The sequence below is a fragment of the Anas acuta genome, chromosome 8, assembly GCF_963932015.1.
Source record: "Anas acuta chromosome 8, bAnaAcu1.1, whole genome shotgun sequence".
NCBI classification, from domain to species: Eukaryota; Metazoa; Chordata; class Aves; order Anseriformes; family Anatidae; genus Anas; species Anas acuta.
The window spans coordinates 15,175,225-15,289,268 of NC_088986.1; the positions used below are offsets into that span (position 1 = coordinate 15,175,225).

At 45.9% G+C, this 114,044-nt stretch overlaps 4 protein-coding genes across 7 annotated transcripts; 1 reads left to right on the forward strand and 3 right to left on the reverse strand.

Annotated features, from left to right (window-relative positions):
- Positions 1-2,437: 2,437 nt before the first annotated feature.
- On the reverse strand, positions 2,438-5,251 carry C8H1orf52 (chromosome 8 C1orf52 homolog). Its single transcript, XM_068690336.1, has 3 exons — positions 4,940-5,251; positions 4,644-4,851; positions 2,438-2,988 (listed from the first exon to the last, which is right to left on the reverse strand). The coding sequence occupies exons 1-3, from the start codon at positions 5,201-5,203 to the stop codon at positions 2,906-2,908; spliced, it is 555 nt and encodes a 184-aa protein (XP_068546437.1). The 5' UTR covers positions 5,204-5,251; the 3' UTR covers positions 2,438-2,905.
- Positions 5,252-5,960: 709 nt separating this feature from the next.
- BCL10 (BCL10 immune signaling adaptor) lies at positions 5,961-15,213 on the reverse strand. Of its 2 annotated transcripts, none has more exons than XM_068690334.1 (3): positions 14,497-15,213; positions 9,506-9,794; positions 5,961-8,416 (listed from the first exon to the last, which is right to left on the reverse strand). In XM_068690334.1, the coding sequence occupies exons 1-3, from the start codon at positions 14,629-14,631 to the stop codon at positions 8,052-8,054; spliced, it is 789 nt and encodes a 262-aa protein (XP_068546435.1). In that variant the 5' UTR covers positions 14,632-15,213; the 3' UTR covers positions 5,961-8,051. The 2 variants fall into 2 exon arrangements, with proteins under 2 accessions (XP_068546435.1, XP_068546436.1); XM_068690335.1 differs by lacking the exon at positions 14,497-15,213 and adding an exon at positions 14,015-14,465.
- A 2,898-nt stretch (positions 15,214-18,111) lies between these two features.
- Positions 18,112-110,123, reverse strand: DDAH1 (dimethylarginine dimethylaminohydrolase 1). Of its 3 annotated transcripts, none has more exons than XM_068690333.1 (6): positions 109,991-110,123; positions 35,982-36,081; positions 34,790-34,863; positions 34,084-34,203; positions 23,073-23,216; positions 18,112-22,623 (listed from the first exon to the last, which is right to left on the reverse strand). In XM_068690333.1, the coding sequence occupies exons 2-6, from the start codon at positions 36,070-36,072 to the stop codon at positions 22,507-22,509; spliced, it is 546 nt and encodes a 181-aa protein (XP_068546434.1). In that variant the 5' UTR covers positions 36,073-36,081; positions 109,991-110,123; the 3' UTR covers positions 18,112-22,506. The 3 variants fall into 3 exon arrangements, with proteins under 3 accessions (XP_068546434.1, XP_068546432.1, XP_068546433.1); XM_068690331.1 differs by lacking the exon at positions 109,991-110,123 and adding an exon at positions 71,768-72,155; XM_068690332.1 differs by lacking the exon at positions 109,991-110,123 and adding an exon at positions 52,290-52,316.
- Positions 110,124-111,012: 889 nt separating this feature from the next.
- CCN1 (cellular communication network factor 1) lies at positions 111,013-113,554 on the forward strand. The gene is made up of 5 exons (XM_068690329.1): positions 111,013-111,178; positions 111,276-111,492; positions 111,831-112,178; positions 112,316-112,518; positions 112,628-113,554. The coding sequence occupies exons 1-5, from the start codon at positions 111,119-111,121 to the stop codon at positions 112,925-112,927; spliced, it is 1,128 nt and encodes a 375-aa protein (XP_068546430.1). The 5' UTR covers positions 111,013-111,118; the 3' UTR covers positions 112,928-113,554.
- The last annotated feature ends 490 nt before the right edge of the window (positions 113,555-114,044 follow it).

Genomic DNA, 114,044 nt, shown 5'->3' on the forward strand with positions numbered 1-114,044 from the left:
TAATAGTGGGCTAATGTGTAAACCCAAGAAAACACATTTGTAAGCAGGAATGTCTGCTCCCTGTCACTGTCTCCTCTTGAAAGACAATCTGGGATAAAGTGTTCTCTAGACATTTTTTGTACTGAGCTATCAGTTTAAGTTTAATAAGTGTTCACTTAAGCACTTCACAGATCCTGTTGCAGAGTAGCCAAATTTTCATTATGAGCTGCCCAAAGCTAGCTTCGCTTTTCAGCTTTTCATCTTCCCCTCTTCAACTTTTGAATCAAATGGGGAAATGTCATTGCTTATTTCTTTGCACTTGCCTGATCTGCTTCTCTCAAGCACTGTGTCATTACCAAACTTTCGTGTTTTGCAAATCAACGTCACTCCTCCTAATCATCCAAAAAGGACACACAGGAAACAGTCCACTCTCTGCTCTAGGCTTTTCTGTACACCCAAGAACACTTCTGACTTGCTTCAGTAGCTGCAACTCCAGAACTTCCCTGGACAGAAGCATCTCTACCATAAAAGCCGTCCAGCAATAGAAGTTCACCTAGGTAACTCCACCTCGTTCAGGCCCTCAGCCTTGTTTCAGATGTCTTAAGAAAAAGACAAATAGTTGCTTTTACCACGTGTCCTGAATAGGGATGCTGCCATGGTCACTGCTTACAATGGAGTTTCCCTAAATGTGTAAATAATACAATTCATCATTCTTCTCCCGGATTAGCCATGCTGGTTTTCTCCATGGAAACTGAGTATCAGATGGTGCTAGCTTCAAGACAACCGGATACCCCGTGTATCATGTTATCTGAAAACAAATGGCGTGATTAGCATGGTAGCTTCCTGAGCTGCCATGTAGAATAGCAGAGCACACAATGCAAGGACAAAAGCCTCCTTGGTCATGGCAATTGTGGGAATGCATCCTATTTCCAGAGGTAATGACATTAACCTCCAGCTGTAACACTCTTCAAGTAGCACATCAGTAGCAGACATTACTGCTAGAAGTTTTTTGAATTGGGCAGTCCATTAAACCCTGTGCTTACATCAAATCCCTCAGGTTTCAATAATTTTTTCCACTCAATCCACATAAACCTGCAATACGTTTGGTACATACAGGCAGATCTCTACAAAAGTATCTGGCTAGACAAGGTAACCTGCAATTTGCTGCCTGGCCACAAGCTGAACCTTTGAGAAACTGACCTAGTAACTGATTTGCTTATGCCAAAGGGAGCTTGCTATTATTCCCTACTCTTAGGTCTCTACATCAATTATAGCATAAATACATTTCCACTAACAAAGGAGCATAAACACTGTTTTTTACTGCATTCTCTGAGGACTCTAGTGCCTTCAAGCTAGCAATATCAGGACAGCAGATACAGAAAAAAACAGATCACAGTGAGCCTTTTCATTCAGAGAGGTCGTACTCAACACTCAAATACTTGAGCTCAAACAAAAGCTAGAGAGCAGCTGCGTTAGTAGCTTATGGCAATCTGCTATGATGACCTAAACCTGCATTACAAGCACGGGGACAGGTATTCGTTTAAGAGAACTGGTATGCGATAGATGGTAACTTTTAGATAAAGTTTCATGCACAATTACTAGGATATTGAGAAATTTACACTAGCTTTCTAGGAAAAAATTAAGTATGGACATATGAGTATAGTCCCTCAACTGACCAAAATATCTGAGCAGAACTGAACAGATATCTGCAGTTCCTGAACAGATGTCCTGTGCTGGCTCCCCACATAGTACAAACTCCATTTCAGCAGAGGATAAATGTGACTGCTGTGCAGGGCTCTTGACTCCACCTGGAACTCAGCAAGATCATTATTAAGCAAGGTTTCTCCTTGCAGCAATTAGGAAAATAAAAAATACCAGTGTTTATACTGATTGCTTAATTACATACATTTCAGTCAGTAGGCTTAATCTCACTAGACACTTCCCAAGGTACAGACGCTTTAGTTGACATCAAATCCATGGTAACCCTCCCTTTCCCCCACAAGTTTGCTGTTACTTTTTCATATACAGACCCAAAACTCCATGCGGCAGCACATCACAAATGCAACATGCACTGTCTGTAATACTTTAAGAAGCTTAACTACAGCTAGGACTGAAGTAGATACAATTTGAATGCAGAGACTGTCACAGCTTTGCCTTAATATTTGTCATGTAAATATACAGTTGCTATTTTCAATTTTAGGAATAATACTTTAGATGCCTCAATTCTTTTATCACTTAGATTCATGTTTCACTGATGCAGATCACGTAACATCACAATCAATCATCCAATATTAAACTCCATTTTTAGGTCCATGTTGCAGTTTGCAGTTGTATATTTATTACAAACAAAACCGTGAGGAACCTGTTGAGACATTAGAGATACATCACCAAAAAGCATACAATGCGGAATCCATCCCTCCTATTCATCAAGCATGCAGTGCAATACTTATACCACAGATGTTTTCAAACGTAAGATTTATTCCAGTGGCTTATTTACAGTCTTTACACAAATTCCAAAACAGCGTTATTAAAACATGTCACAGTATAATACCCAAAGAATCTTTAGTATACACTCCTTTATGAAAGGCTTTGACACAATGGAAAGATCGATCAAGAAAAGCTCATGTTACCAGGTTTCTTGACAAATGAAATACCAGGAAACCCTGTAACCTGCACAAGTACCCACCACACTGCTTTAAGACACCTCTTTTAAATAAACTGGTTTAAGTTTTGTTTAGTAGCTGAGTTCCTATCGCAACACTGTCCATGGAGTTTTGTGCTTTCCAAAAGGCAAGCATACTGCTGAAATACGATTCCCTACCCAACAGGAGAGAGGAATTCAGTAAACATGTATTTGTTTCCCATTCCAACAGAGGAATCCAAGTTCATTGAAATTCTCATTATAGTGAAATCAAGCATACTCTGCTTATACCTTCTTCTTCTTTGTGTGCTCCCCAGAGTCTAGTTTACGTTTCTTAGCAGAAGCTGGTTCGTCGTCTTTTTCATCATCTTTAAATAAAAAGACAGAATTAATCCAAGTCAGCAAAACCAGTATTTTTGTCTTAAACGCCATACTTATCCCAGAGCAACTGACTTAGCCGCACCTGAGATGCCTGGAAAAGAGACACAGTAATATTAACCGACAACATCCTCATTTTTGGAACGTGGACAAGACATGGTCAGAATAGGATTGATTTGCTGCTTTAACTACCACGGATCACAGAGTATAACTAAGAAAAGGCCTTGTTATGCTAGATAATATGCAGTACCTGCTTCTAAAAAAATATTATTTGAATAGATGTGGTAAAAAGCTAGGAAATACATTTTAGAAGCAGAAAGTAAAGTCAAAGGTAAATTAATAATTTATCTTTTTAGTTTCTGGGTGAAGCCTAAGAAAAAAGAAGCGTGGAGGAAAAATAACAGCATAGAGAACAAATAGAGCAAGACAGAGATAAAATAACAAAGGAATGTAGAGAATGAAAAAGTGCAAGAAAGCAAAAAGAACAAATTTTGTTTGCAAAAGGTTTGCTGAAAACTTAACTGGTCAATCAAAACATTATTGTTTGTTCTATAAGTCCAAAACTACTACTTCTGGTTTTGTTCTCTTGTTTGTCATCGGCTGTTCTCTTTCTCCATTAGTTTGTTGTTTTGTTTTATTTTTGTTAAATAAAATCATTTCTTCCATCTCTCAAATATTTCTTTCTGTATTTCCTAGATTACCACTAGTGTTTGTTCCACGATTAACAGTGAAAAGGACGGTAAGTATTTTCTTCAGTAATCTGTCACTTGCATTTTTTTTTTTATTATTTTTTTTTAATTTCCACCTTGGACCCCAAGTTTTGCAAACATTATAAAAATAATCTGACCTGCTACTCAAACGCATCTGCATCTAGGGTTGAGACGAAAGTATTAAAAGCAGCCCTCACTCCTCTTTGTATTCCAGCAAGTCCTGAGCCTGTTGTTCTCTCATAACTGCTGCTCTATAATGCCTTTTAATCATTCCCTGCTTCCACTAATGACAATGGAAGGGGATCAGAGAAATTCCTGATGGGTCTTTGTTGGTTCCAGGAACACCAGAATATGCTGTACACACACTGAACTCGGTTACCATCACTGCAGCCAGTTACTGCTCTGCCCTTGAGCAACTGCAGACGTAGAAGAGGCCAGCAGAATTTCCTCTGAATTAGTCAGGAACAGCTCCGGTCACAGGCTACTCACAGAAACCACGTGCCGGCAATTCTGCTCTTTATGCACACGAATCTGAAGCATGTGTCTGTGCAAAGCACACCAGGTCTGCACAGGAAAGGAACAGATTGCAAACCATGCAAGAGCATCACTTGTTACGTGTTTATGACAGGAGATGGCACGTCTTGAATAAGCCTCCAAGAACTTGCAAGTTTTAACCATTGAAACCTTCAGATGTTAACAGTTTCAAACCATCTCCTGTCACGTTCAGTCCTCAGTACTGTACGTAACACTGTTGTTTCAGTTAACCTCTCTGAAGCTACGTATTTATTAAGTTACCTTACATTTCTGCAGACAAAGGGAATTTTTGCCAAGGCTTTCTGCACCGGCTCCCTGCATTACAACAGTGCCTCAGGGAGGGGTAGGAGGGCACTGGCACACCTGAGGGCCACCAGCAGGGTGTCCTACATGCGCCCTACCTGACTCGGAGGGCTCCTGCTCCTCGTCCGGTAAGAACCTGGCCTTGCCGGCCTGCCGGGGCGCATCGTCGCCGTTGTCCTCATAGATGTTGGACCACTTTATGGCCATGTCGACGGCGGGTGGCGGCGGGGGCTTCTTCTCGGGCGGGCTGTACACCTCCGGCGGGGGCACGGCGTTGTTCCTCCACACCTTGAACTCCCGGGGGGGCTGCGGAGAGAAACACGGCGCCCGGGGCTGCAGCGGGACCCCGCCGGCCCCCAGCAGCCCCGGGCTCCCGGCCCGGCCCCGCCCGTACCTCCTCGGGCGCCCTGAGGACGCGGCTCTCCCAGTCGATCTGCTTGTTGAGCGGGTTGTAGAGGAAGGCGGGCGGCTGCGACACCTCCCGGAACAGCTCGTCGGGCGGCGGCAGCCGCGGCCGGCTCCCCGGGCTGCCTTCCGCCGGCGCCGCGCCGGCCCCCGCCGGGCTCTCGTCGGCCGGGGCCTCGTCGGGCTCCGAGTCGGAGCTGGAGCTGCCGTAGGCCGCGAAGAAACCCAGCGGGTCCCCTCCCTCCGCCGCCATGGCGGGGCCTGCGCCGCCGCACGGCCCGCACGGAAACCGGGCCCGCGCCCGGGGTTCCGGCCTGAGGCGGCGGGCGGCGGGAACGGCCCTGACTGACAGACAGACAGACAGACTGACAGACCGACAGACTGACAACCAGCGGGTTCTTCTAGAAGAACGGGGGGCTAGGAAGCAGCCTTTGAGTATAATACGATAAAATTCCTCGCTGGGAATTATTAAACTGTGTCCAGCTGATCTCTCACCTTAAATACCATGGAACATAAGAAACCCTACACACAGTGCAAGGATAACAAGCACTGAAGTCCCCACAACACTTCAGAATCCTTTTGAGTTACGCTGCTCAGTGCACAAAGGTTTTCTTCTCCTTCGCTAATCAAAGATGTCTTGAGACTGAAGTCACTGTATGCATGGTCAGAAGCAACACTTCTCACATCTTTACAAAGTGGAGCAATCAAATAATTAAAAAAAAAAATCACAAGAATCTGGTTAGCGATACTAGTCATGAACCACAGAATCTGTAGTTAAGGAGAATGAGGTCTTCATCCCACACACACATCTTCCCTACACACTGCTCTTGAATACAGTCCTACAGACACCGATGTTTCACACTGTCTTTCCCCCAGAGACAAACCTCTCTAAAAACAGAACAAAAGCCTCCCTTCACATACAAAACCGAAACCCCACATCCAGACACTGGCATGAACTGCACTTAGAACCTATACATTTTAACAATGATAAAGGCAGACAGAAAACAAGCAATTATACAAAAGAGTTTATTCCAAAAGTTGTGATAAAAATATATATTTTTTTACAAAATGCACCTTGCAAACATTGGTAAGATAATACATTCATTTAAAGTCTCAGGTTAACAGGCTCCGTTGCAGGAGTAATCCCTGTACAGGCAGGCCTACTGCACACTGTGCTGTGTGGCAGGCAGCAGTGGAAGTTCCGATTTAGAACTGCAATGCGGTTTTTACCTTGAGCTGATGCTCTTTCAGTTAAGGCCAAGTTTGCTCTCCCTCCCTCTCTCCCCTCTATTTACGAGGATCCAAGAACAAACCCAAAACTAAGCTTCTAAGGAGGTTAAAACAAGGAGGGAAAAAAAATGTTTGAGAACACAAATGCAATTCAAGTGGTTTACAGTGAACAAAGGGACATTTAAACAAATTTATATACATCCAGAGTACATGCAACTACAATTCAAGTTAGTGGAAGAGAGATTTACGCCTACTCTCCAATTCATGTTAGAGAGCAAGATTTTGCTTGCACTTAGGTATCTAAATCCCAGAGTGCCTTCTGTACTGAAGTTTCATTTAAAAGCATTTGCACCATCCTGACAGTCTATCACCTTAGATGCATACCAGAAAATCAAGGATTTTAAACACTAAACAGAAGCCCACATCTTTAGCAAATGTAAGCTATTTACATACTGAATACAGACTATAATTGAACAGTGCAGTTTATTTTAACCTACTTCCAAAACCATAGCAATCATGAAATAAAAATTTAGAGAGGCCTTCTGCAGGACCTCAAAACGAGAGCACAATTTAGGGTTATTGCCCTAAATTATTACCCTGGCTTTGAATTTGAATGGAATGATACAGTTACAGAACTGCATAAGAGCCCAAATAATTTAAACCTTAAATACAAACCTACCTTTTGATATACTAAAAATACTGAAGTGTAGTTTTGCAGAACATAACTGTACACATTTCCAAGGAAGAGTTTTTCTTTGTCTAGTAATTTTAAAGTGATTAAAGGCCACCTTCATAAAAAGATTTCAACTCAAGAGCAGAGTATGAGAGCAATATTTCTTGACACAATATAACATGCTATATGAGAACCGTCCCATGCTCAAATGGTTTAAATACCTTTGACTAAGCAATTTGAAATGTAAACGTGTCTATCTGCCTCGAGGAGTAGATATCTTAAGTGCAACATTTCCAAGAATCCCGCAGTTAAGGATGCTTTCCTGCTACACGACTCCTCTACTTACCTACTGGGACAAAACATAGAAGCATTAGTCCTTAACAGTATTATACAACAGCAGTTTCTCATAGCCCACATGATGTGGTTACAGCAGTTTACTTTCCTTTTCCAATATTAATGAGAATTTATATTTAAAGTGCATCTCAAATCACAAATCTCTAAATAATATACAAGAATAATATGCTAAGGCTTGTGGAAGTATACTCGCTAGCTCACACCACTGTGATGCTGAGTGCCTTTCAATGTACTGGTAGACAAAAAGTTCAAAAAATTAAGAGACTTCTTGCAAATACACACAGCAACAGATTTGGTCAGATGTGTTATTTGCAAATGGAAATACTTTTTGCACATAACATACATACATGGAGGACAGACTTTATCCTACAGAGAAGTATTTAATTTGGCAAATGAGGTCAAGCTTTTCTGCAAGCGAGCTAAAGCTTTTAGTTCAGGAAGCTAACTTCAATACTCAGTACTTTTCCTAACCACCTTTGCTTTTCACCTGTCACAGAAAGGCTAAGAACACCAGGTTTGTTACTTACTGTTCTGTAAACTGCAGCTTAAGTGTCTGCAACTAAACACAAAATCTTAAATATATTGGTTAAAAAAAAAAAAACAAACACAAAACTTTGCTGGTGTAGTATCATGATTTTTTTTTCTAATAAAAGCTTCCTAAGTAACATGAAATCAAGCAGCTAGAGTCACCTGATTACAAAAAAAAAAGTTAAAACAGTAAATAGCATGGACTGTTTCCTCTGATTTCACAAACTAACAGTTTCAAAACTTTTTTTTACCCTTATAAGACATCACATGCTGTTTCAGTACCCTTCGGATGAATAGACAAAAGTCACTAAGTTCACTAAGGTTGAAGAGAACGTGATCTCAGAGGCAAAAAGCAATTGTCACTTGAACTGTTAGATGGTTCTTGCTGTTCTGACTGGAGCTCTGGTGGGAGAGGGGGTGCACCGGGGTCTCCAGGGCCAGGAAGGGTGGCTGAGAAAACCACACTCTCTGCATTTCCCGTCTCTGCAATTGGCAAATTCATGGAATGAAGAGAGACAGCAGACATAAACGCAGCAGTGCTATAATCTTCTTCTGGATGATGCATCTGGGTTGATTCTTTATCTTTCGTTTTATCAAAAAAATTAGATTCATCAGAATATGATCTAGAAAGATTATTTGTTCCTTCATACAGCGAGGTCATGCAGGTGCTGCAGCTTAGACCTAAGACAAAAACACACAAACAATTACAATATGATGCACTCTTAAAACTGATTTAGCATCAGTAACATTGTCAAAGATCAGTTGTCTATAATTTGAACCAACCATCCTTTTCATCTCACCTTGTGATGTCCAAGTAGTTGTGACAAATTAGAAAATACATGCAGGTCATCTCATCAGCCATGGGAATGATTTCTCTACGTCAGCTACTAGTTGACAAAGCACACTGTAACTTAAGCTTCGCTTTAGGATGTCATTTCTATAGGCAGCCTGAACTATCTTTTGTTAGACTTTTCTCACTGTGTTCTTCAAAGAACCTTTTAAAAGCTTCAGCCACATTGTTCTGCTCCAAACTGGACTGCTTTTGAAGGCTGCTGCACTTGAAGCCAGAGAAAACTTCAGACCTTTCATGACTAGGGTCAAAAACGTACCTTCTTCCTTCTTTATTTCTCTTTAGGTGGGTGTGGAAGGGGAAGTAAGGTTTTTGGTTTAGAAAGCTTATGCTTTCTTTTTCCGCCTTCAAATGTGAATACATAGAGCAACTTCAGTTTTCTGTGTCAGCAAAACTTCTGATTGTGTGAAGCAATGCATTCAGAGTCTATTTTTAAGTTTTGCACTGAAAGCATTTGGGGAAAATTCCCCTCAATATTGCATTTGTGGGCTTATCCTCTGCTGAGGTGCAGAGTTGAACAAAACCCAAGCATCCTGCCACTGCAGTAAAGAGAAACACAAGATGGAAGATAACCACTTATTTTGCGTTCTGAATTAGAACCTCATAGAAAGCAAAACTGAAGTGTGAAAAAAGACTTATCCATCAGAACAGAACAGTATGTTTGCGGTTTTCCCCCCCTCTCCCCACTTTGTTATTTGTGTTCAGATAGTAAAGAGGCAGAGCTATCTGCCTGATATGCCTGAGGTATCGTCCTGAGATTTTAAACCCAAACTGAGGCAGTTTCCAAGAACACTGTCCCAAACACTAGAGAAAGGAAAAAAATATGTAATAAGAAACATGGATTGAACAGTGCGAGTTTTATTTTGCAGACCCTCAAAATAAAATTTCTATCTTTGATGATTTTATTATAAACTTCTTACCTTTGAGAGCTTCAAGTTTTTCATTTTTGACTTTCAACACTACGTCAGTTATCTTTTGTAACAGAAAGTTTTGTGTTCTTTCTCGCCTGATAGACTCAATCAAAGCATCTAGTCCCTTTGGGTTTTCTGCTAAGTAGTCCAACAACTTCCCAGTTTTTTTCCTGCTGGAAGATCGAGAAGAGATCTCTTCTGTGTCCTCTCTGGTGAGTATTTTCTTTGAACGTAGGTAATCAAAGTGTCTCTCAGCTATAATCTTGTCACACAAGTAAGGTCGCATCCTTTCTAAAGCCTGAAAAAACAAAACAAACCAGTATCAGCCGATGTTTCAATTCATTTAGAAGCCTTTATTAAAAATCTTTATGATTTTTTTACAAGTTAGTCAAGCAATTTTTAAAGCTGCCACCATGTTACCTAGGGGAGAATCTTCTCAGTGCAGCTGTGTAAAAAAAAAAAAAAAAAAACAAAGCATTTTAATTTACCTATCCTTTTCAGGAGTTTTCCTTTGAGTGACCTGCGAGGTTTTAATGCATCTTAAGTAATTAAGGCAGATATTTACTGAAAATATTACATTAGGTCTACGATTATCACATTTCAGAACAGCCACCAAGTAAAAATGAAATTAAATTAAATACAACAGCAACTACTTATTTTGCCTACATGCATACCCACTCTCCCCATTTTACTACCCAACTGAAACATTTTCATATTATCTGTATCCCACAGGCCCAACTCCATGGCACTGCTGTTATTGATGTTCTCTGTGCATTGAGTAGAGCAGTCTCAGAGCAACAGCGTGTATACTCACTGTTTAAAAGTTTTATTAGACAGACACCTCTATTTGAGTTCACCAGCATCCACAATACCTGCGCTTTCTTTCAGAGATGTACCTACTCTCAACAACTTTACTGGCTGCTTTTTCTTTATCAATCTGCTTTGTGATGGTTTAAGATTTTATATTGAACACCTGCAGCACCCTGTACGCTTATGACACACTGCAATGACTCCTGAGAATTAGTACATCTCTGAGGACTGTGGCAGAAGTCAAATGCCTCCCGCCTGCAGCATAACTTCAGCTACCAAGTGTCAGCTGGTTGCTTAATCCTCTCTGTAACCAGAAAAAGAAGAAAAAGGAAAAAAGCGGCAACAATCTGCTCTGGGAGCAGATTCCATCCATTGTCTACAGACCCTCGCATGCGGTCAGTTACCACGGGGCACGATAAAGTAGAGAAGTCTGTTGCAAGCCCTTCACATCCTCAGGAACTGCAACACGTCGTATCCCGTCCCATTCCCTCTGTTTCTCCCTAGATGTGCCATCCTTCTAACTGCATGCAGGTAGAATGTGATTACCAGTTTATTTCGGAGGTAATTTAGAGGAGCAAAGTCACCACTTTGGACTCTTCTTTGTAAGATCCTGTGTCCTCTCTTACACTGACAGGTTTATTCAGACATCTGGCAAAGAAAGCAGTGACCTCCACCCCCCTTGTTCAAAGGGTCCGCACAAGCACCTCCGAAGCGTAAATGACATTCACCATATTTCAATCTGCACATTAAGAGGCCTGCTTGATGCCAGCAGTTTAACAGAACTAATGCCTGCCTTCACAACTCTGCTTTCAATACCCAATCAACTGCTCTATCAAGATGAGAGTCACAAGTATCTTTTTACTTGAAAAACAAACTCTGTATAACACTGCAGAATCAGCAGGTTCCCTTGCCAACGATTCTCCCTGTGAAGAAATACACAAGTCAGATACACACTGGCTGAAAATTATTGATGTGAAAAAACATTCTCTCCTCTCCTCCTGAAGTTGCCTCATTTGATTCAACAAAAGTAAATTATTTGAGAGCTACAAGGAAAAAAAACACCTTTACATCTGAGAGATGAGATAAGATGAAAAGAAACAATCACAACTTTTTTCCCTAAGAAAGTCTTCCAATATCCTCTTGCTTTTCAATTATATCCCATGAAAGCAGCATGAAGACAACTTTGCTTTAAAGGAATTTACTAGCTCAATAGAACTGCCTGGCATCCTGTGCTGTGGAAAACACCAATAACTCAATTAAAGAAAAAATTTCTGGACTGCTTCACCAAGCACGGCAAAGGAAGAATGGAATGTGCTCTTGTAGTTTTCTGCTCCTAGAGGTCCAACAAAAGCAAGCCATCAATAAACAGCCTGTGGTTATGCAGTTAAAGGAATAATCAGGAGGGCATGCAAGGAAGAGAAAGGAAGGCTGCTGGCAGCAGACCATCACCAATGAATACAACACAAAACCCGAGCCCCAAGGGCGCGGCTGCAGGGTGCCTAATTCAGGCTGTGGGCAGCTCCCTGTTCCCACCCTCGCTCCAGCTCTGGCAGCTGAGAGGATCCATCAACGGAGCGGGTTAGTTACCTGCCCCTGTGCTGGTGCAGCAGACTGGGAGGAACAGAAAAGGGCAACAGCACAACTCCCACCATTTTTCTCTGCCATCAAGTATCCAAGTGCAACAGGCCCGTGCTTGCTTGGCTATGAGTGTTGGGGGCAGTGCGGCATTCTTTCACTTCTCATAAACCTCTTCCTACCACCAAAGGGGATCAGTCAACCAACTCCAAAGCAGAAGAGTCAGTATGTTTTTCAGCATTAGAAGAATATAGCAAGCTGTTACTCAATTGAACGACTACAGTGTTTTGACTAACATTGCTCTGCGATGAGTCTTATGCTGCATGAAGTGCACCAGTCCTGAATTCCCCTCTGCGCTGTCCTCAGAGGGTAACAGTTTGTCAAGGACAGGAAGGACAGAGCACAAGCATTAAGAACCCTTTGCTCTGTATGGATGTGTTTGCAGGGCTCACTGCCCCCTTCCCAGCTGGAGGAGGTGAGATTCCAACCTTTACAATTTCTCCTCAAGACAAGTTTACCCAGAGCAGACCACCCCTGCAAGCCAGCTGAGGTATGCTGCCACACCACGCACCGAGAATTCCTGCTCTTGCATCACTTCCCTTTCGCAGTCCGCTTAGTAAGGAATAGAAGGAGGTAACACAGGGTAAGGTCACCTCAACTTTTCCCTGATGTGACAAAACAGTAGGGAGAAGATACAGAAAGTTTTGGGGAAAAATATTTCAGTGCTAGTCTACTTGATCTCAGACACCAAAGCAAATCCTGACAGTGCTTGTGTGGTTGTAGCAAAAGGCAGCAGTAACTGCCTGCATACCCTACAAAAAACATACCATGTTTTAATTACTTTAACATTCTCAACCCTAAGCAAGCATACCTTCAGTTTCACAAAGATAACACCTATATCCAAGAAGAAATAAAGCTTTAACACAGCACCCTGGTTTTGATGGCTTTAGGATTGGTGCACAGAGCAGAATATAAGTAGCAATGCAGACAGAATATAAAACATTTTAACCTAGCCCGTGGTGCTAAAATATTTCCTTTAACCTAGCCATCTATGCGACACAGCTGTCAGTGATGAGCAATAACCACCTGACAATGCACGTGACGAAATACAAGCACAAAAGAAATTATGCACAAATATATTTAACTACCTGACTTTTTTTAAACCTAGGATACAAAGATTTGCATTTTATTTTAACAAAAGCATCAGTTTGAGTGACTTGAAGCAGTCCACCCTCTTATTTTAAGTGTAATCTACAAGAAGATTGCTTATTGATGCTAATTAGCAGTTAAACTTTTGTTACAGCTATGCCTTCATAACGATTAATTGGGTCTACACCATATCCGATACCCTAGCTGTCTTGTTCATTGTTTAATCCACAGGAGGCACAGACAACTGTTCATTCTGTTACACTCACACATCTTGCCATGCAATGTACAGCAGTGTTGTGCTGACTGCGAGAAGAGACCAATGCCTGGCTTGATCCCCAGCTCATCCTGACAAGGTTACTTGGCCAAAGCCACCTGCACAGCTTTGGAGCAGCTACGAGAGCTTACAGTGAGCAATGAACCTCCCTGAGAGGAGGATCTCTGCAGTCAGGTTTACTGTACTGTGTTCTGATGACAAACCTAACGTTACTTGTTACTACCCAGTACGTTACCACCAAGTCCTCCGATTACTGTGGGAAACTGTAAGATTGGAGCCTGAAGTGACACAGATGGACTTTTGTGAGCAGAAGCTATGAATACAGTCAGTAGTTCAGACTGATTTAGATAACGTTACACAGATGATCTGATTTAACATTTTTTTTCTCCCTGTAACATCAGGATGCTGCCTACTGCAGCGTTACCCTGCGGCTCTACAGAAGCAAGCAGTAACTTGCAAAACACACCTCCTGGAGCCATGACAAAGCTTTTACTGAAAAGTCCATACACGGAATGGTACCAAGGAGCCAGAACTCAGCTCAGCTCTGTAACGAGCTGGCAGATGACGTGACGGTAGAATAAATCACACAAAGGGCCCGGGTGGCGGCGGGGCGGTGAGATGAGGCCCGGCCTCACCCTGCCCTCAGCGGCTCGGCCCTGCTCGGGCCGCGCCTCCCGCTCCCCGCCGCCCGGTGCCGTGCCGCCGCTCACCTCCTTTTTCACGTCGGCCATCTCGTCCTCCGTCAGCGGCCGCCCCGCCGCCACCGAGGCCGGCCCCGACCCCGCAGCCTCCATCGCGGAAGCCGCCGCCGCGGGAAGCCGCCCCCGGCACCGCTTCCGACCCGGGCTCCCCGCCCCGCCGGGCGTGCGCGGTGGCAGCGCCCCGCGGCGGATGGCGGCCGGGCACGGGCAGGGGGCGCGGCCGCAGTCACCGCCCCGCCCGCACAAGATGGCGGCCGCCCGCCGGGCCGCCTCAGGGGGAAGGGGCAGGGGGTCGCCCACCCGCTGCTCTCGGCTGCGGCACCCCCGGGACGGCTCGCCCCGGCCCCGCTCTGCCTTGCCAGTGCCGTGCTACGCGAGGTGTGACCGTGCTGGTGTTTGCCTCACGCTGCCGGTTGATCCGGCTCCCTAAAAAGCACGTTGGTTCCGCTCGTAACACTTACACATGCACAGGGGATGTTCACCCTTCTTACCTGGCCCAGAGCGTTAACATCAGTCCCAAAATGGCTCAGCAAGGTTTCAGGTGTGCGGAGCTCCCAGGGAGGTGGCTGTGGCACAGCTGAGGCAGAGGCCAGTGTCCCCCCGCTCCCGGCTCTATCCTTGTCCATTTAACCAAATGCCTTCTGGCTCCTTCTCTCCAAGGCGAATGTTGCTGTAGGCTTTGCTGGCTCCCTACAACACTCTGATAAAAATAACTGTTGTGCATTCTGGACCTAGATGTTATAAATGAAGTCTCAATTCAATCTGAATTTAGTAATATTTATAAAAGACATATTTATGAAAGGTATAAAAGGCAAGTAAACAGTGCTGGGTGTGTGGGGAGTCTATGCTCCACCAACACACACACACGAACATCAAACATTCTAAATATACAGAACATTGCTTTTACATACTAAACCCGAGTATGCCTACACATACGTAAAATCAGGAAAGGTAACAAACAATCCTTTAAGTTCCATGACTTAACATGTTGTCTCTATTTTCCATTCCTTTTCTTAATTACAAACAAGTCTCCATTTTCCATTCCTTTTGAACAATATGTCTTGCTTTACTTGGTCTTCGGGCCTTATGTATCCCGTTCTTCCCAAAACGAAGAAAAACATACCCGTCTCCTTTTCAAGGCCAATAGGGCCTGGGTCAAAAGGCACGTCCAGGTCACCAGGGGGCGGAACAGCAAAAGCCTTCGATGGCTGTAGCTGCAGAGGGCCCATAGCGTAGCAGTCGGATCAGTAAAGGAGCCCGCAGCTCCCTCACTGTCTGCCAAACCACACGTTTCTGACTGTGGTCCCACAGGGCTCTTTAAGGCCTCAGAGACTGCTCGCCAGGTGCCGAGCAATTCCACTGCAACCTTGTCATTTTTAGTTGCAGAGTCCCACACCTTGACCTCAATTTGGTCCCATAATTCAGGATCGTAAACTGTCCAACTGTTAATAAGGAGAATAAGCTGTAAGGTTACCAGGACAGTCTTTGTTTCTAAGGACGTATGATTCCCCATAATGCCCGGCTGCTTACCAGCGAGGGGCAGTTGTGTGCTGGGTCCGCTTCTCTCAGCTTGAGCTTCTCTCCAGCTCCGGTGTGCCTATTTCCAGTGACTTTCAGTACGAGCTTCTCTGAGCGGTTTGCTGAGTCTGGCCGAACCTATCTTCATGAGGCGATCAATGTGCCTGTTCCCATCCAGGTCTCCGTTCCGCTAGCCTGTTCCTCTTCATTCCTTCTTTCTGCCTCACCATTGATGACATAACTTCATTACATCGTGTTGCCTTTTCCTTCTCTCCACAGCAGTTCTTTTCCAAATAACTTTTCATTGGTCAAACAGCTTTGCATTAAACAGCAACAGCAAACACCCAGAAACTTCCATGCCTTAACGGCTGGAGAACAAGAAACCAGATGGAGAACAAGAAACCGGAGACTGCATGGAGTCTCCTGAATCACCCTTCTTTGCTCCCTCTAAACTCTTTTATGTTCCTGATGGCCTCATCGTTAAGAGTCTAATGTTATCATCAACGATGGGGCTTTCCAACCCCCATGGCCACACTCCCACATCTCCCCCTTCTTTATTAATATCAACCATTTTCTCGACATGAATTACCACTCCATATATAACAGGCCAAACCCATCTTCATGAGGCGATCAATGTGCCTGTTCCCGTCCTGGTCTCCGTTCTGCTCGCCTGTTCCTTTTCATTACTTCTTTCTGCTTCTTTATTGATGACATAACTTCATTACATCGTGTTGCCTTTTTTTATCTGGAGGGCAGGCTCCCCTCTTATACCCTTCTCTCCACAGCAGTTCTTTTCCAAATAACTTTTCATTGGTCAAACAACTTTGCATTAAACAGCAACAGCAAACACTCAGAAACTTCCATGCCTTAACGGCCGGAGAACAAGCAACCCGAGACTGCATGGAGTTTCCTGAATCACCCTTCTTTGTTCCCTCCAAACTCTTCTACGTTCCTGATGGCCTCACCGTTAAGAGTCTGATGTTTTCATCAACCACGGGGCTTGCCCACCCCCATGGCCACACTCCCAAATCTCCCCCTTCTTTATTAATATTAACCATGTTCTCGACACGAATTACCACTCCATATATAACATAGGGTAGTTATTAATAACCTCGCTCAGCAAGAGGTGCAGTTCAAAGCCACGCAATGTCTGGCTTCTGGATTCCTCAGCCACGTAGGCCAGCGTGAGGCAAACTGAAAGGGATTAACTCAAGCAATCGGGGAGGAGGGCATGTGGTTAGAGAATACGAGAATAGAATAGATTTAGCAGATTTGCTAAAAAAAAAAAAAAAAAAAAAAAAAAAAGAATGGTCCAGGCAACTGGAAGAAGACTACTCTCGGTAAGTAAATAATTTCAGAAGGTTATCATCAGTAGTTCAATATTGAGAAGTGAGCTTCAATGGGGAGTGAGTTACAACGTTTTTCAAGGGAGGTGGAATGATTTTGGACACTACATTGGTTTACATGATTATGTACATGTGTCATGTTCATATAGAATAAATTTCTGAGTCAAAGAAGTTTGCCATTTTGAAACAAATTCAAGTAAATTGGTACCAACTCTCTTCTGTAGAAATAGGTACACAAAGATCTGTGTAAATGATGCAGTTTACTACATGAAGTAATTGTGCCAAGCTACCACAGTAGGTATCACCAATTTAAATACAATATTATAAAAATCTTACTTTTAACTCCTGTATATTAGTACAATGGCTATATTTACATCAGCTGTAACAAAATATTTCCTTAGCCTTGCTTCTCCAGCAGGAGGCTCTATTAGATTATAGTCTATTTAAAGTCCTATTAGTAGCCAAACTGTACAGTTTGGAATTTATGTAATTCTTTCGCTTCAGTACTGTTATTTTATGTTGCATTTCCTAAATATAGAGTTGCAGCAACAATATTGAGGCCTTAGACAATTAAAACTTTGACTGCCACATGGTGGCACTGAAGGCCTACAAGCACTTACCCTAGGCTTCGTGGAGGTGGGTTGTTGTAATGATACTAGGAGACAACTGAGTTGTCTCCTAGTATCATTACTCCTAATACCAGTCTAGTCATATTAGCGCACGAGAGTACAAGCAGAGATTAGCACCACCTGCATCATCTGCAGCACGCAACAAGTGGTATTTAGATATAAAACACGCAGCCATCTGTCATATTACCACACCGCAACATCTGAAACGCTGTCAACTCTCTTGACATCTTGCAGGAGGGAAAGGTGCAAGAGCTACAGAAAGAATTAAAACAATGATCATGCCACTGTACCTTTGTCGTTTCATTTGTGGTAACTTGCAGTAAATACACACACTACAGAAAAATGCTGTACTACAATAACATCTGTTTAGTTATCTTGGCTAAGCACACTTAGCCAATAACTCCTCTATCTACGTTATTCTTAAAGATAAGTCTGAAATCATGATTTGTTTTTAAAGATTTCTTCTAACAGGATTGAAGGTTTAGTACTTGTGTCTATTACTTGCTTTATTTCTAGATATGTAGCAAGCTTCCCAATAAAAAGATGTCATGACACAGTATTAAATTAAATGCATGTGCTTGCAGTTTCAAAATAAGAGGCAAGAACTACATAGTTCACAGTACAATTGACACTTTATTCCATTGTGATGGGGATATATAGTAATGAAACTGCAAGGATCACAAAAAAGAAAAAAAATCAAAGTGCAAACCTCTATTAGAATAGATTATGGAATGTACTGATGTTTTTGGCACAAAAAGTGGGAAACTATATACTGCAGCAAGATTTTAAGTTTGATGAAATGTAACACTTCTGTGTTCAGTAGTCATATTTGTGTACTGCAGAACAATACAATGTAAAACAGTGACTAACACGATTCACATGCAACTCTAAACAAGTTACATCATACTCCAGTTAAAACTTTTCTGAAAATACACGAGCTCCAATGATACTTTGTTCACAATCACTTAACAAATACCATTCTTTAAGCAGTCTTATCTTTTCAGCTTCCTTACTGATAAAAACAAAAATAGAGAATCTTAAATAGTAAATTATTTTCCCAAAATGATTCTACATGAATGCCAGTATTTTGTATTAAAGTAATTTGGCTTTGACTTCATTGATAAAATGTTTAAGAAGATGAGTGAAATCAAAAGCTTATTTTTTTTTTCATATTTCATCCCCAATTTGCTGTGAACAAACAGAAAAAGCAGATTGCTTGTTCTGCATTTCACTGAATGTTTATTTTTAAAACTGGACATGATGCTGCCTATGACCTCTGTACCTATTACATGGAAAACATCCAAAAAGTCAGAGAACAGCTTCATAGTGGCATCTATTTAAGACCAAAAAGGATTATATTAGCGTGGAAATGACAAAAATGCAGAAATGGAAGAATTCAAGATTATCTTGTAAGTACAGTATGCATTCACATTTTCATTGCAGAGAGAGATACTGTATTCACATTGTTAAAGAGAGAAACCCACATAACACAGATCTTTCTAAACTCATAGTAAAGATAATAACCATGAAAGATCTTTAATGCACATTGCCGCTCCTTCATTTGATCTAAGCTAAACTGCTTGGTCATAGAAAAAAAAAATACTGATGAGTAATTCAAACCCCATTGCTGAGCTATTAACCACAATATCTTCTGCACTGACCTTCTATGTCATACAGCCTGACAGCTGTTATCAAATGTTTTATGTGGGCAGTTCAGTGTCTCATCTCCTTTTTTGGTTTGGGATCTCATCTTATTATTTATATTAATCAAGGATGATGATTCACATCAGACATTTGAGAAATGTTCAAGTGACAAGACGCACAGGACGCCCATTAGATGTACGTGTGTTACAGCAGAAATGTCCTCGCAACTGAATTCTTTGTTTGGGCAGTAGAAAAAGTAGCAAACAGCAAGAAGTAGCAGCATTTGGCATGACTCTAGTTCTTAGTACCATACTGTAAATGCACAAACTGAAATGCTTTTAAAGTTGTTGCTTGTTTTTTAATGCGATAACAAAGCATAATGCTAAAAGCAGAGAAGTGATGGCAATCCCATTAACCAGTTTAGGTAACTTTTGGCATCAAAGATGCATGTATATTAGGAGCCTATCACACCTATGACAAACTCTGTCAAATGGAAATGAAGCACACGTGATTTAGAGCACCCAAATTCTGCACCTAAAGTTAGAGTACAATTTGAAATAACCACCTGAGGGAATTCAAATCCCTCAGCCAATCCTCTCCTCTTTCTGTATGCCAAAATACAGCCTTGAAGGCAAGGAAACCTAAATGGCAATGATACCAACAACCTCTCTGGAAAATGAGGTGTTTCTCAGCTCTGAGATCTGCTCTTCCCTCTCCCTCCCTTGGGAAAGCCATTATCACCTATTCTGTTGCTTTCAGGGACACAAGGTATCAACAATGGCCACCACATTTTTCTCTTTTCTGGAGCAATCCTGAAGAGGAGTCACCTCCCTTGTCACTCTCTAGATGTACAGCCCTTGCTGACAGTCATCCTTCCAGCTCAAAAGAAGTCCCTCAGAGTAAAAATGGACACCTCGGTTTCTCCTCCCACCTCGCACCTAGTCAAGGAGGGAGAAAATTTAGGACTGTCCACTGTGGAATGAACAGCAAGGAGACGGAAGTGCAGAAAAAGAAGACTGAAGAGGAGAACTGAGGCAGCAGAAGGAAACTCCACTTGGAGTTAAAAGAGAAAAGTGCTTATTGTACCATAAACTAGAAGCCGTAGTCGGAGAAAGAGAGGGCAAAAATACAACTAGAAGTTTGAGGCATGAATTGAATGGAAATCCCACAGCCTAGCTGGCACAGGCCAGCTGGATGCTCCCGCTCCCAACTGAGATGATGGAGATGGACTGAAACAGATAGGCCAGGAGAGTACAGACAAGTCAGGGGGTTCTGTTCAGGCTTTTTACAACAGCCTCCACAGATACAGAAGTTTTTAAGCATAAAGCTTGGCTCTAGAAGTTATAGTTAAATACTAAAGGGTTATTTTTTGGCACAAAATATTTGTTTAGTATGAATTCATTTTAAAATGCAAGACGCTGTACCAGATACATAAAAAGCACTGAGGGAAGGGGAGAACAGAGATTTCCCACTGCAACATTTACATCTTCAGAGCCTGATCACATGGGTCAAGCTGAAATGGTAGCTCATGGAAATGGAGGAGACAAGGGAGAAACATCAGGAGAATCCTTTGGGACAGCCACAAAAACAGCTGCTGTTTGGCTGGTGAAGGACCTCCTTTGGGACACACCTTTTCAGATACATTTCATTTGCTCGTCATTGTTCTCTCCCTCACGGTGCCTCGTGTCATCACAACATACAGTGCGCCCAGACATGAGATGCATCCTGCCATGGCTGCCAGGATGTTTGCTCCACATTAGCCAGTGATGTGGGGTGAGAGATGCCCTGTGAACCTATAGAGATATGTACTTGTGTTTCCAACCTTATGGTTGTGTGGAAAATCGTGTGGGTTTCCAGAGGACACCAAAGTGTGCACTCGGTTAATACTATTTGCTGTGCTACAGAACGCATTGCTAACCTCCCTGCTGCTGCTCGCTTCTGACTGTACCTCAGAAACATGCCCCAAGTGGTTCAGGAAAGGTGGAGGAGGTGCCTAGGAAGTCGATAACATGTTCAGACTATTCGTCAGTCTCCAGAGAGTTCCCACTGCTGCCTCTGTTTGGGAATTTCTCCATCCTTAGTTTACAAATGGTTTACCAAGAAGCATGTGAATACAATGGGGAATGCTTCACTTTACTGTGGTGAAAAAAAAGTATGACTCAGTGGGTAAACATGTAGTGGAATTTGCTACAAAAACTGTATTTGTTTTAAATGAATACCACAGTAAATATTCATGCAATTAAAAAAATAAGATGGTAATTGTTCCAAGGAAAACTACCCCAAGGGCAGATAAAGTACACATGCCAATCTTTCAGGAAACAATAGCTTCCCTTATTCATGAGCATAATCCAGGAATAACTGTCCTTCAACTCATTCTATCAGCCTTTCCTTTTGAATTTTGCTAGTATGTGGCCTCCAAAAGAAGAGAAAACAGCAGAACTAAGGGACAAATATACGGAAAGTAAACAATAGAATAAAAAAACAATTTTGCTTACTTTCAGAGTTTTAACTTTTCCAAGAGCATCTGAACTTCTCATTTTTGTCATCCAGGTGCTCCCTGGGATCTGGCCTTTAAAAAAAAAAACCTCTCTTTCTCACTAAAGTGAATACAAAGCATGAGCAGCAAACCAGGACCTGAACTTGCAGGACATGTTGTATGTGGCTGTACTGCAATTTCTTTCTCTGTCATCCAAGTTTCCCAGGCAGACATTGCCCTTGAATGCACCCGTCAGAGAAAGCTTTTCCCAAAATTGCTACCTGGCATCTGAAACTGATTCTAGGCATGATTCTGCCCAGCAGCAGCAATGTGATATGGCTGAGACAGTGAGCAGTCTATTGCCCACTGTTCCAGCTTCCCAACCACACAAGATACCAAGTTCATGAGCCCCCTGAACTTTCTTTAGTCCCCACCAACACCTTGCATTACTGAAAGAAAAGAGAGAAAAGGAGATGAAAGACTGAAGAAGGAAAAAAAGACGCAGATCAAGGAAGCAAGAGAAAGACAGGAGAAGGCAACAGTACAGAGACAGAGGTTCTTGAAGTGTTGAGAATTAGTTGGTTTTCATAAAATTTTCACACAGATAAGTTAAATCACTAACATAAGGGGTTAGCCATTATAAGTGTCTTCTGCTAGCCCATGGGACTAACATACTTCAGTTATGCACCCCTCAAGAAAAGCATACATCCACCTTAAATACCATCTGCAAGGACATAATAAAATTACACAAAGCAAAAAATTTGTAAACAAGGGTTAGTAGCACAGTGGTACAGTAGATTGTCAATAAAAACAATAGAAGTGTGGATACAGATTCATCTACCTTGTGTGTAACATTATTGCCAGTTACAAGGGAGGGACTCTGTAAACTCATAATTCTGAAGTTTTGTTAATAAGCACAGAGCAACAGGTGAGTGCCCCATCTACTTTCTCCAGTTCTGTGTTGGCTATTGGAATCAGCATGTGGTCCTTCAGTTTTTCAAAAACCTATTTAGGAAAGAAAATACAACAGAAATCATTACATTTTACACTTACTATTTTCCCTTTTCTCTAACTATTTACAGAATGAACAGGCATGGCTGGCTCAGTGGGTGCTAAGCTGTCTCATGGTTTGTAATCAATGCTAACATTTATGGTGTATGTGGCCTTCTGCCTACAGCTCTCAAAAGGTTCACAACCAACAATAGTGCAGCAAGGGGAACTGTTACTGCTCCCAGTCATGCAGAAGAAGCACAAGGGGCACAAGAGACAAAATTAAATCAATAGTGGAGATGAACGTAGAGCCCAGGCCCAACACCTTTCAAAAGCCAGCCCTCTGATTTTTTCCATGACAGGATATAACCCATTCTGGAAAGCACCGAATTTCAGTGCCCAGCGACTTCCCGGAGAGGCCAGGATGCTGGCAGGCTCCCAGCCATGCTCAGCACCTCTCTCACCTTTGCGCTCTCTGGGTACTCCTCGGGGGCTCGGTGCAGCAGGACGTGGCCTTTGCTGGGAATGTTTAAGTAGATGCAGTTTGCGGCGGCATCATCGGGCACTGTCAGCTTGTCGTAGCGGTGGTCACTCATCTGTTGCATGGTCTGCCAGGAGACAAAAAGTGCAGCTACTTAGACCAAACGCTTTAGAGGGGTCCACACAAATACAAGAACAGAGCCTTCAAAAAAGTGCTAATTGCGACTGCCAAGTCAGCCAAGAGCCATTTTGCTATACAGCAAGTAAGGAGATCTGTCTTTATCTCTGCCTTCAAGGAAGAATCTACTAACCCTACCCAAAAAGAGCAGTAGAAAACCTCTGTCAAACAGTTCCTGGAAACAGCAGGATTAAGCAGTGTACTCAACGAGCAGTCCGTGGACTTTTCCTTAAGGAATGCACATTGAGTATGCAAACCTCCCGCTCACTTTGACAGAAACTATAGGTGTTCAGCACCTTTGAGAAAAGCAGCCATCATTCAATATTTATAAAACGAGTGTGAATTAACACAAACAGGACAGGAATGGTTCCCAGCTTGGCTATCAGCCCAATCTTAATTCTTTTCAAGGACCTCCTTTCTGCTTTCCAAGCAGTTACTCTTTCACTAGGCACCTGTGCCGGGGCGCGAGAAGGCACGTCTGAGTTAATCCTCGTTCCCAAGGGGACAACACAATAACCTTGTCAGAACAGTAGAGCTGGTGGCTTTCAGAAGTTGGGTTTATAAATATAGGGCTCATACTCAAATTTGGATCCTGGCAGAATTTCCGAGACAGAGACTCTCAGCACACGAGAAGCCTGAGATCGCGAGTTTTGGATTAGGCTCAACTTTTTACTAAAGATAGAAAAAGCCTGGAGACGAGAAGCCTGGCTCCCCTTTGTATCACTCCAGCTTTATACCAGTGTCTCTGACAGAGACCTAGAATAATGCAGAAGCAAACAAAGCTCAAAGCTTTGGCCCTATCCAAAGCCTAAGCAAATTCAAGTATTTCAGTTTCTCTCCTAGTCCTCCTGTGTTCCCACACAGATTTTTAAGCTTTTTTTTCAGCTTAAAATTACTCACATTAAAATTATGTTAAAAATAAACTAGCACTCTGTTCACAAAATTCTTCAACTGAATTCCCTTCTCAGGGAAATCCCGCAGATCTACATCATGTAGCAGAGAGCAAACTTTGATCTTAGGCACAGTCATCTTCAAATTACTGGTAAGGTCATTTGTACTGCTACTCATTCATAAAAAATGCCATATGGAGCTGAATTTGAACAACTGCATCTCCAACATATTGTGAAGCACCATAACAACTCACACTTCCACAGCTACAGTAATTCCTTTATAGGCCTGGATGCATTTTTCATGTTGCAGCCTGAGTCATCCACATCCCGTGGAGAACATGGAAACTCATAGCGAAGAATGCAATGCATTCTTGAGGAAGCATTATCAGATTGTTATTTCTTGTTCCTACTTCAGTTATGAATCTCAGCTGAGCTCCCAAGGTCACATCTACCTCCATAAAAGGTTAATGTGTTTTGCTGGGGAAAAATCCTTGCGCCTTTACTTTACCGGATGTATTTTTATTACCACACTTACCATGTTTGACTTCCCTATTTATGAATTTGTTTCCGCTCCGTTGCCATGATGTATTTTTTTTAAAGCTCTCCTCGATGCTGCAGGCATCCAGCAGCAGGTGACACGCCTGCACCCCCTGCTGCTGCTGTCCCTGGTAACAAGTCTGCAGACTTGTCCTCTACCCAGAGCCTCCCTTTCCTAAATAATCTTTTTAAGTCTGGATTAAGGAAACATATTAATTAAATCCACACTGAAACACACATAGCAGTAGAGGAAAAGCCACTGCCTGGGTTTCGCTCAGCTCCCAAGCAGTTGTGATTTCTCCAGTCCTTGTTGGTAACAGAATCCTATATTACCAGTTTTCTGTAGAAACAGTTTGTTCATCAGAAATGCATTGTGACTCACTCTGAAACATTTCCATAAGAAATTATAAATGAATTCTCAAACAGAAGTGTATGGACACATCTCCCATTCATTTGCTTCCATAAAATGCTCCAAGTTGGAACACCCACAGTGAGCAGAAATGAAGAACAAGTGCAAGGCCCTCACTGAGCAGACACGAACCAGCTTCAGGAAACCTGGGAGATGATGGTGAGGGCACGTTAGGAGGATTGATTTCAAAAATAAAAAACAGAGAAGTGGTGTATGAATTAATTTGGGAACAAATGAAGAGAAAAAATGAGTAAAAAAATGAGAAAGAGAAGCATGGGAGTCTTAGTACCTGGCTGCGGCAGTGGGGATGGGTTCTGTTAGCAACAACACCGCTGCAAGATAGCATTTATTAGTAACTGGTGGTCTGACAATATAAAATTACTCTCTTCCTTGGCTTTTAAGATAAGAAGGAAATCATATTTGCAAGCTTTCATCCCTGTTATAACTATGTCTGCATGTTGAAATAAAATTCCAAAAACTAATTTGTTGAGAGTGTGTACAGGCAAAAACACCCCAGACCTGTGCCACAGGGAGACTCTGGATCCAACAGAAATACGCTGATACGATGTAATCAGGTTATTTTAACCTGACCCATGGTCTTACATATTTCTATGACATAAAGTCACTGAGCACATGCACCTGGCCAGACAGGACTACAAGGCAGAGAAAAACACGACAGCAAGGTTCTTTGATCATATTTTCTATCAAATAACCCCCCCAAATATGTATTGTTTTGGGAAAAGTTAAGTTTACAAAGACTATAGCCCTCGCACAATGCGCTCGGGCTGGCTTTCTGCCCACAAACATATGACCAGCTATGTTAACAGTCAGGCATTTCCCGCATGCCTAGTTTTTCTGGGAATTTTCTTCAGCCCAGAGAGGGTAATTTTCATTGCACATTCTCTCAGCCCTTAGTCATGCTTTCCTTATGTTGAAGTCATTCGCATAGCCTAAAATGCTTTTTCTATAGTTTTTACAGTGTGTCCTCAGACAACTGAGGTAATGGATAAGCTAAATAATCCTAAATATGAAGCAGCATTATGCATGAAGGAAAAATGTGTATGTGTTCAGGGCCTATTATCACAAGCTGAGCTGAGATGACCACATGCACATTTAAGGCAGGCCAGGCCCAGACACTTTGTCCCTGTAGAAGGAAGGTCCCAGCTGGAGCCCTGCTGCCATTCGGGACCTGCTCACATGCCGGTAGCTATGGGATGCAGTGACTAGCCCCATGCCTTCTTACCTCCAGCACCACACAAGCAAAGACAAACACACAGCACCTGTTCTTCTTCCAACATGACAGTAAACACTGTATCTAAGAATGCCCACATCACGTTGACAGAGAAACAAAATTCAGTTTTCAGGCTCTGATTTTTGTTTTAATTAGCTCTCCTTTCCTAGCCCTTAGCATTTAAGAGAAAAAACAAACATGCAAGTGCATGCAAATCCATACCCACAGGATCATTCCCCTTCTACATTCTATCCAGTTACCTTTCCTAAACCCTTCTAGTCATGGTATTCTTATAAAAAACTATTTACGATATTTTTCCATCCCTCCTCTCCTCATTCTTTCCAAACATATCCAAGTTTTGCCTGTTTTACACTAAAGTGTAAGGAACACGTGGCCTGGGGTACAGAGCAAACTGGGAGATTTTAACCCAACAGATTGAAAGCTGTGAGAAGAAATTAAGCTACATCAGGTCTGCCTGCAATGATGAAAATGACGGCTTTCTGGGGTGCAGGGTGATCTATGCTGATGAGAAGAGTAACCCAGCAATAGGCAGTAACATCTCCCTCGCTTGGCTGGGCAGTCTGGAAGCACAGTGTGCTTCTCTTCTGCTTAGAGGAAGGAGCACTTGTCTAGGAATATAAATTATTGCTCACTATCAGGAAAATAACTCGGAGGAAGCAAGATGAAGCTCCTGGCCCTTGGAATTCCTCTGCTTTTTGCACCAGAAGAGACAAAGAACAATCAGTCCCCAAACTCCTTTTTCGCACCATTCATGGTGTTACAGGCATCTATCATCCCCCCTTAGCTGTCTCTTTTCCAGGTAATAGTCAGAGCTTGTTTAATTTGTCTCTTTATACAAACTATTCTGGGTATCTGTCCATCTATTACCCTTTTCCAAGTCTTTCCATTTCAATTTTATTTTATTTTTTTTTAAATGAAGGGATGGTGCACGCAAAAGGCATGTAACAGCCAACACACAGCACACAGACACACCACAGCTTTAACTGGTGGCGTAATAATGTTCTCCATTTGTCTTTCAGCTCAGATGACAATCTCAGTTTCTTGATCAGATCTTATTTCTGTGGTAACGATCAGCCGGAGCACGTTATTTCTTACACGAAGTTCACATTAGCATTCTCCCAGCCCCATCACTTTACATTCATCTACACTGAATTTCATTCACATTTTGTTGCCCTGTCTCTACCTCTTAAGTTCGCTTCGTCGCATTTGGAAGAAACAATTGACACTGGAGCAAGAAAGCAGCAGCCTTGGGCTTGAACAGGAGAGTGGGGCTGGGGAGCTGTGCCGTGGTATTACTCGCCTGGGTGCCAGTGCCCAGCCTGCACATGCACCACAGCATGCGACATTTTCTGAGAGCTTCCCTGAACGCAGCAGTGACAAGAGCGACCCTGACCAGATGGGCAGGAGGGAACAAGAGAGGGGAGCTGTTAGAGCCAGTGCCCTGCTCAAATGCCAGGGTCTGTCAGGAGCATCACACCAGTAAGGTGGAGGAGCTGGAGGGACAACAGTAGGAAGGGGACAGCACAGCCGGTCTGTGCAGCGCAAATAGCACTAGGAATGATCTAGCGTTTTTGTGAAGAACACAGACATCTCCTAGAGATATAATATACTTAATACAATATAAAAATAAACCCTGCAGATGCAAGCACAGGATCCCACGAGTACAACAGAACACCGCACGCCACACCTAATCCAAACCAGCCATGCCGCCCCCAGTCGGCCATGGCCACGGCACCCAGTCTGCAGTGGGCACACAGCCAGTGCGCGGCTTTAATCCCCGCCTGCCCCCACATGTCCTTGGCAGCTGGGCTTTGGGCCCTTTCCTCACTCCTGCGCCCTCCCAGTCATCTTTTCCAGAACGCTGAGTTCCCTAAGACACCTCTCCCACCCCGGCCCACGGCGTGGCTGGGCTCAGGCCACCCTTTCCTTCACCACAGATGTGTGGCACTGCGCGGCCCCTCACAGCGCCTCATGGCCCCTCACAGCACCTCACCGGCCCCTGCCCACGGCAGCGCCTCAGGGCCGCTGTGTCCTGAGGTGGGGAAGAGGAAGCGGCTAGCCTTTGCTGTTGCTCTCAGCCAGACGCCTGCAGGACGAACATCCTGTCGTTTGGGACAGGAACCCAGGGAGAGAGCAGGCAAAGGAAAAATAAGGCACAGGAATGTGAGCCCTCATTTACGCAAGTCGAATGACATCGCCTGTCAGCCTCTGACCCAGCTCCTGGTGATGACAAACGCATACGTAAAGTGACACTTGCCTCGCCTTTTATAAAAACAAAACACAAACCAAAAAAAAAAAAACCAGCAACAAAAAAAGCAATATAACAAACCAAAAACAAATACAACACTTTATTCTATAAATACACTTCTGAGTCTGTATCTTACAAAAGACTCAGCTCTCCTGCCTACATACAAACTGAACAACACTGACACTCAGTTCAGGGCAGCAGATTCATTACAACATCCAACCTTAATTAAAAGAAAAGCACAAGTAGTTGCCTTTTTAAAACAGCAGGTCATCCGGTACCCGGTGAAGACCTGTGTCCTCTGAGATGCCACACACCCTTAATTCATGAAGTAATGGAAAATCAGGAGGAGCTGAAAGCATGCAATGTCTCACAGGACCTGATCCAGAGCAAGCAAATACGTGCTAAAGGAAAGTGCACAGAATCCTATAAATTGACTAATTTTCCTACCTATAATGCTGAGCACATGTTTTTTGTTTTTTTTTAAATTATTTTAAGGAGCAGGTTGTCAATTGTTCTCTGGATTTCACTAACTTCTTTGCTGCTGCATTACACAAGTCAGGATTCATCTGCACTTTCTGCTAATTCCGTACCTGAAGTCATCCTCCTTGGGTTATTAATATTAGTAATCATTTCCACAGCAACCCTTTGTGATATCGTAAATAGAGGATTATGACTTCATGCAGGGAATAAGCAGAGGCACAAATGATGAATTCTTAAGGAATAAGAGATAATGTGCTCATGCAAACTGCTGCATTACTAGAAAAGAAAGCCACTGTACAGACAATAGCAGGAGCAGCTCCGGATTAGCCTTTTTGTATTGCCTGGGGAATATGGGCTGCTTTGTAAGCACACAGGATATACGACCTTTTCTTCTAGGTGCCCATTCTGGAGACACTTCTGTGAGCTGGGAAGTCCAAAGCTTTTATGCAGGCATTACGTCCCTGCTGTAGTGCAGGCAAACAGCATTCTGCTCCTTAAAGCTGGCACACGCTGCAGGGACTTGAGCTATCCAAGACACAGTGAGAAAAAAAGGCATTTAATCACAGGGATGGGGGCAACTCTGCCAATGCTGTAACAGCTTCTTGTGCCCAAGTCTTTAAAAGCATGGCTGTGATCGTAGCTTTGGATACAGACTAGTTGGCCTAGCTGCCCAAAAGAGATTTCTTTCTATTGTGTGCTTACGATGTGGTTTTCTTAAGACTTCCTTGACCTCTGTCAAAATAGAGGGGCTGCATTTGTAATAGCGTCCTCCAGGGAATGCTCCAGAAGATGGATGAACAGCTCCACCACCCACAGAAGATACTGAACAGAAGAGTTGATAACAAGGCAAAGCAATAATGTCCAATCTTTTATTCAAGGGAGAAAAAAGGATAGGTATTTGCTGAAGTCAGAGTACTCCAGTACTGTATGTACTCTTCTTTATGATCAGGAGAGTATCAATCTCACTGACTAGTGAGGTTGGGGCACTGGGGAGCAGCTCCACATGCAGGTGTCTCCAGCACACTGGGTCCCACACAGGCAGCACTGCTGGGGGAAGCGAGTGGAGGTGAGCCCAGCCGTGTTCACTGCAGTGCTTGTCACCTGGCCACACTGCTCACAGCCCAGACATCGCCTGGCCACACTGCCTCATGCTTGGCAGAGGGCAGCCTCACTTCCAGCAGGAGAATTTTCAAGATTTAGCATACGGAGAGAGCACAGACAGGAGTGTCAGCACACACTGGGGCACTGATCCCATTGCAATCCTAGCATTTGCCTTTGCTGCTGAAAGTGGACCTGACTGGGCCCCAGGCCGGCTCCTGCTCCTCTGCTGTCCCGGCAGGAGCCCACACTGCACCCCTGGGTGCAGACAGCAGGAAGCAGAGCGTGCACCAGCAGCACCGCCTGGCACCTGCCCAGACATCGACTCCTCATGCTCATGGTCAGGGCCCCAGCCAGAGCCTCCAGAGATGCAGGATCAGAGCCCAAAGGTGACACGTTTGGAGAACTCCTGGCCTCACTGAGAGAACTGGAAAAAAAAAATCGCCCCAGGCTTTATCTGCCCAACAACTATGGCAAACATTCAGCAATGGAATTATGAATGGGGTTAACTGCAAGAAGGAATTAAATGCACACTGCAAGCAGCAGAGGGAAGCTAACATTTCAGATGTGAAACCAGGACAGGCCACGGTAGTTTCTGTAGTTAATTTGTCTCTCTCTTTCACCCAGTTTCCTTAAGCTTCTCTTTTCAGCTGCAGCCCAAATAAATATTCTATCCTTGCCAGAGTCTGAAGAGGATTTCATGGTTAAAATGTCACTTCTGATTTATTATCTGCTTCTAGCATGTGCTCTATAATCCTAAACCCTGTACACTCATTTTATAGTTCACTTGCAGTGCTCTCCGTTATACTCCTGATAAACAGCACTCTGCCAGACTTGAGCACCAGATGTCCTTTCTTTTTCTGTTTTTATGGAATCATATGGATACATGAGTTGCACCAGAAAGAACAATCAAGAAAAACTGCTGTCTTTCAAATAAGACTGCTAATAGGAAAAAAAATAATCCTATTTTAATTATAAAATCTTAGTCTAGCATGACACAGCATCTCATTTGTCGCCCACAGAACAAAACCAAACAGACTACCGTAACTTCTCAGAAACATCAGCTTTCTTGTACAAGAGCATTTCCAGAGCAGACATGAAGAACGGCAACAACAAAGCCGAGGCTTAACACAAGGAGCCATCCAGCTAAGGGAGCAGCACTCTGGGCTGCTACAGGCAATGACTTGGTAGGTGCTCGGGGGACTGCACGGCCGCGGGGATTGGCAGACAGGCACTCCATCAATCAGCCCAAAGTCAGGCAGCAGCTTTTAATTCTGAGGATCAGCACCTCATAGAGATCCTAAGGCAGTTTTATTTCCACCAGGGCATGAGACTGATTACCAACTGATTATTTTTTTTTTCAGAGGGAAGCAAATAAATACAAAAATCACTTAGGTCAAAAAGCAAGAATTCAAACATTAGACAAAGCTGGGGAGAAGCAGCACGACCATTACTATCGTTTCTGGGGGAGATGCTTTACTTACTTCTTTTCATATAATTTCTTTGAAGAGAACCTCAGCTCGCAGAGCGTGAGCAAATATAACCCTTACACACATGTGAACATGCTACTCAGTCTCTGATGCACAGAAATACACTGAAAACTGACAAAATTGATTTTCTTTTAAACAACAAACTGCTAGATTACCTTGTTATTCAGTGTACTTTCTTCAAAGTGTATTCACTTTTCACTGCACCTTGATTAATGGTGGTATCTACTCTATTTAATGGCTAGTTATCAGCATCATTTAATCAGCTTATACAAAAATATTTTTGGCTACAATAGCTAAATTTATGCACTGCAACACGATTAGCCGAGCTGTGCAAAAGGCTTTAATCAAACTGATGAGTTCTCAGATTAGTCCTGGCTCAAGTTCAAATTGCAGCTCTGAGTAACCAGTATTGTACTTGAATTTTGCTCATGTTTATAAACACTCTATACAAGAGTATGGTTGTCTGGATATCTGCAAACTTCATCAGGCTGCAGCTCACAAGACATTTTGAGTCTGAGCCTGAATATTTGGGATAGTGCATATTTTACAGGGAAAGACAGAGCACTTTCCATCCCAGACTAAATCAATCTCACAGCATCAGGAACATCAGACCTTTTCAACCAAAGCCATTTGTCATAAGTTCCTCAGGGAAGAGCAGAGGGCGATGTGGCTCCCAGAGCTCCACGCAGTGATCTCTAATGAGACAGTAACTTCCCCAGGTCATTCAAATGAACGAGCAGACTTACAGCCACTCAGAGCTGTGCAGGAAACCAAGAGACCATCCTCCTGTTTCACAGCTCCCCAAGCTCATGCTCATTGTTCATCAAAGCAATTAGGCTGCTACCCTATTCCCTCCGTGGCTGTCAGGCTACAAATCTAAGCCAGCCAGAATTGCACTTCCCTCTCTCCCCCTCCATAATTCAAGCAGTGTCCAGCAGGGGAGATCCTGAGCAGATTTGAAACATTGGTTTTACATCAGCGGGGCACTGAGACATTTTAAATCTTGAACTATCACAAGATGGAAAATAAACAAACAAACAACAAACCTCTGCTGAGCTCTGATAGAATAAATGATCTTGTTGGGAAATGTAAAGTCCTGGGATTATGCCCATGAAGAGGATCTATAAAAACCTGAAGAGCAAATGTGCAAGGAAACATCTCTGCACAGCAGTAAGAATGAGAACAGGCTTCCACCTTGCGGGCAAGTAAGGCCATTTTTAAGCCAGCGTCACGTTTTGAAGTTGGTATCACTAGCTTGCTGAAGCCAAGGAGGTGTTCAAGACATGCAGGATGGGTTCCAAAGCTCTTTTGGAACAAGATTTCAGAGTTATTTATTACGTCCACAGTAAATGTACTACTTGTTGCAGATACAGATCAGTAGCCATGGGCACCAATAGCAGCGCTGTTCCTTAAAATAATTTATGCTTTATGATCAGAGCAAGAGATATAAGATGCATTTAAATTGAAGGGACTTCAGAGGCTTTTCTCACTATAGTTAAGGAGAGCTTACTCCACCCCTCCCCATCTATTGCTGGCTTCCTCCATGCATGAGTGATCGCATTGCATCAAGAAGGCTTTGGCAAAACCTAAGAACAGGTAAGCAAGTCTGCCAGCAAAGAGACCCAGATTCACAAGACCCCCTAGCCTGAAGGCTCAAACCCACCCCTCCTCCTTTAAAGCGAAGTGCTCAGAGAAAGGCAAGGCTTGGATGACAACTCTCCCTTTCTGCTGAAGCCATCCTGCTATGAAAGCCTGATGCGAGCAGAGAGGAAAAAGTGAACAGAAAGGAACCTGACCCTGTAGCCATCTGATGAAGGGATGGGGAGTCCTGTACCCACGTCCCTGTGGCTGGAGTTCCATACTGATTTTATCCAGAAAGCCTACACTAAAAAAATGTACACACCGGCCACCTTCATGACAGGGTCCGTGCCCCTTTCCCTCCTCCTTTTACTTATCTTCTGGCAATTTCTCACAGCAACATCTGAAGTAAATACAGAGTCACAGAATGGTTTAGGTTAGATGGAACCTTAAAGCCCCAGTTCCAACCCCCTTGCCACGGGCAGGGATACCTTCCACTAGACCAGGTTGCTCAAACATCTCCTACTGCCTTGATAATATCTCTTTCCTCCCTCTTATCACCAACCCATTGCATTCAATCAAAAAAAATGTAAATAATAACCTGTGTATTCCATTTTATAAATCAATGTAGATAGCTTAAGCTAAATTAATTAAATTAATGTCACTGTTCTCTTAACTGATATAAACATTCTTCACAGCTTGCACACACAGGAGATGTACTGATTTCCTATTTCACTGATCTATATCTATTTTAAAATTCCAGCATCCTTGAGCAGTGATTAAAAACAAACAAACCTAGTTTGCAGGTTAAAGAAAATTTTCTTATCTGCTTTACCTTGAGGGCTTTCTGTGCAGCTTCACTTGATCCAATAGCAATCAGGTTTGGTCCAGCCATGCTGCAAAAACTCTTCAGGTGCAAAGAATCATGAACGGGGACTGTGGAGACAGCATAATCCTGTACAAGAGCAAAGAATGGTTGCTATAATTATTTTTAATTAGTCCTATTTCCATAATTATATTGAGACATTCCATAATTAATTGTACTCTCCGCAAATTAGCGATAGCAACATATCCCAGGGCACAATGTCAACTGTTTAAGTACAACATACCCCTCTGGACCAGCGTGTCTTGTGCACTGGAGTAAAATGCAGAACATTTTCATAATACTATTGTTGCCACTGTAAAGCAATGCATTAAAATGCATAATTAAACAGTATGTACATAAAAACTCCCCAGGGACAAGCATTAAGAACACGGTGCTGATACATGAGAACATTAAGAACATGTCAATATGCTTTCACATAATAACAGCCTCCCACTCTCCAAATTACTTTTATGCAGTGATCCCACAATTCAGATCTAACTTCATTATCTGTCTCTTTAAAGGATGTTCAAACCTTTTCATTAACTTTAGCATTTTTTACAAAGAAATTCTAAACAAAGCACTTAAGAATATGATAAGCGTCTTGCCCAGTATAATTTTTCAACTGATCCAGCGGATGATAGTTTGTATTTCCTGTGGCATGAATGAATTCACAAACCTTAAATGTGTCAGCCAGAATTTCTGCACCACGTTGATTTGTCCGCTTGGAAAGACCCACAAAAAATTCTCTGCCTGGAATAGAAAAAAAAAAATCACATCAGCTCCTCTGTCAAACAAGCAGATTTCAAAACCAGGCCAACTTTAGAGACATATTGAGGCAACCTTTAATATATTTTCTTATCTTTCTTTTCTTAAGTTGAATAGTAAAACTGAAAATTCAGCTTCAACGCATGCAACTTACAATCGTGAGCTGATAATTTAAAGCAATTATTTTTTCCAGAAGATGTGTTTTGCTAGAAGCATAAATAGCTTCCTCTCCTAAAGCCCTGCAATGGTCATTGAGTAAGGAAAGACAACAGCTGGGCTGGATTAGTACAGCACTGATTGACCATTTCCCCCTCCCTCTGAGATTTCCTCTGGTCTCAAGGCAGCTCTGCAGATGCTGGCACCCTCAAGCTCCAGAGGAAATCAATCGGTGCTGGAGCTGTGCTGTGTTAGAAAGGCCTTCCTTCTTGGCCTGCCTCTTCTGAGACCCTTCCTTCCCCTCCATGAGCAGAGGCAAGCAGCCAGTCTGCTGTGATGCTGATCAAAATGAACAGGCTCATTCAGCGCAGGTGGGGAGCAAGCGTATACACAGCTGATGTGAGAAAATGCCTAATGGGCTTAATGACACAAAAAACACTGTCAGGATCTTCATCCTTGAAGTCAACCATGCATATAAGTTGTCTAGCACATGACATCTGGCAGGCAACTCCGCCACTTTCTGCATAAACTAAAATGTACTTTTTGTATTTGATTCGTTGAACCGGTGACAATTGTCTGCATCAAGCCCTCATGATTCCTGAAAACGCGTCTGTATAAGCATAGCTGCTTGTAATAAGAAATATGAAACAACTGCAGGCAGCTGACTATTGAAAGCATTTTTCTTATTGGCGTTTTACAAGCTAAAATAAAATTTGTATGCACAGTACTGCTCTTTGTACTGTGTGTACTGCTACTTCATTTACTCAGACATTAGGCAGGACATTGAGGGTTGCACTGAAAATTAATCTCTCGGCTACCTGTGTGACATTTAGTAAACAACTGATTTAACAAGCCACGTGAACAACATCTTGTTATGCAGACAACAGATAACATGCTGTCTTCTAGGCAGTTGGAATATTTAAACAGCAAATTTACTACCACTATACCTGTAAATAAGACATCTCCACCATCCAAGGTCGCGTTTTCATCGACCATCTCTACTATATTGAGGTTAAGACTTTCTAGTACTCTCTTCATGGCTTCAACCTGTGTAAGAAAAAATTGTTTTGATCAGACTTTGTCTGTATCACTGAAAACTTAAAAAAAACACAACAAACACACACAACTCAAACCCTACCTGAAATGCTATCTTTAATAAAAATCAAAGCTCTTTAATACACCAAGAGAAAGATGGACAGCAGAGCCCCTTGTGTCCATGTGTCAACCTCCATTCAGTCAGAGAAAAAAACTGAAATCATTGTGTCCATTTTCTCTATAGTTTTCCACCTTTCCTGAGAACTAGTTCTCTCCGCACTTCTGAGCTACCACACCAGAGAACTGCAAGATCTGTCATTTTGGTGTGTGTGCGCGCATCTCCCATTTCTACATGTTGTCAGTGTGGCTTCTTGCTGTGAGGCTTTGTGTGTGGCAGGACGCCTAGGGCTGCCCCAGCCCTTTTCCCACTGCCTGGTGTCCATGACAGAACTGGGGAATTCAGCTTTCCCATTTTTCTTCTTTCCCAAGAGGGCTGCTAAGGATGCTGAGCGCAGAAGCTGCTCCCACAGTTTCATGTCTTTGGCCATCCGCATGAGGGGTTAACACATGTTACATTCAAGCACCACTGTCTTGGTGCCCTGTAATCGAAAAGAAGCACCCACACAACCAACTGCTCCCCAAAGCTTACGACTACACCTTGCAAAATATCAACCTGAGTACTGCCTCATCCACAGGAACGTGCAAACTCTGGTCCCGCACAGCAGCACCTCCGTGCTTGGCAAAACCTCCTCGCCGTGGTTAACCAGAGCATTAACACATGGAAGACACAGCGAGGGCCTTCTAGACAGCACTGATTTTTGTATGTCCTTTACCTCTTTAACACGATACATTAAGCATTTCTAGGTAGTACACAGGGAGCTAAAGCAGGTGACACAGTACCTGTCCTCCAGCACCATGCGCCAACAGGAGCTACCCTGGCAGCACAGCGACGTGGGCACCCCAAGCCAGGCCTGTCACAGCAGGGAAAGCAGGCTCAGAGCAATGGCAGCATGCTGCATAGCTGTCAGGCCTTCATAGGAGCAGTGCTGACTTCAGGAAGTAAGAGAAGGGGCAGACACAATCCACCTAAGCCCACTTTTGCTGCTCATTTTCCATGACTCGGTTACATGGCACCCGTGTCGCTGCCCCAGCCCTGAAGCACAGGCAGAGCAGGCTGGTCTGCAGGGACTGCCGGGCAGCTGACGTAGGGACCTAAGGAATGCACTGGGTCGGCATCTTACCTCAGATCCGCTGTGCTCTTTGCGGGTACCCCTTCCTCTAGCCCATTTGCCCTGCCCAGTCACTTCACAGACACAGCACAAGCACGCTGCTGAAGCACAAGGCTCAGTTTGAGGCTGAGCGGGATGAAGGCAGGTCTCTGTGCCACCTGCACAATTGTTAAATAGCAACACAGGGCTGCACCCAGGAGCTTCCCCAGACCGAGGGACTTGTCCTCCCTGCTTTGAGATGCAGTCTGGAGCGAGCCTGAAGCACATCCCTTACAATTATTAATGTTTCTTTTTGATCCTGTCTTTCGCTTGATGCTAGAATGACTTCAGGCTGCGTCTTTGCACTCGAGTCTCCAGGTGTAGCAGTAAGCTTCACCTTTCTTGGTCCTGCTGCTCCATCTCCAGTGATCTTTAAAATTAGGTTTAAAAGGAGGAGTGGACCCGTGTGGTATTTCAAAAATCAATGGGAAGCAGCTGAGTTACAATTGGAAAACTGCCTGTTGTACAAAATCCACAATGTTTCTTAACATCCATGTGCTCTCTGATACCAAGATTTCTTTTGCCTGTGCAGCCCCACTGTTTGTACCATCCTGGTGCTTATGAAAACCATAAGACCCCCAAAGAAGAAAACAATTGGCTTACAGGGGATAATACGATTGTGCCATGCCCAGTCCAAGAGCACACAGACTCACTGCATTGTGCCAGAACAAAGCAGACCAACAAACTAAAGGCTGGGCACGAGGATACCCTCGCATGCAACTACACCAGGCATTTGACCGGAGCACTGCAGCAATGCAAATGCTTGCACTGCCCTGAGAAGCAGCCCTGAAGCCAGCAAAGTCACCTTGGTAGAAGTGAGCAGGGCGTGGGCTGCAGGCAATGAGGCTGGAGCGCATCCACAGCTCCTTGGGGCAGGCAGCAGCACCCAGGCCCTGCGCCAGCACAGGCTTGGAGCCCTTCAGCTAGAGAACCAATTAAGCAAAGGGCCCAGCTAATGAGAACAGTGAACAGTAAATACTGACCTCAGAGTTGTCATTTCAACCATACGTGTTTTAATTACCAGGTGCCGATTACAATTTAACCACCAGGCTATGTCAGAGATGCCTCAAATTGTTTCTTTATTTAATTTGCAGAGGTTGATGCAGCTGTGGCATAGACATTAAGGGAAGTTATCACATCTGTAAGTTGTCCAAAATCACTGAAAACTGGTTTAATTTGCTCTGTAATTGTTCCAGTCCTTGCAGATATACATAAAACGCTCAAGATGTTTTTCTCCCAGGGCTGTGCTCATTTTAACTTACAAAACCAAATTTAAATAAATAAAACGATTGCCGTGTAAATAACTGGATCTTTTTTCCATCATGGTTGTTTATGGATTCAAGTCTATGGCTCTGTGTTTTGTGAGGTTTTTAAGCAACCAGTGGAATTTCCTAGAGTTTTAATTAGGAAGTGCTGTTCACACATCTAGTGACATATGCTAGGAATCTCTTTCAATATCTGCAGCTTACGTAAAATAAAAAGAAGGCTCAAGTTACTGTTATTTATTTTTTTTATATGGACAACACCAGGAGCTTCATTCAGTAGAAGCAGAAATGGAAGAAGGAGCACAAACTGAGACAGAAAATTGGAGGGAAGACTTAGCATTATCAAAAAGACTATTGGGAGAAAAGGATTCGTAAATACAGTATTCTGGAAAAACAAAACCAAAAATGACCAGCCCTTCTGCTTTTGCATAGAGCTGAGTTTCATGCACATGGAGGGTGCAGACTTGCATCACCCGCACCACAATGACATATTCAAAGCAACGCTGCAGTCCCCAGCAGGCTCTCCAATACAGCACGTTCAGTGTCAGTGCTTGTCACCAAAGACACATGACCTGCACCATTCAGCGACAGGGTTAATAGGTGGTAAAGTCCACACAAGCTGCTTGAGTCTGTATCTCATTGCAAAATGGAATCAAGAGCTTGGCTCCATCCTTGAGCCTTGGTGAAAGTGTTTCCAAATGAGGAAGGACTGTGTCACTCAGTGCAGCTCCTGCACAGAGAGAACACAAGGTGCCATCTCTAGCTGATGAGAGACAAGTGATCACTATCCTCAAGTGAAAAGTTAAAAATAGGGCTGCAGGAAAGGGGTTTGTACAGAGCCCTCTATCCTTGTGTTTTGTTCTCCCAAAGCAACCAACCCCAGATTTTCTGAGGCATAAAGTCTTAATGCATAGTGGTGGGATTTTACAATGAATTAAAGACTAATTCACACAGCTAGCTTTGATTTTGAATGCATAACCACCTCTTGCTTTTTTTCCCAGGAAAGAAGTGAAGAAAGGTAGATGGACTAAGTCTTCTGTAAAGCCATGTTACCCAGGAGACAGCTGCAAAATACATTAAGCATTTAGACATGAACCGACTACAAGTGTATTCACTATGAGGAAGAATTATCATTTACTTTTTTCAAAGTAGCCAAAAAGGAAAGTCACCTTCCCTCACTTTATCTCCTTTATTTGAAAAATAAAACGCCAGGTAGTCAGAATTGTATCACACAAAGAGAACACTCATCTGTATCGTTTAAGATTCCTGTATCGTATTATCTCAGGTCAGCTTAAGGTTTGTAACACAATATTGGGTTTTATTGTAAACGTAGCCATTAGTACATCAGATGAGTGTTAAAGCTTGTATGCTTTGTGTGGTGATATTTTTTCTAATAAGCACATTCCTGGTGTGAGACGGGATGTGTCTAATCCATAACAAAGCTGATGGAGAGACAATGGACTTCAGCCAGCTCGGTTCTGTTTCAAGGAAAGAGGACAATAACTGCGTTTGACATTTATAAGAATCTAATTTCCTCGTGCTTTACAAATGGAGCTCATTACCCGCCGGACTGCTGGTTCCACCAATTACTGTAACTGATGTGCTGGGATTTTTCCTTCTCTATATTACTATTTGATGCACTCCAAACAGAGGCCGTTTCCTTAATTATTTACTGGTATTCTGTGTGCTAACCACATTATGAGACTTATGTTATTGACAATAAGAAGGAAACTATCTTTTCGAAGGACATTGGAAACGAGGAAATGATTTTGCAAGAGGAGCCTGAAGCCAGCACTCCACTATGAACCACGGACTCTTCCAGGCAAAGAAGAGGCCAGCAAAGAAGCTGCCGGGCTAACACCTGGGCTGGGTGCTGGGACTTCGGCAGCGCATGCCCGAGGCTCCAAAATGCCACTGGGTGCAGGGGCACAGCTGGATCTGGGCAGAAGCTGTGCATGGTACCAAATGAAGCGTTCCTTAATGACTGCAATTACCCGTCTGCATTTGTCTCCGAGCTCTCAGTGAAAGGGAGATGTCTGCAGATCCGTTTCAAATGAAAGGATGCAAAGAGATTCAGAAAGCAGATGATCATCTAGTGAACCAGAGATTAAATTAGGTTCCTGAAACAGCAAAGTTCAGCTTTAAGTGCTAACAGCTCAGTTCTCTGGAGACCGCAGCCCTAACAAAAAGGACTTGCAGCCCAAGAAACACTACTGCATTGTCTCCTGAAATTTTACATCCACCACCAATTTCTTCAGCATGGTAAATCACAATTATTGGATTTCACTCTCTACTTCATTGTGCTTTAAACTGTCATTTATAGCCATGCAAAGCAAATGTCAGACTCAATATATGCAAAAGTTGGACTATGATATCTCTGAGGTGACTATTTCTGGAGCCATTAGTTCCGAGTTCACGAAGTGCCACTGTCAATATATAATGCATTTTTCAGCAAGGCTCTGAGTGAGGACTATAAATAGAGAGGGACAAATCCGGGGCCAGGGAAGGGTAGACTTCAATTCTGCAAAAACAGATACCAGTGTTGGTCTTGGTCCAGATGCTCCCCTGTCTGAATCTGCTGTTTGGAGATGAGGAAGGCCTGTCTGCCCCTGATGATAAGTACTGCCATTCTGGGCTTGCAGAGGCTTCAAAGAAAATAAAGCAGCATTGTAATAGTTTTGAGCTTTTTTTTTTTTCCTTTAAGAATAACCCAGTACTGGTTATTTTCTCGCTTTAAATAGGTCAGATACACACCCTAGTGTGCATTGATCTCACAAATCAGTTGGATGTGGGTTATGGCAGAGTTTCCGACGCCTGTTTGCAGCTCTGTTGACACCAGAAAAGGTCCCAGCTTTGAGACATCAGCCAGGAAGCAGTGGAAGAACAAGACGCTCCAGAGCTGCTCTTCAAAGCAGATCAAATCACAGAAGAGTTATGTACAAGACAAGGAACATCAGCTTCATCCCAGCAAACAGGCTCCAGCACAGCCTGGTACGAACGCCCTGTAACTGCCATTGCCTCCTGTGCCAGCTGAAGGACTGCAGTCTGCCTTGGCAAGTGATTCCTCTTTTCCACCCACGCAGGGCCTTCGTGTCCACCGCCTCCTCTTTCAGGCAGGGGAGGCAAGGTGAAGACCTGCAGCGGCTCGGCACCACATTACGGGGTGACACGGGGTACTTGTGCCCGAGGTACCCTTATGGATCCCACCCAAACCACTCAGTTCAGAGCCCTCAGAGCACAACATGACCAAACCAGACTGCACCTTGCTGCGTGTGGACAACACGGTGCTGCTTCAGAACACCCAGAAAACCTTTTTCAGGGGTTCCCTTTTCAGGGGCTTTAGTGAACCCTGCCCCTTCAGTGCCCTAGCAACGTTGGAGCTGTGCTGCCAGGCCTGCAAGTGGGGCTCCCTCCTCCCGCTCACCCGTGATCACTTCTCCTCACGCAGACAAGGCCACAGTAGGGACAAGAATGAACACCTAGGTATTCCCAAGCCACGTCCTCAAGCAGAAAATAGCTCGTCCATTGTTCCCAATACACAAAGCCCACCAGGTACAGGTGCAGCTTTTAGCAGGGTTTGGGTAGTTCCTGATCCATGGAGTTCAGAAAGGGCCACACGGATAATTACCCCGTGCATTACTGCCCACACACTGCTTCTTATGGATCCAAATCCACTACTACTAAGATAGTCTCAAACTGTGCCTAGAGCTGATGTACCTGGTGCTCAATGTCCATGGCCCTTAGAGCACCGTGAGATCAGGGCAAGCACAGCATGACTAGGAACGGCTGGGGAACAGGAAAGATCCAGAGAATTAGACCATGGAAAACACAGGGAGGGACCAGCTGATAGGGGAGGAGCAGAGAGTAGAAGGTGGCCTCCAGGGCTTCATGTCAAGTCTTTATGAGTAAGTCTCCTCAGCTGCACATCAGGAGAGCTCCAGCCTGGCACATCTCAGGAGGTCCTGTGGCAACCTCCTCCCGTAGGTGCCCCAAATGCTGGTGCCCCATCTGCTCACGCACATGTACACACACACAGACACACACAACCTTTCAGCAGTGCAGAAGGCATCATCTAATCTCACACCCATCCTGTGGCAGAGAAACTGCAACAGGATGAACTGATAACAAATAAACAATAGTCTGGATTTTCTATCTTCACTGATATTACGTGATTTCAAAACATTAGCTTATAACAATTAAGTCCCAAACATGTTTTTAGTAAGCGTTTTTCATAATGCCTATAGAAATAAATTTACGTAGACGTAAAATGACCAAAAATCCTTCAGCAAATTCCTACATAGACAAGAGATAAAACATACTGTGGAAAAAACTCTACCCTCGATCACTGTTATTCCACTGATCTGCAACAAATCCATTGTTGTTAGATTTGTACACAGTTAAAACACCACTGAACGGGATGTCCTTGAAGTGTGTCATGTTTTAACAGCTAAGCAGAACGGAAGCACACAAGAACAACTCTACATAGCTCACCAGTAGTAAAGGACGCCTGGCTTTCCCCTTTCTCTTACAACACTTCGCCTATGAAATGTAGGGACACCGTTTCCCACAAGACAGGAGCCAGCAATCTGCTTGCTTACTACAAAAAGGCTGAAATTTCAACCCACAGCAAGTGGAAATAATTTCAATCAAGTATAAATAGTTGACAGCAAAAAAAAAAAGAATGCTTAAAAGATGGAGATTTCAAGTCACTATAGAAAAAAGGCTCGCTAAGATCTACTAAGCATAGAATAAGGTTAGTGGAAAAGTTTAAGCAGTGTGAATGCACTGCCACAGAAAAACAGCGAAGATTTTGCTGGATAAAGATGATGACATGAAATTTAAGTCGTACACAGGCATGCTGAGAAAGTAACATTCTAAATACTTTCTGCTTACAATTACAAAATGATCAATTGTTAAAGGTTGGACAGAGAAATATCTTCTACTCTGCCTGGACATGCACAGTGGGCCAAGAATGCACCTGGATAAGCCAAGCATTCATTATCTCCCAGACACTCAATATCCCATAATACCCACAGCGGCTGCCAGCTTCTTGTCCACTGTTGACCACACGCCATGTGCCCCATTTCACAGCTGAAAAGTATTTAAAATTCATGAAGCCTGTTGAAAGCTCGACTGTCACATTCTGCTCATTCCACAGGGTATGGGAAAGCTGAGCAGAAGGGACATTTCAGCCAGGGCTATTATGGCTCTTGAATAACCAATATTCCATTAAATTGCTAATAAACCCACTTGAAGATAAGTTGATCACAATCGAACCATACAGTAGCATTCCTTTCCTTTAACGGCGAGTTGTCAGGTTTCACTCTGTACTGTACTAATGTTTCTGTGCCGTTTGTTCATGACTTGACACCGAGCATTCACCATGCTTACTTTGTCCCAAGCCATCTAAATGCCCTATTCTAAAGAGGCTGAAAGATCTCTGGCAAGGATAATACTCCACTTATTTTAAGGTAGGGAACTCTTTTTAAAGGAAAATCTACACTAAAGAAGTGAAAAATAATTATGCCTCAAGCAGGATAATATATATATATGTATATATAAAATATATATATAGTAACTTCTTGAGTGAGGTGCTCCCAGTTTGGGTGCAGCAGTAAATACTGCAATACTGCTGGGGCTTCCTGCAGAGGAATGGCCTCTGGGGCTTCCAAGTGCCCCATCAGGTTTGCTCTTGTCTGCAGTTTCATTTCAACAACTCATTTCCTCCTCTCTTCACCAAATCTTAGCTTTAACAATCAAAACAAATATAAAAGACTCCTAAAAAAAACACTCCAAAAGCGTTAATTTTGCATTAAAGCAGATTTTGCTGAGATTCCTAAGAGTTAATTGTCACGACACGAGCATACTGCCTTCTGATCTTGCTGGGTGTGTCATTTTTACCAAGAGGTCTCCAAATTTTGTAACTTCTAAAAGCATATCAACCTCCTTCTCAGAACAGGGTTGAGAATTTTCCGTTTACACTAGCTAACATGACTCTGCTGAGAGGCGGCTCCTACTCAGCCCTGTCCCAGCAGGGCCCTGGAGCAGTTGTTCCCATCCAGATCCGAACTCTCTTCCCACTGCCCAGCCAAGGTGGGCACTGAGCAACCCAAGGACTTCAGCTGCACAAATGGCAGAGGATCTTCAGAAGATCTGGCCCTACCTCACCTGTCTGGTGGGGAGCCATGAAGGACACACAGTGGTCACTAGCAGGTCCACAAGCTGCGGAGGGCAGCGAGGAGAAGCCGAGTCCCCAGTAGCCAGCCCAGGAGGAGCAATGACCATCGCCACAGGCAAAGAGCATTAAATTCCCTCAGTAACTGACCTTTCACTGAGAAACATCCGGTTGCTCCCTTGTTATTTTATAACGAGGGCCCCACAGGCAGAGGTTATACTAACCCAGTGTTTTTCCCCCTCTAATAATAGGTTTCATTCATGCTTTTACAGAAGTTGACTTGACGGTCTTATTTTAGCTGCGCTAACACATCCTGCAGGAGTGCCCTAAAGTGTGTAGACATATAACCACAGTAACAGCAGAAAATGCGAGTTCTGACCATTTTCTTCCCCCATCTAGTTCCAGGGAGGTTCTGCTGTCTGAGAGGTGTCATCCAAGAAGGAATACAGAAATATGCTGAAACACATAAAATGGAATTAAATCCTCGAAGACATACCAACAGTCAGAGTAGTCAAAATCGATATACCTCGGTACCAACAAGTAAACCAGAAGCGATCCGCTGAACAAATCGGTCATCACAGCGCTAGCTGTGACACCTCAACCTGAAAATAACCTGAAGTACTCTGATACAATACTGACAGGTTTTAACAAGTTCTTAAGCCCTAGAGGAAAATCTGCAGCAAATGTAAGTGACTGTCCATCTTTAGCTACTCTGCATTCAGCTCAACGCGACCGAGCTGGAGGAAGAGCCTGCCTCACACGAGCTGCTTTTACAGGCTGCCAGCAACAAGAGGAGAGGAGAACAGAGCAGGGAGCACAGAAGCAGCACACACAAGGAGACAGAGCGGCTGGTGCGTTCTCTCCGCATCTGCACGTATTTACAAGGTAGGAAGCCATGCATACACACACCCCCTTCCCTGTGAGCCCGCCGGATGCTGCCTGGCAGTGTGGGAACAGCCTGGGGCTCCCCAAGTCACTGCCGGTGCTCCCCGCAGGCACAATGCTGCCCGGTGCTGCCCCACAGGCACTGCTCAGCACCCTGCACCTCCTCGCATCTCGCTAAGAGATCCCTCCAGCCACCTGCAGGGCCAAGCCGTACAGCTCGCAGGCAGGGCTTGGTTTAAAAGCACCAACACCCGCACACAAACCACAGCACTTCGTAACAAACTCTATGTGAACATTAAACACACAAGACAGAGGTCACACCTCCAAAGCAGTGCACTTACGCCATGCCCCCGGCCCTCCCGAGTTGTTTGCTCGGGAAGGCTGCGGGCACAGAGCCACACCATGGGACGCTCATGGCAGCAGCCGACTGCAAGCCCGAGTCATTCCGAGTCAAATCCCAGAGGCTGACACTGCCCGGAGCCCTGCCAGCACCACCAGTGTAAGCCCACATGGTCAGACCCAAACATGGGGCACAAACCCTGGGCAGGTGGCAGTGTGAACCCAGACCCCACTGAGGTCAGAACCCAATTCAAGCTGTCCTTAATGTTTTATACAATCACTGCAGGAATGCAAATCTCAGCCTTCCTGTAAGGAAGCCACTTTCCAGGCACTAACAGGTGCTCCCTTCCCCACCAAGCAAGACCATATTGTTTTAACAGTGCTAAATACCACGTTCTGCTAGAAAGTGCAGGGAAATGGGGGGGGGAGGGGCTGTTGTGTTTTTGATAGGAGTAATTTCTTTGACATGTCTGCAACTGGACTACTGCTGCACTGTGCTGCTGTATAAACTCCGCATTGTACAAATACAAAATACAAATGGATTTTAAACAAAGGGAAACCACCACACCTGTTTTAAATGTACAGGAACAGCAGAGAACAAAGAAAAGCAAGATAACAAAGTAAAAAAAAAAAAAAACAGGTTAAAGATTCCACTTATCAAAAGCTCTTTCAGTTAAAAAATGTGACTCCTAACCCAATCATACTCCTTAAAAGAGGAAAGTGCTTTGCAAAGCCATCTCCCTTCACGTACTTAACAATTCCATTCATTGTGCACTTTGCAGGAGATGCAGCTGCTTAGACACCCTACCACTTTGTCTTGCATTTACTTCAGGAAGGGAAATATCTCTGTGCAGGCTTCTAAATGCATATTAGAAATTAGGGGGGTTTAAGCTAAGGTATTATTTAATAAGAGCTACTTTGAAGGAGGAGCAGATCCAGAACGAACTACTCATAGCCAGATTGTACAATTCGATGACCCACATTTCCTAATTACACCCCCTGTACCTGAGGCAGCATGTGCCCAAGTTTCACAGCATCCAAGCCTCTGTTTTTGCTGAGTGGCCACGATATTCCCAAAGGTTTGGGTGCCAGCACATCTCAGCCCTATCCTCCCACCACCTCAGCCACTGACATGTCCCCTGCTCAGGGCTATGCCTGTGCCAGGAGATCGGCTCAAGCCCACCACTGCACAAGGACCCAAGGCAGAACAGCCTGTGTCTAGGCTTGGGTGGAAGGGAGAGCACATCTGCTGGAGTAACAGCCAGGAGGTGATGATGCAGCAGACTGCCTGATGGCTTTTCCTTTCCCCACACAGCACTACATAAACTCACCGCTGCTTAGAAATAAAGGGGAAGGCTGAAATTTATAAAATCATAACAAAATGGAAACAATTACCTCACCAGCTGTTATCAAAACTGCCTGAGGTGCGGCAGCAACCCGACAGCTTGTAACTGCAGCACGCCCAGACAGAGGCGATGCCAGAGCCCACAGGTACCTGCAGGACCTGGAGCAAATAAAAAGCGAGCTTCATGCTGGAGCAGGGTCATTCACGAGAGTTAAATGGAAAGCATTTCATGAGCTCTGTTGTAGAGGAGCTAAGAGCATGTTTCCTCAGGGGGTGTTTTGGTTTCAGCCATGGGCCCAGGAGCAGCTGCTGTCCCAGGGGAGGGCAGCGCTGCTGCGTTGGGCCGCTAAGCCCATCAAGAACCACAGCCCTGGATGCACACACAGCCCAGACTGGGAGGAGGGAAATAGCACCTGCATCACAGGGCAAGCATTTGGGAATTGCTGGGATTGCCCGGCCTAACGACAATTGTGTGTGAGTGTAGCATCAAGCCCTTAGTGCACCTCCTGCCAGAGGAAATAAAGATGCCCTAAAACTTGCTCATTATGTTCCACCAAGAAGCTAAACTGCTCCAGAGTTCCTCATTCACTTCTCACCATCACTGGGTTACCTCCAGGGAGAACCAGAGAAGCATGTGTCACATGGCAAATGTTTTAGCTTCCACAGTACAAGGTGCTGCTGGTGAATCTCCACATTGCACGTATTTACAGATATGCGGGTGAAGCAGTAAAGTGGAAACTTAGAAAGATAACAGCGGCTATATTATTTGTAGATGTTAGGATGGGTCTTTAAAACTCATCTCCAGTGACTGCTGAATGCTTTTGATGTCCTACAAGCAGTAAGTACTTGAAGAGAAAGGTAGGAAGCCTGTTTTCCTACCCATTTTGGTTGAAGAGTTTTAAGTGTGGCTACACAACAGCAAAGAGAAAAAGCACAGAAACACATATTCTTCCTGCTCTGACCCTCCAGACTATGATCTTCTCTTTGGCTTGTTTATCTTGAGCTTCAGCAGATTAACAGGATAAAAAGAAAGTGAAGGCATCAAGCATGTCTGCAACACACTGGAATGTACCACATCTTTTCAATACTCACTTCAGCTACGGGGAAAAACACAGCTTCTCCTCCCTCCAGAGACCACTCATTGCAGTGAGGAGGATGGTGTTCCTCAGAAACCTAACACACAGTTAGCAGATATTAGTTTATAAAGCCTGTTATTTTGTTCTGAATATGGATAATACTCCATGCTCTTCCAGTTACATAGAAAGTGATGAAGGTAAAATTCACTGAATGAGTGACAGATTTCATAGACAAGATGTCTCTAATAAGCAAAAGCAGCTACACAATGAGTAACGTTCACAAGCACTTTCTCAAGGCTGAAATAGTTGTAAGACAAATCATTAAGCAGCAAATCCACATGCTAGAAATGAGTATGCCCAGGAGCAGTTTTATGAAAATGTCACTAAATGTCCAGAAAGCCTGCACTCACATGTGAGAAAGCACCATACAAGATTAAGAAGAAAACATAATGGATATTTATAGCTGGCGTAGATGAAAAATTAAAGTCAGTTAAAAAAGCCAGAACAATTGTATGAAATAAGTTACAGTGCAGAAATTACAGGAACTTTTGAAAGCAAAAGGACCTGGTGAAAGCCTCTCGACAGCAGAATCAAGATTCAGAAGGACATTTTTTTCAGCTTTGCTTCTCCATCTAAGGAATAGCAGGAACAGCAACAGCGGTGCTGATTCATTACTAGCTGGAAAGGGTGAATTTTTCAATATTCATATAAAAATAGAGCATTAAATATTTTTGCTCTGTGTTTGGGAAAAAGTCAGTTAAATATTCAGATTGCATCATGGAGAGTCACTTTCGATCCAGCTGTAACCCAGGAGGACATTAAAGAACAGATACTAAAATTCATTTTGAAAACAGCAGGTCAGGGCAATCTCCATCTGAAGCAGAGCTGCACGGTGTTCATGGCCTAATGGGGATGCCAGAACAAACTGTAAAGTGACTGACAGGGGAGTAACAGGGAATTGCAGGAGGTTAAAGCAATTGATACCAATCAGCGTGTTTTTACATAAAATCAATCCTGCCTAGTTTGGTACAGTTTTAAGTGAGAGGATAACTCCAGTCAATAGGAGTGACAGCACTGAATGGCAGGGTGAGATGTGTAAGACTGGGTGCAGCTGTAGGTATACAAGTAAAGTTCTCATGTCTGTCTCAAGATGTAATGCTAATGGAAATCCTTGCAGAACAGGTGTTTCAAAAGGAAGCCCACTGCTGTGGGGTTACACAAGCAGCACACAAGGAGCACAAAGCCAGCACTGCTCAGAGCACAGGAGCATGGAGCAGCACACAAACCAGGCCACAAGCAGGGAGGGACAGCCCATGTGTGCGGCCCTGTGGCCCAGCAGCTAGGACCATCTTTAATCTGCAACTCAACCCATGGCAGAAGAGCACCATCACCTGCATGGGGCCTTTTGCCGTGACCCCAGGACTGATGGGCCTTTGGGCAGACAGGCAGGGGCACCCTCAGGAACAGCAGAAGCCAATCAGCCCAGTGCCCACGGTGCCACCGCCGCTCCCCAGGGCCGTGTCCCTGCCCTCAGAGTGGGGCCAGCCAGCACCAGGGACTGGGGAGGAGGGCACCATTTCGGAAACCTCAGTCAAAGCAGGGTTGTCAGAGCTCAGTCTATTTTGCTGACTAGAGAGGATTAAAAGAGGGCTTCAGCAATGTTCACAAAGAGCTACACAAGGAAATGTTTAAAAAGGAGGGGAATCCATCGCTCAGGTAACTTGCAGCAGGCAGCCCAGTCTGCGAGAAGATGCTGGACAAGAGGCTGGAGCTGGGACCCCACTGCATGCCTGTGTAGTGACAAACCACAATGGGCAGACTGACTGGGCACCACCTCCTCCCCACTCAGTGAGAGGGAGGCAGGTGCTGAGCCTGGTGAGCAAGGCAGGGGCTCCTGTCAAGACTGCTGCCAGTGCCCAGGAGGTAACTGAGGAACAGATGAGTCCAAATATCCCAACTACAGAACTCTTTTCTTTCACCATTTTTTACTCACTGCCCCACATCCACACACAGGCAGAAGTGCGTTCACAGAAACAGATGTACTAGGCTGATGTGCTACCGCACAGATCAATTTTCTCCTTGTGGGTAGTAAAAGGCCTCCTTGAGGCTATTCAGGAGTGGTGAGGTGGTTACAGACACCTGCCAGCACCCCTTACTTGGCACTTCTGCTGGCAAGCAGGGATGTTACAGGGCCTGGCCCGCAATCAAAGCGCCCCATGCCCACAGCAGGCCCTGGGCAAGCGGGGAGCAGCAGCACTGGGAGGGAGCTGGCTTGGGAGGGGTTGGGGGCAAGGCAGCCCGGGAAGCACTGACGTCTTGTCTTTCCATTACTGAAAATTACACTGTGTGAAACAGCATTAGGTCATTTTAAGAGGTTTATATAAGGACACTAAAAAACAAGTCATTTTGCAATTTTTTTTAAAACACATCTCCCTCCTCTCTTTCCATTTCCACTGTGCATCAAGTTGTGAAAGCTCAACATGCAGTGAGCCCCGCGTTCCCAGACAGAGGGACCGACCCCAGCCCAAGTTATGTCTTCCAGCTGTTCCCAGCTCCTTCTCTTCTCTCCCTCAGACAGGCTCATAGCAGCGCCTTAATTACTTGTTTAGGAAGGATGTGACATGTTCCAATTTAATACATTTAGCCCTTCTTAGAAGAAATGTAGAATTAAGCCTCAGTATGCACTTGACAGATCTCTTAGCAACTAGAGTGCAATCGGCCAACAATGGATGATTCACAGTTTTAGCAAGAGTGTGCAGAACTGCCTGCCAAAAGTCTGAATAAACGCACATTGCTAGACACTATGGTAAAATGTACCCTGATCTCTTTTAAACTATTATATCATAGAGGAAAGTTAAACTGCATGCATTCCAGCAGCTTGTTGGAGTCTGGAAATACAATTGAACTGTAACATCTTGATTTTATGATAACCGATACTTTTTTGGGGTTATTTTTGCTTAATTGGAATAATGGTACCTTTCAAAGAGAACCACTAAAACCCATCAGTGTGTGAGCAGGGAGCTGCCATTTCCGTTCCCGTTGTTCTAAAACGGGAAGAGAAACAACCCCTGTCAGTGTCCTCCAGGTTCTTACCCAAGGCCTCACCGACTGAGACGGGCTTACCCTCACTCCTGCTGCTGCAGGCCCAGCGTTGCCTCACGTATTCAGAGACCTGTGCAACCCGCCAGCCCCACCAGAGCAGCAGGAGGTGGCACAGGGTGCCAACAGCTGTCCTGAGGCACTGCTGCATTTGCTTTACTGCTCACAAAGCACAGTCATGGATCCAGCTGAATTCTTCCTGAGGGCTGTTCCTGCAAAGACAAGGCTGTTTGTATTTCTACAGCCAAACTTCTGCCTTCACTGACCGGTTTTACTCCACACTTCATCTCTTGCTTTGGAAGAGTTTCCTGTATACGCTCCATGTGGAAGTTGTAATACACAAGAACAAACTCGAAAAAATCTTTACAAAATATTATAAAGCACAAACAACACAGGAAGAACACTGCTGGGATTAGTCCCACACTGCAAGAGCACCAAGGCACAGAGGGTAAGTCACGGCCCCTTCCCTTCCTGCTCCAGTCACGATTGGTGAGCACAGCTTTTCCTGCCACCCACTTAGTACCAACTGAAGAGACACCCTTTAAAAAAGGCACCTCTCAGCCTCCTTTCTCTTTCACCTGTTCAGTGGGTCCCATCCTCCAGCCCTCCCACGCTCTGCAGCCACAGGGCACCAACACTCAGCTCAGGCACAGCAGCAGCATGGTGCCCCCCTGCCACCCAGGGAACCACCACAACTGTCCTTACCGACCAGGCTCCAGCCCAAGACCCACGACAGAACCCCCAGCTACAGCACACCAGCCCACTCACCATCTGCCTCATCTGCCCATGGCTCTCACACTGCCCACAGCAGCCCTCTTCCTGGTAAAGCAGAGGAGCTTGGCAAAATATGCAGCTCTCTTTGGCAGAGGAGAGCAGAGCACCCAGGCCGGCTGGTAGACTTTGCCTCTAGAAGGAGGGCTGTGGTCAGGGGAAGGAATTTGAGCACAGAGCTCCCAGCTGCCTTAACACCAGGCTGGCTGCAGGCTTCTGCCTGTACTGGCTGACAGCCCCTCAGAGCACAGCGAAGGCAGCTGGGGAGGTGCAGCAAGTGTTGGGGAGATGCATGAAGTGCAAGAATGCCACAGCTGAGAGTTCCTGTAAGCATACAAGGACAAAAATCAGGCAGATGAAGAGAGAAGCAGGTACAGAAAGTGCTTCTACAGTTACTTCTTTTGTAGAGAGAACGTCTCACTGACAGTCAGTGGGATACACTCGATAGACAAACCAGAGCCCAGAAGTTTTTTCCATCTGCTTCCACAAGGATTAGACCAAAGGGCTCAGAAGAATACGAGCAGCAGGGCCGCAGAAGAGCCAGAGCACTGGCACTCTGGTGGGGAACAGCAGTGCTTGATCTGCCTGCACCACCAGCATCACCGAGTACCACAGGCTAAAAAAAATATCGTATCTAGAAACAAAAAATGCTAGGGGCTGATTTTGCCTCTGAGCAAGCTACCCTTTGCTGGAGTGGAGGCAGATGGAAGTAATTTTTGCACCCTGAGCTGCTCTGCTGCAGCCTCGGAGCACGCTGCGTTGGTGACCCTGCCTGGGGCGCGTGGCTCAGGGGCTGACACGATGCCCACGCCAGGGAGGCAGGGAGCAGGGCTGCACACTCCTGGTGTGACCGTCCAAGGGCAGCCGGTGACAGCACTGTGAACCTGCGCCTTCCCCCAGATTTTCTGCAGCTGCTGGAGCACCGCGAAGCCAAGACGGAGTTTGGATTCTTGTGTGTTGTGATAATCAGCTGGGGTTCGGAAAATCCTTCACAAAAAAAATCCAGCATTCTGGCAATTCTGCAAGGCTTCTGAAAAAATAACAGTTTAACATCTGGAACAAAAATACTCCGAGGAAGTCCAAGAGCAACACAGCACTGAACATTTTCCCCCCCATAGCTGCTGCCGTACAGCACTTCCTTGTCCCCGGCTCCGGGAAGCTGGAACATTCACATCAAGATGCTGAAACATTTCTTTGGAAGTCACGCAGAAGGTGCAGAGAGAAAGAGCTATTCATACACTTGAACATTTTTTAATTTTCTGGGCTTTGTTTGTTTTTCTTCCTGTCCCATGAATTTCCTCAGTCATTTAATGCATCTTAATCTTCATCAATATTTAACTCTGCAGCAGAAATACTGCATAATATGTTTTCCCATTTAACTTGAGGGGGGAAAGGTCTACGGGAAGAAGAAAAACAGCCAGTTCTAAAGGAAACTGCTTTTCCTTTTTCCACAAGATGTCCTGGAATAGAGTCAGGGAGAAGGATGAAAGAGAAAGGTGGGCAGCAAACACACCGTGCTGCTTCAGAGTGTTCACTGGTGTCATGATTTAGCTCTGCATTCTGCCTCTTGGGGGCCAGGTTTAAAAGCTGGTTAGATCAAGACTGGAAATATTTCTTATGGATGAACTCAACCAACCCTCAGCAGACATTGCCATGTAATAGCTGTTCCCTGCAGTAATAAAAACTGCAGCATCATTCACAAGGAACTAGTTTCCTTTATGAAGGAGTATGCAACTTGTACAGATTTGTGTACCCTTAATATGCAACTATATCACATGTACATGACATTCTTGGTAAAAATTCACGTTTTCAGTCAAGAGAAAACTTGGGCAATCTAAGAAAAGTCCTATTACTTTTCATATCTCCTGGAACACGAATTTCACATCAATAGCAGCAGACATTCAAAGACCCTAATGCCCCCTTTGAAGCTGTGCACACCCTTCAGCTCTGCCAGAGAAACCAGGTACAGCAGCTGCTCTGCACCTTGGGATCCAACAGGAAGCAAAGCTAAACCCCGAATCTATTTTAATCCATTGTATGACACAGAGGATTTACATGGATGAATCTTGGTGCAGTGAGCTTTCCTGCAAAGGGAACCCAAACCTAGTGGAGTGCAGGATCTAAGCACTCATGTTGCCCCTCCAAGGGAGGATTTAAGGGCCACTGCTAACATGATGGGACAGCAGAACCAGGCCCTGCAGTATTTACATCTGTAAACGCATCCAGGCACAAGCAATGGCACATGGTGCCAGAAGCCACTGCCAGCAGTACCTAGCCACCTGCTGGGGTTAAGTGCAGAGACTGCCAGATCAGCCCAACAAGTCTCATGTGTGACTACACCCCAAGAACGTGGGAGTGCTCAACTGAGAAGCCCTGATAGCGCCACCCTGGAGTCTCAGGCTGCAGAACTAGGAGTGCAGTACACATCTGTTCTTGCTTGCAACTGAAACCTAGAGTGGAATCAACAAACACTTGAACAACAGCTTTCACGAATTCTTGCAGGAGCTCTCGATTGCCTCCCTCACCCCCGCAGCACAGGGTTTTGCTGCCCACCACAGGCATACAGCACAGCCCTGCCTGAAATGGGCCAGGCACCACCACAGCAGGACAAGAGCCAGCACTGCTCAGAGCACACCTCAGCCCTGAGAAGGGAAATGCTAGAGAAGGACCCGTGCCCACCACTTAATTGCTCTGGGTACACAAAATCCTACCTGAATAAGCAAAGACTGAACTTAGACAGGAAGAATTCAGACCTGAAAAAACAAGCAGCAGCTTTCAGCGGGCTCCTTGCAACTGACCTGAGATGCTAGATGTTCAGGCAGCTTATTTGTTCATTTCAAATGTTCTCTTGATCAGAGCAAACAAGATAAACAAGCACTTCAGAAAGAGTACAGAAATGCTTTAAGTTCAGCCTGGAATGTTTTCCAGACTCCTGAGATTTGCCTTGAATTTTTATCTCAGATTTATAGTGAAAAGATCCTCTATTCATACAAATAGAAGTAAAACCCATCAAATCATCCTCGTTTCAAGCAAAACCGGAACAAGATAAAAAATGAATACACAGCTTGATCTCTGCCAGGAAACAGAAGTTGGAGCTACACCTTGGTCTGCGTGGATGCTCCTGGGCCACCTGGGGAACCGTACAAAGTGTTTCTCCTCCAGCCCAGAGCTGACCTTCCCCAAGGACCCTGGCATTAGTGTTTTTTTAGCAGCAAGCACTTCCAAAGATCTGCTGCATGTCTACTGGAGAAACAGCTTAACACACAGTTGTGATACAGGGACAAAGTCGAACTAAGTCCATAAGGCATTTTATTTTTTGCAGCTTATTTCACACTCTAAAGACTAAGCAAATGGTCCTTAATATAACTTAGTAGATACACCCAACCTGGACAACATTCAGCACTTTCCAACCTACAGCACCTAGTTTTAATTCTCCCCAAGTTTCAGAGACCTGCCCATAGCCCTGGACTACCCGGTACCCATCCTCCAGGCTCGGTGCCTACTGTCATGCCATAGGATCCAGGCACCCCATGGCAGCTGGGGTAAAGGCCAGCACCACCACCTCAGACATAGTGTGTTGTTTCATGGGTTTCCCATCTTCTGGGTTGCTGTTTCCTCACTACGGACGCAGACCCGCTGCACTGCTAACCATCCAGGCTTTGCAGAAGGTTGCAAGAGCCCATCCTCTGTCTTTTGTGCTGTCTATGGCAAGCCTTCTTAGAAGGAGAGGGCTACAGAGCACAGGAAGAGGCACAGGCAGGATGAGCTAATCCCAAATGCTCACCTACCCTGCTGTCCAGGACTGGAAGCCCCAGACACACAGCCTATTCTAATTCCCTTAGCATCCCTCTCATTTTCCACCAGTATCAAACCAGAATCTTGCTCGCTGCATTTTAATCCCACATCATCTTACCTTATCTCCTGTAACTAATTCCTCCCTTTCAGCAGTTGGCTGCCCACAGGATACTTCTGTATTTTTACTGTTGGACTAGATAGAACATAATGAATCTTTAAATGGACTTGATGAGTAAAGTCATTCAAATTAGGCTTCATCAGCAAGACAGAACCCCAGCTGTCTTTCCTAAAGGATATCAAGAAAGAGTTGAAAATACCTGAAATCTGATTTTAGCACTGCAGAACAACAGTTAGCAAGATGAAATTGAGGTAAGCAGGGAGTATCTGAAACAGAAGAAAATCTTCAGGGTCTTAAACAGGCATCTTCTTAATCCATGCAGCTTTTATAGAGATTCCTTCATATCAGTAGTTTCTAGCTGCCTAACAACTTTAATGGAGGCAGCAGCAAGTTTGCAACTGGTTTCACAGGGGTTGTCACTTGCACATTCAACGTATTACAGAAAAAAGGTGCAAGAGCCTTAGTAAAGCACCTCCAGGAAGCTTATTGTAGCTCCATGGAGATGGAGTAAATAAAGCATGCATCATCAGCACATCCTCAACACGCTTCTCATCTCTTTCAGATGAAAGCAATGCTGGGAGCTTCTCTTGTTTAATCCGCAGGAGAGATCACACTTGGCACTGAATGACTCTTCACATTGACTTCTGTGGGAATAAACTACCCTGGACCTTAGAAGAAAAAATGCACTAACAGAAAGTTAATGAGGTACAAACCAGGTTATGAATGGACCAAAGAAAAACTCTCCTAAAGCTATTTCCTGCCCTGCTGTGATCGAATGCATGCCTTTTAAGGCCTCCCCTTGTCCCCTTCCCTTCTTTGGGCAAGGCTTTATTGCACCCCGAGACTTTCCCCACTTTTCTAATCAGTTTCCATTATGCCCTTTTCCTTTAAAGTTCCCCACCGTTACAGCTCCACCAGGAGTAATAATGCCGAAAATGGCAGCATAAGCTGGATACAGCTTTTAAAATTGTCTTGAAATGGAGCCAAGGTGGAATAAGTCTGCTGGACGGAGGTTAAAGCTCAGCTCCCTCCCTTCAGTGCCGGCATCTTGGCTTCTGCCCAGGCAGCCCTGCACACGACAGCGCGGAAAGTTTTAGAGCAGAGTCTAGCCCAGGTTAAGGAAAAATTCCTGACCTACAAGTTAGAAAAGGCTTGTGAACCAAAATGCTGGGCTTGGCCCCCCTTGAACCAGAGGGAGGCCCCAAGGAAGAGTAGTGCCAGGCCTGCTCCAGCAGAGGAGCTCTCAAACTGTTAAGGGAGCTTCCCCATGTCCTCCTCCACTGGAAGAAGGGACATGATGCACGTTTGCTTCATTTATTCATTGCTTTTACATTCCAAACAAAGAAAACCATTGCCTCCCCCCATACACACGCTACCATCATTTCTAATTAGCCATTTTGCCCATCTTCAGCTATTTCCTTCTCAGCTACATCCCCACCTCCCCATTTTGCACTAATAGCCAGCAACAGGGCCAGCCTCGGAGCTGGCTGGCAATCTCATGAGACAGGCTCTCACAAGAATTTCCTGCTTCTGGTTCAGCCAGACATACTGCAACGACAGACGTTCTCGCGGTATTTTGGCACTACCATTCCTTCTTCAGGCCAAGACCCAGGAATGCAAAGTGAAAAAAAATAATTTTTAGAATTTTAAAATAACTTGGCTCTTCTCTCTGCTGCAGTGGGTGTCTGGGTGGCTTCCACTGAAATGAACTGAGTTGGAAGTTACAGTGCTGAAGGTATCACCAAAAAACGTGTTTCCCAGAAACCAGCTTGGTAAGGCACCATCACAGTGGGACATCATGGCAGTTCAGTACTAAGACGCAAGTGTTATGGGAAGAACAAACAGCTGACCCTCCTAGCACAGTAAATTGTGTTTCCAGGAGTCTGTGGGTATTTCCAGCAAGTGCTTTGATCAAGATGACCCAGCTGGTGAAAACCGCATAGAAGCCTCAAGCAAGACCTAGAGATGCACATTTCTAAGAAGTGCAACCCATGAAGGACTGAAGAGCTCTTCTACCAAGTTACTGTGCAAGCCTGCACCCCACTCGGACAACACTTCTCAATGTGACTAATCTCATGGTAAACACTTTGGATACTTGCAGGCTGTTGCAGCCCCCATCTGTACTTCAGGGAACATCTTTCTAAGCATCACTGGTAGGACAATACAGTTCCCACTGATTGGCTTGGGTAAAGCCTTGCTGGAAATGCAGAGTTCAGACCACGTACAGATGCTCTCAGCCATCTCCTCTCCTCCTGTCAGGAGTCACCTTGCAGAACAGCCTGAACATACACCCATGCTGCTGGCAGGAGGTAACACGGCCATGCTGGACACTGGAGAGGGTTCCTTTGTGGCAGCACACTCCCAACATACTGGCAGAGTGTTAAGGACCAGTTTAGAAACCAGAGCCAAAACTCCTCAGTACAAGTTCCTACAGCTGGGCTGGGCTCCTAAATCCCCTTTAAGCTCAGAAGCTATGAGCCCTGCCTTTCAGAGATGCTGTGCCTGGACTTCCCATCCCAGGCTTTGGCCAGGGGTCAGAGGACACTCAGCACACCATGAACTGTTATCCAGACATGCTTAAGCACTTTTAAAAAGACCCTGCTGCTGATCTCATCTGTGAGAGTTATCACCTACTCAGGTGCCTGCGTAGGGGCGGAGGTAATGCCTTGCACCAGGCAGCAGGAGGTGAGCTCTGCTCCTCCTGAAGGGGAGCTGGGGCTTACAGCAGCCTCCTCACCCCCAGCCCCTCTGGGCTCTGGAGTACTCCCACTGAAGCTACACAACTGCATCTGTTCTCTGCTCAGTGCGAAGGGACAGGCCTACAGGAAGGCTGAGTACTAAAGCAGCCAGCACTTGGGGGAGGTGTATCAGGTGCTTTATGCATCACCAACAAAGAGCCGGCTTTCCCCATCCCAGGGGGGCACACACAAAGCAGACACAGACCGAGCGTTCTTTAAAGATGTGTGCTACGTATGGATAAAACCATGAACCCATGGATGGGTTCATAAAACCCATTGCAGTATATATTACATATTACTACACACAGCATTTAATATTACTATTACAAGCTGTTGTGCTATTAACCACACTTGCAGGCACTGTGCTATAGTCTAAGATCTCCTAGTCAACATTTCAGGCTAAGAAACACTTTCAAGCTAAAGCCATGTCATTTTGACAAATGTTGCATTACATCAGACTTTCCACTACAGCAAAACACGGTCATGAGATCAGCTCAGAGAAAGGGTAAGTAAGCAGACAACACAGGAAAGAGTTTAAGCGCTTTAAGCTAAGGAGAACGATTACAGGCTGCGCGTTAAGCACTGCACCCTGCAGGACTGAGCCCTCGCTACCTATATACCTGCGTCACAGACATAAGACAGGATTTAAAATCCAAGAGTTCCCTTCCTTGAACACTAATGTTACATACAAGCACCAATTGCTTGTCTTTACCTTGGGTGAGGCCTACACTCAGGTCCCAAAGCCACCCTGGGTGCGGGCTGCAGCAGCTCCCACACTTGGTCAGCCTCACGCTTCCATGGGCACAGGGGGCCGCTTCCCACCCCGGATCCCTCCTGCTGATACCGAGGCCATGCTCTGTTCTGTGCACTCAGATATTCACAGTGACTGTCAATATGCACATTGTAAGGTAATAAAGGTACAGTTGCCTCCTGCGACCCCTCACACTGCCCAGGGAAGTTGGGTTTGTTGGCAGCACAGCACCCCACGTGCAGCGACGTAGGTCAATCTGCTTTCAGGAACGCAAACCGGAGCTATTTCTAGGCACAGACCTCATATTTACACGATCTCAATAGGACCATACACACTGTTTTATTAACAGCTCTGTTTACATTCTATCCCTGAGCAATACAAACTCATCTCTTCAGAAGCTTTGGGAGTATTGCTGCCCACTAGAAGGGCTGGCAGACCTGTATGGGCTCCTGCTTGGTCTCTGGTTGGGTGCAGCAAGCTTGTAGAGAGGGTGAAGAAACTCAAAGCATAAATCAGAAGCCTGGTGCAAGATTAGAATCAGAGCCTTTAGTGCCTAAAAGAAAAAAAAAAACAAGCATGATAGCATTTCAGCTGCTCAGAAGCTTTCCACAGTTTCTGGTGACTGCTGACATCTATGCCAAAGCTCCCTTATGTAAGGAGAAATGTGAAATATAAAGCCATGTTCGGCAAGTATCAAGACTGGATCATGAACCAGACAGCCCATGGAGGGAGAAGACACTCACCCCGACCTGAGCTGCTCACTGCCAGTGGACAGTCAACGCAGTATTTTCCCCACTGGTACCACAAACTCACCGTCTTTGTCAGAGGCTGGATAGCAGCACTCTTCTTCATACTGGTTTCATATTCGCCGGCATTTATTCTTGCTGCTCCTCAGTCATCCTGCATGGCCATTGCACAGCACCATGGCAGTAGGTGCTGAAGGGAAGCTGCAGCTAGCAGGCCAGACAAGCCCCAGGGAGCACACTGCAGCCAAACGAGTGGCACTGAAGCAGACAGAGATGCAGCTCCAGCCCTTCCTCCTGCCCAGCAGGGCCTGGGTGCAAACCACCAGGTCCCAGGCTCACGCAGCCCACATCTGAGGGGCCCACCACTGAGGCCATGGGGCTGCACCAGGTGTCTGTGGAAAGGGCTCACAGCTAGGAGGAGGCCAAGCAGGAGGCTTTGCAGGCCAAGCTCGATGCTCTGCTGTCAGAAAGGACTTTTAGGCTGCTCGTGGCATTATCTCAGATAACAAGATGGATGCCACTCCTGGCACTCTGCCATTCATCAGATCTACCTGGAAATGCCTCCTGTGAGTGCTATTTGTAGGCATAAGATCAGTTCTGCTCTGCAGATATTTAAAAATTTGATTACCTGTAAAGCAGGGGTATAAGTGCAGAAAAGAGCTACACCTTTTCCAAAAGGCTCCTCTGAGAAAGAGCTTCCTACCACCAAGGCTGATGCCTTCAGGCTTACTATCTGTATCATGCTATTCAGGAAAGCCTGACCATGATCTCCACAGCCAACAGTGGCAGATTATCAGCTGCCATCAGCTCCCCCATGACAATGTTGACCTCAAAGCCCAGAGGAGACCACCCTCCCCAGAGCACCTTTTTTCCAGACCTCCTCAAGGACACTCTTTCACAACACTAAGCCTGGCTCTCAATACATCAAACCTCTGTATGCCAAGCATTCATTGCTAGGCCTTTCTAAGAATCGTTTTGCAGAGCTTGGATGGCTATGTGTTTTCACAGCTGATGTGGAAAAGCTAGAAACAACATTTCCCAATGAGAGATCTCCGCATTACAAAGTATGCACTGTTTCTTAGGGTTAATCTGACTTGGAAAGGGGAGAAAATCCTTCCATACTGTTGACATAAAATATCTCAGCCTGTCTCAATACTGAAATCATGCAATTCTCTAGTATCTGTGCTAGGATGGATAGAGGCAGAGAAGACAAAGTTAACACCTGAACTCAGAGCATCCACGTGTGGTGCTACAGCAGCCCACCTAGCACCACCTGACACCCGAACTAAGCCTGAGCACAGGTTCCCACAGCCCCACGGGACAGAAACACCAGCAAGGTGACAGCAGGATTCACACAGGGCAGCAGTGGAGATGCGTGTCCCAAACTGCAGCCCTTGAACCACTCATAACCTTCAGGATCACAGTGAGTGACTCATTATGAGGCTGCTAACCAGCTATCAGTATTACAGCTTATTCATAATACATCAGCTGCTTAAGTGGGTCACAGGGACCTGGATATCCAAGTAGCCTGACTCCAGCAGCACTGGCAGCTTAAGGGAAGAATAACAGTATAGAGTGATTCTGTCTCCGGTATAATTTTTCTCAGCTTACATTGTAAGAGACAGAAAAAACAGATATTGCATCTGGATCAAAGTGTTGAACAGCTATTGATGGATCTCTTTTGTTAACTTACACCCAGCTGCACTTTTGGACCCCACAACATCCTGGCAATGAACTTGACAGCTCAGTTGTGCATTGCATGACGAAGTACTTCCTTCGGCTCGAGTCTGCTGCCTGGGTATTGCTCTGGATGTCATCAGATTGTTTTTATCATTCCCAGTTCATTTTCTCTGTACCATTTGAGATATTATAGAGCTCTCATATTTCACCCCTCCCCAGAATAGCTTTTTAAGATGAAGGCATTTGTCTAATTAGCCCCACTTCACACAACAGCAGTCCTGTGCCACAGCAAGGTCTTCTCAGCCACCCCTACCTTTTCTGCTTATGCTGTGTTTCCAAGACAGGTAACCAGAACATCACACAGCATTTCTTATCCAGGTGAATAATCTAAGCCCCATCCAAAAAAAAAAAAAAGTGGCCTCTCAGCAATACTGGAGGTATGCAGTATTTCAAAGAAAGTTTTAGAAGTGCTCATTCAGAAGGGAATGTCCTAATACAGTCAAGAAATTCTAGAAGCAGTTATCTAACTCATATCCTCCTCCAGCAGTATCTTTAAGCAGTTTCTATTTGTCTCTCAATAGCGCTGCTCACTTCAGCTCTAACTACCACATGTTGTCAGCACAGGCATTAATATTCCCATCAGAGGCTTTCAACATAAGATGAGCCACAAACTAGCATTAAGCCTTGGGGAAACCTAGTGGCTAGCAATAGCTGCAGCTCTGCTCCTCTGTACAGTCAGGGCTAGAAGAACATGAGGTGCTTGAGAGGCACCACCTTGGTGGTTTCAGGCACAGTGATGCCAGGCACTCAGCCATCTGGGTAGATGAAACTCTCCAAATCACTTAAATTGTTTGCAAAATGAACTCCTGAAGGACTGGTAAACATCTTGTCTTTACAAAGAGGCATAACCTGGAAATTAGTACTAAACATCTGAAGTGCTCTTAAAACAGCAGCTTGCTACTTCTGGACAGCAGGCCACAACCTGGCTCCCTCTCTAAAGCACTCACCTTTCAAGTTAGCTGAACAGGAGTGCTTGGAAGGAGATGACCGCCTCCATGGCTGCTGGCCTGCAACTCAAAGGACACCAACCACACAGAGACACTGGTGTGTGCAGGGCTCTTGTCCTGAAACATCCCCCCCACGGGGTGTGGGAACAAACATACAGCATCCAGCTCCCATGACAACTCTAGGTTAAGCCTCTTCACAGATAAAAGGAGAGAAATCCAGAAAGATATCACAACGCTGCTCCTAGTTTCCAATTATGTGGCAGGTCTTGTTTCAGCTTGCTGCAGTGGCCAGCTGGGACTGAACTGAGACAGACGATTTGGTTTTACCATAGAACTTCATCTGGCATTCAGAAGCAGGCAGAGCGCCAGCTCCTTTACTATTAACACATACAGCCCTTCCAGAAACAAATTAGCACAATTATTTTTTTTTTTAAAGACAGTGCCAAGCATTGAATGTCTACTGAAATTAAAATGAATCCTGCAAGTCTCAAACAAGCTATTTTTGATGTACTTGTTTGGTTTTGCTATCAGTGTGAAGTAACAGAAAGAATACACCAGCTGACTCAGCCGGATTGTGTGCTATCAGTTGCGTTAGATGGAAGCAAGGCCTGACTCAGGTACATCTGAGCCATAAAACACTTCCTTAAAAGAAGGTATTGCTACTACTACAAAGAAAGGCAGCAGAAAAGATACTGTCACCCAATGCTGTGAGCATATCACTCGTCTTACTCTAGAGCTATGACTAACCAGTTCCTACCACTGGCCAGATCGAAACTCTTACAGCATAAACCTTGACTGAACAGAGATGTGCTCCTCTACAAAAAGCGTGTTTAAGCAAAAATTGATCAGTAGTTACTGACCATGGTAATTACGTTTCTGACAGAAGCACATGCTCTGCAGGCACTAACCTCTGCAGGCCTTCCAAAAGCAAGGGCTCGTACACAGATGTCTATGCACTGGGATGATTTCTGGGTGATGGAGACTCCTGCTCTGTATAGACAACTCATGTTTCAGGTCAGACATTCACTAATCTAGCCTATATTTCTCATCCAGTACTGTTTACCAGGAGACTTAAAACAAAAGTCCTCTGAAAACTGAACACAGAAGCACAGACACCATTTTCTTGGACTAATTTGTACCACTAAGCTCACCAACTCATTCAACAGAACGGAGTAATGCAAGTTAAACCTTGCTATATGGTCACCTCCTGTAGCATCCTCAGCGCAGTCCTGCTGTGTCTGCAGCCAAGGTCAAGTACCAGCCTGATCCTCCAGAATCACTCCTGGGAAACCAGCAAGGGCAGAAGAACAGTATTGACAGAAATGCAAGCCTGTGTGCTTGCTTTAATTAAAAAGGTCAGTGTTTACACCAGTCGTGCTCGCTGACATGCTGCATGCTCTGCTGCCCTCACAAGAGGGACAACCAGAGGCACTGAGTTTGTTAAGGACAACTGGACCTATTACTAACTCTCCCCAAATCCCACCTGACCAAACCAGAGGGTCTTACCTTTGCCACATGTACACTCTTAAGTCAGCAGTAAGTATATTTTACAGTGAGCCAACAGTTTTACAAGCTTTATCAAAGTGACAGACAGGCACCTCTCTGACCTACAGGACAGGCACTCTGCACAGGTATTCCCAGCAAACCAGAGCTGAATTTGCAAGTGGAAGCATGCAAGAGGCAGAGGGGGGGAAACAAAGACACGCACTTCTTCCTGTGAGTGTGTCCTGGCACGGCACTGGGAGCAGCTGCTGCCTGTGCTACTGGTACAGCTTGGGAAGCTCAGCTGGGGACTGTGCTCCCCACACTGAAGTGTCTCAGAGCCAGCAGGCAGAAGCAGAGCACACAGCAGCTCCGCTGCATCCCACTCAGCTCTCAGAAGGTGCTGCCAGATCACACCACAAGCAAGGCAGCGCTGCAGCCCACATACAAACCCTCTCCTTGGCAGGGTACACGGGGTACTGCGGAACTGTAGGGAGTATGAGATTAAAAAAATACTCTTGAACAACTGGGGATGCCAGGAACCCGCCTTTGTACTCCAAAAAAGCTTCCAGCAGCGACTGAGTTAAAGCAATTTTTATGATGCTTTTAAGTAAGGCAGCTGCCAAAGAGAAAGATTTAGCTTCAATCTGACAGTCGGGCAGGAATCTCTTGGGGAAGAAGCAGGGTAGCTCCGAGCCATATGGATAAGTCAGAACAGTAGAAAAGGCTCTTTTCGCTTTCTTATGGAAACGCTTAAGGTTATTTGGAACCTTTAACCACTTAGCATTTGCACTGAACCGTAAGTTCACCAACGACTATCACAGCTACAGAATTGTTGATTAAAGAGGTACAAAAGCTGACATCAGGCTTGCAAAATCATAATTGGTGTTCACAGGATATTAAAAGCAGGCATTTAATTTGGCTTCTGCCTTTCTTGCTTTGAATCTTTTGGTCAGCAACTCATACATATTGCTGAGAAACTTGATGTAGCAATTTATTAAAGTCTAAACATCGCCTCTGGTAGAAGAGCATTGAACTCGACTTGCTCCTAGACCATCCTTAAAGATCATTTTACAGTTCTATAGATAGAAACCAATTATAATGAATACAGTCCACTTATATTGATCTGACTAGAAGCTGCTTCCTAATATTTTCATTAAATCTGTGATTACAGCAGCAAAATTGAAAAATCAAAGAATGCAACTCTTGGCATGACCCATTTGCCTGAAGTGTCAGCCCTATTAATGCAGGGTCAGAGCTTCATCAGCAATGAACCTGGAGACCAAAGCAGAACATACCCAAACTACACAGCAACACTTCAGCTGCAGAAAGATACAAGGAACAGAGCCACAGAAACAAACACAACCTGCATTTGAAGTAGGCTGCTTAAAGAGCCTAAAACATTCCTTCCACGTGTCTGAGGCTGCAATTACATGGGCTCCTGATACAGGTCTGATGCTGTCAGTGATTCTTTTAAAACTCACCTCAGGTTCTCTTCAAGAGGAAAGCTGCACACAAGACAGAACTTCTCCACTGGGTGCTTTTCCGTTATTTTATATGCTAGCACCAAAACACTGAAATGACAGCTAATGAAACCAGTTGTAGAAAGTACTGATGTAGATTCTGAGGAGAGACACTTGGTCACCTTCTGTACCCCAAGATGAGCAGCACCTGTTTGCTCCTGGAGAAAGCTGCTTTCCCTCAGCACAGGCCCCAGCACACACTCTGCCCTGCAGGTCAGAGAGGGAAGATCATAGCACCTGGCTACATCCATTCTGTGTAGAGAGCACTGAGAACAGTGTCTCTGCAAAAGACAAGCACAGCCCAGGTATCCATCCATCTTAACCATCTTCTCCTACATCTGACTGGGACTTCTGGACTTGTTTTCAGCACAGCCGCAGATAGCAGTGACAACCAGTGACAGTATCTTTTACACTTCTGATTTTGAAGTTAGAATGAGGACACTGAAAAGAAGAGGCCAAAGGAGCTTGTGTATGGCTCAGTGTAAAATGGGAAAGGCATTCAAGAAAAAACAAACACAGCCTGAGGGCAGAAAGGTGCCTAGCACCATTTCTAATTGTTTTGTCAATCCTCAAAGCTTTTGCCCCTGTTTACTCACCAGCTGGTTTAAACACTAAGCAATGACAGAGGGGTAACCCCTGAGACTCCCTCCTGAGCTTTCTAGGCAGAACATTAACCAGCAACAGCATGGGTGAAGCACAGTAAGTGAATGCAGAGCAGCCAGTGCAACTGAAGACAGCCTCCAGGATCTGTTATGACAATTTACAGAACTATGAATTAAAGTTGGTGGATTTTTTTAATCTCTTGCTTCTCTAACAATCAGCAAGCACTAATCCTCCATGGAAATGAGACAGGTCTCTGCCAGTTGTGCAGAAAAATGCTGGTTTAAGTGATTAGTCAGCAAATACAGGCTCTTGCGTACTAGCATGTGCTATAAAATAAACCCCCATAGCCCAATTAAGTTCAGGAACTAGCAGAGCCTTGAAACATTTCTCCAGAGTCAAGCTCTTTTATTACTTTGCAACAGACATTATCCTGTAGAACTATTGAGGTCTACAGATGGAATGAACGAGATGTCTGTCATTTGGCAGCTGCACCACAACCAGAGCTGCCTGTGCAGGCAACTTCTCTCCTGTTTGCTTTCTGCTTTCTCAGAGGCATTGGCCACCCAGCCCACGAACCACCAGGCTGCAGTCATGTCCACAGCCCAGCGCATGCTCGAGCTCCAGGATAACCTCTCCACGCAGCCCCATGGGAGCACACGGAGCAGGATGGGGTGGCTGTGCAGGGGGCTGCTTGGTGCTGAGCAGCAGGTTACATGGCCCAGCAGGACCACAGCTGTGCACAGGGCCCTGCCACCCAGCGAGCAGATTCAGGAAGAACCCAGAAATGCTCAAGGGGCAACTGGGAGGCTCTTCCAAAGCTTGTAGAGAAGACAGCACATGATAAACATATTCCCTTGTTATTCACCCCATCCTCATTGCCTCTCCTCCTTCCCCATGCTGTAGGAATGCAGCCCCACAGATTGGTCCCCCATGGGTTTTGGTGGGAAGAGAGAGGGCTCTTAGATCAAGATTTCCTCTTGACTTCTGAAGGAAGAATCACTCGGTGATCTCTTCTGCAGCAGATCCCAGACATTCTCCCCTTCCCAATGCAGCAGCTGAAAAGAAGAGGCCAGGTTAGCAGGGGCTATATTTCGCTGAGCTTTTGGATTTCCATCTGCCTGCATAAGCACAGAAATGGTAGAAGTGCTGTTTGTGCTATCCCAAGCATATTAAGACAACTTAGGCAGTACGAGCAATGTGCTGATCAGGGCTCTTCTCCCCATCTAGCCCTGGTGCGTTCAGGAGGTGACGTGAAATGTTTATACTAGAGGAATAAGCAATTGAGAACACGCTGCTGGAACAAAAGGTGCTGGAACCTGATCAGTGATCACAACATTTCCATCAGAGTTACTCAACTTGAACATTAAGTGCACTGGTGACTGCACACAGCTAAACAAAACAGCAGCTTATTCGCATTAGGTATCTACCTCTGGCTTACTCTAAAGGCTTTTACCTTTCTGCTAAATCCAAAACTCTCCAGAAACTATGAATTTTAAAATAAGTTCAGAAGTTGATAACACAGAAATATAATGCCTTGAAATAAGCCTCTGCCTCTTGCAAACAAATCATTAAATGCATGACCAATTTTTCTACTTTACTAAAAAAATACTGGTCTGTTTCCCAGTACTGACTGAACATGACCAAGTTTAATTCAACTCTTTTTCCTCCCTACAATAACTTGGAGCTAGAACAAGCAGTCTGTGGGTTGAGGTTTTTGTTGGGTTTTGTTCCAGGCAGAAAACCAGTAAAGAGTCCAATGGTGCTGGAAGGGGAACCACCAGTCTCTGTACAGCCTGGAAGCTCAGTCTGTGCTATTAAAGACTGCTGCAGAAGCGTGCCTGCTACACACAGCGTTGCAGTAATTGATAACAAGCCTTCTTAATAAGGAGTCTAGTCAGCAAAAGAACACTCCGCGACAGTTCTTAAATATTGCATTATGGTTTTCAGTAACATGAAGTGGGGGAGGACGGGGATGGTGCCTCCTGATGAGCCGCCTGCCAGGCGGGAGGGCTGAACGGCTCCGTGCGCTGCTCCAGCTGTGCCCAGCCAGGCTGTACCACAGCAGCCCCCAGGCCCTTCATCTTCCCCTTGTCCTGATGGGGCTTCAGAGCCTGGCCCACCACAGGCCTCCCGGCAAGCAGCCTGGAGGCAAGCCCTCCTCTGTTAACACTTCCCAGAGGCGGTGTCCAGCAGCCCCACAGGTCAGGGCTGAGACCAGCAGGCCATGCCTGGCTGCAGCAACTCCCAGCCTCACGGGAGGCAGGGCCGCAGCGCGTGCTCAGCGCACGGCCCTCGCGTTAACTAGGTTAAGCTGAGCGCCAGCCGCACTGCTGCAGTGCTCATGGGGCTACGCCTCTGTTACATAAAGCGAGCAGGACTGCGGTGTGAGAAACCCCTACCGCACGTGGACCGCAGCCACTGCCTTCCCTCCGCCAGCCCACTGACGGTACGAGCCCCAGTCATGTTTGTGCTGGGCTGGACAGGCCAGCTGGGTTAGGAGCTAAGCCCTCCAGAAAGCATGAGAAAAGTGGTTTCACAGGGCCTCGTCCTTCTGCCTTCTGGCAGTGGATCCATCAGACCTGAAGCCACCCAGATCTGGTGACTGTTCATGTCCTGGGCAGGCAAATTTCATGACCATTAACTGACAATGCCCATCTCCAAGTACCCCAACCTACAACAGGCTTCATGCCCAGAGTCATGCAAGTCAGAAGAGACCTCAGGAGGTTCCTAGTCCATCCTCCCTCTCAAAACAGGGCCAGCTATGAGAACAGATCGGTTCTTGCAGGGCTTTATCCAGTCAGGTCTTGAAAGCCTCCACAGACAACTGCACAGCTTCTCCAGGCCCCCATTTCACTGCCCAGCTGCCCTCACTGTGAGCAGCCTCCTTCCACCCCATTAAAATGTACTGCTTCCATTGAGCCTGTTGTCTCCTGCCCTCCTGACACATAAGTGAACAGCCTGGCTTCATGCTCTGAATAACATCCACATAGGTGCTCAGGAGCTGAAGGATATTTATAGTTTGTTTTTTAATTCATAGAAAGCTCATGGGAGTGATTGCCCCTTCAATCAAGGAAACTAATAAGTTTCAAGTTGTGCTTCAAAGCTTCCTCTTACATTGATTTGTGACAGCGCCTGGACAAGCCATCCAAGGAAAGAAGTAAATCTGCTCTGCTGTTTCTGCTAAGAGTTTACCCTGTTCAGGCTTTATTTCAAATCATGGCTGAGTTACGACTTCATGCAAAGTAGTTGGTGCTGATCAATAGGAGATCTAGCCCAGCAAAAACGAATATAAACAGAACAAGTTTTGTATTACCCTCAAACTGACAATACACTACATAATTCAATGATAAATTGTTACCATATGCATCCTCTCCAGCATAACCCTTTTTAATTATTTTGTGGATGCTGGGGAGCAACTTCTAATTATGATTTAAAACAATTTAACATATTTAGAATTACATAAGTAAATGCCATGTCTTGTTTTTTGTTAATGAAGTAGAAAACAGACTGTTTTACCTGACTGATTCTTTTACTTGACTGATTCTTATAATAAGCAGGATTGAACTCATGGAACTTAATTCGCTGCTGTTAACCCTCAGGAGAGGGCTGATGCCATCAGGTACTTGCACTCAACGCTACTTCACTAAAGGGCCAAGCAGCCTCAAGCATCACTGACTCCCCCTCATTAGCCCTGCAGCCTCAGGTTATGCATCTTTGTGCACTGCCTTCATGGAACCAGAATAGCTAGTAACACTGAAGGGAGGAGAACAAAGAGGAAGGAATAAAGAAGAAAACATAACTCGGGATTTTTTAAACAAAGAAGTATCCCACATCCTTTGCTTCTTTGTTTCATGCTTTTCAGTTTCCTTATGGCACCTCAAATAGCAGAGCAAACAGTTACAGCCACTATCGCAAACAGTCCTGCTGCCATATCTCATCTCTTCATGCTCACTGTGCATTGGCATAACCTGAGACCTCAGAGTAGGCAACGAAATACCACCTCTTACTTTCAGCTGGTGGCAACTGGTGTCTCCCACCTCCTGCCAGTGCCACCAATTGCCACCAGCTGGGTAACATACACCACCACCCCTTGCTTCCCAGGCTCCTTCTAAGCACACCCACCCAGAGCTGACCCCCACCTCCACGCGCAGACACCTGTCTACTTCCGAAGCCCAGCCAGTGACAGTGACATTTCTCCTGCAGGCCGCTGGAGCGCACATGGCGACACACACCAGTGACTCATGGGATAGGGCCTCAGAAAGCTCAGCTGGGCTCCAGATGAGCAACATCCACTGCTGGAAGCTTCACGCTGGTGCTGTTGGCTCCAAGAGGGCTGGGATGCACTTGAAGCAGCACGTACACGTGTGTGCGCTCATGGAGGCACATGTGTGCAAGAGCTGTGAGACATCCAGGACTCACTGGAGGACAACACTCAAGCAAGCCTTATTGCTAGAACGAGGGCACCATACCCACACCAAGCATGCTAAGGCCACGTAGACCACTCCCCGCTGTACTTGCCAGCCAGCCCAGGGGCACGCACTGACCCCGGGCAGCAGCAGGCTGCAGGTGACCACGGATCACGGGGCGAGTCCTGCCCACGGGGAAGACGGGCACTGCGAGGTGAGAGAGGGCTGCACCGGGACACACCTGCGGGAAGGCAAGGGGCCGGCCGGACAGCCCTGCAGCTCCGGGCTGGGTACGTGAGGTCCCTCAGCCCCTGAGGATGCAGCAGCCGGGCAGCACCCGGCCACCCGCCCGGACCGCGCCCGGCAGGCGCCCCGCGAGCACCCGGAGCCCGGCTGCAGCCCCCGCCTGCCCCCCGCACCGCCGTGCCCCCCCCGCCGCGCCCGACACCGAGTCCACGGGCGGCAGCTCCGCGAAGCGCCGCGCTCGGCTGCCGTGGGGCCGGGGCTGAGCCGCGCTGCGGCAGCGACCCCCGGGCGGCGGCTGCAGGGAAGGGAAGGGAAGGGCCGAGCCCGGCGGCACCGAGCACCTGCGGGCCGGGGGTCGCGCAGGCGGTGCCGGCCCCTACCTCCTTCCTGCGGCTGGGCGCGCCCGGGCGGGTGAGCAGCGCCGTTTCCTCGCACACCACGGCCGCGTCCTCCACGAAGACGCAGTCGGGCAGGCTCTCGTCCGCCGGCAGCTCGAGCACCCGCAGCCCCAGCTTGCCCCGCAGCACGCCCACGTACAGCTGGTGCTCCCGCTCGGCGCGGGCGAAGTCCACCTCGGGGCCGGCGGCGCTGCGCAGCGCCTGGCGGCACAGCGACTCGGGCAGCGCCCGCACCACGGCGTGCGTGCAGCGCCCGAAGGCGCCGGGGCCGCCGCCCAGCCCGGCCATGCTGCGCGCGGCCGCGGCGCGGGGACGCGCACCGGGACCACCAGCACCGCTGCCACCGGCCCCGCGCCGCCGCCGGCCCTGGCGCTGATAAAGCGCCGCCCGCGGCCCGGCCGCGCCCCATTGGCTGCCCACCGGGCACGGCGCCACGGGGCCGCCGCCGAGCGCGCTGCCATTGGCTGGCGGCGGCGGCCGCGCCCCGCCATTGGCCGCCCCCCGCCGGGAGCCGCTTACCTGGGCTGGGACCCGCCCGGCCCGGCTGGGGCTGGGGGCGAGGCCGCGCCCCGACGTGAGGCGGCCCCGAGCCCTCCCGCCCGCTGCGGGCTCCGTGCCGGGCCGGCAGCCCCCAAGGCCGGCTGGGCGATGCCCGGCGTGTGGGAGAGGGACCTCGAGCTCTGCCCCTCGCCACGGCCGGCATCTCAGCGCCAGCCCGAGGGCCAGAGGCCCGAGTGCCCCTCAGTTTGTTCACGTCGGGCACCAGGCGCCCACTGACCGCTCCGCGCCGTTCTGGGAGCTGCTGGGCTCATCCTGTCACCCAGCCTCCAGGCGTGCAGTGCTCTTACAACCACCGCCAGTACCCAAACATCTCCCAGCATCTCTCCGGCATCTCCCCGCACCTCCACGTTCAGGCTCAGCACGCAGAGGCCGCCTGCTGCTCTGCCATGCCCAAGCGGGGTGCTGTCAGCACACTCCCCCTTGTTTCCCTGGGACTGGGCGGATGGCTGGGAGATGGATCCACAAAGCCAAACGGAGAATCTGCCACGAAGGAAGGCAGTTCCAGATACAATTCAGAGCAAATAAAACCAGGCAATCCCACATCACTCTTCATGCCTTTCTGTAGGACCATTTGTTGGGACAGCTTGTCCACCTTCTTCCCTTCCTTTAAGGTACCAAAGTTTCCACCTCTGCAGGGTGGTAGGGAAACCAGAGTTCTGCTCCAATTCTGCCTTGGAGACTGAAACAATGAGGAGCTTCCATCATTTCCCCTAAAAAGAAGCCCTTCCCCATGTTGGATTTTCCCCAGGCTTCATCCTGACAGGAGGTCACCCTGGAAGAGGCCCAGCCCTCCCCGGTCCTTCCAGCTGCACACCTCTGGCTCCCAGGGAGCGAATTCGGCTCCGCGCCAGACCTCGCATCAAGGGAGACACCCTCCCGGGTACCTCAAAGCCTCTCATCAGAGCAGATGGGAAGAGAGGAGGAACATAAATTTCCCTTCCAGCTGTTCTTTTCCTGGCGAGACTGTTTCGGTTGCCCCTCTGATCACGGAACTCCCCCAGCACATGGCTCCGTGCTCCCTTTCGGCGCTCAGAGCAGCTGCCTTGGTTGTGCTATCGCGGACACAAGCACATTTCAGCTTTTTGGGATATGATTAATGAGTAACTTGAAGGAAATATCAAAGAGTGTTTCTAAAATGGCAGCTGACTAGATTTTCATCCACATTTTTCACACGTTCTCCAAATACCCCCTATCAGCTGCCTTTACTTAACGTGCATAGGCACAGTTATTTGAATAACTGTGATTCACTGAGTAATGTGCAAACATCATTCTCCTTAAACAAACGGTCAGGCAATTGAGCTGCTATCATTTAGGACAATTTTAATTATTGAAAAACAACTACAAATGGTACTATACCATTTCTGGTATACAGGATTCAATAGCTCACAGAGTATATAGAATGTGTGCTCCTCCCACAATCATTAAGGCTGATTTTTACACCTTACAGATTCAGGATTTGGCTATTGGCAGTCTTCGTTTATTTATTTATTTATTTATTTATTTTTGTTAGCATGACTTTTAGCCAGAAGAAAAAACACTACTATCTTTCCACAATTTAAAAAATTGCCATAGTTCCTACCTGAAAAAGTATTGAAAAGACTTGGTTCTGCAGCCATTCAATCAGAGAGGTCCAGTCAATACAGATTTTTTGAATTTCATAAATACCTTGTGAATTTATATGCTCTGACAATTTTTAGATCTCAATGAGAGATGCCGTGCAGTCATCTTGGCTGCATATTAAATGACAGGACAGCGCGGTTTGCCCCGGAGGAATTGCCACTGACTGGGCTGTCCCCAGGTGGCTCGTGGGAGCTGCCCTCGCATCACAGCCAGCACCGCTGGGTGCCTTCCTCTTGTGGGGGACGGGGCTGCAGGAAGGATAATCTCTTTACGGGCAGCAGCATGCAAAGAATGCAACGTGTTTTGGAAACATAAAACATTACCTATTTAGACAAGGTTACAGAAATAATTACCGCAGTAGAAAGACAAAGCCCTGTCTGGCTCCACCAATTTATAAAGGGTGCAGTGTACATACAAATGACGAACTGTTTGCTGATTGCGATCGTTCTATTATTTATGTTGAACAGAAAGGCATCAGCAGCAATCTATGAACAGATGCAGTCAGAGCAAGATTGTGCATATTTGTAATAAGATTAACAAAATATCAGTTTGCACACAAATTAGCGTTACATAATGGAATGTATTCACATAGTCCTGCAGGAGTTACGTTAAAATTCATCATAGGCAATAATACAAAGTGGGTCAGCTACAGTCATCTACACAGTATTTCTCCTCTGCCTTGCTGTATAGCCAGTATTTTCCTGGTGATTTTGTCCTGCTGGAGCAAGTGCTGTTAAAGAACAAAGCTGCCTCCCAGCAAGAAAAAAGCTGTGTCACCTTATGGAATTCAGGCAAAAGGAGAAAACCGTGCTGGTAGCATAAGACATAACGCAGACCACTCAAGCACTATCATAGAAAGCTGCATGTAGAAAGGAGAAAACACTATACAGAAAATATAGAAAAAAATGTGATTTTTTTTTTTTGACTGACACTACAGTCTCATCTGCTGGCAGTGACAGTGAAAAGAAAATTGCCTTGCAAAATGCACTTGAGGAAGCACATGTGAGCAGCGCATTCACTTGCAGGAGAAAGCACTAGATATCGAGAAAGAAGATATGGCTTAAAAGTTATGACAGAAAAGTCATCAATAAACAGAGAAAAATTTCATCCATTTGACAAAATCACCAGCAGCATATAAATAAGAGTTTTTTACAGCCGTAACTTGAGAACAGGCTGCAGCTCTGTGAAAAGCTGCTGCAAAGATGACGGGAATAATTTGTCCTTACCCACAAGGTTGGAGACAAGCATGGGACTGAGATTACTGCAAGAAAAAGTAGGGAAAACTTTCTAACAATAAGGAGCAGAGGAAAAGATTGCCTGGGAACACTGTGCAGCTGCCATACCAGCTGTTCTTAAGAAGTTAAAAATATATCTGTCAGGAGCAGAAAGCTTGAGCTGGGGAAGAAGGATGGATGAGAGGAGGTCTTTTCCAGTCCAGGGCTTCTCTTATCACTTTTACACTGGAAATGACTGATACTTTTTTTCACCGCTGCTGAACAGTTTGTGGGACAATGACAACAAAGAATTTGGATTTGGGCTGACTGCTCGGATGTGCCAGAAGGCTGCAAAGACACCTCTGGGTCTACAGCCTTAATGACCATCTCTAACTGAATGCCACCTCAAGCTCAAGACAACGAAGACCTAGGACTAGAGGGCCACCGAGCCCCTCAATCACCAGCACTTCCTGCTGTGGTGGTTGAAGCTGTACCAGAGAGATGGAGAGACGCCGAGCTTCACTTTTTAAAAGGAGTACATGTTTAAGGGATTCCTCACCTCAGTACAGGACCCGTGCATCTACTGCCCAGCTAAATGCCATTATGAACAGAGTCAGACACTTTGCAGGAAAAGCTCCCGTTATGACCCAAGGGTCTTTCATTCTCTTAGCAAAGGTACAGGATTGGGTCTTACAGCCATAAAAGAGAAAATGTTATTTTAATCATCCTCTGGATACATGAAAAGTCACAGAAAGGGCTTTTCACCTAGATGACTACCTTTCAACTTCGGCTCTAGTACTATAGTGCAAAACAACACCATGAGTCCACTGAACAGTCTTTGTACTAAGTGGCCGGGCGCCTGAGGCAACATGTCACCTCCCTTAACTTTGCCCCAGCACATGGACAACCTCCAGAGCTGTTTATGTGTTCCAAATGCTGAACAGACTTAGCTCTCAGTGTAACAGGCTGCTCTTGGAAGAGGTACCAATGTCTCTGGGTGGTGTAAAGCAGCAGTGCATCTGCCAGTGTGAAGGAGCAGCGTTTTCCCTCGCCTGAGCTGAACCCGAGCTATCTCACAGCCCTACTACGGTCAGATTAATTCTATATATAGCTGGTTCAGGACAAACACAATATTTATTTTGTCTGGTATGGGCTAATGAAGCGCGCCTGTTCTCAGCTGGCATTTTGCATACTCTGGAGAAGGAGGAATTTCCCTGAGCTGACAGCTAAGCAGTTGTTGGGGGACAATGCTGTCAAAGGGTGATTCTTTAAAAGTCAGCTCTGGCAGCATTGTTGCCAGGACACATGGCACCAAAGAGCCTGGACAAAACTCAGAGGCTCAGGGCATTCTTAGCATTTACAGCCTTCCCACGGGTTTCGTTACAATAGGTTGCACTGGTACCACCAGGATCGGCTACTCAGCTGAGCAAACAGATCATTTGGGAGGGAGCTGCTCAATTCTGTTCATGTGCCGTGCTCATGTTTCCTCACCTGCACCATTTACATGCACTTCTGCCATTCTTCCTCTGTAGGAGGAAAGTCTCTTGTTCAATTAATAATAATAATAAAAAAGGCTGGGTTAGGTACCACAGTTTCAGATGACCAGGACTAAAAAGCAAGACTAGTAATCTGTGGGAATTTATGAGAATTACAATATTTGACATCTCTCTTACAGAAAGGAATAGAAAGACACCATTTGTTTCCCTGATGGATATACTTCCCAGCAATATGCCAGAAATACTACGCCAGCCAGGAAAGAAAGAGGAGACAGGGCTAGGATAAGTGCTTTGTAATTTGTTCTCATTGTGGCTACCCTGGGAAAACTAGACAATAAGACTTTTTCCTGGTATCAGATGGCATATTTAATAAAGTATGCTATTTTATCAGCTTAGCAAGGGAATATCAGCTCCAGCAGTAGAAAGAGGGATGGCTCATGCCATTTGCCCTTACGCAGCTAGTTTTCAATGGGTCTCACAGATCCCAAAATGCTTGCTGTGGGGTGGCTGCCCAAGCAGCACTGCAGGTGCCCCCATGGGCAGGGAAGGGCAGCGCAAAAAGGCTGCCAGAGGTAAGCATGGGATGAACTCTTTGGTAAGTCACAGCTGCTGAAACAGGGAAGCAACTATATGACAGGGGTGATGCACATGCTGTGTTTTCTTTCCGTCAGTCCTCCAGCAAAAATACATCTCTAATCCCTAAAAATCCAAGAGCCTAGAAATGCTGATTGATCCAGGTTAATATTTTCTAAAGGACCCAAGCCCTTTACAAAGTGACTTGAGTTGCTTTTTAATGTTTACCCTAAGTCTCCATTTGCCTTTTCTACGGAGCCAGCTGACCAGTTGGCAGCACCCTGCAGGTGTGGCAAGCTGTCCTTCCATTTCATTGCCTGAAAAGCCCTCGCAAGCTCAGCAGTAAGATGCAATGACATTTGGCTGTAGCATTTTTTGCTTTTCTTAGTTTGCATTTCTTATTCCTTCTAGTGGCCAGCTGCCTGAGAATGAATTCCCAGCCTTTCTTGTCATGTTGGCATCTTTTACCTTGATTTGTAAATGCTTGGTACATTTTTGGTGTTGATTTGGTCAATAACCTGCAAATGCAACTATGAAACTGTACATTCACATGAACGTGGTAAAGTGGAATTAGCTTTTGTATCCTCAAGAAAGAAAATATGGGGGTATATATATATGTAAACACACACACCTATATATACATCCATATATATAAATGTATTCACATAAGTCAACAACTTTGTGGTTTCTCTGGCGTGCCTGCAAAGGACAAGCAGGTCTTTTGCCAGCTCCTTTGGCACTAAGATTACTGTTAGAGACAAACAGGTTAATACATCACAAATTAAACTGAGAAGCTAAAAGATTTCCAATATGCTTTTTTAAAAGAATTTGTTAATATACTGTCTTAAGTGTCAGAGTTAAGCTACAAGACATGAAAAGATGCACAGATTAGCTTCAGTATTAATGTATCCAGGCTTGTGGCAATAAGCATTGCTGTAATCCGTCACAGAATAGACATAAAAGAATCTTTTATTCTTCAAAGAGAAATATTCAATAGCTGTTTGCCCCTCCAAACCAGCACAATCTGTAGTGCCTCCATGGGAAGCAGATAGTAAGCAGGGGAGTGACACTGGTTGGAAGATTTGATGAGATACAGGATAATCAGTTTGTTCCATTTTGATTTGTGCTGTTCTTTATCACTTAATTTAGAGGTTTCTGAATACCTCTAATATGCCAGCTGAAAATGGAGAGACAGAACAATTAAGGTGCAGTTCAGAAAAGGACATAACTGCCAGTGCACACAAGTCCCCTGACAAGCAGTGCCACTGCACACATCCGGGTCTGGACGCAGCGCTGGGAACACGGGCTTCAAGCCAATTAATTGACAGATGAGCAGGAGCTGAGGCATCCTTGACACCACCTAATGTCTGGTTCTGAGGAATTGCTGAGCTGAAGCACCTACCGAACTTCCAGACCTTCTTTCCAAAAGGCAGTAACCAGACCAGAAACCATCTCACTGTACTCACTGCTAGGATCATTTCTCCTTATGTGCATCGCTTGAGTAAATGTTTCCTGCTTGCCTGTCCTGCGAGCAGTTTGTACGCACGGTCTACCACCAGAGCACTGCTGAGTAGCTGTGTTGTTATTGACCTTCACGAAGATGGGTTTGTAGGGTCCGTCCAAATTATCCCACAGATCAGCGCAACCCAGACTGAAGATTTGCACTTCAGCATATTCCAAAGAACAAGCAGGTACACCTGTAAAAGATCTCATTCACGTTTTCTTAATGATGTCTTGAAACTGATGATTACAACTCTTTTTTTTCCCCAAGTCCTGAGGGCTTCTGAGGACATGTAAATTAACGTGCTGCAAATATTCTGTACTGATGCTCACATTTTGGCCTGATCTTTTGACATTTCAGAATCTCTATCCTTTTACACTTGATAGCAATTCAATATTTTACAGAAATTCAACCATTAAAATTTTAGGCAGACATACAAACATTGCCAGCCACGTTATTTGAAAGGAATAAATGTTGTCTTAATAAACAACTAGAAGAGATCAGTTCACATACTGAGTCTGCTTGCCAATGGCTTTGCTGACCACATAAATTCTGTTCTGTTTGAAAGGTTTGTGAAATGAAGTGGAGAGGACCAGTTATGCCTTTCACAACATAACTGCAAAGACAAAGGCAGCACTGAAAGCAGATAGCTCTCATATTGATTTCTCTGAAAGCAGCAACAGAAAAGTATACTTGGTGTATTTTGCCAGTTCTACTCCTTACTGCTATAAATATATCTAGACTACTACCACAAAATGCTCATATTCTTCATCCATTCAGGATCAGAGAAGAAATACCATATGGTAATGACCACATTAAGTAGGAATAGAAGGAATTTTATTATGCATCTAAATAAAATATAATTATTTAATGATTATGGTTGTAGTTTCACAGGATATATAGACCTAAAGTATAATTATCTGCTCACTTCCACAGATGCATTAAACAGCAGGAGTGGAACTGTATAAAGCAATTTAAAACATCTTTTTCATAGCAGACGGAAAAGCATTCTTTTAGTTATTTTTCACAAGAGAAAGACCTATCTTTAAAAATAACCAATTATTTTAAGCATTTACACTTCTGGGTTCTCTTCTTTCACGACCTGAAAGTCAAAGGCTGGGAAAGCGCTTCTGTAAAAGCAACATCTGAACTCTCCTAAGTAGGACACACCACACCATGAGTCATTTCTCAAAGTCTCACTAGAAACAGTGAAGATGACAAGACAGTGTCATGTGGGAAGTATTTTGTTACAAACAGTAGCACTACTCTGAGTATAAAATGAGGCTATGATCCAACACTGAATAACAAAGGAGATGTATCAATAGCTGTTGTATTCTAACAGCTGTCTGAGGTACCAGATGACTTGTGCTGTGCATACTGTCATCTCCTGATTAGAAAGGCATATATATATACATGAAAGTGAAGCAGCAGTGACATCATGATTTAAAAATACTCCAATAGAACAAGGTGAAATTCAAGATCTAACTAACCAACAGAAAATGCATCGTTTTCTTACTTTAAAGTTGGCAAGTATGGATCTAAAACTTGCCTTTTTTATCTCCACTATCTTGTCGATGTATATGGTTTGCTTTCCACTACAGGCTATTTTAATGGGATTAGTTATCAAAGTCAAACATAAATAAATCCCTGTCTCCAAGAATGTTTGAATTTGGGAATTATTTTTTCCCTACTGCTTCAAATTAAATCTTTCTTAAACAAAGGCAAACACACACAAAAAGTGAGATATTACCAGTGAATGACTATACTAATCCAAGTTAGTCATTTCTTTCCTAGTAAATCAGAAAAAGATTAAAACATAAAATCCTTATTACACAATATTACTTTTAGACGATTACTTTTTAGGTATAAGTCGAGTACCGCTTTCATCATAAGTTCTAAACCATCACTTAACCTTGGCACACTTCCTTGGTATTTAGCTATCTGGAGGCTGATTCTGCCTTATCATTGCTGTCAGGGAAGAGTTGTTCCAGTAAAGTCACTTCAGATGAACACATGGGCAAAAGGAAAATCTATGCATTTGTTTCTTCCCATTTGGTGTACAAGTCATTTTGCTAGAATTGGGTATGTCTAACAATTTTTACTATTGCCTGTGCTTATTTTTACTGTGTAGAGCAAAATTGCCTGCAGCACCATATAACAGAATTCCTTATATGCGTAAGGGGTATCTGCTGAATATGTAGCATTTTACTAATTATCAGTTCCTCAACAGAAGGGAATTAATTATTTGAACCTGTATTATTATTTTTTTTAATTTCAGAAAGCTATCCGCACATTCCCCCAGCACAGGCACACCAATCTCCATTACACATACAATGCTGGATTAGTTATCTGAAACTGTGCATAATGATGCCATTTGCATATTGAACTGTAAATCACAGCAAATCTATATTTTCAATAGCTTTGCAAAAGCAATTCTAACTCCTGCTCCTTTCCCAAACTTTTCCTGTAACATTCCCCCTTTTTTTTTTCCAAGTTAAATTGCTACACTTTGTGCCTGCACAGGAGTTTTCTCATGTCTCTGTTTCAAGATCATGACCTGCACCAGCTGTGCTCCCCTGGAACAATGAAACTGTCAACGACAGGGCAAAAATGTGGCATTCAGCCCATGAAATTTGGAAGTCACCCACAAAAGGGCTCATGTTGACTATGGGCATTAGTGTCTTCAAAGTAAAATGTAAAATCCACTTCTTTTGTCTAGTCCTCTGCTCAGTAACACCACATTTATAAACAAACACACATCATAAAATAAACAGTGCCTTGCTCTTGTTGACTAGAGAGAGGCAGGATCTTTCTGTAGCCGTTTTATTATTGGGAAGCAACTGGACACTACAGCAATGAGATGCTTTATCTGAGGACCTAGAGACGTGGAGATTCTCCAAAGCTGACAGCACATTGTGTACTGGTAGTGTGGTTAGGAGGGCTGTTTTACAGTTAACTCCTTGCAATTCTATCCACATATTCAGCTGAACCCCCACCTGAAACCTGCAGATGAAAGCAGCTTTAGCTTGCACACAGCAGTGACAGAGACTGAAGATACACATCCGGCTGGTGAGCACTAAGAAGTAAATTGTGTGCCCAGATGGAAATCAATAGCTCTCTTCATTCTTTGGCAAGATCGGGAGCGTTGGATGGCAATTAAAGCTCACCCAGCTGCCAAGTGCCCTAATTACACACACAAGAAATTTCACGTATCTCCTTCTACCTGACCCATCCCTTGGGCCACATTCATTAAGCCCATTACAGTCATACCTGCTGCTGTTGCTAGCACTGATTTTTTTTCTTTAATATCTATCTATCTATCTAAACACATCCTCGCTTGCACCTGGCTCCACCAGTGAGCGGTCCACCCAGAGGCCAGTGGATGCTTCACAATTGCCTCCAGCCCCCCTGCAGAGGCCAGGCAGCCATCACACGGCATTTTCACCAGGCCCACCCGGGCATCCTCTTCCCACTCCCACTCCATTTTTACTGTTTTTCACCTCCTACTGAATTTCCGAGAAGAATTGCTCTCCTGCCTGCTCGTTGACCAGCCACTTGTTTTATTGCACCAAACTACCTTGGATTGTCTCTGGCCGTCCCTCTCGCCACCTGGGCTCTGCGCTGCACACCCCTCAGAGCAGCACTTACAGCCAGCAAAAAGCAGCACAGACCAGTGTGGAGATAAAACGATGGCTTAAAAGTGAGGCTGCACCTGCGTGCGGGACTGTGCGTGCAGACCACCTGCAGGTGCCTCCTTTGCCCACTCGTCCACGTGAGCAGGTGAGCAGCTTTCCAGGACAGTGCAGCATCAGCTGTGCACACCGCGCAGAGCACTCAAGGGGAGCGGCAAGCTCTGTCGTTGCAACATCCAGGGACCTGCGTAGTTCTCTTGGAAATGAAGCCCCGTCTATTATGTGTTTTGGCATTGCTTTGTTCATACCACCTTTGTGAGCCGAGGCAGGTTGGGATTCTAACAGGAAAGAGCAGATTTTACTTCTCTTGTTAGGAACAATACAGCAAAAAAATTCTTTATAATCTCTTTAATTTTCCTGGCACATTTTTGTACCGTATAAATAATAGTACCTAATGGACAGCTGAACTTGAGTGGTGCAAGCAGTTTCCAGGAACGCCTCCTAATTGGCCTTGACCAAAACATGTTTTCTTTTCTTTTCTTTTTTTTTTTTTTTTAGAAGCCTTCAATAATTCAGATCTGAATCTAATGCAATTAGTGAAGCTGTGCAAAGCACACTGAAAAAAAAAGCCACTAAAAGCTCAGGCCTCTTCTTTTATCATCATGATTATCACTTTATTAGGAACTAAAGTGGGAACACCCATTAAGTACCTGTGGAGCCAAGAGCAAGGGCTCTAAAAGCTCTAAAAAGTCAAAGATAAAATACCACCCCACTTAGCCTGACAGCTCAAGACCACAATGCTCAAGCCATTGTGCTGTGTAAATCACCTTGTGTTTGCACAGAGGCTAGATCATTTTTATTAATCCACAAGATTAGCTGAATAGGGTTCAACTATATTCACTAAAGAATAAATAAGCTACCAGATACTTCAAAGGTGAGGAGAGAAAAGAAAGGGTAAGAGGGAATCAGTCCTTCCCCTTGGGCCGTTCCTATCTACATACGAACTTCCCAGGAGGAGGAAGGCTGACTATTACAAACATTACAAACATTTAAGGTTATTAACTTATCCTATGCCTTTTTTTTCTCATTTATCCTGTGTCTGCTGCAACCCTCTGGAAGGGCAGTGAGGCCTTAGAGGCAGGTATAAATGGCTTTCTGCTGCCAGACAAACACTGGGGTGCCTTAGAGATAATGAAAATTATCTCCATTGTCAGAGAAAAAATAAACCTCAAACAACCAGAACTATTTTTGGTACAAGAAATAGTTAATAACTTCACTTCATCTAGATGCATTTTAGTTTGCAAATAAACACTATACTCATTCTCCTTTAATACAAATAATTCATATGCACAAAAACTATTGCAAATAAAGCCTGATGGGAATTCTCCTTGAAGAAGAAAAAGACCATCTGTCCTTCACCAGCCAGGCACAAAAGGGATGCCTGGCTATTTTATAAAAGCTGCCAGTCACTTCTAGGTGTGGGATCATCTCTCACAACAGGCAACATGCCATCTCCCACACTGGTGAATGCTGTGTAATTTGCAGCACTGTGAACATGGTTTGTAGTGATATTTGATAGGGTCGTAGGACATAAATTACAGAGTTATTACACAGAGCTGCTACCGCAAATTCCTGCCTGGAATCAGACCCTATGAGTTTTCACTAGGGATAACGAAGAGGAGGAAAAGACATGTTCTGAACTTTTTAGGAGACATTATTTTTAAAAAGAAGTTTAGGGGGGGAAAAAGTCTTATGTGGAAAGGTTTTACTGTTATCCTTGTTATTTCACTGCTAACAGAGTTATCGTTTCAACTGGACAACATCCTGATAGCAAGAGAAAAAAAAAGACAATTTATACATTTATGTATCTGAGTTAAGTCTGGGGATGGCACTATCTATCTAGGTACAGCACAGCAAGACTGGTTTTCCTCTCATATTTTCAATGCTTCCAAAGTGCAGATGTCAGGTAATATTCTAGTCTGGAAACGAGCTCTGTAGAGGCGATAGCTTATACCCCATTATACACATCGGGTGCAAAACTTTGTCGTATTGCCGACCATCATGACAGATGCTCTCCAGGACTAACAGCACAAAGGCCTCTCCTGCAGAGAACTTAGCGGTGGAGTTTGAAGGGACAGATCCCAATCATGGCACAAAAGTACACACTGCACCATTCCCCGGGGTCTGCTGTCACCGAGGAATCGGAGCCTGAATTCGCTGCCCCGCAAGGCCGTCCTCAGCCACTGAGCCCAGTGAAACACTGCGTGATTGAGGATTAGCAACTATTTAATTCATTTTGGCCTGGAAAGAATTTAAGAAGAATGAGAAGCTTGAATCAAAACTTGAGTAAGCCTGAAGCTATCCTGACATGTTTGTGAACTAAATTCCCTCCCAACACTTTTCTATTATTTTGGTTCTTGGATCATCATTCTTTGCATGCTGGGACCAACAATGCCTTTTATTGTAGCCTGCCCCATTTTCATCCTGCACACAAAGGGAAAGCTCCCTTGGTGAATGCCATAGGCAAATACTGCTTTCTCAAAAAGTTACATGGGAGAAGTATGTTTCATCTTTTGTTTGTGTACTGTAATCTTCAGCCTCTCTGAGGGCAGATGAGTCATTCATAAATACGGCCTTTGGACTTTAAAGGTCAGCGTTTTTTATAACAAAAACCTGTTACACAAAATCATCCTGGCAAACCCAAATAGTAACTTTAATTAACGTATCACAAATGAACCACCTTGATAAACACTGCACCCATAAAATGCTACTCTACAACAAATGACTCTACAACAAAAACAGGAAAAAGTGATGAGAAGCTCTTGAAAAGGCTTAGGAACATCTGGGGTACTTTTCACAGCTACAGCTTGGTGCAGGAGCTTACAGCACAGTCTGGGACTTTTGAAACAGGTCGGCTTAGGAAAGACTCAGCATCATACAGTGCACCTCATGCAAAGGATCAGCTCATGAATGAGAGGCCTTGCAGAGAAAAGACAAGAGCCAGCTGTAAATAAGAGAGTAACATGAAGTACAGAAAAAAGCAAAAGCTCTCTTCCAAACATAATGGGAAGTTCAAACTCTTCCAGCAGCTTATGGCATTTAAATGTAAAAGAGCTTACTTCACCCAACCCGGAATCAAGAACTGCTTAGAAATCATTGCATTATTTTCTTTTGAGTCTTCCTAACTTTTGAGTATCTGGGTGCCCAACATACTGTCTGATCAGGAGCCTGTAAGCCTGGTGCTGGCGTACGGATGTGCCTGTCTCATATTAAACAAAATGGATGTCTGTTGCAAAAGGTGTAGCTCCTTCGCAGATGGGTTTTGTGCACACCAGTTTAGGTGAGACCAATTCCTTTACAAGTGTGCCTGAACCCTAATGTTTTACTGTAAAGTTATGATTTTTATGGAAATAAGTTAGAATTATTTAGAAAGAGCAGCACAGGGTTGCCTCCTCGTAAGAGCCATAATATATTTTAAAGATTTATGACTGGTTTTGGAGCTGGTGCTTTAACTTGATGGCCGGAAACCAACAACCACTGCAGAAAGCTTGCTCTGGAGGCAGTGGGAAGCAGCAGCCCTCAGTCACTCTCACCAATGCTCTCAGCTGCAGCAGCAGCCCCTGGAGCTGCCCACATCCCTGTGTACCGCCCTCCTCCCTCCCCACCCAGCAGAGCACCTGAAGCTATGCTGGTCCTTGCAGAGGTCTCTGTGTCCTGGGGGCTCCCCACCAAGGTGGCAGCAGTGAATGAAGAGCAGCACTCGAACTGGCATTGGGTAGCACTGGACTCTGTGCAGTGCTCGCAGTAGGACAGACTCAATCCTCACCTTCCTCTGAAGCCCCTTCCTCCTGCCCTATCCATGTCAGCAGTGCCACCGCTCCTCCTTCCACACAAGCCTTCAGCATCACATGACCTCTGGTGCATTCATTTCCTTACCCCTTCAGTCCTCCCCAAATGCATCAAGTCTCTGATATTTCTTTCTCTACAACTTTCCTGATAGCTCTGACCTGGCCATCTGCACTGGGCTGCAAGTGCAGCGTCCCTCCTGCCCTCCTGGCACTCAGCCACCCCTACAGCCTGCTAAAGCGTTGCTTTTGAAGTCGTCTGACTCAAGGATCCCTCAAAACTGGAGCTCCTCACACTTCTTTGTCAAGTTTGGGCTTCTTGGAGCAACCCAAAGCTGGTGGGAGCCATCCTAGGTCCCTCTGGCTTCAGGATCAATGTTTTGACCTGCACATCTGCTCCTTGCCCTTACTTTAAAAAAACATTCCTGGTCCCTTCAGACTCCGGTACTGCTCTCATATACACATCCTTGATACTCCTTTCACGCCCTCCCAGAGCAATGTTTTCTTCTTTATTTTCTGCCACCTCTCCATAAGGAAATGTTTTGCTAATTCTGCTCAGCTTACTGCATCTTCTCTTTTAAATCCCTCCTCAAACTCACTCTCGCCAGACCACTCGCAATGCAAACAAAGTAATACCCAGTTATTTGCAACAGCTTCTCAGGACATCATGTCACACTGTGAAACAACCCAACCCTTCTCCCAGGGGCTTGCAGCCAGGTCCGGCAGGACAGACCTGCACACTGGGGATCCGAGGAGGAAAAAGCCACAGCCCACAGCTGCCCTGCTCACCCCATTCTGCACCCCTGCGCACACCTCGAAGCTGCTGTCCCCCACTCCCTGTCCCCAGTCCTGCTGGGAACAGTCAGCTCTTGGCCTTGCTTAAGTTTGGATTGTTAAGATCCCTGACCAGGAAACTTGGGCTGTCATCGATAAGAGAATTTCCCTTAGAGCACCCAGCAAATCCATGCGCAGTGCCAATTTACCACGGGGAAGGGAAGGCCATTTCTATTGCCAAACAGTATGAAAATGAATGGAATTTGCAATGTTTGTTTCTAGTATTTGATAAATGCTTACTGATGCAGATTGAGAACTACAAAATTCCTATGTCTGGTTTATTCTACGGTGTGATTAGTAGTAAATAACTTAAAAGGCCAAAGCTAGTAGACTTCATGCGAGCTAAAGATGGAAGATGAATCAAGAAATTATACATACTGTAAAATATTTATGCTACTGGATTTGTATTGCATAGATCTAAATAATAAAATGACTCATGCCATGTAGCTGTCCCATTCCTACATCCAAAAATGCATCGCAGTTATTGTTATGGTTTCTACATTTGAGAGCTGGCCAAAGTTTGTTCTTGTAACTTCTGCGAGTTATAAAAAGGCCCATTTCTAGTGAAATATGTATTTAATTTGTATTTAATGTCATTTTTGGAAACGAGACCCAGACTTATTTTATACAGAAGAGCACAAAGGCTTAACGTCTGACATTTTCCTAAGCTTCAAACTGTACTCCAATGAGCTAAGATCTTACTTTAACTTGCTTATAAGGATTTCTGTGGGTAAAAAATTTCTTGTTGGCTGTGACATGTTATTTTAGGGCGTGGCACGGCAGTCAGCGTGGCAGTTCGCACAGGCAGGGCGAGCAGGCAGGGCAAAGCGCTCCCCCCTGCCCATACGAACACCTCCTCTAACGGCGGTCTACTGCTAGCTCTGCTGCAATGGTGTACACCAGGCACAGTGTGCTCTCCAGGAAGTCTGTACATACCCAGACTGCCTGCCCGCTCAAAAGTGCAGCAGTTCAGGTCTCTGGGTGCAGGGAGTGCCTGAGCCTGTTGCTACCACCTGCGGGGGGCAAAGAGACTGCGTGAGGTGCGAGCAGGTGGACAACCTGATCCGCCTGGTGGCAGAACTCAAGGAGGAGGTCGAGAGGTTGAGGGATATCAGGGAATGTGAGTGGGAGATAGACTTGTGGAGCGACTCTCTGCACGGCCTGAAGGACAGGCACTGGGGTGAGACACCCCAAATGGGGGTGAACCCCCTGCCCTGTTGCTGTCGGGCAGAGGCAGGGGACCTAGGAGTTGAGGAGGAATGGAAACAGGTCCCTGCTCAACATCGCAGGCGATGCCCTCCCCCACCAGCCCCACCTTCCCAGATGCCCTTATGCAACAGGTTTGAGGCCCTGCAGCTTGAGAGACCGGTAGCTGAGGAACAGGTAGAAAGTCTACCCAGGAGGATGCCTAGGACGAGGAAGTCAACTCCACGCCTCAGGACTGCCGCCACCAGGACAGAAAGAAGGGTGATTGTTGTGGGCGACTCCCTTCTCAGGGGAACAGAGGGCCCTATTTGTCGGCCTGACCCTACCCATAGGGAAGTCTGCTTCCTCCTTGGGGCCAGGGTCAGGGACATTGCCAGAAAGCTTCCCAACCTGGTTCACCCCTCTAACTATTACCCTCCTCTAATAGTCCAGGCTGGCATACGCTTCGTTGGGTTAAAAACTGGCTGGATAGCCGGGCCCAAAGAGTCATGGTGAATGGAGTCAAATCCAGCTGGAGGCTGGTCACTAGTGGCGTCCCCCAGGGCTCGGTACTGGGGCTGGTCCTCTTTAATATCTTCATTGATGATCTGGATGAGGGCATTGAGTGCACCCTCAGTAAGTTTGCAGAAACACCAAGTTAGGTGCGTGTGTCAATCTGCTCGAGGGTAGGAAGGCTCTGCAGGAGGATCTGGATAGGCTGGACCGATGGGCTGAGGTCAACTGGATGAAGTTCAACAAGGCCAAGTGCCGGGTCCTGCACCTGGGGCGCAATAACCCCAAGCAGAGCTACAGGCTGGGAGATGAGTGGTTGGAGAGCTGCCAGGCAGAGAAGGACCTGGGAGTGATGGTGGACAGTCGGCTGAATATGAGCCAGCAGTGTGCTCAGGTGGCCAAGAAGGCCAACAGCATCCTGGCTTGCATAAGAAGCAGTGTGGCCAGCAAGTCTAGGGAAGTGATTGTCCCTCTGTACTCAGCTCTGGTGAGGCCGCACCTCAAGTACTGTGTTCAGTTTTGGGCCCCTCACTACAAGAAGGACATGGAGGTGCTCAAAAGAGCCCAGAGAAGGGCGACAAAGCTGGTGAAGCGTCTGGAGAACAAGTCCTACGAGGAGCAGCTGAGGGAGCTGGGCTTGTTCAGCGTGGAGGAAAGGAGGCTCAGGGGCGACATTAATGTACTTTATAAGTACAGTAAAGGAGGCTGTAGAGAGGTGGGGGTTGGTCTGTTCTCCCACGTGCCTGGTGACAGGACGAGGGGGAATGGGCTAAAGTTGCACCAGGGGAGTTTTAGGTTGGATGTTAGGAAGAACTTCTTTACCAAAAGGGTTCTTAGACATTGGAACAGGCTGCCCGGGGAAGTGGTGGAGTCACCCTCCCTGGAGGTCTTTAAAAGACGTTTAGATGTAGAGCTTAGTGATATGGTTTAGTGGAGGACTTGTTAGTGTTAGGTCAGAGGTTGGACTTGATGATCTTGAGGTCTCTTCCAACCTAGACAATTCTGTGATTCTGTGATTTTATTTGCAGTTACTGTCTTTAAAACAGAAGGTATTGAAGATAGCAGTTACGGAGTCTGCTTTCTACTCTGATATCAGAGCAGAGCCAGTGATGCCTGAGTGCGTGTATGAGAAACTACCACAGCGATGGAAATCAGGAAAGTAGAAGTTTCAGCAGTAGGAAAGTGAGCGAGGCAGGATTCAAAGAGTGCTCCAAGCCCACACAAACCACACCACCGTGGAGCTCTGGCTAGAGGAACTGTAAGACATGCCCTGTCACAGTAATGACGAACTAGACGAACATCCCAACCACACAAAAATGAGCTGAAAATGGGTAACAACTGGATACAAATAAAATTTATGAAAGCATGCTGTGCAGCTAGGCAGAGAGGTGCTGATACCACTTGTAGACCCTATCCAGCCAATCTGGCCCAGACTAAAAATTCCTCAGAAAGCACAGGTGTACTTTTGTACTTAATACATATACAAAACCCTCTGATTTAAGAGATCAACTAGTTGCATATGCTTCTATCTCCAAGCTCATGCTGAAATCCCACAGAAGACAACAAGGCTTTAAACACACGCTTGAAGAATTTCCTGCCTAGGGAAGGAAGTCTTCCTCGGCCCAGCAGTGTCCATCTGTTTAGACACTGTTTGGGCTGGAAGGATTCACCCTTCTCGGAAGTATCTGATGAATGAAGGTAAATGACAAGATGGAACAGAGATCCTGTACCGCTTGGCAATTCTTCTAACTCACAAAGCGATAGCCCAAGGATGTGTCATTCCCTGCAGAGAAAACTGAGCTGAGAGGTTGTAGGTCACCTTCCTGTCGTGATGTTATGTGGCCGCGTGCGTGCACTCTCCAGGGTGTAAATCAAGGGAGACTTTACTAGGAAGAGCTTACAAGGAAAGCGAGGATAAAATAACAGGCTGAAGAAAAAAATCTGGGGACAGGGTGGGGCAGTATGGGTGTTTCGGATACCGGTCAGAGAAGAGGATTAGGGATGTATACCTTCTCAAATGTTAATATCTCTGCAAGAATCTGACCTGAAGCACAGAGTTCAGCCTTACATTAATGCATTTTCTGTATGTTTCACTGGATCCAGGGGGGAGAGAAATAAAATCAATTTCTGCGACAGAGCTGGGGTCTCCAGCCTTCGGACAGACTTCCCACTGCTCCTCCCCAGGGCCCAAGCAGTCACCTCACAGCTCATTGTGCCTAGGCACAGAATGGAACTTTTTTCTTTTCTTTTTAAAAAGTCAGATGTCCAAAGGACACCTTTTTCTTCTTCTTTTTTTCTCCCAAAATGGAAAACTCCTTGTGCTGGAATCAAATAATTGAAAAGATGCTGAAACAAGAGACTAACAGTTAATCCTGCCCAAAGGGTAAATCTAAATTCTCCCTGGAAAGGCTACTGCATGTGGGATTACATACAGTGGTTAACCAAATATTCAAGGGACATTAGTAATTACCATAACATCCCACTACTTACTCTGTCAAATGCACAATTTATGCAACAAGCCCACAACTTCAAAAGGAATTTGTTTACTTTAAAAATAGTTGGAAATACATTTCCAACCCACAGTTTTTCCCCCAATGCCTTCCTGTCCCCACCTCAAAAAATGCCTGAAAGGCTCGGAGGTGTTTTGTGCAAACACCTTTCTGGGTCAATTTTCTCTCAGTGCCATCCGTTCAGAGCATGCAGTGTGCCAGGAACACAGCTTCTTCGTTTCCCTGCTCTGCCAGCAGAAGATGTGGCTGCTCTGGATGCGTGCCACCAGGCCCAGGTCCTGGTCTGTCTCCTTCCTTCCCACCTCAGGCGATCACCATCGGCTCTGGGGCTGCATCGGGGCACTGGAGGGGCTCACACAGAAGGTGGCTGAACAGGGGCTGACCTTTATACTGCGATTTCCAAATTCTAAGATTTATAAAAATCACACCTCCATAAGCAGATGTAGAGCATGAAGTCACGGGCAGGGGGGCAGAGACCGGCAGCCCCGCCACTCTGTGACAGCGGCACCGCCACCCCGGGTGCAAGAGATGCGCCGGGACAGAGGGCAAGTTGGTGCCCTTCTCGGCCGCTCTGCTCCTCGTCCAAAACCAGCTGTGGCCACGGCCCTGAGCGGCACCTCCTGCCATCACCGTGCCAGGCCAGGCTGAGTCAGGGCCCTAAAAATAAGAGTGGCTCCTTTCCAGCCCCTGGCCGTTTGATCTCCCGGCTCTAACACACATGCTGGAAATGCAGCACTGAGCGGCCAGCCTAGTGGCCTGCCTGGGCTTGTCTTAACCCGCAGCCCGGTAATTTCAGGGATGTGTCATGCTTCATCCAGAGCTCGCTCCTTAAACCTGATACACGCTTGTTTTGGTCACTTGCTTCTTTCTTACCGACGCCCCAGGAGCACCAGATGCCTTTAGGGACAAGGGATCGGGGTGTGCCCTGATAACACCACATTTTTATAGCAGCACTTCAGCTTCTGATGGGATTTATGTAACGTTGTGGAGTATTTATAGTTAACCAGAACCAAGCAGGGGAATAAATATAGGTTTTATACATTACAAAGCTTATGCTATTAGCTGACCCAGGACCTGCAGCCAAGACTGAAGCAGCGTTCTGTAACACAGTTCCCTGTGGTCAGTCTAGCTGAATGCACACGTTGGGCTGAACTGAGGGGTGACTGAGACAGCGCTCACTGCCCTCCCTTTTTTTTTTTTGGCAACCCCTCCATTCCCCTGCTCCATGCTCCTCTGGCTGGGGAGAGCCCCACACAGTCCCCAGCCATCCTCAAGCCCCCAGCCCACGCCTTGATGGGCTCGGCACTGGCAAATGCTGACCCAGCCCTCCCTCTCCCAGTCCCTCTTCCCACCTCGCCTCTCACCTCACAGCTTCACAGGCAAGCCTGCCTTAGTAGAGGCTCCTTACTAAGCCTTACAAGGCTATTTTACAAAAAAAAAAAAAAAGGCGCAAAGATACCGGAACTAAAAGCCTCACTTTGTTCATATTCTTCTTTCCTTAGCTGTGTGCGTGCCAAAGAGCTATCATCTTGCTTTCCGGCTGAAATAGAAATTCAGTAATGCATACTTTGGGAGTTCTGTCACTGAAGTAATCACTTAAAAGTGACAAATAAGCCAGAGAATAAAACAAACAGATGGAAAATGGTCATCCCCATCCATGGACACCTGCTCTGGGATGCAGTCTGCAATGATCTATATACACTTCAGAGACAAAATTACTTTACCACATGTTCGAGAGTATCTGTTCAGACCTTGGAATGGGTTACAGGAAAGACATAATTGGTACCAAAAATGGCATAAAATCAGCCGTCTAAAAAGTACCTAGTTGTAGTTTTGAAAATAACAGATTATCTCATTCACAAAAAAGCTCATGAATTGTGAAACAAAATGAGGATAAAAATACTCCTTAAAGAAAACCAACATGAGCCCCAGCACAATCCACCCCCAGGCTGAGTCACCCACGCCATAAACTTTGAGGGCTTTTTCAAATGTGGGTTACTGAACCTAATTTTATTCAAATGAGGCAATCCTCTGACTAGGAGTAAGACAGAGCCCTCCATGCATTTCATTTCCAGGATCGGGCCTATATTGGGTTTAGAAAACCTACACGCTCAACACCCCCAAAACATAAGGCAAACCTGACTGTATGCCTAAGAAAGATTTCAGGAACATGTGATAACACTGGCAGCCCTGTGTGGGTACAGTTTACAGTAAAGAAGAAGAACCTTTGCAAGAACACATCTTATATGTGTTCCCTAAGCAAAACTGGCCTTAATAGATTTTTTTTTGCAAAGCAGAGAAAGGTTGCAAAAAAAACCCACTCCTTATTCAACATCACCCTCCCAAGAAAATTTTTCAGTGTCTCCATCCTTCTAACAGAAAGTATTTTCACTCCTAGATTTTGAAAGTGTCTTGGAACTCAGATAGTCAGAGCACTCTTACGTAATAACAATGTGGCATCATGCTATGAAGTCACTATCTGGTCAAGTTTCAGCTGTACAGTACATAGGTATTTTAAGATTGGGATTGCTGGTCTTTATTTGTAGGAAGGCCAGATTTAGGTCACCACAAACTGAGCAGAAAAAAATTCTCTTTCCCTGCTCTACCCCTCCTCTCTTGGGTTTAATGGAAAACAGCGTAAGTCCTAAATATATATTCATTATGTTGTCTTTCTGAGTACATATAAATATTCTAACATAGCTCACTAGCATTCCCCCCCCCCAAAAAAAAAAAAAAAAAGAGCAAGCCAATGTAGATGATGTAATACGACAATTCACTTATTAAGACATCAATTCTTTTGCACTAACATAATAGATATTATTGCAGTGCTAGAATCTGAATTGGACAGTGAATCCTTGCTTTCCAATCATGTGGCTTAATAAAAAAACTTTGTAATAGGAAGGAAACAAAAGTAGATATAAACATGGAAAGCAAATTGAAAGCAAATGGGATGAATTTTGGTGGCAATTACATAAAGTAAGTGTGAGCATACAGAATATGAATAAAAGCCTTATTGCATGTTTTAACATCAATTATAAACCATCACTCCAAAAATAACTTTCCGGCAAAAAAACATATCCACAGGAAGAACAGAAGACTGTTATATAAAGGGAATTGGGGTCAAAAAAGAAGGTCCATGAACAGTGATCTATTCACAAACCCTGAATTACTTCACCTCTTTCATGGAAAAATACAGGGCAAGTGTAGGCTTTCTTGCTTCATGTGGTTACAACTAAAAATATATCTTTTGCTGACCTGCAGATATTTACTGATGCCAGGCAGATTAAAAGGAAATTCTTGCCAGCCTTTTCTTCCTTCTTTTGATAACAGGTATATGTCCATGACACTTAGCAAGAGCACAGTCCAAAAATGACTTTGGGAATCTTACGAGTAACAGTGGCTATTTTTATAATCCACTTGCCTAGATCTGCGGGATTTTCCCCGTTAGATAATTGCTATTTTAAGATTAACTTGTCAGCCAACATGAGCCAGAAAGATGAGAGCCAAACTTCGTACTGTTTGTATCACCATCTTGAGTCTGTAATCGGTAATGCTGTAAAACAACTAATTTTAGGCATCTGAGGCATGTAAGCAACCTTCAGCCAAAACAGCATCATGAGCAGCCTACCTCACCCAAATGGAAAAGCACTCCATGTGTTTAAGATGCTGCCCACTATAATTTGGCAGGGAAAAATGGTTATCCTTGTATCAGGATTCAGTCAGTATTGAAGCTAGCCCAGCGCATGACCATGGGGCCATCCCCGGCCACCCCATGATGCCCTCTGAGGCAGTCCCAAGGGATGCTCGCTCCTCAGCCGCATGTTCCCACCCAGGCCAGGACAGACCCTGTGCCTCACGTACTGCCTGCACAGCCAGAGCCACAGACCCAGCCTGGCACGAGGGGCTCCTTTCCTGGGCAGACACTGCTCCTGGAGCTGTTTGTGTGAAGGCAAGGAGACTGTAGGAGCCTGCTGAGGGGAGGGCGAGGTCTCAAACCAATGGCCCTGCTGCTCAGGGCAATTACTCCAGCTTTGAGCAATGCAGATTGTGAAAGAGTTCAGTTGTATGGGAAAAAAAATTATTATTTTTCTTCCTCCACAGAAAGGAATGGATTCAGCGTGTGCCAGACTTGCCTTTTTATTTTTTTTTGACAACTTGCAGCCCATTGTTTATAAAATGGCACCCTGAACCTTCTGCGTCATATTTTAACTTAAATACACATTGTTTTAGTTAAATAAAAGTATGATGGCAAACAAACAAACTAATAAATAAATAAAAAAACAGGACTTCTGTGGAAACTAAGTTTACAATTTCCCGCATGGATTAGATGTTGATTTTCCTAATGAAATAAAACACTTGCATATAATTCTGCTCTGGGCCTCCAACTATGGATTTTTTCAGTGTGACTGCTGATTACAAACATGTTGTGATCACCTCACCCTTGTACCTTTTTTTTTTTTTTTTTTTTTTTTTAAGAGATGCTATGTTTCTGTTTCCATGTGGCTTCTGACCTTTTTTGTTTCCTCCAACTGGAACAAATCTGTTCCAGAGGACACACGTGTCCTCCTCCCCACCAGGGGGTTTCAGGGACGAGCTGGTGCAGCCAGCCCGGGGCTGATGCTCTGCCACAGGGGCCCCTACACTGTGGTTGGGCAGGGGATGTGCCAGTAACACATTGGACAGGAGGCAGCTTTGGCTGAACCCCAAACACCGGGATGGTACTTCCTAGGATTTGTTAATAGCCTGAATAACTGAGAGCAGCCTTAGCCTGCTCTAAATCACGCTGAGGCTGTGTAAACCTCCCTGCTGTGCCGTCACAGTGCCCATCAGAGGCCTGTGTCCTGCTCCAGGCTCCCACTTTACCCTGCCTCAGTCCTCTCCGGTGAAATTGTTTCAATTTCTGCCTTCATACAGTGGAAGTAAACAAGAAATATCAAGTGTGGCTGGCAGTGGCTGAGGGGAGAGCACTGCCAGCCCCTGCCAAGGAGAGGCAGTTACCTAACACTGTGCCAGCATGGCAACACCACTTTCTTCACCTCAACTTGTCTCCATTTGCCAAAAATAAGTAAAAATCAAACCCTACAATCCTTACATGAAGCATCAAACCTATCACGTGGGGTTTCAGATGGCTGAAGCCCTTCTTGGCTAATAGCTTCGCTGTGAAGGAATACTGAATTAATGCAGCAAAGGGTTCAAATATTTATGAGCATCATGGAACGAGGCCAGGCAACGTGCACAGTGTACTAGTCCAGTTATTACACTACTTTGGCTTTTTTTAATGGTGCCATCTTCTCCAAAGGACAATATGCACATTTAAAGAAATAATTAATAACAAAGAAAACAAAATATGATTTAGAAGTTAATTTTTGGGGGGGATTTTTCTTCAGGTAGACAGATGATCATTATTTACAGAAGGTGCAGGGTCTACAGTGCTTGTGGTTGGCTTGTTTTTTTAAGCAAGCTGCAGTTGTAAATAAGACCTCTGATGACTAAAATGGAGAGAGATCAATGTGTAAAGCTTTTTCAGGCTGTTTATGAACATTTGAGAAAGTCTGCTTCACTTTTTCCTCTGCACAGACAAGTTTCCTCTGCCTCTGTGTACAGCAACAGAGGATAGAAAAACACTGGGAAGATGTTGGAAACTATGATAATAAAGCTACCAGCACTGACAGGTGGGCTTAGTGGAGGTAAAACTCTCCCTAATCGTTTTATTTTTAACAGACTGGACTTCATATAGAAGCGCTGCCTTCCCCTCTGGTGCAAGAAGGAGCCCATTGACAGGGGAGGGAGGAAGGAAGGTGGGGAGGGAATGCGGCAGGACCGAACTGGCATTTTGTCCCAGTTCCTCCCAGCTCTGCGGATTCCTTCGAGTCATCCTTGCTCGGATGCCCGCCTGCTGCCTTGCTTGCACCCAGTGCCTGCTTCCCAAAATGCCCCATCCCCAGGAACCTGCTGCACCACAGGTGCAGGTGGCAGCTCCCCACAGCAGAAACACAGCTGTGGAGGAAGGCTGGGAGACTCCCACCCACTGACCTGCGGGCCAGAGGAGCTTGGCTCCTCGCTAGGTGATCTCACTAGAGCACAGCTTTGGAGACATATCCCATATTCGGACAACTGCGTGTCTGGGTGCTGCTGAGCTAGCGGGGGCCGGGCAGGGTGCAGCGCGATGCAGGCTGTGCAGCAAGGCCTGGCAGCACGGCTGGCGCCATGAAACCCTCACGCAGTGTGTCTGTTCGTACTGGTGGCACTTCGAGCCTTACTGCCCATTGAACAGCAGCTGCTCGAGCATTCACACATTTTTTCCCTAGTAATGTTCCCGACAGGCTATCTTTTTAATTTTATTTTTTACTTTCTTAAAAAGGGGGGTATTTCACTGTACGGCCTCCTCCGACGCCGACAGGCGGCTGTGGTAAGCATGGGCCCAGCGCTGCCAGGACCAGGCCACGTCTCTGAGCCCAGGCTGCACGGCCCGGCTAGCCCACTGCAGCGTGGAGAAACAAGGGCTATTCAGTGGTTTTAAAAGGGGAAATTATTTTGCTGCCAGACCATCCCTGGCTTCTAGCGCTCCCCACACTGCCCTGACCAGGCACTACGTTTAAAACATCCTCTCTGGCTTGTTCCCTCTGTGGAGGAGACATGAAAACAAACCAGCACAGCCCTGTTATAATGCCACATTTCTCCTGGTCAGTAAGATCTCCAGCAAACGCACAAAAGATCCAGCTGGGTGTCGCAGCATGGGAGCCAGGGTGGCACCCAAGGGGCAGGCTGGGCTCAGCGGGATGGCACAGCCCCATGACCCATCCAGGCCCTCAGGAGGTGGAAGCTCGGGGTGGCTCAGGGCAGACATCTGCCCACTGTCCCTTTGACCAAAAGCAAATGCTTGGAAGCCCTGGTAGAGCAGCTAACAACTTCTGTCAGCAGTGGGACTCATGAAACTTTAATTCCTACACACCCATGTTGTGCGGTTGGGCTTTCCAGTGTCCCAGGCACACAGGAGCTCCAAGCAGGCACTTTTTGCAGTGGGGGTGCTCAGCACCTCTCCCGCAGGGCCTCCCTCAGCCCCCTGGCTACTCACCTTCCTGGACTCTGCCTGTGATTTCATCTCCCTGAAACAAATCCGTTGTGTTTATGGTGGGTTGAAATCGATCCAATAGATTCAAAAACCATAGGGGGAACCAGCAGGCCAAAGAGACTGTGCGGCATCAGTGACCACAGAGGTTTAAATATAAATATCCTTTTAAGACAATGAGGAATAAATACCCTCCACATGAACAAGCACAAAATTAGCCAGGGGCATGTTGTTTGTGGGACAGGATTTACTTTGCTGTGACTTCAAGCACTGGTGCTGGTTTGTGGTGGAGCTGCATGACATGGGGTGCGACCTGACGGAGCACGTTCCCTGCTGAAGGAGGCAACCAGGAGGACATCAGGCCAGAGCCTCCATCTGCATTTACAGCTTAGTCCATGCACCCAACACCTTCTCTCCTTGCATGATAATCTGCTTCTTGAAATATTTTCCTTCCTAAAACTAACATGAAAATGAGAGCAGAAAAAAGCTTAGCCTCAAACTGCTGTTTAAATAGCACTGTTACTAAAAAGCAGGAAAAAAAAATCACAAACAAAAAAAATCAAGCTGTAGATGAAAGTTTCTGGAGTAGAAGAGACTGAAAGTCAGCAAGACACTTCCAGATATGCTCAGAGAAAGTTGGCTCCCATTCACATCTACTGCAAAATGTCAGTCAGCATCTGGATCAGGACCCCTCTGCACTGGAAATCAGCTTTCAGATGGGGGGCAAGCCATTCTTTTGTATTTCCTTGTCTGTGCCACAGTGTCAGTGCTGCTAACACTTCATTTATTTTGTTCATTTAGGAGACATCTAGTTATCTCAATTATTTAACAATGTGTAAAATTACAAACATATTCAACTACAATATGTTCCTCTTGCGTAAACCTCTCCTCTTGGCCACATGCATAATGAAAACCCTGTTGAGTCAGTAATAAAATCCAGAAAGCTTTCAAGTCTCAGAACTGAATGTTCAAATTTTGTAGCTCACTTCCTTTTCTAACCAGACAGCAGGGCTGCCAAGAGAATTTCTGGGCGTTCAGCCCCTTTTGATATACATATACACATACACACATATAGCACTTTACCAGGGCTGGCAAAGAGCAGGCACTAATTGTTTTTAAGCCAGTTATGAAGAAACGCATTTTCAGAAGAAGTCAGAATACTACTTGTTTTCATCTGATGGAACAGACAACTCAGACCTGGACAGGGAAAACGATCAGCTCCAGCTCTGTCAATAAATAAATATTTGTATTTCATTCCAGTGGAGGAAAAATGCAGTACTGATTTTAGGAACCAACCTCAAAAATTCATGTGTTGAAATACCACAGTTCTTCATGCAAAAGGGCTAGTTGCGCTTGCAAATTCCTGACTTCCCTGAATAACTGCACTATATGCATGTACAGGTTGGGCACATCATCTAGCATTCTGCATTTTTGGAGGTTAAGCCTCATTCCCATGAAGAGAAGAGCATCCTCATCCTGCACTGAAGCCAAACTAATGAGTGAACTTGGCCCATCTCAACTAGGAAGACTTCAATGCTAAATATGAGAGCTTTAAGATCATATTACACAGCACACTTGTGATTCTTGCCTGAAAGATTAAATAGCTTCTAAATCCTTTGCACTATTTATAACAACAACCACAACTACATTCATTTCTCTTTGGAAGCACTGTCTGCTTTTGCATTTATACTGTAAGCAGCATATTAAAAAGGGGACAGAATAGGTTTCACATATGTCAATGCAATACAAGAGCAGGCAGCAGCCACGTGAAGGGAAGGACAAACATTCAAAGAGTTTCATATGGCATAGAAATACAAAGCTAAGTTCAAGTCTGAGACTTTTCCCACACTTTGGCTAAGTATATTACCAACAGTCACTGATGTGCTACTCGTGGCGATCACACGGGAGCGTGATGACATACGGCACAATGCAGCACACCCCTAATGCACACAGGCTGCATGGCCAAGGAATAGATGTGTGTCTGCTGGCGGGTGCCCTAAGAACGACTGAACAGTCTTAGCTGTCTGTGAGATAAGCTGGCAACTAAGCATGGACTGAGGAATTAGACCCTATGGCTCTTCACTTGACAGCAGAAGCGAGGTCGTCCTGACCTGCCCTGCACACCCAAATGGAAGATCTTTGCATTGCTTGCGTGATCAAATCTTTCCACTATCAGTGGAGAGTGAGTCAGAATAGGATACAGATATTGTTTACTAAAAATCTCTTGGAACACGAGAGAGGAAAAGGGAAATACATAGGAGAGGCTAAGGACAAATTCCAGAAAACAAGACAAGAAAAATAAAACAGGGACAAACCGTGAGAGTGAGAAAAGAGGTCGAGACAGAAATACCAAAGTGAACGCAGAAGGGGAGACAGGACCTAGAAGAACCCAGACAGAAAGCTGAACACAAGTAAGGAATAAGGAAGCCAGGCTGGGACACCAGAAGGATGACAGTGGGAATAAGGGAGATGAAAAGGGGAGACAAGAGGTGGTGGGTCCCCTGGATGTGCACATGCCCTTTATTTAAGCAAACAAATAGCCATGATGACCCTAATATCATCTGGACACCAACAACACTGTCAGACAGGTGGCTTGCACTAGCAGAGGGTATAAAACAGAGCAGTCTCTGAGCAGGGAGAATCCCTGCTGGGACCAATTAGACAAAATGACTGGGATGAAAGGGAAGACCCATCGTCCCCAAAATGCCATTCTTCCCACAGAGGTCATTACCCCATGTGCTGTGGCTGCTTCGCACACGCTCCTGCCATCCGTGAGTAAGCATCCACAGTCCTCTCAGCCCTACTTCAGGCATCTGAATGCCTTCCGGTCTTCAGCACACCCCCACACCATCCCTGTGAATCAGGGCACAGAACGTCTCCTCTGTACAGATGGGGCATTCAAGCAGAGAGGGATGCTTGCCTTGCCCAGGACCACACTGGCAGGCTGTGAAACCCAGAGCTTGAACCCAGTTCTCCCAGGTCCCAGGCCAGAACTGCAGCTGCTAACGAGAACCAAGAAAATTCAAAAAATGCAAATGAGCCATCTTGAAAGTTTTATAAGTAAAACTCCTGCTGTAGGCATGAATGGAGGAAGTGCAGACTCCAGCAAGCAAATTCTTTGCCACCCCATCTCCCAAGTCCCAGAAATCCTGTTGATCTGGGCTAATAAATTTCCCCAAGCCCTAGACATTCTCTTGGCCCTCATCCCAAGCTCACATAAGAAGCTATTTCATAGGCAAGGTTCTTATTTACAGTTACTCAACTCCCATAATATTTTATCTGAGGTGGCATTTTTAACACTCCCCTCCCCAATACTGGATGAACTGTCTCTTTCTTTGCTTTATAGGTTTGTAACTAATCTAGTTAAAATCCCATAAATACTGCGATGTTTCTGTGCTCCACATTCAGGCAGGACGCTGGCTGAGGAAAAAGCACATTAGCATTAAAATGATGGTGACATTCAGACTGAAGCTGACAATTCATTCATTTTTTAAGCCTACTGTCATTATGCCAGCTGCCCTTCAGGAGCTGACTGTGCATCAACTGTGTTCGCTCCTAAATGTGCAATACTTGGGCACAGGTATCCTGCCATAAAATCCAGAGTCACAAGTCTTTGCCAGGTCACACAGTGGGTTAATGTGCTGGGTTTCCACCCCCTGGAGACCTGGGCTGGCTTCTTTGTTCTGCTGCAGACCTGTGTGCCACTCCAGCAGCAAAGGGGAGGTCATAAAAGCGGTGGAACAGGGCACGGGGGAGCAGCCACAGCAGCGCAGGCTGCCTCAGGCCAGGGCTGCTTCTGGAATCAATGAATCTCAGTCTGGGTCTAGGACTGCTGGTTTTGTGTGGATCCCTGCTCGCAACTAAGGCACAACGAGGAGGTGCAAGCAGGCCATACCAAAACGTGGCCTCTAACTCAGTGTGCAAAGAAAGAGTTGCATTTTTCCACCACTTCTTCCTCTGGATGGGCAATGGCCCCCAGTGCTGTAGCTGTACTACCAGTGCTTAGCAGAGGTTTCCTCCTCTTGGTACCCCAGCTTCATGAGGGGTGCACCGACAAGGTCTGTGGCTGGGCAATTCTGGGGCAGGATATAGCCAGTCTGCCCAGCAAACACCTCCTTCCAAGGTGAGCAGAGCCCAACCCAAACAATGCTTCACCTCGCCTTACTGCCCCGTGTCTGTCCTCCTCTGGATTGTAAGAATATCTCAGTAGCTTCTTCCTCGACCATGGTTACTTCAGCCCATCACATTCAAGAGTCCCTCCTGCTTCTGCACCACCCCTCCAAAGGGCACCGGCCAGCCTGCTCTCCCTTTGTTGTCATTTCTCCCATCCCAAAGTCCAAATAAGCACAGCAGCCTCACACCAGCAAACCTCTAGGTTTGCTCTGGTCGACCTTGGGCTCTTCCCTGCCTTCATCCCTTACTGGGCAGTCACCCAACCCTCCTTCCAAGGCCTTCCTCAGTTTCATTCCCCCATCTCAGCCAGTTCCATGCTGCCAATGCCCAGACACTAGTTTCAGGGCTGGAGCCCCTCAGGCAGAGCCCTGCCAGTGCTTTCTGCGTCGACCTGAGCTGCTGCCTGTGGTCATGGTGACAACTGCTCCCTGGATGCATCTCAGCTGCTTCTCTGATATCTCTTCTTCTGCCATGAGGGAAGGGCTGTGTCCCTGCACCATCCAGCCCAGCAGCACATCCTCTTAAAGGATGTGCAGGCTTTCCACAAGACTAGTGACAGAAAACAGTGATACATAGCCCAGGGGAAGATGAAAAACCAGACCCTGTCTAGGAGGAGCTCGCGGACCAGGCAGGGTGCCCGTGCTGGGGCACCAAGCAGCTGCTGCCCTGCCTGGGCTGCCCCCCGTGGCCTGGCCCTTCTTGTCAGCAGGACAGGGGCTGCACGTGGCTGGGAAACGTGCCCCTCTGCAGGTTTGGGTGGTAGGAAAGCAGGACAATCCCACCTCATCTCCCAGCTTTATTCATGTGCTGAGATGACTACTACATTTATATTTTTATATATATAGGCGGCTCTATGTAATCACACAGTTCTTAGCCCACCACAGTGCAGACTCCCATTCCCTAACTCTACTTTTCTTCAACAGAACGTTTCCCTGAGAAACTAGCCAGACACTCCAAGAATCTCTTTTTAAACGTTACCTTAATCTCTTGCAAGAGTTACAAATCAGCCAGCTGTTTAATCAAACCATCAAAATGAACTCACTTCTTATCTGAGATAACTTCAGAGGAAATGAGAGAGATACTGATGCAGCCCCCCACTCCTTGGGAGCTCTCCAGAAACTCCAGTGTCAGCTGTTTAAGTTAATTAACGCGTGCTAATTAATGCCATTAACTTTGACCAGACAAATCAGGTTTAATGTCAGTATAAGTGAGATGGGAAGCCAGTGCTCAGGTAAGACCTCAGTCAAGACTGAAGCAGGTCTTCAAGAAATCCTCCTGAATCTGGGAGTGCATTTCTTAGCGTCCTGGCCAGGCTTGTGCAGGCATCCATCCGCACCCACTATCAGGAGGGGGGCTGGCACAGCGTGGCTCGCTCCTGAGCTCTTCTTCCTCATCCCACACCGGCCCTTCATCGGGAGCATCTCAATAATAACTCTGTTCTCCTTCAACCAGAACTCCATCCTGACTGCCTCCTTCGCTGGCCATGTGAGCGAGGGAAAGCTTCTTACCCCACATCCTCACTGACCACAATCTAGTCCTCTATTTTTGAAATATTTAAGGCCTGAAATGTAGAATTTGGGGTTTTACACCAGTTAATATTAATAGAAACATTCTCAGGATTTTTTCCCCCAATGTAAATGGAACGCTTTTATTTTTTTAAACATCCCCCTGTGGTGCTCGCAGACCAAACACTGCAGCATTGTGCCAGCCCGGAGAGCTCACTATAAACAGATCTGTCTAGCTTCTCTGTCAGACCCAGGGAGCTCCGCATAAACCAGGAAAAGTAAACGTGTACATTAAATATTTACTGTTTTCAGCGTGTATAATCTAAAAGTGTTTTTAGCAGCACAAGGAGGGTGCACTTTTAATCACTGATTTTTATTTTGACATGGCACTGTTAAAAAATGGCACGGATACATCCTGAAAAAGCCCACTCCTTCCAAGCAGAGGCTCTCCTCTCACAACTGCTGACAAACATTATTGTTATTACACATTGCTCACCTGAAAGACCCATGCTGCTCCACATTGTTCTCAAACAGTACCATTAAAAGTTGAGTCTGTGGGAGTTTCAGAATCAGACCCCCGGTTAGGCATCAGGAAAGGACAGCGATCAACATGCAGGTAGCTGAGTGCAGTATGATGCAGAAGAGGGGAAAGAGTTAAAAGAAATGAAGAGCAAACATCTCTGAAATCAAATAGCTGCCAATCAGCACTTTTTTGTTTATGATTAACATAACAGCTAGCTTTTAATGCCTGCTCCACGCGGAAAGGTTTCTGCTTTCATCTCAACACTGACACTAGGAGTCATAATTTCTGCACAACAACAGGAAAAGATATGTTAATGCAATCGTAAAAAAGTCTCCACACCACAGCGGTCTGCTGATAGCCCTGCTAACCCCGTACTTCCTGAGGACACCAGTCCCTGGGAAAACAGTGGGCAGCAGCCACGCTTCCTGGCTGACTCAAAGAGATGTCCTCTCCCCATGGGCTGCGTGGTGCTGGAGGGAGCCACGCGAGGACCCGATGCAACACAGCAGCCTCTCACTGGGCTGCCCACCTAGTCTTGCCTGCCGGCTCCCTCCAGTTTCCCTTCAGTAGCTTCCCTTCAGTCTCCAGCAGAGACAAATTGAGGAAAAGATTCCATTCAAATAGTTTCTTCTTCACTCCCCAAGAAAAAATGCCCCCAACCAGTTCAATAGAGCAAGACACATAGATTTGAATGCTACTCAAGCCTAGAGATGGTTTAGCACTTCTTCTGAATCACAGACACGTAGGACTGGGATGGGCAGTCATTTGCACATTCTTGGACCGTAACTCTGTCTCCAGAAACATTCTCAAAGCACATACATGATCTGTTGGCTGCCTGCAAGTCCTCCCTATCTGCAAGGATGACATCGTGTCTACTTACTTGTCTGCCACTGATTTTTTACACTCCACTATCACTGACTAGAAGTGAGGGGCACAAGCCAGAGAGCAGTGCAAGCAGCTGATCTCCAGCAGGCCAGCCCTGGGCTGTCTTCCTTCTCTCAGCTAGCTCCTGTGTGTCACAAGACAGACACACACAGGAGAAGAAAAGAACATGGTTAGCTGCCACTGAAAGGTGCTCACAATAACAGACTGGTAGGCAAAGGGTAAGAGCCTGGAGAGAGCAGAATGGAAATAAACAGTAACACAGCAAACACAACTACGATCTCACCATGTTTTAATAACCTTGTGTATGTAGCAGAGAATGAGTAATGATTCTGGACAATGCCAACGGGCACCTCAGGGGATTCGGCACTATTCTGCAATTAATCCTGTGACATTTACAGCAGCTAGCCTGAAAACTGACAGAATTCACTGTGTGGCAAAGCATCTTCAGTGTCTTGCAAGATCAGGCCTTCCCTTATATATGTGCACAAAGTAACAGAAATGCTATTTTTTTTTTCAAAAGACCAAATGACAACAACTGAAAATCTACAAAAAAAATGTGTTCTTAAAACCAAAGGCCAGGCAAGTCCTTTGAATGTCGACGTCCCAGTGACAAGAAAACATTTCCTCAGGTCATTAGCAGGAGGGAGGGAGTGAAAGCACCAGAACGAAGGCAGAAGGTTCTGCCAGCTTAGATACAGGCTAACCTTAAGGAAACAGAACTTTGATTAAGAACTATAACGTAACAAAACGCCTTTTGGGGAAGAAGAGTTTGCCAGGTATTTTAAATGCAGAAATGTAAAAACAAACCTGAATGCACTGAGGAGCATGTGTTCTGGCCAGACTTCTACATGCAGATAAATGCAGAACGCAGCTGTCCCCAAGGCGTAGCTATGATGTAGACTGAGGCAGACAGCAGCTGAAAACCATTACGGGCTGCAGCCTGCAAGTGTTCTGATGCTGAGAAAGAACCTGTGTATGCTCCTGGTGCCTAGGCTTCCTTCAACGAAATTCACAAAATGCAGCTGTGAAAAGAATTTTTCTATGATACATAAGAGAGATTTCAGCCTACATTTCAAGTCGAATTCCTGCATCACAAGGTGATAGGCATGACTTGGAATTCATGCACAGCCAGGTGCTAGCCAGGGCCACCCGATGGTCTTTTTGTGCTGAGCTTAGGCCAAAGCCCCCAGCAGTCTTTTCATTGCAAACTTCAGATGCAGGGATGGGCCTGATTGCAAATTCTGTCTTCTGTGTGTACCATGATATTGAAGCATATGCACGTGAGAGTGGGTTAATACATACTAAGTAATCCACCTGCCTCACTGAGAAAATTGAACTTCCCCATAGTAGAGCAATAGCTAGTACTAAAATAAACTGAATGTGAGCTCCTTGAGCAGCAGCAACAAAGAGCTTTCAGTTCTCTGAATGGACAGCAGGAACTATGCAGAAGATGACTGTAACTGCTTTGCTTCTCTGTATCCAGGCTTTGGGTGAGAAGCCATTCAGTAACTACTACCAGTCAGAGGTTCAACAGGAACACGCTGACCATCAGCAGGGATGCTTCTCACCTCTGTTATTATGTCCCTTTTACCTACATGCGGTCCAGTTCACAAGCTGACACAGCAATGGGCACAACTGAATATTACTGCAAATTTTACCTCTCTGGTTCCCCTGCAGGCTCAGGAAACTCACAAGTTCCCTTTTCACTTTCACAGAAGCAGAACCTTCACCATATCTTGAGAGCAGCCAGAGGAAAAATCAGTGCACCTACAAAGCAAAGGGCCTCAGTGCACAAATATTGCAAAGCACAAACCCACAAGCATTAGAAAACACAGGCAAGGTACATACTATACAAAAACTGGCAGGCATGAGCATAGCTGAAGGGAAGGTAGCAGGGAAAAGGAAGAAAACAAATAGGAAATGCCATACTCAGAGAATTCAGCATAAACTCTGAGCAATCAAAGCAAGAAAAAAAAATCTGAACCCACTTGAATTTTAGCTGCTGAAGTCTTCTGGCTACTCTGCCTGTGTGTTGGTATGCTTAATTTGCCCCACTGGATTTGCACCTCCTGTGAGTCACTGAGAGGAGCCATTGACTGGAAGAACTGATTTAGTGCAGCAGGAACCAGCGGCCTGGCAGGAGCTGCAGGAGAGGCCCAACCTAAGGTAGGTAAACATTAGAAGAGGAAAGGCCGCAGGGAAAAAGACTGGAACAGGGAAAAGGAGAAGGAGGGATGGAAGAAATGCACAGCAAAGGATGGGCAAAGGAAAAAGAGAATGGGGAAGAGGAAATAAAAGACAGTACAAAAAGGGCTGTATGCTGGTTTTAGTAAGAACCTTCCCCAGAATTCACATGGTTGTGAATTTTTGATGTTCCCTAGTTCAGTGCTGGATACCTACTGCCACTGGACATAGCAGCTCTCAGAGGAATGTCTGTCCTATACATCCCCTTACACTGCTCCAGAGTCCCTGCACATAGCCGTGGAAAAACACGTGGAAGGAAGATCAACCATTCAGTTATTTATTTATTTTTTCTTGAATTGTCTCTCTGGAAATTCCTTTTCCTGGAGAAATAGAGGCCTGTGGAGATGACAGTGTGTACAAAGTAAATCTGTAATACCTGGTGTATAAGCCAACTGTTTCAAATTCCTGCCTTGCATTAGCTAAGCTCTCAGCAGACTTTACCTTACAACAAGCTATTATTGCCTATGGCACAAAGAGACAGTAAAATACCCTTCATTACATAAAGCTGGGAACACTTCCCTTAGGACAACAAAGGTCTGGATCTTGATGTTATACTGAATATAAACTCAGAAAAGAAAGATGCTAAAAACTTTTTCCTGTTTCCTGACATCCATCCACAAGACATAGGCACAGCCTGGAACGTAAACTCAGGGTCACAGTTTGTGACAGGGAAATGTGTGCAGTGGAAGCGTATGAAAGGTTCACAGTCTAACCTGAGCTCCAGAGAAATGCAGCTGATCTCGAGTGTTGTCAGCTACTTGAAATTCAGGACAGGTTTGTTAAAAGGTGCTTCAAAGCTTTCGAAGTGACCTTTTCTGAGCAAATGCAGGTTCGGTTACAGTTTCCCATCAAAGTTGTATGAATGTGTGGTAAGACATGAAACCAAACGAGAAAAGGCGCCATTCATTGACTGTTCCTGTGGCATTTGTTGAATGTTGTGAAAGTCATAGATCAAAGCAAAATGCTCGGTGCGTGTCCTTAAATTAGATGTGATTAAACAAACAAGTGTTTGCATAAATCCCTGAAAAGCAAAACTGTCCAATTTAACCGCATGTTGGTGTGGCAGCTCTTTCTGCTTCAACATTTTCAAAATTGTCACTAACAAAAACGCATTGAACAAAAAAAACGTTCCTCCTGATCACAGCGTCTCCACCACAATGTCACCTTGAAAAAAAATTGCTGGTCAGGTACTCCACCTACGAGCCAACGTTAGGCTTTGTAAAAGTAAAGTGCCATAGCACACACACACCTACCAGACCAGGGAAGCCTGGAGCACTGGGTAGCTCAGAAGCTGGAAGCAGGACCACGCAGCTCCTCCTCGTCACAGCTGGAGCCCGGCCAGATCGGTGGGGCTGGAAAGTCGCTACCGCCGTTGCTGGCAGCTGCCTGAGTTTGCCAGCTGTCTCTGTCCAATTCTTCATGGACACATAAAGTGATTCCTGTCGCCAGTAATGGCACTAATTGGTATATATTGGCATTCTCGGGAGATAGCTGCATATAATTAAAGACTAAATTTCCTTTCATCTATCGTCCTTTCCAGTCAAGTTTGGAGGTGTACAAAGGAAACAGAAAACCAGCGCCACCCTCTGAGGGCAAAGCTGGCCCAAAGCTTTTCTCCTGCCACCTTTCATGAACCACCAAACCACCTGAAATAACAGCGGGGATCTAACCGGAGAGAAAAATGATGAGACTCAACCGTGGGGGAAAGCAACCACAGGGCACCAGCCCTTTTGCTGCCCAGGCAGCGGTGGGCTCCAAAGGCCTGGCCTGGACCAGCCAGCTCCTGGCCCGAGCCTGGCCGCTGTGTGTTGGGGCAGCTCGGGCCTCTGTGGAGGCTTCTCCAGTGGGGAGAGGCTGGCCGGCAGTGGGAGGCCAGGTGGGGTGCCAGGGCACAGGGGACACCGTGCTGGGTGTTTTCTGCATGAGGATGACACCAGGGCTGCCTCACCAGCCCCCTGCTCAGAAAGGATGTGTGCAGGAGAGGCGCTGCAGCTCAGTGTGTGTCCGTGTGAGCTCACCATGGGGGTGCGGTGCAGCCGAGGACAGGGTCCCACTGTGCGGGACCCCTCTTGTCGCCCGTGCCTCCCTGGCAGCCCGAGTCCCCCCGCTGCACTCCTCTGGCCAAAGCCAAGCCCAGGAGTAGCGCTCCCAAGACAACAACGAGCCCCCTTTTCTGCGGCTCCAGCAAGGTCCAACAAGGCTGCCTTATTATTCCTGCTGGTATTAAAATACAAAGCAAAACAAAGCGCACGGGCGTGCGCACGCCAGCCCCCAGCCCCTCGGTGGGCTGAGCGCCGGGAGCAGCCCTTGCCCAGCACTTACCCAGCCATGTGCACCGTCCGTCCGTCGCAGCGAAGCCGTCCTGGCCGTACCCCTGCCGGCAGGGAGGTGCTGGGGTGCTGCTGGAGCCCCTCGCGGGGAGCAGCAGGCAGAGGCTCGGTGCCTGGCAGCGCTATGTGGGCAGGTTAACCGGGTCCCCCTCCTCTCCGCATCCCCTCCCTCTGCTCTGGCTCCCCCTCCCTTTCTGTGTTTTTGGGCTCTCGAGGGTTTTTTGCAAAGTTTCTCCTCTCCTCTGCATCTGCTCCTCCACCTTCCATCGTTGAAGGCAATCGAAAAAAAGAAGAAGTAAGGAAAAAAAAAAAAAAAATCCCCCCCAGCCCACCCCCGAGTTGTGTTAGGCACAGTAATCTCATTTGCCAGGAAGCATCCCAGGAATGGGGTGGCCGCACCGCCGCCGGGTCGCACACGGCGCGGGGCTGCTCTGAGCGGAGCAGCAGCGCTGCGCCAGTTGGCTCCTCCGGCACGGCGCTCCTAAATCATGATGGACAGATTGCGTGAAAAACAGGAATTCCAAAGAATTTCCTGCCCTGGGAACAGAAGCGAGGGCTATATTTAACAACCTCCGAAGCTGTCAAGAATGCTTTGTGGCTGGATAACAGAGCACAAAAATGCCAAAAATGCGGGCTACTGCTCTACCAAATAAGGCCATATCGTTACGTCTGGTGCCCGCTCCCAGCTGGAGGCGCTCAGGGCGGCCGGGAGGAAGGACGCCCGAGCGCCGGGCTCCCGGCCCGACCCGGCCCGGCAGAGGCGGCGGGCGGGGGGCTGGGGGGAGCCGGGGGGGGGGCGGGGGGGGTACGGGGGGTGCCGGAGCCGCGCGGGCGCGGGGAGCCCCCTGCGGCCGGGCCCGGGGCGGGGCGGGAGGGGCGGGGCGGGGCGGGGCGGCCGCGCGGCGCGCGCCAGGCGCATTCCTGGGATGCCGCGAGCGCTGGCCGCGGCCGCGGCCCGGAACGCGCGACGTCAGCGGCGCGGCGCACGCGGCGGCCCCGCGCCCTATATAAGGCGGCCCGCGCCCCGCCGCCGCCTCAGACCGCGCCGGCCCCGCTCTGCGCTCGCAGCCTCCCGCCGCCGGCAGCCTCCCCTCAGTGCCCGACGCCGCCGCCGCTCGACATGGGCTCCGCGGGTACCCGCCCCGCTCTGGCGGCCGCCCTCCTGTGCCTGGCCCGCCTGGTAAGTCCGGGGAGGGAGGTTCGGCTCGGCTCGCGGCTGTCCGCTCGCGGCTCGGCAGCCCCGGCGCTGACCGGCCGCCGCTGTCTCCGCTCCGCAGGCTCTCGGCTCGCCCTGCCCCGCTGTGTGCCAGTGCCCGGCCGCCGTGCCGCAGTGCGCCCCCGGCGTGGGGCTGGTGCCCGACGGCTGCGGCTGCTGCAAGGTCTGCGCCAAGCAGCTCAACGAGGACTGCAGCCGGACGCAGCCCTGCGACCACACCAAGGGGCTGGAGTGCAACTTCGGCGCCAGCCCCGTCGCGACCAAGGGCATCTGCAGAGGTAAGGGCCGGCCGCCGCCTCCCCCGGCCGAGCGGTGCTCCCCGGAGCGCCGGAGTTTAGTAATTTTGAGTCCTTGTATGGTTATGCTTTGTTGTTGGTAGCTTGGCAGAAAGGCACATGACTTCAGCAGTCTGGAATGCGATTCAGTATGTCTGGGCTCCGCTAAAAGCACATAAGGAAAAGTGATTCCTGACTAAGTTATTGTTCTGGCCCCGCGTCTCCGGGGGGTTGTAGGGAGCTTTACCGCGAACTGAATTTCACAGAGCAGCAAACCCGTGCGTTCAAAGGAGCGACTCCCACCGCTGACTCCCTCTCCTCTCTCTCATTGCTCTCTACAGCACAGTCCGAAGGGAGACCCTGTGAATACAACTCCAAAATCTACCAGAACGGCGAGAGCTTCCAGCCGAACTGTAAACACCAGTGTACGTGCATAGATGGAGCTGTGGGCTGCATCCCGCTCTGCCCGCAAGAACTCTCCCTTCCTAACCTGGGCTGCCCCAGCCCCAGGCTGGTCAAAGTCCCTGGGCAGTGCTGCGAAGAGTGGGTCTGTGACGAGAGCAAAGATGCGCTGGATGAGCTGGAGGGTTTCTTCAGCAAAGAGTTTGGTCTGGATGCTTCTGAAGGTGAACTGACCAGGAACAACGAGCTAATTGCCATTGTGAAAGGAGGCCTGAAGATGCTACCTGGTGAGTATGAGCCAGCATGGGTAACAGTGACAGTTAAGGTGGGGAGGAAAGCTATGTGGGTCTTTAGACCCCAGGGGAAAGAAAGAAGCCCAGTGAGAAGATGCACTTAAGTCTGAGCCCTCCTTTTTCTCTTCCAGTGTTTGGATCTGAGCCACAAAGTCGAGCTTTTGAGAATTCCAAATGCATTGTGCAAACAACTTCCTGGTCCCAGTGCTCCAAAACATGTGGAACCGGCATCTCCACGAGGGTTACCAATGATAATCCTGACTGCAAGCTCATCAAAGAGACCAGGATATGCGAAGTGAGGCCATGTGGCCAGCCAAGCTATGCCTCCCTAAAGGTAAATACAGACTCCTCTGGTGCTCCTCTTCTTTCCAAACTGGTTTGGGTAGAGGGGCAAGGCTGCACAAGAATCTCCCACTAATAACATTATTGCCTTCTCTTTACAGAAGGGAAAGAAGTGTACCAAGACTAAGAAGTCCCCATCCCCAGTGAAGTTCACTTATGCAGGATGTTCCAGTGTGAAGAAGTACCGCCCCAAGTACTGTGGCTCCTGCGTGGATGGCAGGTGCTGCACGCCCCAGCAGACCAGGACTGTCAAGATCAGGTTCCGCTGCGATGATGGAGAAACCTTCACCAAGAGTGTCATGATGATCCAGTCCTGCCGATGCAACTACAACTGTCCGCATGCAAACGAAGCTTACCCCTACTACAGACTGGTCAATGACATTCACAAATTCAGGGACTAAGCTGTGGTGGGGGTGGGATGCTAAACAGAGTTCTGAAGTAACCAGCCATGGAGAAAGGACCTTTGATGGAAGTGGTGCCTTGCCCGTTGGAGGGCAACATTGAGATGTTACAAGAGTGCACTGTGCAACTGGACACTAATGTGACAAATCTAAGCATACTTAAAGCTTCATAGTACTGGAGCAACTTCACTGCTTCTTTTTGGAGCACCTTATCTTATATACTGTTTTCTGTTTGTAAGTGATCTGAGAAGTGTTTTGTTCTGGTTATGAAAGCCTTCTTACTATCCTGTTTGATTTAACACCGTGCTTTTTTTCCCCCCCTCCCTCTCTCTTCTCCCTCCTTTCCCAACCAAGTTGGAAGTTACATTCCTTCCTGAGGTGGGCACTTGTGAGGTGCTCACAGTGGCAGCTATTATGTACCAACTGTAGTTTAATGGCAAACAGAAATCAGTTGTTTTAAAGCTGAGTATTTTATTTATCAAACTGTAGCTTTTTTGTTTTCTTTTCTTAACCCCTTCCAGACCCTGTAATACTGGAATAAGTTGTAAATGATTTTAATTTTATATTCAATGAATTAAAAGAATTTATTTATGGAATTAATCATTTAATAAAGAAATATTTACCTAACTCTTCTCAGTAAAACATTTGAAGAGGCAACAGCTTTAACTTCATAGCAGGGTTAACTGCAGCAAAGGAAAGACCTTTCTATGAATACCCTGAATCCTAAGAACCAAGATTCTCTGGAAACTAAAGCAAGCTCTCCTGCAGATGCAGCCATGAACTCCAGTAAGCTGAGTCTAATTCTTGGGGTAAATGATATATTAGTGTGGTATATACAATCTGCCCCCATGCTCTAGAAAGCATGTGCAGAAAAAGGTTCCTGGCAATGAAAGCCAATGTTTGATGGAGAGACTGAAATGTTAATTAGAGTGTCAGATTATTCAAACTGTCCTGGAATTTGCAACATAAGGCACTTCATTAGAATGCAGTATATGCACAGTGATGTGGTCGTCAGGTCTCACATTTTTTTTGGTGGCTGCTTTTTGCAAATTAATAGAGTTCTGTGGAAGAAGAATGTTTCCTACAGTCTGCAGGAGGTAGTTTGCTTTCACTAAAT

Bases quoted from the DNA above. Each gene is read 5' to 3' on its own strand.
- CCN1 (XM_068690329.1), top strand. From the start codon at position 111,119: ATGGGCTCCGCGGGTACCCGCCCCGCTCTGGCGGCCGCCCTCCTGTGC. The intron at 111,493-111,830 runs GTAAGGGCCGGC...TGCTCTCTACAG, and splicing joins GACCAAGGGCATCTGCAGAG to CACAGTCCGAAGGGAGACCC. The intron at 112,519-112,627 runs GTAAATACAGAC...TTCTCTTTACAG, and splicing joins CAAGCTATGCCTCCCTAAAG to AAGGGAAAGAAGTGTACCAA.
- BCL10 (XM_068690334.1), bottom strand. From the start codon at position 14,631: ATGGACAAGGATAGAGCCGGGAGCGGGGGGACACTGGCCTCTGCCTCA. The intron at 9,795-14,496 runs GTAAGAAGGGTG...TTGTTTTTTCAG, and splicing joins ATGTTAACGCTCTGGGCCAG to GCTTTAGAAAGGATGCGACC. The intron at 8,417-9,505 runs GTAAGAAGTTTA...TTTTTGTCTTAG, and splicing joins AAAACTTGAAGCTCTCAAAG to GTCTAAGCTGCAGCACCTGC.
- C8H1orf52 (XM_068690336.1), bottom strand. From the start codon at position 5,203: ATGGCGGCGGAGGGAGGGGACCCGCTGGGTTTCTTCGCGGCCTACGGC. The intron at 4,852-4,939 runs GTACGGGCGGGG...TTCTCTCCGCAG, and splicing joins TCCTCAGGGCGCCCGAGGAG to CCCCCCCGGGAGTTCAAGGT. The intron at 2,989-4,643 runs GTAGGGCGCATG...TTTTATTTAAAG, and splicing joins GCAGGAGCCCTCCGAGTCAG to ATGATGAAAAAGACGACGAA.
- DDAH1 (XM_068690331.1), bottom strand. From the start codon at position 72,073: ATGGCCGGGCTGGGCGGCGGCCCCGGCGCCTTCGGGCGCTGCACGCAC. The intron at 34,204-34,789 runs GTTTGTGAATTC...GCTCTTGTACAG, and splicing joins TTCTGGCTGACACATTTAAG to GATTATGCTGTCTCCACAGT. The intron at 23,217-34,083 runs GTAAAGCAGATA...GTCTCCTGGCAG, and splicing joins CTGCACAGAAAGCCCTCAAG to ACCATGCAACAGATGAGTGA.